Source organism: Dermacentor silvarum, chromosome 2 (assembly GCF_013339745.2).
Source record: "Dermacentor silvarum isolate Dsil-2018 chromosome 2, BIME_Dsil_1.4, whole genome shotgun sequence".
NCBI classification, from domain to species: Eukaryota; Metazoa; Arthropoda; class Arachnida; order Ixodida; family Ixodidae; genus Dermacentor; species Dermacentor silvarum.
Genome location: NC_051155.1, coordinates 18,024,960 through 18,151,514, shown reverse-complemented (window position 1 = coordinate 18,151,514; position 126,555 = coordinate 18,024,960). Strand labels below are relative to the sequence as shown.

General features: G+C 50.8%; 1 protein-coding gene across 1 annotated transcript; it reads left to right on the top strand.

The window, feature by feature from the left end:
• Positions 1–21,303: 21,303 nt before the first annotated feature.
• On the top strand, positions 21,304–55,769 carry LOC125943381 (high-affinity choline transporter 1-like). Its single transcript, XM_049662669.1, has 4 exons — positions 21,304–21,490; positions 23,960–24,182; positions 47,318–47,492; positions 55,719–55,769. Exons 1-4 carry the CDS (start codon positions 21,304–21,306, stop codon positions 55,767–55,769), a joined length of 636 nt encoding a protein of 211 aa, XP_049518626.1.
• The last annotated feature ends 70,786 nt before the right edge of the window (positions 55,770–126,555 follow it).

Here is a 126,555-nt window from a genome sequence, read left to right as displayed (position 1 = left end):
GCTGTTGCGCTAGTGCACAACGCTCATACCGCCCGCGGAACGAAGACCGCATCCCTCGCTCCGCTACAAAGCCGACTGAGTGGAGCGTGACAGCGTGCCTACTTGGGCTCTTTGACGTTTTGCAGCCGAGTTGATAGCGCGTCGCTCGAGTCTCGGCAAGACGCGCTTATCAAATGCGAAATCTACGCAGTTCCCTGCAGTAGAGTGTTTTAGCTGAGGGCTTGCTTTCCGCTCCGCTCAGACCGGCATATGCTAGCAAATGCCGCACAACCGCTTAGCGGGAATGCTATTGCGCTTGCGCACAACGCTCCTACCTGCCGCGGAACGAAGACCGCATCCCTCGCTCCGCTACAAAGCCGACTGAGCGGAGCGTGACACCGTGTCTACTTGGCCTGTTTGACGTTTTGCAGCCGAGTTGATAGCGCGTCGCTCGCGTCTCGGCAAGACGCGCTTATCAAATGCGAAATCTAAGCAGTTCCCTGCAGTAGAGTGTTTTAGCTGAGGGCTTGCTGTCGGCTCCGCTCAGACCGGCATATGCTAGCAAATGCCGCACAACCGCTTAGCGGGAATGCTATTGCGCTTGCGCACAACGCTCATACCGGCCGCGGAACGAAGACCGCATCCCTCGCTCCGCTACAAAGCCGACTGAGCGGAGCGTGACAGCGTGTCTACTTGGCCTGTTTGACGTTTTGCAGCCGAGTTGATAGCGCGTCGCTCGCGTCTCGGCAAGACGCGCTTATCAAATGCGAAATCTAAGCAGTTCCCTGCAGTAGAGTGTTTTAGCTGAGGGCTTGCTGTCGGCTCCGCTCAGACCGGCATATGCTAGCAAATGCCGCACAACCGCTTAGCGGGAATGCTATTGCGCTTGCGCACAACGCTCATACCGGCCGCGGAACGAAGACCGCATCCCTCGCTCCGCTACAAAGCCGACTGAGCGGAGCGTGACAGCGTGTCTACTTGGCCTCTTTGACGTTTTGCAGCCGAGTTGATAGCGCGTCGCTCGCGTCTCGGCAAGACGCGCTTATCAAATGCGAAATCTAAGCAGTTCCCTGCAGTAGAGTGTTTTAGCTGAGGGCTTGCTGTCGGCTCCGCTCAGACCGGCATATGCTAGCAAATGCCGCACAACCGCTTAGCGGGAATGCTATTGCGCTTGCGCACAACGCTCATACCGGCCGCGGAACGAAGACCGCATCCCTCGCTCCGCTACAAAGCCGACTGAGCGGAGCGTGACAGCGTGTCTACTTGGCCTGTTTGACGTTTTGCAGCCGAGTTGATAGCGCGTCGCTCGCGTCTCGGCAAGACGCGCTTATCAAATGCGAAATCTAAGCAGTTCCCTGCAGTAGAGTGTTTTAGCTGAGGGCTTGCTGTCGGCTCCGCTCAGACCGGCATATGCTAGCAAATGCCGCACAACCGCTTAGCGGGAATGCTATTGCGCTTGCGCACAACGCTCATACCGGCCGCGGAACGAAGACCGCATCCCTCGCTCCGCTACAAAGCCGACTGAGCGGAGCGTGACAGCGTGTCTACTTGGCCTGTTTGACGTTTTGCAGCCGAGTTGATAGCGCGTCGCTCGCGTCTCGGCAAGACGCGCTTATCAAATGCGAAATCTAAGCAGTTCCCTGCAGTAGAGTGTTTTAGCTGAGGGCTTGCTGTCGGCTCCGCTCAGACCGGCATATGCTAGCAAATGCCGCACAACCGCTTAGCGGGAATGCTATTGCGCTTGCGCACAACGCTCATACCGGCCGCGGAACGAAGACCGCATCCCTCGCTCCGCTACAAAGCCGACTGAGCGGAGCGTGACAGCGTGTCTACTTGGCCTCTTTGACGTTTTGCAGCCGAGTTGATAGCGCGTCGCTCGCGTCTCGGCAAGACGCGCTTATCAAATGCGAAATCTAAGCAGTTCCCTGCAGTAGAGTGTTTTAGCTGAGGGCTTGCTGTCGGCTCCGCTCAGACCGGCATATGCTAGCAAATGCCGCACAACCGCTTAGCGGGAATGCTATTGCGCTTGCGCACAACGCTCATACCGGCCGCGGAACGAAGACCGCATCCCTCGCTCCGCTACAAAGCCGACTGAGCGGAGCGTGACAGCGTGTCTACTTGGCCTCTTTGACGTTTTGCAGCCGAGTTGATAGCGCGTCGCTCGCGTCTCGGCAAGACGCGCTTATCAAATGCGAAATCTAAGCAGTTCCCTGCAGTAGAGTGTTTTAGCTGAGGGCTTGCTGTCGGCTCCGCTCAGACCGGCATATGCTAGCAAATGCCGCACAACCGCTTAGCGGGAATGCTATTGCGCTTGCGCACAACGCTCATACCGGCCGCGGAACGAAGACCGCATCCCTCGCTCCGCTACAAAGCCGACTGAGCGGAGCGTGACAGCGTGTCTACTTGGCCTGTTTGACGTTTTGCAGCCGAGTTGATAGCGCGTCGCTCGCGTCTCGGCAAGACGCGCTTATCAAATGCGAAATCTAAGCAGTTCCCTGCAGTAGAGTGTTTTAGCTGAGGGCTTGCTGTCGGCTCCGCTCAGACCGGCATATGCTAGCAAATGCCGCACAACCGCTTAGCGGGAATGCTATTGCGCTTGCGCACAACGCTCATACCGGCCGCGGAACGAAGACCGCATCCCTCGCTCCGCTACAAAGCCGACTGAGCGGAGCGTGACAGCGTGTCTACTTGGCCTGTTTGACGTTTTGCAGCCGAGTTGATAGCGCGTCGCTCGCGTCTCGGCAAGACGCGCTTATCAAATGCGAAATCTAAGCAGTTCCCTGCAGTAGAGTGTTTTAGCTGAGGGCTTGCTGTCGGCTCCGCTCAGACCGGCATATGCTAGCAAATGCCGCACAACCGCTTAGCGGGAATGCTATTGCGCTTGCGCACAACGCTCATACCGGCCGCGGAACGAAGACCGCATCCCTCGCTCCGCTACAAAGCCGACTGAGCGGAGCGTGACAGCGTGTCTACTTGGCCTGTTTGACGTTTTGCAGCCGAGTTGATAGCGCGTCGCTCGCGTCTCGGCAAGACGCGCTTATCAAATGCGAAATCTAAGCAGTTCCCTGCAGTAGAGTGTTTTAGCTGAGGGCTTGCTGTCGGCTCCGCTCAGACCGGCATATGCTAGCAAATGCCGCACAACCGCTTAGCGGGAATGCTATTGCGCTTGCGCACAACGCTCATACCGGCCGCGGAACGAAGACCGCATCCCTCGCTCCGCTACAAAGCCGACTGAGCGGAGCGTGACAGCGTGTCTACTTGGCCTGTTTGACGTTTTGCAGCCGAGTTGATAGCGCGTCGCTCGCGTCTCGGCAAGACGCGCTTATCAAATGCGAAATCTAAGCAGTTCCCTGCAGTAGAGTGTTTTAGCTGAGGGCTTGCTGTCGGCTCCGCTCAGACCGGCATATGCTAGCAAATGCCGCACAACCGCTTAGCGGGAATGCTATTGCGCTTGCGCACAACGCTCATACCGGCCGCGGAACGAAGACCGCATCCCTCGCTCCGCTACAAAGCCGACTGAGCGGAGCGTGACAGCGTGTCTACTTGGCCTGTTTGACGTTTTGCAGCCGAGTTGATAGCGCGTCGCTCGCGTCTCGGCAAGACGCGCTTATCAAATGCGAAATCTAAGCAGTTCCCTGCAGTAGAGTGTTTTAGCTGAGGGCTTGCTGTCGGCTCCGCTCAGACCGGCATATGCTAGCAAATGCCGCACAACCGCTTAGCGGGAATGCTATTGCGCTTGCGCACAACGCTCATACCGGCCGCGGAACGAAGACCGCATCCCTCGCTCCGCTACAAAGCCGACTGAGCGGAGCGTGACAGCGTGTCTACTTGGCCTGTTTGACGTTTTGCAGCCGAGTTGATAGCGCGTCGCTCGCGTCTCGGCAAGACGCGCTTATCAAATGCGAAATCTAAGCAGTTCCCTGCAGTAGAGTGTTTTAGCTGAGGGCTTGCTGTCGGCTCCGCTCAGACCGGCATATGCTAGCAAATGCCGCACAACCGCTTAGCGGGAATGCTATTGCGCTTGCGCACAACGCTCATACCGGCCGCGGAACGAAGACCGCATCCCTCGCTCCGCTACAAAGCCGACTGAGCGGAGCGTGACAGCGTGTCTACTTGGCCTGTTTGACGTTTTGCAGCCGAGTTGATAGCGCGTCGCTCGCGTCTCGGCAAGACGCGCTTATCAAATGCGAAATCTAAGCAGTTCCCTGCAGTAGAGTGTTTTAGCTGAGGGCTTGCTGTCGGCTCCGCTCAGACCGGCATATGCTAGCAAATGCCGCACAACCGCTTAGCGGGAATGCTATTGCGCTTGCGCACAACGCTCATACCGGCCGCGGAACGAAGACCGCATCCCTCGCTCCGCTACAAAGCCGACTGAGCGGAGCGTGACAGCGTGTCTACTTGGCCTGTTTGACGTTTTGCAGCCGAGTTGATAGCGCGTCGCTCGCGTCTCGGCAAGACGCGCTTATCAAATGCGAAATCTAAGCAGTTCCCTGCAGTAGAGTGTTTTAGCTGAGGGCTTGCTGTCGGCTCCGCTCAGACCGGCATATGCTAGCAAATGCCGCACAACCGCTTAGCGGGAATGCTATTGCGCTTGCGCACAACGCTCATACCGGCCGCGGAACGAAGACCGCATCCCTCGCTCCGCTACAAAGCCGACTGAGCGGAGCGTGACAGCGTGTCTACTTGGCCTGTTTGACGTTTTGCAGCCGAGTTGATAGCGCGTCGCTCGCGTCTCGGCAAGACGCGCTTATCAAATGCGAAATCTAAGCAGTTCCCTGCAGTAGAGTGTTTTAGCTGAGGGCTTGCTGTCGGCTCCGCTCAGACCGGCATATGCTAGCAAATGCCGCACAACCGCTTAGCGGGAATGCTATTGCGCTTGCGCACAACGCTCATACCGGCCGCGGAACGAAGACCGCATCCCTCGCTCCGCTACAAAGCCGACTGAGCGGAGCGTGACAGCGTGTCTACTTGGCCTCTTTGACGTTTTGCAGCCGAGTTGATAGCGCGTCGCTCGCGTCTCGGCAAGACGCGCTTATCAAATGCGAAATCTAAGCAGTTCCCTGCAGTAGAGTGTTTTAGCTGAGGGCTTGCTGTCGGCTCCGCTCAGACCGGCATATGCTAGCAAATGCCGCACAACCGCTTAGCGGGAATGCTATTGCGCTTGCGCACAACGCTCATACCGGCCGCGGAACGAAGACCGCATCCCTCGCTCCGCTACAAAGCCGACTGAGCGGAGCGTGACAGCGTGTCTACTTGGCCTGTTTGACGTTTTGCAGCCGAGTTGATAGCGCGTCGCTCGCGTCTCGGCAAGACGCGCTTATCAAATGCGAAATCTAAGCAGTTCCCTGCAGTAGAGTGTTTTAGCTGAGGGCTTGCTGTCGGCTCCGCTCAGACCGGCATATGCTAGCAAATGCCGCACAACCGCTTAGCGGGAATGCTATTGCGCTTGCGCACAACGCTCATACCGGCCGCGGAACGAAGACCGCATCCCTCGCTCCGCTACAAAGCCGACTGAGCGGAGCGTGACAGCGTGTCTACTTGGCCTGTTTGACGTTTTGCAGCCGAGTTGATAGCGCGTCGCTCGCGTCTCGGCAAGACGCGCTTATCAAATGCGAAATCTAAGCAGTTCCCTGCAGTAGAGTGTTTTAGCTGAGGGCTTGCTGTCGGCTCCGCTCAGACCGGCATATGCTAGCAAATGCCGCACAACCGCTTAGCGGGAATGCTATTGCGCTTGCGCACAACGCTCATACCGGCCGCGGAACGAAGACCGCATCCCTCGCTCCGCTACAAAGCCGACTGAGCGGAGCGTGACAGCGTGTCTACTTGGCCTGTTTGACGTTTTGCAGCCGAGTTGATAGCGCGTCGCTCGCGTCTCGGCAAGACGCGCTTATCAAATGCGAAATCTAAGCAGTTCCCTGCAGTAGAGTGTTTTAGCTGAGGGCTTGCTGTCGGCTCCGCTCAGACCGGCATATGCTAGCAAATGCCGCACAACCGCTTAGCGGGAATGCTATTGCGCTTGCGCACAACGCTCATACCGGCCGCGGAACGAAGACCGCATCCCTCGCTCCGCTACAAAGCCGACTGAGCGGAGCGTGACAGCGTGTCTACTTGGCCTGTTTGACGTTTTGCAGCCGAGTTGATAGCGCGTCGCTCGCGTCTCGGCAAGACGCGCTTATCAAATGCGAAATCTAAGCAGTTCCCTGCAGTAGAGTGTTTTAGCTGAGGGCTTGCTGTCGGCTCCGCTCAGACCGGCATATGCTAGCAAATGCCGCACAACCGCTTAGCGGGAATGCTATTGCGCTTGCGCACAACGCTCATACCGGCCGCGGAACGAAGACCGCATCCCTCGCTCCGCTACAAAGCCGACTGAGCGGAGCGTGACAGCGTGTCTACTTGGCCTGTTTGACGTTTTGCAGCCGAGTTGATAGCGCGTCGCTCGCGTCTCGGCAAGACGCGCTTATCAAATGCGAAATCTAAGCAGTTCCCTGCAGTAGAGTGTTTTAGCTGAGGGCTTGCTGTCGGCTCCGCTCAGACCGGCATATGCTAGCAAATGCCGCACAACCGCTTAGCGGGAATGCTATTGCGCTTGCGCACAACGCTCATACCGGCCGCGGAACGAAGACCGCATCCCTCGCTCCGCTACAAAGCCGACTGAGCGGAGCGTGACAGCGTGTCTACTTGGCCTGTTTGACGTTTTGCAGCCGAGTTGATAGCGCGTCGCTCGCGTCTCGGCAAGACGCGCTTATCAAATGCGAAATCTAAGCAGTTCCCTGCAGTAGAGTGTTTTAGCTGAGGGCTTGCTGTCGGCTCCGCTCAGACCGGCATATGCTAGCAAATGCCGCACAACCGCTTAGCGGGAATGCTATTGCGCTTGCGCACAACGCTCATACCGGCCGCGGAACGAAGACCGCATCCCTCGCTCCGCTACAAAGCCGACTGAGCGGAGCGTGACAGCGTGTCTACTTGGCCTGTTTGACGTTTTGCAGCCGAGTTGATAGCGCGTCGCTCGCGTCTCGGCAAGACGCGCTTATCAAATGCGAAATCTAAGCAGTTCCCTGCAGTAGAGTGTTTTAGCTGAGGGCTTGCTGTCGGCTCCGCTCAGACCGGCATATGCTAGCAAATGCCGCACAACCGCTTAGCGGGAATGCTATTGCGCTTGCGCACAACGCTCATACCGGCCGCGGAACGAAGACCGCATCCCTCGCTCCGCTACAAAGCCGACTGAGCGGAGCGTGACAGCGTGTCTACTTGGCCTGTTTGACGTTTTGCAGCCGAGTTGATAGCGCGTCGCTCGCGTCTCGGCAAGACGCGCTTATCAAATGCGAAATCTAAGCAGTTCCCTGCAGTAGAGTGTTTTAGCTGAGGGCTTGCTGTCGGCTCCGCTCAGACCGGCATATGCTAGCAAATGCCGCACAACCGCTTAGCGGGAATGCTATTGCGCTTGCGCACAACGCTCATACCGGCCGCGGAACGAAGACCGCATCCCTCGCTCCGCTACAAAGCCGACTGAGCGGAGCGTGACAGCGTGTCTACTTGGCCTGTTTGACGTTTTGCAGCCGAGTTGATAGCGCGTCGCTCGCGTCTCGGCAAGACGCGCTTATCAAATGCGAAATCTAAGCAGTTCCCTGCAGTAGAGTGTTTTAGCTGAGGGCTTGCTGTCGGCTCCGCTCAGACCGGCATATGCTAGCAAATGCCGCACAACCGCTTAGCGGGAATGCTATTGCGCTTGCGCACAACGCTCATACCGGCCGCGGAACGAAGACCGCATCCCTCGCTCCGCTACAAAGCCGACTGAGCGGAGCGTGACAGCGTGTCTACTTGGCCTGTTTGACGTTTTGCAGCCGAGTTGATAGCGCGTCGCTCGCGTCTCGGCAAGACGCGCTTATCAAATGCGAAATCTAAGCAGTTCCCTGCAGTAGAGTGTTTTAGCTGAGGGCTTGCTGTCGGCTCCGCTCAGACCGGCATATGCTAGCAAATGCCGCACAACCGCTTAGCGGGAATGCTATTGCGCTTGCGCACAACGCTCATACCGGCCGCGGAACGAAGACCGCATCCCTCGCTCCGCTACAAAGCCGACTGAGCGGAGCGTGACAGCGTGTCTACTTGGCCTGTTTGACGTTTTGCAGCCGAGTTGATAGCGCGTCGCTCGCGTCTCGGCAAGACGCGCTTATCAAATGCGAAATCTAAGCAGTTCCCTGCAGTAGAGTGTTTTAGCTGAGGGCTTGCTGTCGGCTCCGCTCAGACCGGCATATGCTAGCAAATGCCGCACAACCGCTTAGCGGGAATGCTATTGCGCTTGCGCACAACGCTCATACCGGCCGCGGAACGAAGACCGCATCCCTCGCTCCGCTACAAAGCCGACTGAGCGGAGCGTGACAGCGTGTCTACTTGGCCTGTTTGACGTTTTGCAGCCGAGTTGATAGCGCGTCGCTCGCGTCTCGGCAAGACGCGCTTATCAAATGCGAAATCTAAGCAGTTCCCTGCAGTAGAGTGTTTTAGCTGAGGGCTTGCTGTCGGCTCCGCTCAGACCGGCATATGCTAGCAAATGCCGCACAACCGCTTAGCGGGAATGCTATTGCGCTTGCGCACAACGCTCATACCGGCCGCGGAACGAAGACCGCATCCCTCGCTCCGCTACAAAGCCGACTGAGCGGAGCGTGACAGCGTGTCTACTTGGCCTCTTTGACGTTTTGCAGCCGAGTTGATAGCGCGTCGCTCGCGTCTCGGCAAGACGCGCTTATCAAATGCGAAATCTAAGCAGTTCCCTGCAGTAGAGTGTTTTAGCTGAGGGCTTGCTGTCGGCTCCGCTCAGACCGGCATATGCTAGCAAATGCCGCACAACCGCTTAGCGGGAATGCTATTGCGCTTGCGCACAACGCTCATACCGGCCGCGGAACGAAGACCGCATCCCTCGCTCCGCTACAAAGCCGACTGAGCGGAGCGTGACAGCGTGTCTACTTGGCCTGTTTGACGTTTTGCAGCCGAGTTGATAGCGCGTCGCTCGCGTCTCGGCAAGACGCGCTTATCAAATGCGAAATCTAAGCAGTTCCCTGCAGTAGAGTGTTTTAGCTGAGGGCTTGCTGTCGGCTCCGCTCAGACCGGCATATGCTAGCAAATGCCGCACAACCGCTTAGCGGGAATGCTATTGCGCTTGCGCACAACGCTCATACCGGCCGCGGAACGAAGACCGCATCCCTCGCTCCGCTACAAAGCCGACTGAGCGGAGCGTGACAGCGTGTCTACTTGGCCTGTTTGACGTTTTGCAGCCGAGTTGATAGCGCGTCGCTCGCGTCTCGGCAAGACGCGCTTATCAAATGCGAAATCTAAGCAGTTCCCTGCAGTAGAGTGTTTTAGCTGAGGGCTTGCTGTCGGCTCCGCTCAGACCGGCATATGCTAGCAAATGCCGCACAACCGCTTAGCGGGAATGCTATTGCGCTTGCGCACAACGCTCATACCGGCCGCGGAACGAAGACCGCATCCCTCGCTCCGCTACAAAGCCGACTGAGCGGAGCGTGACAGCGTGTCTACTTGGCCTGTTTGACGTTTTGCAGCCGAGTTGATAGCGCGTCGCTCGCGTCTCGGCAAGACGCGCTTATCAAATGCGAAATCTAAGCAGTTCCCTGCAGTAGAGTGTTTTAGCTGAGGGCTTGCTGTCGGCTCCGCTCAGACCGGCATATGCTAGCAAATGCCGCACAACCGCTTAGCGGGAATGCTATTGCGCTTGCGCACAACGCTCATACCGGCCGCGGAACGAAGACCGCATCCCTCGCTCCGCTACAAAGCCGACTGAGCAGAGCGTGACAGCGTGTCTACTTGGCCTGTTTGACGTTTTGCAGCCGAGTTGATAGCGCGTCGCTCGCGTCTCGGCAAGACGCGCTTATCAAATGCGAAATCTAAGCAGTTCCCTGCAGTAGAGTGTTTTAGCTGAGGGCTTGCTGTCGGCTCCGCTCAGACCGGCATATGCTAGCAAATGCCGCACAACCGCTTAGCGGGAATGCTATTGCGCTTGCGCACAACGCTCATACCGGCCGCGGAACGAAGACCGCATCCCTCGCTCCGCTACAAAGCCGACTGAGCGGAGCGTGACAGCGTGTCTACTTGGCCTCTTTGACGTTTTGCAGCCGAGTTGATAGCGCGTCGCTCGCGTCTCGGCAAGACGCGCTTATCAAATGCGAAATCTAAGCAGTTCCCTGCAGTAGAGTGTTTTAGCTGAGGGCTTGCTGTCGGCTCCGCTCAGACCGGCATATGCTAGCAAATGCCGCACAACCGCTTAGCGGGAATGCTATTGCGCTTGCGCACAACGCTCATACCGGCCGCGGAACGAAGACCGCATCCCTCGCTCCGCTACAAAGCCGACTGAGCGGAGCGTGACAGCGTGTCTACTTGGCCTGTTTGACGTTTTGCAGCCGAGTTGATAGCGCGTCGCTCGCGTCTCGGCAAGACGCGCTTATCAAATGCGAAATCTAAGCAGTTCCCTGCAGTAGAGTGTTTTAGCTGAGGGCTTGCTGTCGGCTCCGCTCAGACCGGCATATGCTAGCAAATGCCGCACAACCGCTTAGCGGGAATGCTATTGCGCTTGCGCACAACGCTCATACCGGCCGCGGAACGAAGACCGCATCCCTCGCTCCGCTACAAAGCCGACTGAGCGGAGCGTGACAGCGTGTCTACTTGGCCTGTTTGACGTTTTGCAGCCGAGTTGATAGCGCGTCGCTCGCGTCTCGGCAAGACGCGCTTATCAAATGCGAAATCTAAGCAGTTCCCTGCAGTAGAGTGTTTTAGCTGAGGGCTTGCTGTCGGCTCCGCTCAGACCGGCATATGCTAGCAAATGCCGCACAACCGCTTAGCGGGAATGCTATTGCGCTTGCGCACAACGCTCATACCGGCCGCGGAACGAAGACCGCATCCCTCGCTCCGCTACAAAGCCGACTGAGCGGAGCGTGACAGCGTGTCTACTTGGCCTGTTTGACGTTTTGCAGCCGAGTTGATAGCGCGTCGCTCGCGTCTCGGCAAGACGCGCTTATCAAATGCGAAATCTAAGCAGTTCCCTGCAGTAGAGTGTTTTAGCTGAGGGCTTGCTGTCGGCTCCGCTCAGACCGGCATATGCTAGCAAATGCCGCACAACCGCTTAGCGGGAATGCTATTGCGCTTGCGCACAACGCTCATACCGGCCGCGGAACGAAGACCGCATCCCTCGCTCCGCTACAAAGCCGACTGAGCGGAGCGTGACAGCGTGTCTACTTGGCCTGTTTGACGTTTTGCAGCCGAGTTGATAGCGCGTCGCTCGCGTCTCGGCAAGACGCGCTTATCAAATGCGAAATCTAAGCAGTTCCCTGCAGTAGAGTGTTTTAGCTGAGGGCTTGCTGTCGGCTCCGCTCAGACCGGCATATGCTAGCAAATGCCGCACAACCGCTTAGCGGGAATGCTATTGCGCTTGCGCACAACGCTCATACCGGCCGCGGAACGAAGACCGCATCCCTCGCTCCGCTACAAAGCCGACTGAGCGGAGCGTGACAGCGTGTCTACTTGGCCTGTTTGACGTTTTGCAGCCGAGTTGATAGCGCGTCGCTCGCGTCTCGGCAAGACGCGCTTATCAAATGCGAAATCTAAGCAGTTCCCTGCAGTAGAGTGTTTTAGCTGAGGGCTTGCTGTCGGCTCCGCTCAGACCGGCATATGCTAGCAAATGCCGCACAACCGCTTAGCGGGAATGCTATTGCGCTTGCGCACAACGCTCATACCGGCCGCGGAACGAAGACCGCATCCCTCGCTCCGCTACAAAGCCGACTGAGCGGAGCGTGACAGCGTGTCTACTTGGCCTGTTTGACGTTTTGCAGCCGAGTTGATAGCGCGTCGCTCGCGTCTCGGCAAGACGCGCTTATCAAATGCGAAATCTAAGCAGTTCCCTGCAGTAGAGTGTTTTAGCTGAGGGCTTGCTGTCGGCTCCGCTCAGACCGGCATATGCTAGCAAATGCCGCACAACCGCTTAGCGGGAATGCTATTGCGCTTGCGCACAACGCTCATACCGGCCGCGGAACGAAGACCGCATCCCTCGCTCCGCTACAAAGCCGACTGAGCGGAGCGTGACAGCGTGTCTACTTGGCCTCTTTGACGTTTTGCAGCCGAGTTGATAGCGCGTCGCTCGAGTCTCGGCAAGACGCGCTTATCAAATGCGAAATCTACGCAGTTCCCTGCAGTAGAGTGCTTTAGCTGAGGGCTTGCTTTCCGCTCCGCTCAGACCGGCATATGCTAGCAAATGCCACACAACCGCTTAGCGGGAATGCTATTGCGCTTGCGCACAACGCTCATACCGGCCGCGGAACGAAGACCGCATCCCTCGCTCCGCTACAAAGCCGACTGAGCGGAGCGTGACAGCGTGTCTACTTGGCCTCTTCGTCATTTTGCATCCGAATTGATAGCGCGTCTTTCACGTCTCGCCAAGGCGCACTCTATGCGAAATCTATGCAGATCCCTGCAGAATCTCAGAGCGTGAAATCTGAGCGGAGCGGAGCGTAAGCGGCGCTCTGCTAAAGCTGTCTAGTATCTCAGAGCGCGAAATCTGCGCGGAGCGGAGCGTAAGCGGTGCTCTGCTAAAACTGCCTAATATTAAGCATTGTACGTAGTTTCAGAAATTGCACGCCTATGGAATTCGTGGTCACCCATCAGACTTATTTAGATGTTATCTAAAACATCGCAAACTGGTAGTCGAGAAGATAAAAACTGCTCGGAACTGAAGTCTATTTCGAAGGGTGCGCTGCAGGGAAGCAACCTTGGGCTTCTTCTTTTAATAGCCAACATAAATGACCGACTTCTGAGACGGTACATACGTTCTATATGCCGATGATGTCAGCATATTTGTTTCGGCTGAAGAGAGTATAACACACCAGAATATAATAAACCAGATTCTTACGAAACCAACGCACTGGCCATGCTTTAATAATTTCACCATAAACACAAGTAAAACAAAGGTGGTGTTATTTAGACCAAGAAATGAGCCAAGAAACCTTAATTTGCATCTTTCTTATGAAGATACTGAAATTGAGTTGGTAAATTATAAAAAATCAGGGAGTCATGTTTTAAAGCCATATGCTTTGAAATGAAGATATCCACAGTGTGATCAATTAGACATCGCGCGTTGTGGTATGACATATAGCTGCAAACAGTGTTGCCATTTAAGGTATAGCTTTTACTTTACAAATAATTCTTTATTCTTTCCTCACCTATTGGTTTTTCGTATGGGGCTCCACAACTTCTACGAACTTGCAAAAACTATACCTGATTCAAAAGAAATATATCAGAATACTTTTTAACTTTCGGTGAAAAAAAAAACAGCGCGGACAAGGGAGGAACACAGGACCAGACAGCGTTTGTCCTGTGTTTCTGCTTTTTCCGTGTTTATTTCGCACCGTTTTTTCACTGATCGATTTGTACGAACTAGCTCGCATTCACGCATTTTTTAAGTTACCGAATGATGCCCACATGGCTTAATTATTTTAGCACTCTGGAATCTTACCTGTCCATAATCTCTGCACTTCTAAATTGCCTGTAGCAATCAGGCGCGTAGTTAAAGTGAATCGACATTTTCTGCATGACCTTTCTCATCTACATCATTGTGCACCGATCAAATTGCGGAATCTGCATACGTTAGGTTATTAAATTACATTGGCTTTCTATTCAGCCCTATACACGTTCTTGTGCCTTGTCTGGTTATGAGACTAAGATATCATCTATATTTGCTATACCAATTTGCTGTATGTTGCAAGGTATTGTAATTGCCGCTGCTGTCTGTTCTGTACAAAGGTAGCTGTGGGCCTTCGTCAAGCTGCCTCTACGAAGAGCAGCTTTTATAGCTACAGCCTCCAGTGTGATGATGAAAAATGTACATTAGTATTATTATACATTAAACGCACTAAAACTTTTCCAAGGGAGCCAACAATTGAACATGGCAAGTTTCGTAAACTTTAGGGAGCCAAAATTTGCCAAACTACATTGAAATACGTTAAGTCCCGCTGACGCACAGGCACTGAGCTTTCTGCGCGAAATTCAGAAATTGAACTTTTACCAACATATTCTCTAATAATCAAGCGTTTATACCGGAATGAGCGATAACAGAGTTTTAAAAGAATACTTTTGGTCAATCTAAACTGATTTAGTGTTTGTCTTAGCAGCCCTTGAAATCCCAGAATGCTCGTTAAAAAGTGATACTTCAGTAGTGCATGGATGCCACTCTTCAGCGTAAACTTCCTCTATGCCCAGGTTCTTCTCCGAGCATTAAACGTATAGCGCAGAACAAGGAAATGGTTCTAAAATTGTGTGCTACCTTGGGCCATACATTTACTGCTGCTGTGCTATATTCTCTATGAATGTCGGCACGAAACGTGTCAGCCAAGATAGCGCCTTCTGTATGATCTTTGCAAGTTCGCTATTTGTAAACAGCCAGAACAGCAAGCATGCCTGAATGATAAAAGAAATCGTTCCTTGGCGCCACATTTACATTGTCAATGTCAACAAAATTGGCAGCTCGTTTACGCGACCGTTGTGACAAAACCAACTATTGGGTGCGTGGTCATACGGTGGTTCCATCATCCGGGAATGCGCCGCTGACGTGGTGTGAGGGATAACACGGCAGACTCTTCATAGTTTGGGTGCCAGCGGTCGAATCAAGCGCCACGCGGGCGCCCTTCTGAAGGTTTCTGTAAGTTCCTTTAAAACAAGGGCATTTCGTCACCATGAGATGACTCCTCCTGGGCAACTGCAAACACGTAGCACTCAACTCGCACCGCATCTTGAGAAATCAAAAGGCACGGCCACTGCGTGCGGTCGTCGCAATGCAGTCTGCATTCTGTCTTTTTTTTTGGGGGGGGGGAGAGGGGGGGGACTAGCAATGAAAGATATTCGTGTTGTATGCTTTCTGTAAAACAGCGGCTAAGGTCTCAATGCAGCGATCCCGCGGACCTTCGACGAGCGGTTACGCGTGCTCGTGTAATGTTCCATATCTCTATTTCGCTGCCAAACAGCGCGATTTTGCGCGTTATTTCCATTTCGCCACAAGCGGTACTGCAAGTTGTGTGCAGTTTCTCTTTTAAATTATAACAAAATTTCTCACGATGCCCCGTGTTAACATACTGCAGTTTGGTCTGTTGCTGTGAATAGGCCAACATTCCTTTTCCCGGAAAAAAAATAAAATAAAAAAATTGACTCGCCATCCCGGACCAGCAAAAGCGGATATCCAGCGAAGCTGTTCAATACCACCACTGAAACTGCTGAGGGGGGTATGCAGTATTTTATTGCTCTAGAGTAATGGTATACAATTTAGAGTAATGGTAGTAATGGTAATATTGGCGCCACGCCGCCGCTGGTAGTATTGCATTTCCTCTTTCCCTTTGCCGCTCCTCGTATTCACGCTGTTACTCGGGAGTCCTAACTATGCGTTGCGTACTCATAGTGGTGCTGCAACAACATCGAAACCAGTCGCTAGGCTGGTTCTTTTATATACGAGAGGCTAGAGACGCCACTTTCCACGTCGCAAGCGACGTCGCTGCGGCAGCTCGCGCAACAGTAATCAACAGTAATCTTTACCGGGAAACGTATGCGGGGAGCGCTACGTGCTTTGTTTTGTTTTCAGGAGCGCCTTATCAACAATTATGTGGCTCGGATGCTTGTTTTGTGCTTGTCCTTTACTGAAACAAAAGCTGTTCTGTATGTTGTAGACGTCATTCCAAATAAGGGGTGCACTTTGCGCTTCACATTGCCCAGTGCTTGAAGCCTCTGCCTTACGGGTGTGCCAGCCACTGTTCCTGCCCTGCATTGCCCCCAGGGTAGGCCCATATTTCTGGTAACGGACACGGACACGAAAAATGCCGACCATCGAGAGGCTAACAGTTTGGCTTTAAAAAAGGACAATGTAGCTAAATAAAAAGGTGCACTAATAAACCTTTGTTAAATCTATTAACATGCCCAAATTACGAAATGGAAACGGGGACGTAGTGAAATCTGGAATAGCTATCGATATATATCCATCCCCCAAATTAGATAAAATATGCACTGGCATCTCATTTTCTGTATTATACCCTCAGGTCATTCAGCCTTTACAGAGGGGGCGGACAAGCTCCACAATACAAATCAGTACACGGGTGAATAAGACAACAGAATAAAACAAAACTTCATAAAAGAGTACAAGCCCCAAACCAAGAGAAACCAAAAGTGAATAATCAGAAATAAAGGTAAATCAGAAATAACGTCACGCAAGTAAGGTTAGAACCATTTGAAACGTGAAACAACAGAATAAGCACAGTTCAACAAAAGTGTGCAGTAATGAACCATGGTCACGAACTATGGGAAACCACAAATAACAATTCCTCTACTGAAAGCTTACAATATTGGCTATAGCTTTCCTAAACCTGGATGAATCAGTGATATCTACGATGTCATTTCAAAGGTCGTTTCATTGGCCGGAAGTCTTTGGTAAAAAATTCACTGACAATTACGACACTCCCTAATGTGAAATTTGAGCCCAGGGGCGCTATAACATAACACTGTTCCATACTTTTCTATTCCAATTCTGCAATCAGCCCACCACGATTGCATGGTCAAAACATTTTCGGGCCACTCATAACTTCGCATGTGTGTCACGCGACGTCACGAAAACAGCCATAGCTCCCCATCTGATCTAACGTGTACACACTGATTACGCACAAATAAACTGCACAAAAGATAAATAAATATTCTCGATTCGACGGCTTTTCACCATTAGCCCTTTGCTATTGGTCCAATGTTGTCGGGCTGTGCCCACTTCGCCTGTCTGTCACGAGACCTCACAAAACCACGAAAACTCACCGCGTCAAAGTGACGTGTACGCGAAAAAAAATGCATTAATATGCCGAACGAACTGAAAGTTTTTCTGAATAGCCACAGACTGCCCCGTTCCGAAAGGAATAGAAGATGGCTGTCCGCCGATCACTCAGGCCCTCACTACTCGAACCTGCCAGCAGGTGAGCATGTATTTATTTGCGCATGATAAACCTTTTTGTGTGGCAGTAAAACGTTATCGAGCCCTTTCGGCATGCATACGACATCGCTCTGCCACCCGCCGTGGTTGCTCAGTGGCTATGGTGTTGGGCTGCTGAGCACGAGGTCGCGGGATCGAATCCCGGCCATGGCGGCCGCATTTCAATGGGGGCGAAATGCGAAAACACCCTTGTACTTAGATTTAGGTGCACGTTAAAGAACCCCAGGTGGTCCAAATTTCCGGAGTCCCTCACTACGGCGTGCCTCATAATCAGAACTGGTTTTGGCACGTAAAACCCCATAATTTAATTTTAACATCGCTCTGCCAACTTTTCCTTGCTGAGGATCCGTTTTAGCGGCATTCTTATGCTTCCGTTGCACGCCGCCGCGATTTTCGACCAGCCACCGCAAGCTAATTAAGGCGAAGCGGACCAATAGGAGAAGCCGGCACCACCCTATTCATGTGGTTATCTATTTTCACTGTGGTGGCTCGGCCACATCGAACCCTCTCCACTAGAGCGTGCTCCTCGCCTCTTGTCAGCCAATTAGATAATAAACACCTCTCTGTGCAGGGAATGTTATTCGTTTTGAAAGCGAACAAAGGCGACCTCCTATAAACGAGGAGAGTATTTGATTGGGTTGTTCAGACAACGCTGTGGGTCACCGTCCGATGCTTGTGTCGGTGGTTACGTAAATTTGACGTCAGGAGATTGGAAATAAAACAGTTTGGAATAGCTTTATGCTATAGCGCTCCAGCTCTAAACGTGTCTTTATTTCGCGGTATATTGGCTGGCGCGGACAACGTCTCACGCGGCGCGTTGCTAATGGAGCGAAGTGTGGCGCGAATGCCTCGCTAATCTTGACATCGCGAGAACGAGCGCGTGGGTGACGCGTGGGCGCGATTCACAGCAGCCGCCGCCGACAGACCTCCGAGACGATGCACCCTACTCTGGCGCCTTCTCGTAGCCATCGTCGCCGCTCTACGCTTTTCTTCGCACCCTTTCCCCATACCCTGCTCCTCCACTGTTCGCCTCATGGTTCCGCTGCACCCTCCTCCTGCGATTTCCTCCTCGCGTCTCTCATCCCCCACTGCGCTCAGCCTTAGCGCAGTGGGGGATGAGTGGCGCACTAAAAGCTGTGCGCTAAAGATTACAGTGACGTTTCACTTCGTGAACGCTGGTAACGCGCAAGCATATGGCTGAAACTGGGAGCCATCGGTGCGCCTAGATGCCTAGACTGCCCGCATCGCAGATCGCTTTCAAGATAGGGCCGGTACGGCCGCGCCATAGGCGGTAGCCGACGAAATAAAACGTCCCGCCCCATATGGGAAGACGGCACGCTTCCCTGCTTTCCTCCATAGCGCGCGCAAAATAGAGCCGCCATCGTCTGCTCACCAGCGCACGCTTTCACTCGCACGTATAACATACGCTGCGTGGAGACGCTGTTATCACGAGATAAACCCGAAAGCATTCTTCTATTTGAAGAATGCATTGAACGAAGACCGCATCCCTCGCTCCGCTACAAAGCCGACTGAGCGGAGCGTGACAGCGTGTGTACTTGGCCTGTTTGACGTTTTGCAGCCGAGTTGATAGCGCGTCACTCGATTCTCGGCAAGACGCGCTTATCAAATGCGAAATCTAAGCAGTTCCCTGCAGTAGAGTGTTTTAGCTGAGGGCTTGCTTTCCGCTCGGCTCAGACCGGCATATGCTAGCAAACGCCACACAACCGCTTAGCGGGAATGCTATTGCGCTTGCGCACAACGCTCATACCGGCCGCGGAACGAAGACCGCATCCCTCGCTCCGCTACAAAGCCGACTGAGCGGAGCGTGACAGCGTGTCTACTTGGCCTCTTTGACGTTTTGCAGCCGAGTTGATAGCGCGTCGCTCGAGTCTCGGCAAGACGCGCTTATCAAATGCGAAATCTACGCAGTTCCCTGCAGTAGAGTGTTTTAGCTGAGGGCTTGCTTTCCGCTCCGCTCAGACCGGCATATGCTAGCAAATGCCACACAACCACTTAGCGGGAATGCTAATGCGCTTGCGCACAACGCTCCTGCCTGCCGCGGAACGAAGACCGCATCCCTCGCTCCGCTACAAAGCCGACTGAGCGGAGCGTGACAGCGTGTCTACTTGGCCTCTTCGTCATTTTGCATCCGAATTGATAGCGCGTCTTTCACGTCTCGCCAAGGCGCACTCTATGCGAAATCTATGCAGATCCCTGCAGAATCTCAGAGCGTGAAATCTGAGCGGAGCGGAGCGTAAGCGGCGCTCTGCTAAAGCTGTCTAGTATCTCAGAGCGCGAAATCTGCGCGGAGCGGAGCGTAAGCGGTGCTCTGCTAAAACTGCCTAATATTGAGCCCAAGCACAGTGCTCGACCGCTGGCGCCGCCATGCGCCGCTCGCACGTACCATGTTTCTAGGTTCTTTCTTTCGCCAAGGGCCGAGGCGCTAAGCAACACGCTCCCTAGATTGTATGCGTTTGTCCCTGACGTCCCTAACGTCTATTCCGCACACAACCCCCGTAGCAACTGCCAGACGAGGTGAGTGCGCCTCCGCTAGAGCACTGCACGGGCTCGGCCTTAACCGAAAGCCCGGGCCCGGCCCGACCCGTGGGCCGGGTCGGGCCGGGTAGGGCAGTTTTTTTCATGGGCTCGGGCCGGGCTCGGGCACGGCATCTGCTTTGTGACCCGGGCCCGGGCCGGGCTCGGGTTTTTTGACATGGGCCTGGGCCGGGATCGGACTTTCTGGTGGTGTGCATGTAACGTGCAACGAGTTATCATCGCGCTTCTCGGCTCTGAAAAACATGTTTTTCTGTATCGGGCCGGGTTTGGGCCGGGCTCGGGCCGGGCTCGGGCCTAAGATAAAGGGGTGGCGGGCTGGGCCGGGCGGGTGACGTAGATTATCTCCGCGCCGGGGCCGGGCCCGGGTCTCGCCATGAAACTTTTGGTCGGGCTCGGGCGGGCAGCCGAACATAAAAACGGGCCCGGGCCGGGCCCGGGCTGAAAAAATCGGCCCGTGCAGGTGCTCTAGTCCGCCTACCCTCCACCTCTGCAACGCTTCGCCTCTTTTCTCCTTCCACACTTCGCTCAACGCCACGTAGACTTTCCTCTAGGTCGCGTTTTAGGTCGCGTTGTTTTGCCGCGAGCTCCGTGAGCACCTTCGTTCTTTCCCGGCGCGCGTTTAGCATCTTCACCTCCAGACGCCTTCCTCCTCCCGCGCTCGTTGCTTTCGCGGCTTCAAGCTGCCTATCGCCGTTTGCATTGGTGGCAGGCCACTTACGCTTGCGCCTAAAATAAATAAAAAGTTTCACTGTCTTACATTGGGGAATATGAACTTTCTTCACATGGTCAAGTCGCTGCCATTCAAACAACGGTGGACCTCTGAGGTGAAAATAAAGATGTTGATTGTGCTGGTAAATATTGTTGCCCTATGCATTGTCATTGTATATGTTTTGAACGGTCTAGAGGAATGCGAATATATTTATACCACATTTTGGAGAAGCAGTTGTCAAAATTCGTGCTATACTTAGGATTTCTGCTAAGCAGGCCCTATATCTGAACTGCTGAAATTCACAATTTCGCCCTGCAACCTAAAATGAACAATTGAAAAATTTAATTAGGGATTTTTTTTATTATAGCAACCTAAACATCGCGCTTTACTATGCAAGCAACGTTTGCTTGTTCATACAACCCATCTGCGCTAGTCGTTCAAGGTGATTTTAAATGCTATGTACACTAACTAAAAAATAAATAAAACAACGTGTTCAAAAAGCGCCTGAATTTAGGCTCGACATACGCTTTCTTGCCGCGAAACTTACGAGGAAAGCGGAACAATAAAAGCGCACAGGAAAAGGCGGTGTTTTGTCCACTTTGATCCCGCTCAGTGCGTACTATTTGTTTTCCTCGTAACGAAAAGTATACGTAACACACCTATCTGCACAATGTTATGTACTTTAGGCGGCAGAAGATGAGTATTTGACAGGACAAAAGCATACGTCCTTGTACGAACGCTTCAAAAGCTCTTCGATATAGTTTATACAGCTAGAAACTACGTCGCCCACGAGGACGCCCGTTAGCTCTTCGCAAATATTCAGTCTCATTTTCTCAGATTTATGTTTCATCTCTCATTATTTCTCATTACGAGCTACGAACAATCGCTCAGCTAAGGCTTTTCATGCGTAGTTAAAACGTTCCTTCTCAGCCCGCTCCTACACCTCCGACGCGGTAGCACTGCTTCGTGATCCCTCATGCTACGTCACGCCAACTGCAGCGCCAATTTTTCATTGGTGGCTCTCTGTGGTACGCTAACGCAGGCGAGGGGCAACGAGATGGCCGTCGTGGTTCGCGCCACTGTGTGCATGGTTGGAGCGGCGGCTACCATTATGGCGCTGAGCGTGCAGTCTGTGTACGCACTGTGGAGCCTGTCGGCGGACGTCGTGTACGTGATACTCTTCCCGCAGCTGGTGTGCCTCTTCTACATGCAGCGCATCACAAACACATACGGGCTCATCTCGGGTAAGTCAACATGTCGCGTATATTAAAACAAACATTTTCTTTGTATTTACGTGCGACAAGACCCAAATAGGCCTCTTCAGGAGGATCAACAGAACAAGCCAGTGTACAATTTAAGCTGTGCTGTAGTGAAGTCGTGCACGTTTAAGACCAACACTGAGACAAGGGCGGGGCCCCAGTATTCCCCTTACGTGCAACCACGTGTAAGTGGATGGAACAGGGTGCTGTTTGAATCTGCGCCTTAGGAAGGACAAGAACGCGCAGGAAGGCTAAATATGAAAACATGAACACACAGCACGAGCACACGAAGCCGCAGGTGCCGTTTCCACATAAAGCCACACTTTGGAAGCAGCTTACCGTCCTTTGTGTTATTCGGTCTCCGTGTTTTGTCGTTTTCGTGCTAAATAACATGGGGCTCAGAAACAAAGCATCCCTATATAGTGACTAACGAGGTTCGCCGGAAGAAAGGCCTGAGAAACTATAGCTCCAATATCTGGACAACCACACTTCGCACAATGCCGAAACGTTGTTTCAGTGACTCGCAACGGTAAACCCTTTGTTAGAACCATGTTACTTATCCTTTCCTGTAACTATCACTTCAAATTTTACAATATGTTGCATAGCTCTTCAGGTAAAGTTATTTGCGGTAGTTGTCACCAGCAGCCTAACTAAAGCAGTAATCTTGCTAAAAAGCTTCATCATTTTTTAATAAACTATTTGTGCAGTTTCCAGGTATGCCAGTTTTCATATCAACTGATTTTAATTAGCTTGTGATGCAGCAATTGCTGATCTAAAATATCGCCTCAGATTATGTCACCGCATCTAGAACTTCTAGATATCATGCATAAAACACAGATCTTCGTCATTACCTGTCCTGACGCTAGACATATTTCCCAATATTTCCTGCCCTATCATTTACGTTTCTGGTTTTAGCATTCATAAGGTGCATAACCTAACCCTTTTACCTAATGTGCGTAAACATACAGTGCAAGAAGCACATCAGGGGATATCAGATGCGCAGGTATAGCGACAATCAACATTGTGCTTACCGCCCTTATTGCTGCTCTTCTGTTTTGCCAACACAAATCTATTGAATAAATAAATGTGACGTCCATTCGGAAGTTGTAACAAATACTTTCCCCTGAGAACAGTTTATTGTTCTATCTACTTTTATAATTACAAAGCTGACCAAAGGGCGGCTTTTTCGTGCTTTTATAGACTACTCATCTATTTACTTACACGGAAATATGTCGTCTGTGGGAAGAATGTCTCATTACATTTTGAATTAGAGATTCTCGGCAATGTTTCTTGCTCAGCTTATGACAGTGTTAAATGTGCGCAGACCCTTTCTTAAAGACGCGGTGGGTATAGTCATCCTCAATCATCGACGGCAAGAGTCGCGTAACTTCAGCAAGGGGACACGCTAAAACTATCATTTACGCGCACCAGCTTGCGATCCCGATTAGGGCAGGTACGCTTAAAACAATTGTTTCCTAACCACTTGACGATACGTCAGTTTCCCGATTATGGAGATTGAGGTCGCTCCAAGTTTTCTAAATGATACGTTGGTAAAGCAAGCACTGTCATCGCCTTCGAGATCTCCGGCGCGGCGTGAAGCTCCACGCGGACACATCAGACGTCTATGCAACACCCTATGAGTCACGCTTACTAGTTGTAACCACGATGCCATGGGCCATATGGTCAAGCAGAAATTCATTGACCCTGCCTTCTGTCCCGCGATTTCAGTCATGTGCTTCAATGTCATTTTAGTCAAAGTAAATGATTACAAACACGCGACGGCACGGTAAAAAAAATGGAACAGTAAAAACTTCTAAGATAGGCAGTTTTCGCGAAGCTCGCGCAGACCTGAAGAAATTTTAAAATATGTGCAAAATACATTGAAAGGAAACGAAATAAATGGAGCTAACACCAGCACTGCAAGAATATGAAGGCTCTTCGCTTCAAGCCACATGCTAGCGATTGAGCGAATGGACCGAACAGCCACGCGGCGCTGCCAAGCTTCTCGCGAGGTTTCGTTTTACATGATTTGTCGCCACGCATTTTCTACCGCTGTGAATATCGTCCTATGCCCAAGCTTTCCCGCACTATGATCCACTGGTCACGTGGCGAGGCGGGCCGTCATTAGTTTGGAAGCGGCAGCGCCGCGCTGCTGCCCCTGCCGCCGCGATGAAATTCCAACTTGCTCGAACCTCGCCGCTCCAGCCGCTTGTGCCGCCGCCGCTTTAAACAGGTTTCTGCGCCGCCGCAGCAGGAATCGCGAGCGTTTTCGCTTGCATGTGAAGTAGGCTTTAAGTACACAACGCAATAGGCGCCACTGAACGGGTGAACATACAAAATAATTGACTGCTTTATATTTGATGTTGTCAGCATATAAAACATGAGTCATCCTATGTTTATCGCTTGACCAAAATAAACATCACCGTTACATGAATCACCGGGCATTGCACGCAGGCGTGCTGGTGGGCGTTGTGACGAGGGCGCTGTGCGGCGAGCCATCCATGAGCGTGCCGGTTCTAGTGAAGCTGCCGTTGTACGACGAGCAGCTGGAGATGCAGCGATTTCCGCACCGGACTATCTGCATGTCCCTCAATCTACTCACCACCGTTGCCAGCTCGGCCCTCTGGGAGAAGCTCTTCGCGTGTGGCGTCATGCCCAAGTCGCTCGATTGCTGCAGGTGAGCGCTGGAGCCGTACAAATATTATTGGCGGCAGCCATTATATGGAAAACTCAGGCGCACTTCCGTCGTCGGCCTTACCGTGATGCTCCGTATATCGTGAGGAACATCACGGCGGTGCACCGTGTGATGTTGGTGCAAATGAAAGCCTGCGAGGGTGAGTCGAGGGTGGTGGCTCGATCTCGCGCTCGCAAGGTAGGAAGGTGGGGTGGAAGCGCGGGGTTTTCCATCGCGCGCACAGCTTAGGAGGGGGGGGGATAGTTTTCACTCTGGTGACGGCTGCGTATGGCCTGGCTAAGCACGGCCGCGTGGGCCATCACTCACAAACCTAGGCGACGGATACGTAACCTCCTTTCTGCCGCAGCGTCACGAGTGCGTGATCTGTTTGGGTGAAGGCAACTGGTAAATCAATCCACACATGCTAGTTGTAAAACATAAATACCCCAGAAAGTGGATTGGAAAATAGCGCCGCGGTAGCTCAATGGCAAGAGCATCGCACGCGTAATACGAAGACGTGGGGCCATTCCCCACCCCACGTTTATTCATCCACTTTGATTTTCATTATTTATCATTTCTTTAATTCACTTAGTAACTACAAGTAATTTCCCCTATGTTGTCCTTGGTGCCATTGTTTGTTGGCTGCTTATGATAAGACTAATAAAAATTGGCCCCCTCGGTTCCCTTTCTTCTCGTTCATTACATATCGAGGCCTCGAATCCGGCAACATTGATGACTTCAGGTAGTAATTTCCTCTATGTTGTCCATGATATGATCATATATATACGCACAAGAAGCAATCTCAAAAGGCGTGCAAGAGACCATTGGTTTCGGCGCAGACCCAGCCGTCTCCTGCTTCGAGCCTTCAAAAGCTCGCAACACCGCCTTTCACAAGGCACATCGCAGGCCTATCACATCCTGCCGCCGGTACGGCTTTTGAAGAGCACAGCCCGGCTGTGCGCGAAGTTGTGTCACGACGAGCAGGTTCGATCACCTTGAAGCACTTTCGTACTACGACCGACTGCAACCAGTGCGACCGATCCCGTATTGTGAGACAGACGGCGGTTCACTGTCCGAGATCGCCTGCCCCGTTTTCCCAACTGCGACGAGATAATCATCAGCGGGACCTGCGACCAGAGTGCGACAGTCAGTGCCGACCTCTAGAGAAGCTGGTTGCTCGCTGGACGGCTCACATTTGACGACTTGAATACCCGGACAAGTTGTATGGTTGCGTGGACAAGTTTAGTGGACAAGAGAGCTGCAAACTTGCAGCGTGTCCGAGTGTAAAGACGAAGTGGACTTGACCGCAGGCGCTCGCAAGGCGGGCGCTAGAAGAGAAGACGACGAGGAGAATATAGAGCAGGCGGCGCTGGAACGGGTGCTGTCTCTGTGTCTCTCTCATTCATTGCAATATATATATCTTGCCCAAAACGCCTTATCCCCAAGCGCAAGACCAATGACACCGACGAGGGGCTCAGGCACGCCCCCGTCTGCGAACCGTAGCCGATTGTGTAGTGCCACCTGGCCACGAGTAGCTTCTTGTGATTGCTTGCGACGTAATTGACAATGGCGACGTTCTAGTCGCCCCATTAGCCCGTTCTCTATCCCAAGGAATTGCACGAACATCGAGTCTTGTTCAATTCATCAACAGCACGGCCCTTCTCGCAGTACTCAACATCACAAATGAGCCGATTTTGTTTCCCAAAGGTGCTTTCGGGATTTGCGGTGTGGACACACAGCCTGTCTCGGTGTGATGGCTTCGAGTACTGGTGCTGCAGAACCACGCCCACCTGCAGATGCTGCTCCTGCTACTGCTCTCGCTAACTAAATCAGTGTGGATATGACTCCGCAGCAAGCACATCAACTACTGGCCTTGTTGTTGAAACATAAATCTTCCTTCGACGTACACTCGCCTCTCTTGGGACAAACTTCAGCAGCAACTCATCGCATACACGTCGGTGAAAGTTCTATTGTCCGCCGTCGACCATATCGCCTCTCTTCCGCCGAACGCAAGATCATCGACAAGCGAGTTGCCGACATGCTTGAGCGAATTATCATCCGCCCCTCCGCGAGCCCTTTGTAGTCACTCGTCGTTCTGGTTCGCAAGAAAGATGGCTCAGCGCGATCTTGTGTTGATTACCGTGCCTTGAACAAAATACCCCGAAAAGACGTATATCCTTTGCCTCGCATTGACGACGCCTTTGATTCATAGTAAGGCGCGGAATACTTTTCCAGTCTTGACTTACGCTCTGGTAATTGGCAAATTCCGATGCACCAGGCCGACAAGGAAAAAAAAACTACCTTTGTGTGATGATGTGGATAGTGGCGTGCGTTGGTGAGAAGACCAGCTTGGAATGATGATTGTGTTATGGCAACAAGAGAATTGGTGATGGTGATAGCGAAGAAGACGACCACGTGCCACGGAAAAAGAAGCGGCACGAGAGCACGCAGAGCGTGAGAGTGAGCGACAGCCTCGAACGTCAGCTCGCAGAACGGCGGTTCAAGGCTCGGGTACCGGCGACCGGGTGTCCTGCTACCGTGCGCACCTGGTCGGAGATCCAGCTCGTGGCTGGGCTCTCCTGCGCACCAGTGACCTGCTGTTCTAGTGGCCTGGTACAGTGCTTCCTGCTGGGACCGGGAAGCTTGAGTTACCTGCCTGCCGAGTGAGCCCGATGACTGGCGACCGGGTGCCCTGCTACCATGCGGACCTGGTCGTAGATCCCGTTTGTGGCTCTGCTCTCCTGTAAACCAGCGGCCTGCTGTCATAGCGGCCTGGTGCAGTGCTTCTTGCTCGCCACCGGGGCGCCTGAGCTACCTCTCCGCCGACCGAGCCCGCTGTTCTAGCGGCCGAGCTGTTGCAGGTCAGACGTTACTGGCCAGTTACAGCAGTGGCCTGGTGCTCTACGGCCTGCTGTTTCCCTGCTTCCACGTCGCGACAAGGTGCGGCGTGGTGGTGACAGCGTAGGACGTGGCCGTCGCAACATCGCACCAGCTGAGCTGGTGCCCGACAGCAGCTACGTAGCCACAACGACCACTGTCACGGACACCGCAACGACGATGCACACGGGCGAGTGGTGACGCATGAGTGTTAGGCACATGTTTATATGGAAGGACAAATGACTTCCGATCTCTAGCCCGTGTGTACGTAGAGCGTCTGTATCGTATTAGCGTGTCTGTGTAACTGTGTTTCCTGTGTAGTGAAGAAGAGGAAGAAGAAGCGCTCTTGCATCTGCCGCTGTGCACGCTATCAGCGTTCGTGGACTATCTCGATTGTGTGAGACGTCATTGCCGTCTAATAAATCGTCACACTACATTTGGTGGAAGGTGCTGCAATCCCCGACCTCACCCTGGATGTTCGCAGCCGAACGTTGCCGACTGCTTCAGCCGCTACCATGCTCGAGCCTACCGACCATCAGCCTGCAGCTTCCGCCGCTCACATCATCTGCGGCGCCGTCCAGCAGCACCGGGACCCTCCTGTCTTTAGCGGAGCCGATGAGACTGACGTGGAAGATTGGCTAACTATGAGCGCGTCAGTGAACACAACAAGTGGAATGACCCGACGAAGTTACGTAGCCTCATCTTCTATCTTGCTGACGTTCAACTTCAAACCTGGTCCGCTTTCAAGACAGCTTTCGCGGAAGTCTTCGGCCGTCCAGCCTTGCGAAAGCTTCGTGCTGAACAGCGTCTACGCCAGCGCGCTCAACAGCCTGGCGAGACGTACACCAGCTATATAGAGGATGTCGTGGATATTTGCGCCCGCGTCGTTTCCACCATGAGCGAAGAGGACAAGGTGAAGCACATCCTCAAGGGCATCGAGGACGACGCATTTCAAATTCTTCTCGCACGAAACCCTTAATCTGTCGCTGCTGTCGTGACTCTTTGCCAGAGCTTCGATGAGCTGCGTCGACAAAGGGTCCTTGCGCGCAGCGCTGTTGCACCTGGCCACTCTCGCTCGGGCCTCACGCTTCCCTCCTATTCCACACCCGAGTCCTCACTCTCCGTTCAGATTAAGGATTTTATTCGTGAGGAGGTGGCATGCCAACTCTCTATGCTGCCTCTCAGCGATCGACCTCTACAGCCTGACACATCTCTGGCTGCTCCCATTAGGAGAGCCATTCGCGAGAAACTTGCCGAATCGCTACCTTTGGCTCAACCCTGTCCTCCCGTGGCTGCACCTCTGATCTATGCCCCTGTCGCAGCGCGACCTGCGCCGCCGACATTCGCGTTTCCTGCGTCCCTGCGACCTCAACCAGTGCCAACTCCCGCGTCGCCTCCTATTCCGCCTCGAAGCCAAGTTCAGAACCCTTGGCGCACAGGCGACAACCGAGCCATTTGTGTCGCTTGTGGTTTCGCCCGCCATGTCGCTCGCCTCTGCCATCGTCGCAAGCCACCTGCTAACCCTGCTGTCGCAACGCCTGGGTATGACTATCCCCATGATGCTACCGGGCATTCTATGCATCCCAACCCACAGTATTCGCCGTCGCCTCGACGCGCTTTCAGCAGCCATCGTTCTCTGTCACCGCGTCGTCGCTTGCTTTCCCCCTTACGTCGTCGCCAGTCACCTAGCGAGGGAAACTAGTTGCTGCAGTTGTGCAGGCACGAACTGCCAATTCGTGACTTCTACAAGGCCTGCACAGTCGCCACGAATTTACTGGACGTTTTGGTCGAAGGAACTACCACAATTGCTCTTATTGATACTGGGGCTGCAGTTTCTGTAATGGACGAAAAGCTTTGTTGTAAGTTCCACAAGGTCACCACGCCATTGTCTGGTTTGCTACTGCGCACTGCGAGCGCGCAGCATGTAGCACCGCTTGCCCAATGTACCGCAAGGGTGGTCATTGCCGGCATTGTTTATGTTGTTGAATTTTTCGTACTGCCTTCATGTTCACATGACATCATCCTCGACTGGGACTTCCTGTCTCACGACATCGTGCCATCATCGACTGTGCTCGGACCGAACTGGCGCTTTTCCCGCTTTCCGATGCCCTACTGCTGCCTGACCCTTCGGCAAGTAAAGCCGCCAAGCTCACTGTTGTGTCCGATACGGACATACCACCTGAAATGGCGGTTCTTGTGCCCGTATCTTGCTCCGCCGCGCCAGACGCTACGGTGCTTTTTACACCGTCGCCTATATTTTTTTACGTCGCAAGGCTCTACCTCTCCCGTTTGCCGTCCTGAACACTGTATCTGGATTATCCGCTATGTTTGTGTGTAACCCGTATCAATCCCCTGTGGCCTTACTGCGCGAAGAATCACTTGGTCGTGTTCAGCCCCTTGACCCGCTTCACATTCTCGATACTTCCGACGACACGGCCTGTTATGAGCTCGACGCCCTCACTTCTCCCTTGCTGTGCGAATCATCATTATCATCATTGTCGCCGTCTTCGTTGTCAGACGTTCTTGAATCTGCCTTGGACGCCGATCTGCCACCTCCGTATCACCAGTAAGTCCTCGCGCTTTTTCAGAATTTTCGCTCGTCGTTTGATTGCGACCAACCATCCCTGGGACGTACGGTGACTGTTACTCACAGCGTCCACACTGGTTCCCATTCACCATTACGCCAGCGACCATACCGCGTGTCGGCAGCCGAGTGACAGATAATTACCGAGCCAGTCGACGATATGCTGCACCGTGGCGTCATTCGGCGTTCCCACCGTCCTTGGGCATATCCTGTAGTATTAGTACGCAAGAAGGACGGCTCAATACGCTTCTGTATGGATTACCGTCGGCTCAATAAGATAACCCGTAAAGATGTCTATCCGCTGCCTCGGATAGATGACGCTCTCGACTCCCTACAAGGCGCTGAGTACTTCTCATCCTTGGATCTTCGCTCCGGCTATTGGCAAGTGCCGATGGCTGAAGAAGACTGTGAGAAGACAGCTTTCGTCACGCCCGACGGCTTGTACGAATTTACCGTAATGCCGTTCGGGCTCTGCAACGCGCCCGCTACTTTCGAGCGTATGATGGACACCATCCTTCGTAACTACAAGTGGAAAACATGTCTGTGCTACCTTGATAATATCGTAGTGCTTTCGCCCGATTTCCCGACGCACCTCGTTCGCTTGCGTGATATACTTACCTGCCTCACCTCTGCCAGCCTCCAACACAACATCAAAAAGTGCCATTTTGCGGCCCACCAGTTAACAATATTGGGACACGTTGTTTTGAAGGATGGTGTGCTTCCTGACCCAGCCAAGCTTCACGCGGTCGCAGAGTTTCCGATGCCCACTACTCTTAAGGCACTCCGCCGCTTTATGGGGCTCTGCTCTTATTTTCGGCGTTTTGTGCGCAATTTTGCAACTATCATCGTACCACTGACCAATTTGCATACCGCTAGCGGCGGCATCTCCGCGTGCTCAAATTAGTGTGACGAAGCCTCTAAGCAACTACGTCGCCTACTTCGCCGCCGATTCTTCGACACTACGATCCCACAGCGCCCACAGAGCTACACACGTACGCCAGCGGCATCGGACTTGGTGCAGTCCTAGCCCAACGGAAAGACGACTACGACGAGTACGTCGTCGCATATGCGAGCCGCACTTTAAAGAAGGCAGAAGCCAACTAATATGTGACAGAAAAGGAGTGCTTGGCCATTATTTGGGCTCTCGTCAAATATCGTCCATACCTATATGGTTGCCCTTTTGACATTGTTACCGACCACCACGCCCTTTGCTGGCAGTCTTCGTTGAAAGATCCGTCAGGTCGCCTCAGCCGCTGGGCACTTCGCTTACGAGAATATGACATCCGCGTTGTCTAAAGATCAGGCAGAAAGCACTCTGACGCCGATGCGCTTTCCCGATCGCCGATACCTTCCGATGTGGCTTCAGTGTCAACGCCTTTCGCATCCATGTCGACCATCAACATCGCTGATATGCCGGACGAGCAGCGTAAGTATCCCCTGCTTTCAGCTATGCTGACTTTTCTCCACGATCCATCCGTCACACCCTCTTCTCGAACACTTCGTCGCCAAGCCGCTCACTTTGGTGTTCGCGACAACGTCCTTTACTGCAGAAACTGATGTCGCGAATGGCTGCTTCTGATACCACGACACATGCGTACTGACATATGCGCTCATTTCCATGCCGCTCCTCATAATTGTTACGCCGGCGTTCTGAAAACGTATACTCGGCTGAGGCAGCGTTTCTACTGGCACGGGATGCATCACTTCGTGCGCCAGTACGTGCGCGCTTGCACGGCGTGCCCACGGCGTAAAGTTCAACAGCGCCCTCCTGGCCAGTTACAGCCGCTCCCCTGCCCGGCCCGGCCATTCTATCGCGTCGGCATGGACCTATACGGACCACTTACCTGCAGTTCCTCTGGTAACCGAAGGATAATTGTAGGTGTCGACCACTTGACGCGCTACGCCGAGACTGCCGCACTCCCGGCGGCCTCTGCGCGCGAAGTTGACTTCTTCATCTTACGGAACTTCGTTCTTCGACATGGAGCACTACGAGAACTGCTCAGCGACCGGGGGCGTGTGTTCCTGTCCGAAGTAATACAAGCCCTTCTCACTGCATGCAGCATCGTTCACCGCAAGTCTACCGCCTATCATCCGCAAACGAACGGCTTGACAGAGAGGTTCAACCGCACACTCGGTGACATGTTGACTATGTACGTTGCCTCGGATCACAGTAAGTAGGACACTGTTTGACCGTTCGTAACGTATGCCTATAATACGGCCACACAAGCTACCTCTGGCTTTTCGCCATTCTTTCTGCTATATGGCCGCGAGCCCTCGTGTACAATGGACACGCTGCTCCCATACCGACCCGACGCTTCTGAATGTCCGCCAGTGTCCAAAACCACCAAATACGCAGATGACTGTAGGCAGCTCGCTCGTACCCTTACGACCGCCGCTCAAGGCCGCCAAAAGCTGCGGCATGACAGTAACGTACCTACGCCACATTTTCCGCCTGGTTCCCTTGTTTGTTTGTGGATTCCACCTCACAACCCTGGCCTTTCAACCAAACTTCTTGCACGCTATGATGGCCCTTAACGCGTCATCGACCATACCTCCGCTGTCAACTACGTTGTCGCGCCTGTGACGCCATCACACGAACTTAAGGCTCACCCACACCGGCGACTTCAGGAGGTCGCGCGACCATTTGCGACTCGCGAACAAAAAGTGACCGAAGGCTACTGATGTTCACACCCGCAAGCCCGGCTGAGCGTGACCTGCAAGTCGCAATCCCGGACATTCTCGTTCTTCAGCGAGAATTCTAGGGATCTACGCAGTTAGCGCGCACTTCGCTGGCACTGTGTAAATTGTTTTCGCGTTCCGGCAACAGCCATGGATTTTGATTCAAGCGATGGCTGGATTTTGATTCCAGCGAACAGGAAGACGTCGTCCCTGTGCTGATGTGCTCCGCCTGGGTGTCAGCTGTGGCAGCGCGGAAGCCTCCGAAGAAAACGCGACGCTTGTGGGTACGCCCGTGCCTCCGCTCGCGCGAAGTGACCGGCTACGCAAGCCGCCTCCTGCCCGAACTTTGTGCGCATGACAACGAGTATTATCGAGATCAAGTTGTAATTTCTAGTTCGCATTGCGTGTTATTCGGTGCATAATATTAAAGCGAAGCTGTTCACCCGCTGTTCACCTTTGGGTGGCGTGCTCATCCAACGAACGGCAGCTGGAAAAGGGTTTGTGTTGTGCTTTATTTTCCTGCTGTTTAGCTTCCAGCGAATGCGACCGCGTACATTCGACACGTTGCTGCAATTGCTGCGTCCCAGAATCACAAGACAATAGACCAATTACCGGCCTTTAGCCTGCATATCGTGACGCGGACATTGCGTTTGGCGTGGACGACGACACACATCACTTTCGGCGCGGCGCTGATTGGTTGAGCAGCTTTGCGACCACGGTCGCGCGACTGAGAAATCGAGCAGTGAGCGACAGGCCCAAAATTGTCGCTTTTCGAGAAAATCGACCATTTGCGACTGGTCGCTTTGCGACCAACTTGGTCGCGCGGCCACTGTCAGTCGCCGGTGTGAATGAGCCTTTAGACATCGCGGGCGTGACACGGTTCATGTCAGCCGACTGAAGCCATACTATGACCCCCTGATCCTACCTACGCCGTAAGTCGCCAGGATGGCTCATCTTCTCTCCCGGGGGCCATTGCAGTGAAGAAGAGGAAGAAGAAGCACTCTTGGATATGCCGCTGTGCACGCGATCAGCGTTCGTGGACTATCTCGGTTGTGTGAGACGTCATTGCCGTGTAATAAATCGTCACATTACACGTGTAAAAAGCTCCCGAGTGCCGTTTCATTATTAAAAGGATCATGGGCCCAACGGGAAACACCGGCAAGTTTGTTGTTTCCCATCACACTTTACTACAGCTGATAGACTGTACGAATTTAACGTCATGCATTTGGCCTTTGCAATGCTCCAGCAACCTTCGAACGAGTGATGGACGCTGTTCTGCGGGGCCTTAAATGGAAGTCTTGCTTGTGCTACCTTGACGACATATAGTCATATTTTCTTCAACCTTCCAACTACACTTGCAGCGCCTAGACGAAGTTCTGACGTGTCTCTCTGCTGCTGGCCTTCAGCTGAATACCTAAAGGTTCCACTTTGCCAGCAAGACTATTAAAGTACTGGGCCACCTCGTAAGCAAAGACGCCATTCGTCCTGACACCGAAACGATTACCGCCGTCCTCCGCTTTCCGAGGATACAACGCTCCAAAGAGCTCCGCAGCTTTCTTCGCCTTGCTTCTTACTTCCGGCGCTTCATACGTGACTTCACCACCATCGCGGCTCCATTTCACCGACTCGTTCCTTCGGGAACTCCATATGTATGGTAACTCAAGTGTCAAGCAGCTTTTCACATTTTAAAGCGTGCAATCGCTTCTGAGCCAGTGCTTTGTCGCTTCGGTGACTCCGCCCCCATTCTACTCCATACTGACGCCAGCGGCCATGGAATAGGCGCTGTTCGTTTGCAACGACAACGTTTTGAGGAACGCGTGGTCGTATACGCAAGTCGGATGCTAACATCGCCCGAGAAAAAGTGTACAATCAGTGAGCAGGAGCGTCTCGCCGTTGTTTGGGCCATACAAAAATTACGACCTTATTTACACGGCCACCACTTTACGGTCGTGACCGACCACCACGCCTTGTGCTGGTTGTCGACGTTAAAGAATTTGTCTGGACGTCTAGGTCGATGGATACTTCGTCTGAAAGAATATTACTTCGACGTCACGTACAAGTCCGGCAAGAAACACAAAGATGCAGATGCTCTCAGCCGCTGTCCGTTACTACCGCAGTCCGACGTTCCCTGCCTGCCTCAATTCGTCACCAAGCCTGTGAACGCGTGCTCTGCAGTGCGTTCACTCGCCGCTCTCAACGGTCTTCCTTCTTTCCACCCTGAGATGTTTGAGTCCCACCAACGCAACGACGCTTACTGCCACTTAAATATGGAACGCCTTCATTGCTCATCTCGCCCTCCTAACGCGCGAGCCCGTTGCCAGCTACAGAACTTCAAGGGTGAAAACTAAATCCTATACTGGTATATCTTCCACCCCGAAGGACAGCGTTGGGTTCCTGTCGCTCCTCGATTACTCAGGGCATATATATTGGAGACATTTCATGATGATACCATGGCTGGTCATCTCGGCTTTCACAATACCTATGAACGCATCCGCAGTCGTTTTTCCTGGCCTTGCCTTGCTACCTGCGTAGTGAAATACGCCGCTTCTTGCTCGCTCTGCCAGCGCCGCAAAGACCCACTTCACCTCCGGCTGGACTGTTGCAACCACTTCCCTGTCCTGACGCTCCATTCGCAGTCATCGGGATTGACCTCTACGGACCGCTGCCATTATCAGCTAGCGGCAACCGATGGATCGTCACTGTAGTTGACCACTTGACTATGTACGCCGAAACAGCTGCGCTACCTTCAGGAGTCGCGGAGGAGATTGCGACTTTCTTCTTGGAAGCCATCTTTCTACGACATGGAGAGCCACGCGTCCTTTTAAGTGACCGTGGGAAGGCGTTTCTGTCCAAGCTACTCGAGGAAGCCCTCCGCACATGTAACAACACCCATAAGACGACTACCAGCTACCATCCTCCGCCTAATGGCCTCACAGAGTGATTTCATCGAACACCAACTGGGATACCATCCTGCCATTCGTGACTTTTGCCTACAAAACCGCTGCACCGCGCACTACTGGGTATACTTACCGTTCGTTCTAGTTTACGGGCGTCAACCGACCTCTTTCCTCGACATCTCTTTTTTTGATGTCCCCGTGAACTCGTCGGCGTCAGTGAGTGAGCAGTTAATATCTCGCCTAGCCGCGTGTCGCCTTCGCGCCCGCCTCAACACCGAAGCAAGTCAACAGAATGGGAAGACTCGATACGATGATTTCACCGCGTCGTTCTCTTCAGCCCCAAAGATGAATTGGTATTGTCTACTCGAGTTCCTGGCCTGTGTGAAAAGTTTCAGTCACGTTTTCTAGGGCCCCACACCATTGTCGAGCAAACTTCGCCAGTGAACTAGTGCATCACTGCCGCTGTCATGCCTTCCGATGGCCGCTACCATGGCACAGAAATCGTCCACGTTTCGCGCCTAAAACCATTCCATTTAAAACCAATTAAATCAAACCGCTCTAAACAGCAGCCAGGTTGGCCGCTTCCGCGCGAGGGGAAAGTTGTGTGAGCACAATATTCATCCTTCATCTTCTTCACCTGTACATAATCATCATCACTGTGCGCGTCATCTTCGTCCAGCGAGTGGCTCAGCCGAATATAGGCGTCGAGACAACTGCTTTACTGCTGCCTTACAATATACATCCTATAACTTGAAAGAAGTGTTGGTGCACGTAGGACAGCAGAAACAAACATTTAATTGTGACGTTCCGGCTGGGGTCCGCCTACTTCACGAAGGTCGGACCCCGGCCTACACGTTGAAAATAAGTATTTTTGCTTTTCGGCGTGTGCCTTCCCTTTTTCAATGTTTAGGCACCCGATTCAAAAAGTGGTTCCTATATATATATATATATATATATATATATATATACTGTAACTAGATTCTTCAATGGGCCAAGCGTATGTGGACAAAAATGTTGTAGTTGCGCCCGACAGGCGAAGCATCACTTGCGATAGCAAATTGGTAGATAGCTATGCGCAGTTAAGAATAGTAGTTCTAGCGGCTGCATAAACTTTGACACATTCGCTTACTAACTGAATTAACAAGCGTGGTGGTCTCAGCGCGCACAGGCAAACATAAATAAATCACACCCGATGACCGCAGACAACCACTGTCAAAACGCTGGCGTGAGCAAGCAGCGAGTGAAGGTTCGTGTGCTGTATCGCTTCAACGGAAACTAAGCGGCGAAAGCACAGCGCATACTAAGGTCAGAGCCGTGTGGAGATCGCTTTCAAGATACGGTGCGCGCGACAGCCTGCGGGCTGTCGGCGCAAAGTACAAGTACGCAGTTGGCAGAGTGTAAGCCCGCCCCCCTCCTCCCTCCCGCCCTGCCTTCCCGCTTTCCTCCTTTCGCGTGGGAGATTGAGAGTCCAGTAGTTCCCCTTGCGCCCGTTTGCAAGATACACGTTTGGTGCCGCAGCACAGTGCCCCCCCCTTCCCTCCCTTACCCCAACGGCCTTTCGCGCGACGGAAGAATTAAGTCACGTTTGCTCTACGCCGTGCGTTCGCTCTCCGTGAGAGCGCGTGGGGGACTCGCACGTACGGCGCACGGCGACGAATTTATCGCCCTTGGACTTTATACGCAACCTCGCAAACGACAGAAATTCGCTTGAAGTGTCCATATAATTGCTATCCCAATAAAATGATGCGCTGGTTAAACCTGTTGGGTAAATAACCCAACAGGTTGGGTAAGTGGACCGACGACAACTGTTGAGTACATAAACTTTAGATAACCGCGAAGTTGTGCTTCTCATCTTTCTATATATATATATATATATATATATATATACACACGAGCGTTCTTGCTTTCCGCCCCATTGGAATGCAGCTGCCATAGCCCGGATGCCTGCGGTGAACGCGCACAGCGCAGCGTCATGACTACTGCCACCTGGTGTTGGCAGAGTACAGAGGATGATGTAGAGGTACAGGTCTACGCGCCATCACCAGATGTGAGTGACCAGGAAAACCTAAGGCTTACAGGCTTACCTTTTGTCATTCTTCTACATGACAAATTGGTGGAGGTGTAGCAGACCCTGTCACCAGGCCCCGTCCAGCAACCGGAACACCAGCCGTACCCTCGTGGACGCCCCAGTGCATCAGACAAGCGGAAGTCTACGAGACCTCCACAAGAATTGGAACTCCCTGCCGAGAGAGTGGCTATAACTAAAGCGACTATCAACTAAAATCATCCAGAAAGGCTCCACGCCGGCCAACTGTACCATTCAGACCCTGCGGACGCCGATTACACTTCACGGAGAAATATTTGAAGACGTGGAGGACTGACTGAGTGAGTTTGAATGTGTCGTTGATTTCAATCACTGGTATGACCCTAGACATCTCCGCAACGTCTATTTCAGCGGAGAGGATGGCGCCCACACCTCGTTCCAAAATAGAGAAGGCGTCTAAACAACCTTGAATTCCGGTGTCGGCTCCTAGAGTGTTACAAAAAGCACTAATCGCCGAGAACGAGGTGAAGGTGCGCTTTGGTCCCGTGTTCAGCTGCCGAATGAGACCATTACGATGTAAGTCGAAGACATGACACGCCTCTCTAAGCGAGCGTGAGGACAAAGTGCCATTGGAGGAAACGCTGCGCCACCCCATGCGTGGCATGAAGGAACAGCTCTTTCATGGTATGGTGTGGAGCCCCCCAAGGACTGTGCAGAGTTCCTCGCTGAAGCTGTCACGATGCAGAGTGCTTCATCCGCGGTCTGCCTTATTCTACCGACACGTGAACGCTGCCTGAATTTCCGACATGTTCACAGCTTCCAGGAGCAGCAGCACCGACTGGGTTCGCCAACTTTATCGCTCTGTCTTTCGCGAGGAAATTGAGAAGATCTGCGGAGTGAACAAGCCAGTGGTCGGTTCCATCGCCGGTGTTATCCGCGATGAGGTCCCGCAGGCGCTGAGGACCTCTTTACCCAGCGATGTGACACCGGCGCCTGTGCCCAGAGCTACACAGCGCCGGACATATTGGAAGCCCATATTGGGTAGATTTTAACTGCGCATTTAACAGGGACAAAGCAGGGCGAAAAAGACACCAAGTGCGCCATGACACCTCTGCGCACGTGGTGACACCACTGCGCATGCAGACACCGCTGTGCACGTGCTGTCTTTTTCGTCCTCCTTTGTCCCTGTTTCTAGCGCAGTCAAAATCTATCCAATATGAACTTCAACCAACTTGGTGCACTAATGCAATATAGGAAGCCACCTTGCCACACTCCGTGCCTACTTTTCGCCCTGACGTATCGATCCACAGCGTACCTCCAGTCGCGATCCAATGAGCTCCCGCCAGTTTAGGCTGCGACGGCCGCCGCGCGTACCTGTGGAAGTCTGATAAATGACAGATGACCACTTAGCTACAACTGCGGTGAGGCCGGTCACATCTTCCAAGACTGTCCATACCTACAACACGGGTTGGATGGGCTTTCCATCAACTCGCCTCGCCCCGAAGTTGGCCAGAGGCCAAGGGAAATAGAACATTATCTTGTGTAGCGCCCTATATCGTTTTCATGGCGTCAATAACGGTCAGCCTCCCCAAGGCGACCCTACCTCTACCGCCGAGGTCGCTGAAACTCGACGTGCAGAATAACCCACATAGGCGCGTGCACGACGATTCACTGAATACAGATGGTCTACACGTAATGAAGATAACACATCCCCGCTCGAGTGCACTGACGAATAATAGCCGCCGAACACATCTGACTTGCCACTGGGTCTCGCCTGACATACCTTTGCTGACAGACGGACTTCAGGTCAGTGTTTTAGTGGATACTGGTGTGGATTATTCTAAGCGGGAAACTGGCCGCGGCTCTTAAAAAATATTATGCCTTGGAATTTAACGTGCATTTGCACAACTGGCGGTCACATCATTATACCTCTGGACTGCTGTACCGCCAGAATCAATGTTAGTTCGTCGACATTTGTAGTCACCTACCTGATCGTCCGCCGATCTTCGCGTCAGCTTATTCTCGGCATGGACTTTCTTCCGGTGTACGGTGCAATTATATATCTCCGTGAGCGCAGCGCCACCTCAACACAATGTGCCACAGAGCGAGACATTCACAGCAAGCGCAAGTCAGCGCTGCGTATTTCTGACGACAAGGTGACGCTACCTCCCGGAGCGACTGTGCTGTTGAGAACGTACGAAGGACTTCGAGACAGCGACGCGGTGACTGAGAGCAACGTCTCGCTTTTACTGCTGCAAGGTGTATGCGCGGCGCCAAGTCTTGTACTGGCGGTCGCAGTTACTTACGATTTTCATCTATGAACACTGGCACCTTTTTCGCTGCACTGCACTGGCCTGCTACAAAGATCCCATAGCCGGCATCACGGAATGCTTGGAAACTTAGGAAATGCTCATTGGTAGCACTTCTCCTGGCGGTATTGACTTGAACTCGAAGCTTTCGTAAGAACGCAAGGCTGCACTTCACAACTTTTTAATAGAATTTAGTCGTGCTTCGCTTCTTCCTCTAAAGACCGCCAACCGCCTCTCACCAAACAACAAAATATTACCGACGATGAGGCCCGCCCTATACGAGAAAAGCCTTACCGCGTTTCCGCTAAAGAACGCTAGGTTATCTAGGCACAAAATAAATAAGATTCTCTATGATGGCGTCACCTAACCATCCAGGAGCCCATGGTCCTCACCAGTCGTTCTAGTTAAATAAAGTCGCAGTTTCACCCGGAAGGCGAAGCATGCAGCTATACGAACTAAGGATAGTAATTTTATCGGCCGTATGAACTTGTAAACATATAGGCATACTAACTAAATTAACAAGCATGGTGTCTCGCGCACAAGCAAACATGAACGCATCTCACTCTATGACCGCGCAAACTCGCTGTCAAAACGCTGGAGCGAGTAAGCGCGACAGCAGCAGCGATCGAATGTCCCTTCCTGCTGCCGCTCGCGTCAACGCGAACTAAGCCGTGAAAACACAGCGCAGGGCGGACTCTGTCCGCGCTGCAGACACAGCAGCCCGGGCGGGCGCGCCGGCCGCTCGGGCCCCCGGACCAAAATGCCCCCCCCCCCCCCCACCTCCTTTCCCTACCGACCCTCAGGAGCGTTGCGTACAACTGGAAGACGGTGCTTCCTTCCCGCTTTCCTCTCTTGTGCACGCGAGATTGAGCCGCGAACGCCGGCTCACCATCGCACGCTTTCTCATGCATATACAGAATACGGTGCGCGGCGACGATTTTATCGCCCTTGGACTTTATACGGTGACAACGACGGCAGAAATGCGCCTGGAGCGTTCATATAATTGCTATCACAATAAAAAAGGCGCAACACTGCGCTTGTTTGTCGACTACAGTAGGCTAAACGGCCTCACGAAAAGTTCCCGTTCTCACATGTCGTCAAATCTTTAGACAGGTTGTGGCACAGTATGTATTTTACATCCATTAACAAATTGAGGCCGATGAGCGAGATCGAGAAAGTACTGCGTTCGTAACTCGGGATGGCCTCTGTGAATTCCGAGTTCCTTTCGACCTCTGTTTCTGCACCACCAAATTTCCAGCGAACAATGGATGCCGTTCTCGCCGGCTTGAAGTGGCAAATCTGCCCTCGTTGATGTGGTCATCTTCAAGTTTTAAGAACATCTGAAGCGCCCATGAACGGTCCTTGGAGCCATCCTCTCAGTCACCTCGCGTCACAATGAAATCTCAAAAGTGTCATTTCGGCTATGGAGCTGAAGTTTTGGGGACACGTTGTGAGTGCTGATACGGTTTGAACTGACACCGACAAAACTACTGCCGTTGCCGCCTTTCCTGTTCCATCATGCAATAGAGCAGTGAGGCGTTTCCTCGGCTTGCGTGCTTAATATTGTCGTTTCAATGCTAACTTTTCTAAGATAGCCAAGCCATACCTTCACTGAGCTCTCTCGAGAAGACGTACGAACCTTTGTCTGGACCATATAGCGAAATACTACATTCAAAGAGCTACGACGATACCTGCAGATAGCACCTGCTCTTGCCCACTTCGATGAGAAGGCAGCTGGAGAGGTCCACGCAGACACAAGAAAGGCCGGACTTGGTGCGATCCTTGTACAGTAACACGAGAGCGTTGAGCGAATCATAGCGTATGACTGTTGTATTCTCACACAAGCTGAGTCTAATTATTCTATTTCAGAAAACAACTGTCCTATCGTGTGGGCGACTACGAAATTCCTGCTTTACCGATATGGACGCGCCTTCAACGTAGTGAATGATCACCACTCGCCGTGCTGGCTGGCCAATCTCGGGGATCCGTCTTGTCATGTCGCTCGTTGGAGTCTGCGCGTGCAAGAATTTACCTTCGCAGTTGTGTACAAGTCTGCGCGCAAGCACGAAGATGCCGACGCTCTTTCGCACGCACCCGTTGAACCTCCTGCTCAGGACTCTGAGGACAGTGGTTTTTTCGGAGCCGTCACAATTGCTCACGTTATGTCAAGGCAGCGAGCGAATAGCTAGTTATCGATCGATTAGAAGGCCAAAACTCGAAGCTTCCTTTGCACACTACTCGTGAACTGTCCTTCTTTTGTCTCAGGAGAGGTGTCCGTTACAAGAAAAACGTCCGTGCCAGCGACAAAATCTATCTTCTTGTCGTGTCCACTGAACTCCACCATCACATCTATTTAGCGTGCCATAACGAACCTGCGTGGGTCATTTGGGCTTCGCGCGGACTCTCACGCGAATGCGCCAACAGTACTACTGGCCATGGCTATCAATTAGTGTGCAGTGCAATGTGAAAGGATGTCGTGAATGTCAGATCCGCACGTCGCCGCCTATGAAACCCGCAGAGTTACGTCAACCAACTGAAACACCCAAGATACCGTTTCATTTAACGGGCATAGGCCATTTCCAGCCTCTCTTGTCGCCTTCAGGATACAAGTGAATTTTAGTGGCATCGGACTTCTTCTATCGTTATGGGGGGACCAATGCCTTAGCTCGTGGCAGGGCGACCGAAGTAGCCCAGTTCTTTGTGCACCGCATCATTCTTTGAGACAGCGCTCTGTCACACGTATTCAGAGATAGAGGAACGGTATCTGTGAGGGGGTTTATTTACAAAGCAGTTAGGGCTACGCAACAGCCTTGGCTCAAGAACGTCGGTCGCTGTCTCGCGCTCTCCGGGCTGCTGGACTTCGTCATCCTCTCTCAATTGCTGCGGACTCTCTTCTCCATTACAACAGAGCTCATGGTAGAGGACGTCTTGAAGCTGAGTTCTACCAGCCACCATAGGACAACCGCCTACCATCCGCAAGCAAATGGGCTGACTGTGAGATTAAATAACATCATTGCAGGCATGCTGCTATCAATGCACGTGGGTGTCCAGCATAAAACCTGGAACGATATTCTTCCGTTTATCACGTTTCAGTGCACCACTGCAATGCAGGAAACAATGCGGTTTATTCCATTCCACCTGGCCTACGGGCGCAACGTGGAAATCGTGCTGGAGGCTATGCTTTCGTGCTACAACGGTGACGACCTTGCTGAAGGTGATAATTCAAGCAGGGTAGGTTACTATTTGTAGCTGCCCCGTTTCAAAGGGGATGCCAGTTATTCATCAACGAAGTGCGAAACAGCCGCACTGCAGTACACGTGTCATACATAACTCGCATCCACGTTGTGTTGCTCAATTCATGCACTGCTAAACGCATTATCATTGACAGCCACCTTGAGATGGGTTCCGCTTAATTGTTTTATATTTCAGCCCCATCGAAAGGCAGCTGCCGTATCCGGATTTGATTCCGCGACCTAGCGCAACGCCATATCCGCGACGCTACCAGGGCGGGTACATCTGCAATCCATGTTTGTTGAATAGATATTGCACTTGCAGGAAAAAATACTGATTCCATCCTGAAAGATTTAGCACACTTTACACACTCGCGCATTCAATGCGCACAGTAAACAGATTTGGAAAATCCCTTACACGCGTACTAATTAGGGTCGCCAAATGATTCGCTACTTACTCCGAATAGCATTAAAGGGCCCTAAACCACCCAGAGGTCGAAATTTAGTTGTGGTGTTGCAGTTGTGCACGAGTCTACAACGAACACGTAGCCGCGAGAATTTTTCGAAGTGGTGCCGTAATAGCGGAGTTACACTCGTTTGATGATCGAAAAACGGCCCTCGCTCGTTTCGCTCTTTCCTTCGCTACGGCTGGTCTCTCCTTCTCACCGATTGCTGCTCCAAATGTCACGTGACATACGTCATCGCCAACGAGCTTCTCAAAACACTGCCTACTTCCGGTTAAAGCGGACGACGATACAGCCTCCAGTCTTCCGCGCGAGAGGTGTCCAAAGAAGACGACAGTTCGGCCGGCGCCCCGCCCGCTGCACGATCAACGGGTTAATCGACGACCGCGAAGCTGTGCGCCTCTGCCACCGGCAACGAAAACATTGGCTGCAGCTGAGTGCAAGGCTACCGACGGGAGACGACCGGCTCGGCTGTGCTCGCATCGTAGCCGACGGCGCCGCTAATATCAGCGTATTTTCCTTCTTTGTGTACAATTGTTTCTAAGAGCGATAACAACGATAATAAAATATTGTGGCTCTGAGCGTCGGTAATTCCTTTCAAAGCGCCGTCCGCTTTAGCTTTGAAGGGAACCGGAAAAGGCCTAGCGACGATATCGGCGCCGTCGAGCGATCAGCGGCGGTGAAGCTGCCGCATAAATGAGTCCCGGTCTCATACTCTCTGCGTACGGCAAGGAATTCTCGCCGCTCGCGAGCAATACCGCTGTCGAACGGCGGCCCGCGCATGGCAAACGGCGTGCGGCGAGTTAGCGTGCCGGTAACGTGGACGTGAATTCAGCGCTTCTCGGCTACCCGCTGTTGCTGCGGTGCCGGCGCGTGTTATGCGAAGCGTGCCGCTATAGACCTAAAGCCCCTATATTTATAAAAGTAGCGCCATTCTTAGATCTTGCCGCCACCGCGCTCACCCCGGCGCTTCCTCCTCGCCCTTTCTTGGCCGCCTCCTGTAGCCCCAGCCTCCTCCGCTCCCGCATTGGCCAATCCGTGTCACGTGGAAGTTCGCGTCGCGCTTTTGTATATTTTTTTCTTTCCAGCGCGCTCCGACTGCCATTCTCGGGCCTGTGCGACGAAAGTGCTGTACGCACAAACGGATCAAACGTGTTAGGGACAAGAACTTCGTTGTGATGGCATGCTGCTGCGCCTTAAGTTGCCGCAACCGACAAGGCGAGGGCAAAAGGCTTTTTTAGGGGCGAAGCTCCTTATGGCGGCACCCGTTCCGTCCCCGTAGTAGTAGTAGTAGTAGTGTGTAACCAGTCTGAGAAAAATGAGAAAAAAATTCCGAAGTTGTTTCCGTAGCGCGGAATCGAACCAGGGACCCCTCGCTTCCGAGCGCGTGGCGTTAGCCCACTACGCCACGAAGCGGACATAGACAAACGCACCACGATGGCTATAAATACCCAACATTAACGAAAGGCCGCGTTTCTAGCGCGTTTCTAACGCGTTTGTGCTAGCGCGTTACGGCCCGTGTAAGAAGCTGGTGTAAGACGCTGTGGCCTCTCCACCTTACCTTCAACGCGTTTCGAACGCGCTGCCCAAAGCGGTGGCAAGTCAAGTTCAAGTCGAGGAGTGTTTATGAATACGGGGGGTATACTCTCTCTGCAGTCATGTGATGGCGTCGGCAAACGCGGTGCACGTTCCGGCATGTGTAAATGGCTGCGTAAGACGCTGTGGCCGCTCCCCCTTACTAGAGAGTACTGCACGTTTCTAACGCGTTTGTGCTAGCGTCCCCTTAAGCGGGAGATCCGATGATTCCCTCCGGAGCTTCGCCCACTCATCATCATTCACCTCGTGGATCTGCTGTCATTTTTTGTTTACCATCCGGCGTGCGCAAACGCTTGCTGCACACTTGATATTTGCGCCGTCTCGCATCGTCGCGTTGCTACTTCCAAAATGGCATTATTAAGACCAGTTACTGACTGACGAAGCAAAATCGCGCCTCAAAAACGTCTCCGCAGGGCGCGATCGAAGTTTTCCTCGGATTTCCTCTGGTAGCGCGTTAGCTGTCGTCTGCCACGGCAGGCCCGACGCAGGCGGCGCCACTGTCGATATCGCGCCTCGATCGCGCTGGTCGCGCCGAGCGCGATAGTGGAACGGAGGAGGAGAGAAGTGGATGGCGCTACTTTTATAAATATAGGGGTTTTATATAGACCCTGTGTTGAGCGCACGCCTGGAAAGGCCAACACTGTCGCACTCTGTTTGCGCAGCTAATCAGAACGCTAAGCATGACTGTGTTGGAACGTGAGCGATATCGCGCTTGCGTTGCGGGCTGAAATAACCAGTTCGCAAGCGCACACAAGCGAGCAACACGGCGAGGACGAGCAGGGAGCGCGCGCACCTGCTAGCAGACTAACCGGAAGTCGTAGGTTCTTGTTCGACCAATGGACATCGTTTCCGCCGTTGACATCACCAGATTCGCCCTGCTGACATCATGACGACCGCTGGGGTTACTATAAAGGCGAGGGGAGAAGGACGGAATTGTTTTTCTGGTTTTGTGGCGCGCCCGCGGCGCGTAGCGCTGCAGCGTTTGGCATCGTTGATCGTGACGGCATTCTGAACTCGATGCGCCTGTTTACTTGCCATGTTCAAAAAATATCTGAGGTGGTTTAGGGGCCCTTTAAGTCTATGCCACAATGAAGTAGTTACATCTTCCTTTCCTGCCTTTCCTGCAATATATTTTTTTCTGTGTACATTACGCGTTCTTTTAACGTGCACCAATTTGCTGCGATTTACTACGATATCGCAGCGAGGCGATATCCACTACGCGACTGCAGTGGACGTAAAAATAGACTGGTGATGATGATGATGGCTACGATATTATACATTGTATAATATTTTTTTATAAACGCTGCTGTAGCTTTCATTCTGAGAAACGGGGGGAAAGTCTTGTCAAGTTTTTATGAATGTTTTCTTTCACCGTGCACCATCACTGTTGTGGCTAATAGTAATCCTCATTTGATGTTGGAATATGATGTGATAGATTGATTGGCTGATTGAATGAACCTCTTGGACAGAACGTGTGGCCTAACCCGATGGAAGGCGCTTTTAACCTATGAATGGAGTAGTCCTATCAATGTTGCCAGGCTGAGACACCACTTTCTTATTTCTTTTCTATGCAAGTTTATAAATTTGGGGGGGGGGGGGGGGGCTCGCCGAGGCGCCATCGATATTTGACTGGCAACGTGAATCGGCAGCAGCCGCCACGTGACGATGCTTCATTCATGGCGATGCCAGACTGGTCTTGTGGTCTGCGCATCTCGTAGTAAGCTCGGCAAAGGCTTCATATAAGCCAATGCCGAGAAAGATTTAGGCGCAGACGGCTGCAGGCTATTGCGGCTAGCGCGTATGCTCAGTTAGGCCATGCACCCCGCCGGGCCAAGGGTAATCAGCCAGCGCGGTACGACGATTCTGGGGGGGCTCCACAATTTTGTTTATTCGTGTGTGCAGTTTATAGCTGTTTAATTCATTGATTGAATGGTGTTGTTTTTTCGTTGACCACTGCAGCCTCTTCCTGGTGAGGGCTACCATGAACCCTGCGAAGGAGGAGCCAAGGCACCTCAATCTGCAATGTACCATTTAAATGACAGGTGTCTCGTCGAGAGAGTGTTATGGGAGTTCTCGGTACTCTGGGACGAGCACTGAAGCTGATATGAACTCTTACAAGTTTTCATAAATTTAACACTTTCTTTTTCACTTTCAGCGACAATGAGGACAATCAGCATGTGTGACTTTTAATAACACTGAATGACACAGCTGTTAGCGGTTGTTGCGTTGCGCAGCTAAGCACGAGATCGTGGTTTCAATAATCCGCCGCGGCAGCCGCATTGCGATGAGGAACAAATGCAAAAGCACTTGTATACCGTGCATTGGGTATAGACGTTAAAGGACCTCAGGTTGACAAAATTAATCCCGATTCACCAACTACTGCGTGCCTCATTATCAGATCGTGGTTTTGGCACGTAATAGGCCAGAATGTTTAATTTTTAACCCCTGTTGGTGTCAGGTGCTTCGTTCCCGTGGACGAGTCGCTGCAGCAGCCCGGGGTTGCTTTGCCGGACAAAAAGGCTTTGGACATGAAGCCGGAGACCGCGAAACCGCCGAAGGCAATCGAAGCCGTACTCGCTGACACCTGCGAAGATGCCACTAGCCACGAAACGAAGGTATCGCCGAGCTTCAAGGTGGGCTCAAAATCGTCACATGAGAAAACATGCCCTATACAGTCCTTTTCAAACAGACCCAAAAATACGTGCTACCACTATGCTTCACGCCTTTTTGGTACGTGCATCTGCACTTGCACACAATAATCTATCACGCGTTAGGACTGACCCAAGGGTGAATACGAAACCAGTGAACGGACAGAAGCAAAAATAGTCTGATACTGTCTTCTGTCCCACATGGTGTAGCATATGCGCAACTTTTACTGTGGAAGATCCTTCAAGAAGAAGGTTGTAAATCCACCGCTCATCCTGTTCACCCCTTTTGTCTTGCGCGTAAGTGCCTGTTTGCTGGTTCCGTGTTCATTCGCAAGTAAACGCCAACACGCCAACCAAATACCCGTTAATCAGTGGGTGTTGATCGGAAGCTTCTGTGCAAGCTTACTATGACAAAAAAGAACCAAAAAACTTCACTTGGTCATTTGGACAGGCCCTATGATGCCGCAATTTTTGTCTGCCGATTGATTTGGCGGTATCATTCTTAGTAGAGTATTTACATTACCATGCTCTGTCTTGTATGCACCAGGTTGCTCGTTCAGTTCTATACCAAGGCCATTACCATAAAAGCGGAAAACAACTGCTTGCTTTATTTATGTTCCCGAGAAGGAACAATAGAATGCCAAAATGATTAAGAGGTCTCCACTTTCACGTGTCATGCAGCCACAGTGTTGCTTTTGTACTGAAGTGCTGTGAATTATTCATAATTTTTAAGCAAGAAAATCTGAAGAAGTTTCAGTAGCGTGGTAAAAGTTCAATATTGGTATGTGATTGTTTATTTATTGTGACTATAACGGACCGTCTATATCTGTAGCCCCAGTTATAAAAAGGGCACGTGAATCATGACAAAAATTCTCGAAGCGAAAATGAGTTGGTGAGCATATGGCAGTCACTCTAAAGTTAAGCGGTGCAGCTTCCCTATATCACGTGCCTCTGCAACCGCGCACTTTCATTTGCAGAGAGGAGGACGCTTTAATTTCTCTCAAGCAATCGCCGATACATCGGCCAGTGGGGTTGGTACGTGACAAAGGAATGAAATAGGTGATTTATGTCAAACAAGGAACCTATTGAAGGGTGGTTGATGCAGCACGTAATCGTTGGCATTGGTTGGCTAATGCGCCTACACAAGCTAGCCATTTCTGTAGGGCCGAGATTTGTGTACGTGGTGTATTGTCTGGTTTATCACTTTGAAATACATGTGCGAAATTGATCCCTTAATCAGTATGCAATTTCTGTAGTACCCTATTTTTTTAGAGCAAGCGCTAGCAGATTATTGTAGAATGGGAAGCCTTCCCCAAATTCTCGGGAATGACACCAGTGTCGAGATATTGATTCCCAATTTTGCTGAGAAATGCATTGGCGTTCCAGTTAGTTTCTTGAAAAAAACATCGCTTTAGGCATTGGCGCACAAAATTAACTGGAACGCCAATGCATTTCTCGGCAAAGTTCGGGGATTAATATCTCGAAACTGGTGTCGTGCCGAGATTTAATTCCAAGTGGATCCGCTTTTCGAACTCTACGGCTATAATTTGTAAATTGTGATATGGACCATCAGGTAATTAGTGGAAAACTTAATGAGTAAATTTTGGTGGATTAGTCGAATATGCATTTCATTTTTCTGTGGAAGTAATGTCCGCTTCTTCCAGTAGACCAGCTCATTAACTAGAATTGGGCTATCCGGCAAAGGCAACCTTACACAAATTCGGAAAGGTTTCACTGAAACACCCTGTATATATATATATATATATATATATATTCTAGCGAGGACGATACCCGTATGCGAGCTTTATCCTCGCCCGAGGATAGAGCTCGCGCGTTTGTTGCCTGACGCTCGATCAACAGATCTGCCTGTGTATCGTTATGGCTTGCTAATTAAACCGCGTTACATATTTCGTGGAGGTTCCTAAGCTTTCCCAAACCCTGGAACTCCGTAGTCGGAAGTTGCCGCCCATCATGCCTGGCGACACAAGCCAAACACCACCGCCGGTCACGCTCAACCATCTAGGTTCAGGCTCGCGGCGTCAACGAATGCGTGAGCGCCCACGACAAATGGGACGATGCTCATAAATCGAACAACGCGGTCATCCACCTCAAGGACGTAGCGAACGTGAACGAACGTGTGGTTCCCCAACCATGAATCTGACCTTCGCACCTGGTCCGACTTAAATACGATCTTCAGGCAAGTTTTCAGTCAGCCCACGGTGCGAGAGCTTCGTGCGGAAAGGCGCTTGTGCAACCTTTCGCAGCAGCCCGGTGAGAACTTCACTACCTATATAGATGACGTCGTCGAACTTTCTATGCGCGTGAATGCATGAATGACTGAATTTGGTAAGATTCTTCTTATCGCGAAGGGCATCGAAGACGACGCCTTTCAAGTGTTCTTACCGAAAAACCCACAAGCCATCGTCGAAATCACTGACCTTTGTCAGAGTTATGATGAACTCCGCAGACAACGTCTCCTGGCCCGGCGTTCTTCCACACAGGATGCTTCGATTTCGAGCCTAATCGCAGTTCCCGACCACGGCTCCCTGCTCTGCGAGATGGAGTTCATTCGTGTAGAAGTCGCTCGGCAGCTGTCTCTACTCACTGCCGTTTCAATCCCTACGCCATCTTTGACTCCATACCTACGACAAATATACCGGAGCAAGTATCTGAGATTATTCCGTGCCCGCGTGCACTGCCGCCGGTGCCTCCCCCATATTTTAGGCCGAAGTTGCAGCGCTCGCCCCGCCGCCGACGTTCTCGCCACCAGTGCCCGCTGTACCATCACGTCCACTCCCTCCGGCGTTTCCAACCAGTTTACCAGCCAATACTGGACCATGGCACACGCCCGACAATCGCCTACTATGCTTCTATTGTGGCATTCCTGATCAGGTGGCATGGTTCTCTCGACGTCGCTTATGGCTTCCCCGAGCTCATGAACCTGCACCCTCTTACGTCCCTCCAGGTCCGTTCTCGTCGCCTCCTCAATCACATCCGGCTTCTCCCCGCACCTCCAATCCTTCTGCCCATGATCGCCGCTCCCTATCTCCACGACGCCGTTCCCTTTCCGCAATGCGTCGTCGTCCCATTTCGATCGAACAGGAAAAGTAGACGCTGCCGTTCCCGAGGCAAGAACTGCGTCTGTGTCGAACAGCACAAGTCGTCGCTCTCTCCGACGAACGTTTTATTGCGATAGCAATTATATGGACTCTTAAAGCGGATTTCTGCCGTCAGCGTCACCGCCGTGAGGTTCCATATAAAGTCCAAGGGCGATAAAATCCTCGCCGCACGCCGTATGCGCGAGTGAAAGCGTGCGGGGGACGGGCGCTTACACGCAGAGCGAACGCACGGAGGAGAGCAAACGCGACTTCTTCCGTTGCGCGAAAGGCCGTGGGGGTAGGAGAGGGAGGGAGGGGGGCGACGCTGTGCTGCGGCACCAAATGCGTATCTTGCAACCGGGCGCAAGGGGAACTTGTGACGCAATGTACCACGCGACAGGATGAAAGCGGGAAGGCACCGCGGGAGGGAGGGGGGGGGTGACTTCTACTATTCTAACAACTGCGTGCTTTGCGCCGGTGTGGGCTGTCACGCACCGTATCTTGAAAGCGATCTCCAGACGGCTCTGACCTTTTTATGCGCTGTGCTTTCGCCGCTCAGTTTCCGTTGAAGCGATAGACCGCGCGAACCTTCGCTCGCTGCGACAAGCGCGCTTGTTCACGCCAGCGTTTTGACAGTGGTTGTCTGCAGTTTTCCGAGTGTGATCTATTATTGTTTGCTTGTGCGCGCTGAAATCACACGTGTTAATTCAGTTAGTAAGTGAATGTGTCCTAATTTATGCAGCCGATAAAACTACTATCTGTGCTCCGTGTAGCTCTCTACCAATTTGCTATCGCAATTTGTGCTTTGCCTTTCGGGTGAAACTGCGACATTTTTTGAAGTATCTGAAGGTGGTACTGTTGCACTTGCACTAGTCGACAAAGGAGCTGCCGCTGGAGTAATTACCGAAAAACTTTGTCGCTCGCTCGGAAAATTAAAGATGCCTCTCCCTACACTTTGCTCCGTGTATCAAGCGCGTGTTGCTTCTACCCGCGTCACCATTCAAAGACTGACGTACACAGTCGAACTTGCTGAGTTCTGTCTTCTTGCTCATACGACAGCATATTGGGATTGGACTTCCTTTCCGGACACATTGCCTTTATTGACTCTTGTCGTGCCGAAGTCGACTTTTCGCCGCTTCCTGACGGCCAATTAGATGATGATTTTGGCGACAAGCTGCTCGTTGCTGATGACACTACGATACCTCCGCACTCATCTGTGATTGAGACTGCCTGCTCCGACTCTGTTACAGATGACACTGCCCTTGTTACATCGTCGCACATTTTCGCTCATCGACGCTGTTCTCTTCCTTTCGCTGTCATCTATGTCAACGGTGGCTTCACTCATGTGTTCGCCTCCAACAATTATGCCTCGCCCCTCACTTATGTGTCGCGTTGAATGCCTTGTATGACTTGAACCCATCGACGCGGTGAGCATCTTTGACACACCGCTTGATGTCATCTGCTTTGAGATCGGCACAATGGTTTCTTGCCCTACTTGCTCCCTGTGCACGCCGGACGCCATCGACAGCTCTATGAGTGTACTCCTGAGCTCTACACAACGTTCCCAGCTCCTAAACGTCCTTCGAAAATATCCCTATACATTCTTTTATCAACAAGCGTCTTTTAGCCACACATCGACGGTGTATCATGAGATGGATACGGGTATCCACGCTACGCTGCTCCAGCAACCTTACCACGTATCACCCACAGAGTGCCGTGTCATTGAAGACCAGGTCAGCCATATGATTCAGCGCGGAGTTGCTCAACCTTCTAACAGACCACGGGCCTTAGAAAGAAAAATGGTGGATCCATACGAGATTGCGTGGACTACACCCCCGTCTTTATAAGATATCGCGTAGAAGCGTGTATCCTTAGCCGCGCATCGACGACGCTCTCGATTCTTTGAAAGGCGCGGAGTACTTTTACTCGCTCGACTTAAGTTCCGGCTATTGGAAAGTGCCCATGGCTCTGGCCTGTTGCCTAAAAACAGGTTTCGTAACACCAGACAGCCTGAATGAATTTAACCTCCTGAATGAATTTCCAAAGACGGCATTTTACCAGACGCTTCTAAACTTCGCACTATCATCGATTTCCCGAAACCCACTTACCTGAAAGAATTTCGAAGCTTCGACGGGCTCTGCTGATACCTTCGTCGTTTTATCAAGAATTTTGCTTCTATCACTGCTCCGCTGACCCAACTCCTGCGAGGCGATACTGGCCTTTATAGGTGGTGCCCAGCTTGCGACAACGCGTTTAATACATTGCGCAGTCTGCTCACATCGCCGTCCGTACTGCGCCATTTCGACCCCATGGCTCCCACAGAAGTCCACACGGACGCCAGCGCCGTAGGACTTGGGGCTGTGCTCGCTCAGCGCAAAAGTAGATACGGCGAATACGTAGTGATCCGGGCACTATGGCCGATTCTAATTACTCCGTCGCAGTAAATAAGTGCTTAGCTATCACTTGGGCCCTTGCAAAATTTTGACCATACCTGTACGCCCGTCCCTCCAATGTCGTTACCGACCATCACGCCCTATTTTCGCTGTCGGCATTGAAAGACCTATCAGGCCGCCTTTCCCGTTGGGCCCTTTGGTTACAGGACTTATACTTGCGCGTTGTCTATCAGTCCAGCCGTAAACACACCGACGCGAAAGCTCTCTCTCTCGCTCGCCCAGAACCAGTGACACGACCTACCTTTCCGTCATAGTCTCGGTGTTTTCGTCACCAGAGTTCGTCGATATGGATGCGCAAAGATCCGTGGATTGCGGCTATTTTGCACTGCCTTTCTGACTCCCCGGCTACTCGCCCTTCCCGTGCTCTCCGCCGTCAAGCTTCTGACTTTGTGTTGTGGGATACATTGCTCTATCGTCCCAACTGCGCTTACAATGGTCGCAAGTGGTTGTTCGTCGTCCCTCGCCCCCTCCGTGCAATGTGCGCTCCGTAGGCCCACAACGCTGGCATGTTCCAAACTTCCGCCAAACTCTACTTGCGCATTTATTTACCTGGGATGTACAGGCTCAACAGGATGAACACGGCGCAGCGTGGCCCCACTCCGCGCAGCGCCTGCATGGCCGGCGCGCCCGCGCATCGAAGTAACGCGGCGCAGGCGCACAGGGACCTCGAGAGGTGCTTCGCGTCGTCTGCAGCAGCGCGGGAGCGAGCCGCTGTTGCTTTGCTGTGAAGCATATTTTACTGAGCGCAGGCAACCGAACGCCCGAGGCAGCGTCGCGGGAATGCGCGCTTTACTAATTGGAGCATTTTCCGGCTGCTTTTGTCTGGGGATTGTGGACAGCCTGCTTAGTCATGCTTGAACAGGAACGAGCTTCTCAGCACATAACCGACTTAGCTTTTTTTGTTATTGTAAGTGATAAGGGTCATTTTTTATGCACTCTTTATTAGGCCTGGGCTATTTTATTTTACTGCGACAGCTGTTCGTGCAGTGCATCCAGAGTAACCCATCAGGCACGATTTTCATGATTTGGATCCGACGTCATGGGTCTAGCGCGCCGTTTCGCGCATCTCTTGATTATATAACCAATTTGGATAATTGACCTAAGAAAGTGACAGACACGCTCCATAAGTTTCACACAAATTCAGAGAGAGATTTTTCAGTCGTGCATATTTATTTTATCATGTTTGTCATCGATTCTTCCATTAAGGAGGGCAAAACAGAGTATTTCGACAGTAACTACATATGCTGCTCCGCGGATTCCTTAATGCCGCGTTAATGTCGCTTCTAGGTGTGTGGATTCCTTTACGTGATGTAGGAAACTGCTCTCTCCGGCATAGGAACTGGTGTGGCAGTCATTTACGACCAATTTTCATCTTTCTGGAAGCAAGAAAAATACAATTCATTTTTGTTTTCATACTTTACGTAAAATCGCCCAAGCGGTGCAGGTCCTTTGACGCATACCTGACTTAAGAAGTTGGATTCTCATTTGGAGGAATCGTCGGTCAGTTCGTTGGTAATATTGGTAGGCTGGTGTAAAATAGGTGGCGCTGACATTTCTTTCTTCTTTTTTTTATCCTTGGAGTCAATGCACGCGGCATTCGAAAGCCGTTTCTGTCAGTTTGCATAGGTTGTAGGAGTGGAAAATCTATGACGGACGCGAGGGAGCGCGCGGGGGGGGGGGGGGGGGGGCGCTCTTATGCTCTGCCAACAACCGCGCTCGTCGCTCGCTCGCTCGCTCGCCCGCACCGTCTCTTATCTCCCCACGGCTCTGACCTTTATGCGCCGTGCATTCGCCGCTCAGTTTCCGTTGAAGCGATAGATCGCACGTACCTTCGCCCGCGGCGGCGTATGTGCTTGCTGTCAGCGTTTTGACAGTCGTTGTCTGCAGTCATTCAGTGTGATCTGCTCATGTTTGTTTGTGCGCGCTCACACCACGCTTTTCATTCAGGTAGTAATGGTCGGGCCACATTTTCCAACGCACGCTACACATGCAATGCTGCCCGGATCGGCAGTGCAGCACTACAGGTGTGTCCCTTCGCACGAGCTGCCCACGGGAAGCGCTTCTCATTAACACCACCGTTTCATACGCGCCTTCTCGTGGTCATCGAGTCTCTCTTCATGTCGGTCTACTTACGCCGCAGCACACCTGCTTACTTAATGAGCTCATGTTTACTACAATTCATATTGCTACCAAAGCCGCTCACCTTACTTCGTATGGCATTGCTGTGTTGCTATCGCATTCATTGCTTCGCCCTTAGGGCGAAACTGTGACATTTTTTTTTGCTTGCGAAAGCACGTCGACGGTAGCGGCCCTAGAAAGTCCACGTTGAAACCTTCAGGCCGGGCGCGCGCAGCCGCAGGCAACTGCGGCTGCGCAGAGGACTTTCAACATGGCTATGAGGCGGACAAAAACCAAATATAAAGAAGTCAAAGCGCGCACTATCATCGTCCAATGTGAGATACAGGAGAGAGCGAAGCGCCGTTGATCAAAGGATGGCGGTACTTTTATTATATAGAGACTTTACGCGGCCACGCTGAGCCGTGTTCACCCTAAGAGTGGTCGAGTCTGTACACTTTTCTCCAGAAGCACATCAGCTCATGTTCAACAGGCCAACGGTGCAAACCACCTCAGAATCTCACTGTCCTTGTGGTTCCTTGCAGACAGTTCTGTACCCCTCTCGATCATTCGACCGCGTCGGCATCGACCTCTAAGGTCCTCTACCCTGCACACCTGCCGTAAATTGCTGGATTGTTGTTGCCGTGGATCAGCTAACGCATCACGCAGAAAGAGCTGTCACATGAAAAAAAAAATCAGTCTGTGTAAAGAAAGAGTGTTCACTCAGGTTTATACTTGCCTATTTTTTCAGGAGACAGCCGTAGTATCAGCTTTCGCAGCGTGTGATAATCATCGAAGAAAGCTCTTGGCCTCCTTTGATGTGATTTTCCATATACAGGCAGACAATGGAACATGTGCTCATTGTTTTTTTTTTCGTCAGCTGTGACCACGTGGGGATTAAACTTCGCGGCAATACGTACTGTGCCAAAATCCACATTCAGAATCAACACATTGACGAGAGCCACAAGTCACGCCAGGAACTTATGAAATCTTGTTAATTGTGTAGCGACCACTCTCGTTAGGTTTTTTATCGACCCTTTTCGACATTATCATTGGCATGACTGGATGAAGGTCGGCCGAAATCAAGATGGTCTCTAACGGTCATTTATTCTCTTGGAACCACACAATTAAGCAACTCAAAATGTTGCATACAGCTGAGTGCCTGGTGCATAAACGTCGTTTAAAGCATTCCAATGGTTTCTGTAGTCGTTTTCTTTAGAGGTATAAATATATCAGAGAGATTTGCTGGCCTTTAAAGGCAACTATACCCGTAAGGCTTCCTATGGTGACGTCAGTTTGACTACCGAATTGTGAAGTGTCCACCTACATACACCTCGTGGGAAAACACAGAAATCGAATAAGGAAGAGCTCCATGTAGCAAGTCCGGTTTTTTCGGGTCCCCCTTTGTACACGGAGAAAGCGGTACCGAGCCGAAAGATATAAAAAGAAGCGCCCCAAGAACACGGGCAAGGTTCTATTGCTAGCTACGAAGGCAAGTAATTTCATTTTTCCACAAAGCAGATGCGCAGTATCATACGCTCATTTACACATAAGAAAGGATTTCATGACTTATCTGTCATTATTTGCACAGAAACCGAATTCAATCAGTGTCGCAGCTTTTTAAATGAATGGTCACGATACCGCACATTTTTTGAGATAAGCAGGCTCGGCAGCGTGTTTGGGATACATTCTTGTTAAATCGTAGTCGTAGATGCCCTTCTATATATAGCTGCTGTTCTTTTTTTCATCCCAATCGTTGAAGCGTATAAGCGTCACAGTTGTTTTTCCCTTTTATATAGAAATGAGAGTTGGAAGACGGGCTAGTAGCCAGTTCTTTTGTGTTCGTTTAAGAGCATACATTAGTCGTTCAGTTCGGCGTGCAGTCTGCTTACTGTTGAAAATTTTGGTTAAGGTAATGAGTTCGGCAAACCATTTCAGGACCACACTACGTCCAAGGGTGACACTGCTTGCAAATTAGTGAAACACCAAAGACTATACAAATTTGCTCAAACAGCACAAACATTTCTGGGACCACTAGAAAAGAAAATAACATTCAACTGCAATGGAAAGTGTGCACGTATCGGCGCCACGCGGTGCGCATCTCACATCGCGTGACACCTCGCGCGCTAGGACGCGTGTATCGGCCATATTTCCGCAGCAGCTAGCAAGGGCTGGCTTGGCGCAGTGGTAGAGCAGCTGATTCCCACGTGTTCGAACCCGGCGTGAACTGGGTGTTTTATTTCTCATTCCTGGCGATAGCTGCGACGGAAAGTGGCAGCGGCGGAGGCGGACATCGCCAACCGAAACGGCTAATGGAATGAGCCTATAACAGCTTAAGCTGTAAAAAATAATTCACAGATGTATGCTAATCTATCAAATGATCCATCGAAAACAGCGAACATCTATAAAGGCGACCTCGCGCACTTCGGAAGTACTATACGCGTCTGCGCTCAAATGCAGCAGCAGGTGCTGCTTCGTTCAAGGTGTTAGCTTGACGGCTCCCGCTTAGGCTGTATTGGGGTACCACAACGTAAACCTTTCAACGCCGCAGCCACACAAACTACTATCTCACTTCCAGCAAGGAGCCGGTGTAACGCGACGTGAAAAAAATGCAGAGAACTGGTTAAAAACACGCGCATAATAAGGGGTCGTAAATTTGAAAGACAGATAGATAGATAGTCGGGGCCCCTATTCCAGGGCACCGCTGGGTCTTGCCATCTTCTCTGCTCTCTGGATCAGCTTGAGCTGGTCGTCGAGGGCCGAGCTGGACAGCAGTGCCTCCCATTGCTCCCTCGTGGTGTTGTGTCATGGTGTTCTATGTTGTGTAGCGTGCACTCCCACGTAATGTGGTATACGGTTGGTGTGGCCCCACACCACGGGCATTCGTCTCTGTAGGCTGTGGGGTGCATGCGATGTAATATGTGTAGGTTCGTGTAAGTGCCTGTCTGGAGCCTACGCCCGGCAGCGACATCCTCCGTCTTTAGTATACGATGGGGTGGGGGACATCGCAAACGACTCCCTCTGTGGTAGTTCAGGATTGCTGAATACTCGGGGTCAACTGTGTCAGGGTCATCTGCAGTCGGCTTGATGAGTGCTCGGTTATGTGCAAATTCTCGAGTTGCTGTGTCGGCATACAGGTTACCCGTGATGGCAGCGTGACCCGCTATCCAAATGATGGTTTGCATGGTGTTGTCGTCAGTGTCCTCCTCGGGTATTTGGGCTAGGACTTGTGCCGCAGGTCTTGCGATTCTTCCCTGTAGGAAGTTGTGGCAGGCCTGCTGGGAATCCGTGAGGATCGTCAGTGGTTTGTTTGCGTGTTGGCCTTTGCGGATGGCTAACGCGATGGACAGCTCTTCGGCTTCCGTGATCGTGCAGGGGCGAGTCGATGCACTGGAGGTGACGTGGCCTCGGCGGTCGCAGACCACTGCCACTGCTCCCTTTTTCTTCGTTCGGTACATAGCGGTGTCCGTAAAACGGGCCGGGGTATGGAACCTGAATGTTTTCTCTATGTACTGGGCCCTCGCTTTCATCCTTCCGGAGTGTAGGTTAGGCTCCATGTTGGGTAGTATTGGGGTAATGTGATACCTGTCCTGGACGTGACGAGTATCGTGCAGGTTTCTTGGGTTCGTATTGTTGTGGCTTTGAAGCGCAAGGTTTGTAGGACCTGCTGGCCCATATGAGTCCGCGCAAGTCTCTGTTGTTGTGAGACGAGAAGGGCCTCTGTGAGTTCGCTGAGGGTGTTGTGTAACCTCAGCGCCAATAATTTCTCAGTCGATGTACTCATCGGCAGGCGGAGAGCGGTCTTGAAAGCCATCCTCAAGAGCGCGTCGGCCTGTTTCGTCTCGGATTGTGTGAGATGGTAGTAGGGTAGGCTATATGTGATTCTGCTCACCACCAGGCTTTTGACCAGTCGGAGGGTGTCCCCTTCCTTCACGCCTCTATTCTTGGATGTTACACGGGATATCTTGCGTAATATTGCCTTGACAATGGTTTGGAGGAGCGTAAGGGTGTGGGTAGGACGCTGGTTAGACTGCAGCCACATGCCCAGAACCCTGAACAATGAAGTTTCTGGTATGATGCCCCTGTGGAGGTGAACGTTGCTGAGGACTTCTTCCTTGATTTGGAGTAAAATGCCTTGTGTGGACAAGCCTGCGCGGAAACCAAACATGGTGTCTGGTAGGTGCTTGTTATCTTCTAAGTGTCTCTGAAGTCTCTTGTGTATAATTTTCTTGTACACCTTGCCGAGGCAGGATGTGAGCGAGATGGGTCTGAGATTTTCAATTGCCAATTTCTTCCCCGGTTTGGGGATCATGATTATGAGTGCGTGTTTCCACATCGCCGGCACCGTACCTTGTTCCCAGTGTTGGTTGAGAAAGGCCGTGAGCATGGAGATGGCCTTGTCGCTAAGGTTTCTGGTCATGGTGTTGGTGATGAGGTCCGTGCCCGCCGCTGTTTTACGGGTGGTGGCTGCGATGGCCGCTCTCACCTCGTTTTTTGTGATAGGTTTGTCCAAAAGTGTGTTGGGTTGTCCCATGTATGGTGTACATGGTTGCGTGAGAGCTGGATCTCCACAGCACTTGTTCTTGATGGCGTCGATGAGGTCTTGTTGGCTGCCTGGGTAGGTGTGTAGTAACCGTTCCAGGGCCTTCTGCCCCTCTCCTTTGGTTTTGGTGGGGTCCACGATGGCTTTGAGTATGTGCCACGTCTTGGCGGTACCCAGGGTGCCACCGAAGAAGTCGTAGAATCTATATCAGTTCGCCGAGGCGAGTTGCATGGCATATTCTTCTGCTTCCACTGATATTTGTGCTATGCGTGTCTTCAGTTTCCTGTTGTACTTCTGTGTTTTCCAACTGCGGGTGAGGCCTCATTTGGCGTCACACAGGTGTAGTAAGTGGGGATCCACCTCTGGGGTCTCTTTCGTTCTGGAAATTTCCATTGTGTGGTGTTGTTTCTGTCGACGGAGGTTGTCGCATCACTCTTCCAGGTTCGTGATTGTGTCTGTGTCCTGTTCTTGGGCTTTCCTGATTTTTCGCCAGTCAGTGATTTTGGCTGTGCAGATCTGCCTGCGTAGGCGTCCGGTCTGTAGCGTTGTGTTCAGTACGTAGTGATTGCTGCCTAAGTTTTCGAGTGTGTTGAGCCATTCGGCTCGCGTGGTTTGTGTGATGAAGGTGAGGTTGGGAGTGGTGTCGCGTGTTACGCTGTTCCCTTCCCTCGTCGGAGTGTTCGGGTGTGTGATCAGTGCGAGGTGACTCTGTTCCATTAGTGTTTCTAGCTGGAGACGCTTCCAGTCCTGCCTCTGATACCCCCATAGCTTGTTCTGAGCGTTGAAATCGCCCATGATTACCGGAGGGTGGTCTTTGGCGAGGCGGAGAGTGTCCCTGAAGAGTTTGCCAATGTTTGCCCGCCTATGGCTGGGGGGCCAGTAGACTTTTAGAACGAAGACACTCTTTCTCTGATTCCCTTTGTAGGCGAATTCTAGGAGTACATGTTGTACGTCTACGTCGTGTATGGATTTGTGTTGTATAGTTGTTATGTTTTTGTCTACGAGCGTGGCTAGCTTCCATTTGTCGTCTTGACTTGCGTGGTATTCCTCGTAGCCATGTACTGTTGGCCGGGTACCGGGCTCTTGTAAGGCTATGACCCCTTGCGGCTTTGAAGATTGAGCGATCAACTGTGTTAGTAGCCCTTTTTTCCTTCGGTACCCACGGCAGTTCCATTGCCAAATTAAGTTTTGTTTGACTTGCTTGTGTGGTCTAGGCATTGTTGGGTGTTGTGGTCGGTGAGGTTATGATCGGTGATGGGTTTTGTGGTCGGTGATGTCCTGCCGCAGGTGTGACTTTGCAGAGGTTTTGTCGTAGTGTTTTTCGCAGTTTTGGGGAGTGAAGGTGGCCCTTAAGCTTGCTGTCTACAGCGGCTTCCATGTGCTTGATTGCTGCCTCTGTGCGTTGTACGGTAGTCTGTGTTATTTGTTCCAACTGGGCGCGTGTAGCATCCATGAAGGCTTGCATCTGGGTTTGGATGGCATCGACATTGGTTTGTAGGTCAATGATGGACTGGTGTGGTGCCATCTCTTGTGGTTTTTGTGTGAGCTGTATCACTTGTTGTTTGAGTTGTCTGTTTTCTTGTGTGAGTGTTTGTATCTGTGCGCGCATGCTCGTGAGTTCCTGTTCGAATTTCGTGGGCGGTGGCGTCTGTGGTTTTTGTACGAGGGGGAGGCTACTGCTGCCCAGCTTACCTCTTGTTCTTTGGTGTTGGTCCTCTTGGGTGAGGCTTCCTTGGTCTTCCGTTGGTTTTGCTGGGACCCCTTATCTTTTGGTGCCGCTATGATGGGTGCACCCTGCTGCTGTTGCTTGGGCGTCGACTGAGATCGCCGTCTGGGCGACCGGAAGTGAGGCCGGGGCTGCGAGCAGGAGCGGAACCTGGACCTCGGGCTGGAACCGGACCGAGATCTGTAGGTCATCGACGACTCCGAGTAGTCGGAGTCGGAGTCTTCCCGCTCAGAGCTGAACCACCGTGGGCGGGGATGGCGTTGGGTTTTGGGGGCGGTAGTGGAGGCTGGTATCCCTCGGGGGGGGGGGGGTGCGCTTAGTTTATTGTTGTAGTCTTTTGCGGCCGTGATATGGGCTCCTCCGCACAGGGCGCACTTCGGAACACAATTGTGTCCGGCTTCTCTGGTTAGGGTGGTTGCAGGTACTGCACGCGCGAACCATTGGGTTGGGGCAGACGTCTGGTCGATGTCCGGTGGTTCTGCAGATGGGGCAGAACTGCCTTATCGGCTGGTAGTCTCGGCAAGGCATCTCCCCTCCGTCATCATCGTCATCATCATCATCCTCATCAGCCTATTTTATGTCCCCTGCAGGACGAAGGTCTCTCCCTGCGATCTCCAATTACCCCTGTCTTGCGCAAGCGTATTCCAATTTGCGCCTGCAAATGTCCTTACGTCATCATCCCATCTGGTTTTCTGCCGACCTCGACTGCGCTTTCCTTGGTATCCATTCTGTAACCGTAATGGTCCACCGGTTATCCATCCTACGCATTACATGGCCTGCCCAGCTCCATTTCTTCCGCTAAATGTCAACTAGAATATCGGCTATCCCCGTTTGTTCTCTGATCCACACCGCTCTCTTCCTGTCTCTTAACGTTAGTCCTAAGATTTTTCGTTCCATCCCTCTTTGTGCGGTCCTTAACTTGTTCTCGAGCTTCTTTGTTAACCTCCAAGTTTCTGCCCCATATGTTAGCACCGGTAGAATGCAATGATTGTACACTTTTCTTTTCAACGACAGTGGTAAGCTCCCAGTCAGGATTTGGCAGTGCCTGCCGTATGCAATCCAACTGAATTTTATTCTTCTGTAAATTTATTTCTCGTGATCAGGGTCCCCTGTGAGTAATTGACCTAGATAAACGTACGCCTTTACAGACTCTAGAGGCTGACTGGTGATCCTGAATTATTGTTTCCTTGCCAGGCTATTGTACATTATCTTTGTCTTCTGCATATTAATCTTCAACCCCACTCTTACACTTTCTCGGTTAAGGTCCTCAATCATTTGCTGTAATTCGTCTTCATTGTTGCTGAATAGGACAATGTCATCAGCAAATCGGAGGTTGCTGAGATACTCACCGTTGATCCTCACTCCTAAGCTTTCCCAGTCTAAGTGCTTGAATACTTCGTCTAGACATGCAGTGAATAGAATTGGAGAGATTGTGTCTCCTTGCCTGACCCCTTTCTTGATAGGTCACTTTCTACTTTTCTTGTGGAGAACCAAGGTAGCTGTGGAATCCTTGTAGATGTTTGCTAAGATATTCATGTATGCCCCTTGTACTCCTGCATTACGCAATGCCTCTATGACTGCTGGTATCTCCACTGAATCAAATGCCTTTTCATAATCTATGAAATCCATATAGAGAGGTTGATTGTATGCCACAGATTTCTCGATTACCTGATTGATGACATCGATATGATCCATCGTAGAATATCCCTTCCTGAAGCCAGGCTGTTCTCTTGGTTGGCTGAAGTCAATTGTTGCCCTGATTCTATTAGAAATTATCTTGGTGAATATTTTATACCCTACTGAAAGCAAGCTAATGGGTCTATAATTCTTCAATTCTTTAACGTCTCCCTTCTTATGGATTAGTATAATGTTGGCGTTCTTCCAGCTCTCTGGTACGCTTTTCAATTATGATATCTCCTCCATCCTTGATTAAATCGACTGTTATTCCATCTTCTCCAGCCGCTTTTCCCCTGGTAATGTCTTTCAAGGCCCTTCTAACTTCATCGCTAGTTATAGAAGGAGCCTCTGTATCCAGTTCATCACTATTTCGAATGAAAGTAGTTTGGCTGTTTTGGGTACTGTACAGGTCAGTATAGAATTCTTCCGCTGCTTTTACTATGTCATCGAAATTGCTGATAATATTACCATGCTTATCTTTCAGTGCATACATCTTGCCTTGTCCTATGCCAAGCTTTCTTCTTGCTGATTTAATGCTGCGTCCATAGTTTACGGCTTCCTCAATCTTCCCTACGTTATAATTTAGAATATCCCTTACTTGCTTCTTGTTGATCAGTTTTGACAGTTCAGCGAATTCTATCTGATCTCTTGAGTTGGACATTTTCATCTTCTGTCGTTTCTTTATTAGGTCCTTTGTTTCTGGGGAGAGCTTACCTACTGGTTGCCTTGGTGCCCTACCTCCCACTTCAATTGCTGCTTCTGAGATCAACCTAGTTAAGGTTTCATTCATTACTTCTATGTTGTCTTTATCTTCCTTTTCTAAAGCTGCATATTTGTTTGCAAGCACCAGCCTAAATTGGTCTGCTTTTACCCTTACTGCCTCTAGTTTGGCCTCTTTCCTCTTGACTAATTTTACTCTTTCTCTCTTTAAATTGAGATAAATCCTGGACCTCACTAACCTATGGTCACTGCACTTTACCTTACCTAACACTTCTACATCCTGCACTATGCTTGGATCGGCAGAGAGTATGAAATCTATTTCATTCCTTGTTTCTCTATTAGGGCTTTTCCAGGTCCACTTCCTGTTGCTGCGCTTCTTGGAGAAGGTATTCATTATTCGGAGCCTATTGCTTTCCGCGAATTCTACTAACATCTCTCCTCTTGCATTCCTAGAATCGATGCCGTAGTTGCCAATTGCTTGCTCACCAACCTGCTTTTTCTCCACTTTTGCATTGAAGTCGCCCATGACTACAGTATACTGAGTTTGCACCTTTCTCATTGCTAATTCAACATCTTCATAAAACTGTTCTATTTCTTCATCATCGTGACTAGTGGTTGGGGCGTAGGCTTGTACTAACTTCATTTTGTACCTCCTATTCAGCTTTAAAGTTTCAAAGTTTATTTAACATAAGTAAACAATACAATTAGAAAGTACACACTTTTGGGACCCAACAAATTTGTTAAAGGGTCCCTACCGGTTGTTATAAAGGAAAAAAACACTTCTATGGCAGCTGTTATTTTATACTGAGAAATCACTTAAAAAAGCAGCTGAACTAAAAATAAAGAAAAGCAAAAAGCAAAACAAAAAGAGAAAATACAGTAGCACAGAAATATTTGACACATAAGTAATAAATTTGTCTAACAATTTTCTTCCTCACATCATCAAAAAATATCAGCAGAGGGGAAAAAAAGGAGGATGTGTGCAAGCATGCGCAGTGCTAGGCATTGTCAAGAAGTGAGTGCTTTAATTCTTTAAGAAATGTGCGCAATGTTCTTAGAGTGGTTAGGTTACTATCAAGTCTATTCCAAATTGAGGTGCCTGTAAACTGCAGTGTGGAGTGACCGTAATTAGTATTTACCTTAGGTAATAAAAAACGAAATCGCGATACGTTCCCAACAGTGCGAAGTGAGGGGCGAAGCGAGACCGTTGTCAAGGCTAGTTTTTCATTCACTATTTGATACATGACGGAGGCGATGTTGTATGTTGCCAAATCGTAAATGTTGAGGATGTTCAGGGTTTTAAATAAATCTTGACTCTTAATATGCGTATTGTGGGGTGCTATAATGCGAAGAGCTCTTTTTTGAAGTGTGAAGACCGGTGACAAATGAGTTCTGTATGTGCAACCCCAGACTGCTATGCAGTAATTAAGGTGAGAGTGAACAAATGCGTTGTAAAGGTTGATAAGTATCTCGGTAGGGAAATAGTTTTGACATTTAGATAGCACATGCAAGCCATATGAAGCCTTATGAACTACAGAGCGTACATGAAGACGGAATTTTAAATGGTTATCGATAATAACACCAAGAAATTTTGTCTCACTAGATTGTTTTATAGGATGGTTATTGTAAATGACATCTGAATGAATAGTCGTTTTCTTTTGTTCATAGTGAAATAAGATAAAAACTGTCTTCATTGGGTTGAGATGAATAGCATTCAATGTGCACCAGTGGTGCAAAATTTCTAATTCGGAGTTAAGCTTATTAATTAGGTTGCATTCCTCCCAATCAGTTATTATAAGGTTAGTATCGTCTGCATAGAGTACAGGGGTAGCACACACAACACACACAAGCTGCAAAGGTAAGTCATTTATGTAGAGTAAAAAAAAAATAAAGGTCCGAGTATGCACCCCTGGGGAACGCCGAGGTTAATAAGGGTGCTGTTAGACTGAAAATCTGAACAATTTGTCGCCGATCTTCTAGGTAACTGCGAATTAACGTCGAAGGTAGTCCATTAATTCCGTAACGAACTAACTTATTGCTTAATATAAAATGATTTAGACAATTGAAAGCTTTCGCAAAATGTATAAACAATCCCGCCACTAGGTCACCAGTGTCTATTGATTTTCTAATTCTGTCTGTAAATGTTGAGACTGCAGTTTGAGTGGAAAGGCCTTTTCTAAAACCGAATTGGTGCCGAGAAAGAATGTTGTGTTTGTCCAAATAGTCATTAAGGCGCCTCGCGAATATTTTTTCATGTATTTTGCTGAAGAACGGTAGCACTGAAATTGGACGGTAGTTTTCTATTTTATGCTTATCCTTAGACTTGTGAAGTGGCAACACCTTGGCAATTTTCATCCCTGCTGGAAAGACACCCGTGACAAATATAGTATTGACTATATGCGCGATAACTGGGGACACGATATCTGTTACAAGTTTAACGACATGCGCAGAAACGTTGTCAATTCCAGAGGCTGTGTTTCGCAAGCTCGAAATAACTGAAGCCACCTCAAACTCATCTGTAGGGTAAAGGTAAAAAGAAGCATTTGCACGTGGAATGTACGTTGCATCAAAATCTTTATCCGTTGAGTTAATCTGGGACGAAAAATAGGCACTAAAAGCATTACAGATACTTTCGGGTGTGGTGTACGTAGCGTCATTATAAATTATTTTTTCTGGGGGATGTTGCTTTCCGTCTCGTCCGAGAAACTGGTTGAGAAGGCTCCAGTTCTTTTTTAAATCCTTCCCGTTCTGTTGAATGTGTTTGCTAAAATAAATTTTCTTTGCTGCATAAAGGGTTCTATTGAGAGTTTGTGAATACCTAGAGTGTCTTTCTTTCAAGGAAGTGTTATACGGTTGCCTTTTCATTTTTCTATACATGTTATATTTTGTTTTAATTGAACGCAAGAGCGGGCCCGTTACCCAAGGATCTCGCGGAATCTTAAGTCTATTGCGCACGCAGTGGGTGGTGGATGCGGTGGCCATCGCCTCAGTCAACATGTGTACAAATACGTTGTAGCTTTTGTTAGAACAGCCCGAAGAGTATACACATGACCAATCAATTGCACGTACATTGTTTACAAATATGTCAGCGTTAAATATTGTGCGAGTAAAACATTTCTTGCTTGATTTCAGACAGTTAGACATTACAAAAAGCACAGGGTAATGATCAATAATACTAACATCTAAAACTTCCGCACACTTGCCAACAGGACTGTTAGACAACACGTGGTCTATAAGTGTACTACTGTGTTCTGTGACACGCGTTGGTTTGTTTACAAGCAGTGAGTATCCATAACTAGTAAAACAAGAGACGTACTCATAACAAGAAGAAGAATCAACATCACTTACATCAATATTAACATCACCCATTTCTATCACACGAGCATTAGAACTCAAGAACGCATTAAAAATAAAGTCAAGGTCTTCACAAAAGCTGTGATAAGATGCAGACGGCGACCTATATATAACACCTACAATAAGGTTCTGTGACAGCTGAAACTGACTTTTATCGACCTCAATCCATACTGATTCGCAATTAGGTGTTTTAAGTACAACATCATGTCGCCTGTACGTAATGCTGTCGTCTATGTACAGGGCAGCGCCACCATGGACAATGCAAGATTGACTGTAGGTTGCACGGCATTTTGCTTCTAGCTTGTAACCTGGTTTATTGTAAAGTTCGACTTCGTTTTCCGACAACCACGTCTCTGATATGCCAATAAAGGAGACCTTCTTGCTAAATAGGCTAATAAAATTACGGATTTGGTCCTGGTTTTTTCGTAAACTGCGCGCATTAAAGTGTGCGTCCAGCAGCACGTTTTCAGAAACTGTCTTTTGATTAAAATCGTCCACTGAGACATACGCCATGATGCCGTCTGTGATTTGCTATCTAGCTGATACGGCGACTGCTACCCTCTCATTAATGCTGTAGAATTCATCAATGTTGCCTGCTATGTTGTTATGGGCTAGAAATCCTACCCCGGTTTTTCGCTTATCTGGAAGACCTCTGTAGCAGAGGACGTGGTCGTTAGTCAGCACTGTGTAAGCGTCACCAGTTCTTCTAAGCTTACTAAGGCCAATAATATCCCAGGCAATGCCTGACAATTCTTCAAATAGTCCTGCTAAGCTAGCCTCAATCGATAGGGTGCGCGTGTTGAGCGTTGCCAGGTTCAGTTTCCATAGAAACTCCCCTCCGTAGAAGTACACAAATCTAGGCACCTGGGGTCCCTCAAAGTGGAGCAGGGCTGTCTGAGATTGACCAAGCATACGGGCCTTCACGATGCGGACTCCATGTGTGCGGACTCGAAGATTCGCCATGAGCTCTTCTTCGCTGGTGCCTACGTCGATGCCGTGTACGACACCTTTAAGCAGGTCCTCGGGTGTTGATAGATACACCTTCACAGGGTGTGATCGTCCGTGGAACGTGAGGCTCATAATTTTCATGAGGGTGGCCGCCGTGCCCTCGTGAGGGGTGCTCACGATGATGATGTTCGAGCCGGGTCGCAGGCGGATGAAGTCGTCCCCCTTGCAGGTCTGCGCCCCTCCGGTGGCTTCTACGATCGCCCTGGCCACTTGATGGGTCTGTAGTTTTCGAAGTATGAGGCCCGGGGCCGGGCAGATGATGATTTTCATGTCGGTGCGCGGGAGCGGAGGCAGCGCGTCGGCAAGGCCTGCTCCTTGCAGTTGAGTTTTCAGAAATAGGTGTTCGGGCTCCACGCTCCTCGCAGGTAGCTGGTGAACTGGCTTTCGCGTCGGCGGCTGACGCCTGGGTTTTCGATGCCGCGGTTTGCCCGACTGGGTCCGGCTCACCCGGGGTTTGTTGTTTTTGCAGGCGGCGTTTCCGATGAAGGGAAATGACCGTTTCTGACTGGGATTCTTGATGTTGGAGCTGCTCAGAGAGAACGGCAGACGGCCCGTGCAAGGCCTCGTCAGGCATGGGTGTCGGGTGACTCTCCGATGCAATTTCCATAGTTTCCGTGGTGGTGGGCTGATGGGCCATGGTGCCTCAGTTTTGGGCGATCGTAGCGTTGCGGGTTGGGTCGCCTCCGCAGCTCATCGACGATCGGCGGCTGCTTGCGGGTCCCCGGCCTTCCGTGCGCCAGCGTTCGGCGTTAGGGCTCACCCTCCTGTCGACGTGGCCGAACGATTTGGGCGCTCGTTGGTCTTAAACACTGCGGCTCACTGGAGGTGTGGTTCCGCTGAGTCGCCTTGATGTTTACGAAGATATTCAGCTCATCCCAGCGGTGCCAGGAAATTTTGGGCGCTTGGAAAATTCCAAAAGACATGGAGCCGATGCGAAGCACGTCTGCACGCCTCGGTTGTCTTCATTTTGATGGAGATATACGAAAGCTAACTTTTGTTTTTGACTCATCGACCATTACGTTCCAAAGCTAATTCAGGGATCCTAAGCGCTTTGAACTGCATTCACATTTGATATTGACTACGCCATCGCATGCCGGCCTTCGCCGCAGGAAAACCGTTGCCGAACTTCCTTTAAGAGCTTAGCTGACGCCTTGGTAGTTCCGACACCTTGGCCGTATACGGCGGCGTCGGGGCTGAGCACAGCTGGCGCTGCTGGGCGTTCGCTTTGAAATCAGCCACTGTACCACACATCGCTGCCGCAGGAAAACAGTTGCAGAACTCCAAAATACCAGACATAAAGAAAGGACTAGTTAGGGCCCTAGCCTATCCGGAGAGCACAGAAGCTAAGGTTAGTGATCGAGTCTGCAACGCTGAAAAGTTCGAAGTGGTGCACACGTAGCACGTGGTGAGCTGTAGCCCATGTCCGTGGTGGTCACACCGTGAATTTCTTGCTCATTCTGAGGGCCCCGTCTGCCTAACGGACTCTACCGGTGGAACTTAGCGCCATGCCTTGAACGCTACGCTGTTCATACAGTGTTTTCTCAGGACGTATGCATTACCGGCAATTTTTAAACACCGCTAAATTTCAGCCAGAAAGCTAACCAGTCGTTGTAGTCAGCACAACATATCGTGCTGATAGAGCCATGCCGTTTTACACACATTGATGGGAATCGAAAAAAAATTTACAGAAGCGTTCTGATGCGTTGCTGCGTCACTGAGCGTATCAATCGCCTCAAGGGCATACTCTCGTCAGCGAAAGACAGCCGAAATGCATGCATACTACGTCCACATCCTAAAGCATTTGCACGGGCTCATGCGCTTGTGAGTGAGCGAAAATGCTTAGTTACAATGACTGTCGCATAGGCCCACATGCGACTAGGGATCACTGTCTCAAGCCCGGACATTATCTAGAACAGCGACATGGAGAGCCCCGACGTCTTAGCGTATCGATCGGTGGATAGGAGTTAGGCCTTTATTCCTCGACACCAACAAAATAACCCCATCAAGAAAACGAAGGTGACGCCAGGACATTGCTGTCAATGTGATATTGACACATGCAATTGTTTATCTTTCACCGGTGACCGCATTTCACCAGCTAACAAATCTTAAACGTTATCGCTCGGTGCAGGACGCGAATGCATGTATCGGAAGTTTCTCGACGTTACCGATGCTTCTATCCGTTGTCTGTTGTCACCGACGCTTATGTAATCTGATTGTATGAGCGACGCGAATTGTCTACTACTTTCTGGAAGACAACCAGGGATTACTCTATGTGATGTTTTTGTCGCCTATCTCGGGGGCGTGAGGGTGTTAAAAGAGATGGAGAAGGCAGGCGCATGGCGACATAGCAAACAGATTTTTAATAGCACGCATACTCAAAACCAAAAAACACCGCATATCCACGGGGTGAATGATGATGAGTGGGCGAAGCTCCGGAGGGAATCATCGGTAAACCGTGAATCTTCCGTGTAATTCGCCCAGTCTCGCCGCACTAAATCGAACGATTGACTTCCACCAATGACACGCACCATATGTGACGTCATTCCTATTTTATAACAGCGCCCTTCATTATAATTGCACCATCTCCCGCTTAAGGGGACGCTAGCACAAACGCGTTAGAAACGTGCAGTACTCTAAGGGGAAGAGGCCACAGCGTCTTACGCAGCCGTTTACACATGCCGGAACGTGCACCGCGTTTGCCGACGCCATCAGCGTTTATGAATACGGGGGTAAGGCGGAGAGGCCACAGCGTCTTACACCAGCTTCTTGCACGGGCCGTAACGCGCTAGCACAAACGCGTTAGAAACGCGCAGTCTTTCGTTAATGTTGGGTATTTATTGCCATCGTGGTGCGTCTGTCCATGTGCGCTTCGTGGCGTAGTGGTTAGCGCCACGCGTTCAGAAGCGATGGGTCCCTGGTTCGATTCTGCTACGGCCACAACTCTCGGAATTTTTTTTTCTCATAAAAGTAGACGTGGCTACCTACTACGACGACTACTACTACTACTACTACTACAGAGGAGGGACAGACCCACACCCTAAGGAGCTTCGCCCCTAAAAACCTCAAACTGAAAATCAAGCACACTAAAACATACTGCGGGAACCATACTAACAAAGATACAAACTAAAGCTTAATATACTCAGCATGTTCCGATTTACGCCTACGCTTGTCTGTGGTGTCTAATCCTCCAAAGTCAGGCAAACCTGTCCTATCGCTGAGACGCACGCCTGAAACGCTACAAAGAGTCACCTTGCTACACCCGTCGTTGCACGTCTGTTCGGACTTGCCGGCTCCTTTCGCAAGCAGTTGTCGCTCTCGTTGATGATGTAGTCGCCTTGCCGTCGTCTCTTTTCTCGGTGGTGAGCTCCTCGGTACTTTGTCGGTGATGAGCTCGTCAGTAAGTCCAGTGACGGCGCTCGGCGTTGCTTAAGCCCACCTGGATAGGCCTAGCGTCGGGATGCGTCGCAACTTCTTCATGAGTGCCGACGTGGCGTCCCGTGGAGAATCGAACGTGCCGGTCTGCCGCAGAAAGGGGATCCTCTCTGGTGTGCCCGGTCCTGCCGTGAGAGGCTGCAGCCAGTCCAGGAGCCTCGCTCGAACTTGCCGAGGTCGACGGCCGCACCTTGGACGGCCAACGTCACGGACTCAGCCAGACCTCCAAGTCTCCCGTCGCCAGAGCGGAGCTGGCGATGCGACCTTCCTGGCCCAGAGCCACGTTGATAATCCCCCCATTACGCCTCGGCTCACGCGCCTCGAGAGCTCGTGCCGTTCCGAACACTGTGCTTCACGTGCTCTTCTTCTTTTTCGCGCCACAGGCGGCCTCTTACATATGACACTCTAGAACCTTCGATGACTCATGAATAAAAGCCGACGCGTTCCGCCGCTGATCAGATTTCGACCATCGCCGATCGTGTTCTCCGCTATCGTTGTGCTTCGAGTGTAACATGCTTTTGTGGGCACAGGTTTGCCCAATAACGAATCAGTTTCGTCATTCACAGTATTACAACTGTTTTCTTCACCGTCACTACAACGTGACAACAACACTCTTATGGAAAACCCTTCATAGAAATACATAAGCCGCAATTCGTACGGGTGTGGCCTTATAGGCACCCTGCATTGCAGTTTGCGCGCGATCTATGCGCCACTACAAGTGAAGCTTTGGGACGGCCAGTGTCAAAACCAGCGAAAGTGGAGAGACGCTGTATACATTCGCCGTGATACTTTCGATCGCTTATCACGAAAGAAGACTGTCCGAGTTGTGAAAATATCAGAGTGCGCATGCTCTGCACGTGATAGCACGCGTTCGCAATCGATATGAGCAGCGGGAATAATTCTGAGCTTGATATCGTCAAAGCGCAGGGCATACCTCTCAAACGAGCGACGATAAGGAAGCCGTTGTCGTTCGGAATGGCGTATCATTTTCATCGCCTCTCTAGCGGCCGGCGTCGGCAATACTGGGGCGAAACATGAAATGTCGTAGCGCCATCTGAACAGTGAACAGTGTCCATAGAGGCATTGACACAAAAATTTTGCGCTTGAATTAGGCCTTGCATGTTAAATCCCTCGCGTCGATTCCACACCAAGCTGGCAAAATTTGAGCGTATTCCACGTCGTAAATATATTCTGTTTAGAATTCTTATTATCGCAGTTCAACCGCAATGGAACGCTACTGAGGCATTACTAAATGGTGACCTGATATCGCACCTCCGCGAGCGGCTTCCTTAGAATGACGGAAGCTGATCTCAAAGGCCGTGCTCTTATGTATACTGAAAGAAACGGAAGTCATTGCAGACGCTAGCTGGAAATGCGTCAAGGTCATCATGCGTTGTTTTTGCACTTTGGGTCAATGAGTCGGCTGCTGCTTTTTATCACACAAGTTCTGCATTTGCAGGGACAGTCAAATGGCGATGCCCTTCCTGCATGGGTACCAGAGTGTGACAAGTAAAATATTCGATGTGGTCTCGGACTTGCTTTAGAGCAGGTACAGGGATGGCCTCCCGCATTTCCTGGCGTCATACAGTTCATGCCAAAATGGCAGTTGCTGTCGGTGGGAGGGGCTTAGAAGGAACGATGTCAGATTTATATTGGGAGTTAAATGTGCCCTTGAAAGTCCACTTTTTGATGTGTAAAACCACATTAGGTCCTGTATTATTTTAGATTGCAAACGGAGAATAATGGTGCGTTAAGTGGGAGGGATGGGCGTCGTCACGCGCGGCTATGACCTTGTTTTTGATTCAACCGGACACCTGAAGTACGTGAGAGAGCTAGCCATTAACCAGGTTTGCGTTGTAACCGTATTGGACAGTATTTATACCCCCCTTCTACTCACCATCCATGCACAAAACTGCTCCTGTTCTCCTGCATGCAAAAGGGTGATAGTGGCAGAAGGTTGTCAATGCCGAGAAAAATGTTGTCAAATACTTATCCTGAACGAATGTTTTTTTCCAGCTGGCAACACCCACGAGCGTGGAGCCTTCCAGGACTGCCCCCGAGCGTGTTTCGACTAAAAGCGAAGACGTGCGCAACGTGATGGAGCTGACGCCCTCTTCGGCCATGCCCACGACAGTTCCCACGGATGAACTGCCGCCGAAGCCGCCCAAGCTAAAGCCGAAGAGGTCGAAGATCTCCAAGCCACCAAAGAAAACGTTGTAGAGCTGTGCCAACAACGGGTCTCTCGGGGTATATGATGGGACAAAGTCCGCTTTTGCCATGTCAGCGCGCTGAGCCCTGGCTACAAACGAAGTGTTTTCCTTTCGTTTGCGCTCACGAGTGACTCGCTCTGATGCCTAATTGCGGCACTAGCCCCATCGTCCCGCAAAGGCCCGTCGGTTGTGGTTACCCTGTGGTGCCCCCACTGACCTAATTGTTTTGACATGGCACGCGTTTTATAATTATCCATATTTTTTTTCGCATCGTCTGCGGTTATTGGACACTTGTTTCGTTTAGGTCGATGTGCATTGGACACTTAGTTTGTTCTTATTCGCCTTTGAGATTTTTTACTTTCACTATGACATTTGCATCAATATGATCAATGTAGGACCCATAATCCTACAGATGCTCTGCGTTGATCGTGAGTGAAAGATATGCATATGTTGCAGCACTGGCGGCTCTTGCTAATTTGGGTGAAACGTAGAAGCATCATGTTTACTCCGCTGAGAAGATACGGTGCAGCTGTTATAATGATGATGACCCAAAAGCGGCAATTGGTAGCCTTAATAATAAGTCGCTTATTTTTGCGTATTTTGTAACACAGTAAAGAGTTCTGGAAGGTCAGTCTGTATTAGCGAATGGCCATTTGCATCGGCGTTGCTAACAGCAATATTCAGAGCTTTGCGTTTATTTAAGTAGAAGCGGTGCAATCAGTAGCCAGAGTATCGCACTACACTTTAGTACTGTTGACCAGACGTTGCGATGAGAAGCCATTACATCGCGAAATTTTGTGAGGCGTAATTACTTCTCAGCAATAATGCTTTTTCTTCTTCTTTTTTTGCCAAGGATGCTTCGTTCGTACCACTCATTTACTCTAAACAAAAGTGCGCATGCCTCATCTATAGGTCCGCATTAAAAGATCTTTGATTAGGAAAATCTGGAATTCTATACCTAAAACAGGCACCTAGTGAGATCACTATAATGTTGTTCGGGACAATAGAGGCAAGACTAGCCGCAACCATTGAATCTGCGTAAAGTGCTGAAGCAAAGTGCGCTCTACCAAACCTACTTACTGCGAAGTGCTGGGCCGACAACAAACAGAACATATACAAGGACTATCACTCTGTTTTTCGATGGTTAAAGTCCACAGCTAAGTTGAGCTAAGTTACCATAGTTATAATGCACTTATCCCGTGACGTGGAGTCGTAGTGCCTGGCGTTTTCGCGAAATATATTAAACGCGGCTAGTTTAAGGCGGCTTTTGACACCGCCAGACTGGAATAGGGCTGTGTTCGCAGCTCATGACCAGGAATATATCCCTGTGCGCATTTTCAAAGATAGGTCTTTGGAGCCGCCGTGAACACGTGCGCTTCTGCTGGATAGCATGAGGGAAATGATACCACACCCACTGTCAAATTACTGTTACGTGCGATACAGTAGTGGTGCAGGTCGAGACATCTCTCCTTTATGCTTCTCTCACTTTTTGTCAAATTACTCCAGCAGTCCAAATGCGTCTGTTAGCGCCGCGTTGTAAGCAATGGAAAGGCCTTTGCCTTTCTTTGGACTCCAAATAACACCAGCGGGAATCTCTTGCACCGCTCTCTCTGCTGACGGTCGCCGGGTGTGTTCTTTTAATGAATCATCGATGTGTATAGGGAAAGGGACGCAGTGGGGGTGACATTATTTCACTTTTCCTAGACAAGCTTAGAAAATTTTATAATCACGCCCACGTGCAGAAAGCCGTCGCACGTATCGACTGTCGATGAAAAAGAATTGGATTTGTTCACAAGGCCTGATATTTGTAAAGAAAAATAGGTAAGTCACGTAAAGTGGTTTGTCACGGCGTCGGCCACTGCACCCTTCGCGTTCCTATTGTGGCAGAAGTTGAAGTTTTTATTTGTCACACAGGAAAAGACTCATGACAAAAAGGTGCACACAAAGCAGCTTTACCTGGCCCGAAGATCAAGGTAAAATAAACATCAACAAACAGCAATGATCGATAATACAATTGGTTTTCATAAGCAGTTATACATTGTTTCACAAATGATTTCATGCGCTACATTATTCACATGCGAAAACAACAATGGCGTTGCGTACAAGTGAATTTCATAGATTTCGTGCTCGAAATACTATCATATATCGGCATACATTATACAAATATGTATAACAAGTTATACAAATAAAGTGAAAAACAAAAACTAATTTATTTCAGAAGTACAGCTTAAGTAGTACAGTAAAAAGCAATTTTTATTTAGCACACTTTGCTCCACCGACCATTGGTTGCGATGTAATATAGGAGGAATCAAGTAAAGCAAACTTTGTTGGCCTTGTGTTGTACGAACTCTTGGCACTTTATGACGGGTGTTCATGGGAACCTGTAACTGAGTTAGAGACGAAAGCTTGATAATAAATTTTGTACGCTGTGAGGCCGCCAAATTCATCAGGCGTCAGGCAAGGAGACACAATTTTTCCACTGCTATTCATTTCTTGCGTAGAGGAAGAATGGGAAGGCTTGGGAGTTGGGATCAACGGCGAATATCTCAGCAACCTTCGGTTTGCTGATGATAGTGTCCTGTTCAGCAACACTCGGGACGAATTACTAGAGATGTTTGAGGACCTTAACCAAGAAAGAGTATGAGTGGGGTTGAAGAATAATATGCAGAAGACAAAATTACTGATCAATAGGCTGGCAAGAAACAAGAATTCAGGATCATGAGTCAGCCTCTAGAGTATGTACTATACACTATGAAAAAAATCCGCACTTGTCAAAGCGTGCGTTTGCAGTTTTTTTACACGCTTACTCTAAGCGTGATATTCGTCCAGGTTTATCGTTCACGCCTACTAGGAGCGATCAGCAACCCCTCTTCACGCTTAGCAGGCGTGATAATTAATGGCGTGACACGCTCCACGCTTACAGACGGCGCCTGAGGTAACGGCGCCCGAGGAAGGAAGGGGGATGAGTTGGGGAGCATGCCCCATCCCCTTCCGCCATCTCTGCATGCGCGGCAGGAAACGAAGAAGCACCGGCTCTTGTCTGCTTGGGTAACTTCTCTGAAGCGAGCTTTGCTCACCAAGCTCTTCCTAGTTCTCTTTTGTAGCGATAGTTACATTACGCCAGGTTTTCGCCTCTTCGCCGTCGCCGCACTTTTAGGCGTGGCTGCACTGTGACGTCACACCACGGCCCTCGATTCTCCAGCAACTCGGGTCGTCGCGGTCGCCAGGCGCGGCCTTCGCTCCTGACGTTGGTAAAGCCCATTGACATTGGAAAGTAGTGGTACTCTTTGATCTACGCCGCAACACCCTCGCCGGCGCTGTCAACCTCCTCTTTTTCCCTCCCTCTTTCACCGAGCCAGTGCAACCGCCACGCTGAATGGCTGCGGCTCGCGACACTACCCAGTCAGGCGACCCTGACATCACGAAAAGGGCGCGAAACTTGCTTTCGCGCTCTTTTATTTCCTCCCGCCCGCCATGCGCTTGTCGCCCTGCTACTCCGAACGTGTGTTTCCTAAGTTTTTCCGTCTTTCCGTAAGAATATGAGCTTCGCTCTCCGTCGAAATGCCTTGCTGCTGCGCATTTCAATGCAGCAGCAGGTCAGAGAAAGGGCTAGCATTATTTTCTATTCCCCGAGGAGAGCGGAATGTCGTTCGCCGGAAGGAGTGGCTCTATAACTTCGGGAATGCCCTCTCAACTGTGATCTGTGGGGCCACGTATTCGAAAACAGCGAACCGTGTGCAGGATAGGGACATCAGGACAGCATTTCCCCATTAAAATCCTCATGGTATTGCACTCTTTACCAGATTGTTGGCTGGCAATACAGCTGATCAAATCATTTTTTACTGGCCTATATTCATTTATTCGTAGTCATTCCCAAATAATAGGATGCAATGGAACGTTGATGTTTAAGAACAAACATTACCGAGGTATAATATTTTCAGACCGACGAGAAAGCATATCATCTATACGAGCTTGATATAAATGCGCAACGCAGTGAACAAAAAATCTTTAATCTTGTTTGCGCCCATGATATTTCGTTGCTTGTTCCTCGCTTTATAATTAGGGTTGTTCGTTTTACCCAATTTTACCCGAATTTTACACCCAGAACATATTTCAGGAGAGTCGGGTTAAACCCGATTTCCCCCCGAATTCCAATACCACGTACCAACCTATTTTTTTTCTTGTTTATTCTTTTTTTACGCTGCACGGAGTTTGCGTTGTACACGCGCTAGCTACACTTCCTCGGGACAATGAAGTTAGATCCTGTTTAAGTGAACTCCAGTGACCTACAATTCATTTCACAAGCTCCGTGAAGCACTGTGGACTAGAGCACTGCACGGGCCGATTTTTTCAGCCCGAGCCCGGCCCGGGCCCGTTTTTACGTTCGGCGGCCCGCCCGAGCCAGATCAAAACTTTTTATGGCGAGACCAATCTACATTACCCGCCCGGCCCGGCCCGCCACCCCTTTACCTTAGGCCCGAGCCCGGCCCGAGCCCTGCTCAAAACTAGCCCGAAACCGGCCCTAGACCGAAAAATACATGTTTTTCAGAGTTGAGACGCCCGAGAATAACTCGCTGAACGTTACTTGCACACCACCAGACAGCCCGAGCCCGGCCCGGGCCCGCGTCAAAAAACCTGAGCCCGGCCCGGGCCCGGGTCAAAAAGCACACGCCGTGCCCGAGCCCGGCTCGAGCCTGTGAAAAAACTGCTCTACGCGGCCCGGCCCGGCCCACGGGCCGGGCCGGGCCCGGGCATTCGGGTAAGCCCGAACCAGTGCAGTGCTCTACTGTGGACGCTACACGGCTCTCAATCAACCACCCAACGAACGCGCCTAACTCTGAGTTAGTAACTGACTGACGTTGTTGCACTGACATTGTTGTGCCATTAGGTAATGGAGGTTGTGATGTCGAGAGAGCTTTGTTTCTTACGTACGTGGACGTGGCGGCGTACCCTGCAAGGGGCCTCTTCGCGGTAGCCGCCGTGAACGGCAGAAACAACTCCTTGACCCTCGCGGCCTCCGTCAGGGCAGAGACCGCAGCTGCGACCGATACCATAGCCGCGGCGCTAGTAATAAAGCAACATGACAGGGTTGGCAGGGAAGTTCATGTCGTTACCAACTCGCAACAGGCGTGGCGTAACTTTACCAACGAACGAATACCGCTGTAGCGGCTCAGATGCTAGGCCCGAGGCTGCAAGAATCCCATCAAATCACGTGGACGCCGAGCCACGTGGGACTGGAGGAAAACGAAAGGGCGAACGCCTTAGCTCTAGCGCTAATCAACCGAGCGGGGCAAAACCAATCGTCCCATCAATCCCCACCCTTTACCTTCGTGCCCCTGCCATCCAATTACTGCGACCGACTCGAGATCCAGCGACTCAACCGCAGGATTTATACTAGCCCTCACAAAAAGCTCAGCACTGAAGAGGCAGTAGCTCTCAGACTTATCCAAACAAACACATTCTCAAACCTACACAGATACAGCAAAATATACCCAAAACCATATCGCGGCATCTGTCCCTGGTGCGGCGACACACGCCCTACACTCTTTTCTATCTCGTGGGGGTGCGGAGCAAACCTCAACACTTAAAGACGCCTAGCACGTCATTTTAGTCGTGGGAGGTACAGCTGTTCGGCGATACCCTGGCGGGACAAGAAGCTCTCGTCCAGCATGCACGTCGAGCAGCCATGGCCAGTGGAGCCCTGGAATGAGGACACCACCCACTCGACTCCATAGATCAACGACCTCGATGGTCCAAATAAATGTTTTCTCTCTCTTGTCTCAGCTGAGATACGTTTAAAGATCGGCGAGGTCTCGGATAGAGACCGACATGTTAAGGAGATCGTGATACCCTCCGATAAAACAACAACAAAGAAAAACGAATGTAATGTATAACTGATTACATCTGTAAGTTAAAAAAAACGAATTTCGGAAGGGTTTCACAAAAAACACCATTTCTGCCCGATTATCAGCTTGAAAAATAGCACCCGATTTTTACCCTCGCAATAATTTATATATATACATGTATATTGACGCAAGACAGAAACCATTTTTAAATAACGCGCGCAGGCTCGTGTGCACTCCAAGAGGACAACGGCGTATTGGCGAGAACAACAAAGGCGAAGACGTAATGGCACGTGCATTCGCCGCACGCACTTGCATCATATGTGGCCGTTGTCGATGAACAATAACAGAAGAGAAAGTGAAGCGCCGCTCGAGGAAAAAGAAAAGAAGGCTTCTTGATCCCCTGTTTGGGACGCTGCAGTTATGTTATTTATTCACTTGCCGGGCACAAGTGACCACATAATAAATAGTTATCTCAGAATTCCTGGAACCATTTGTTACAATTATGGTGGAGGTGCCTGGGTATGATTTCCAGCCCCATTCGAGTTGAAGAAAGCAGCCCGAAGCCACGCCAACTCGGACCCAACGAGCTCACGCCTGTCCACCAGCGCACGAGCGGTCGCCTACGCGGGGAGCGACCCAAGTTTCCTCTTTTGCCGGAGCCAACTAGAGTAGCAGAAGCAGCAGCCAATACCGAAAGGACATCCCAGAACGCCTCAACCTGCATCGTCGTTGATCAGCCGATGACGCCCGAGCCTTTCGACGGCGACACTTTTGAAGACACCGAGGACTGGTTAGAAGGTTTTTAGCGCGTCACTGACTACAATGAAGGGGACGAAGAGCGGAAGAGCCGCAACGCTTACTTCGCGTTGCAAGACTCTGCGCGAACGTGGTTTGAAAACCATGAAGTTGCCCTTCGGTCGTGGGATGACTTCCGACGGGAGCTGCTGGTCACGTATTTGAGCACAGACCGCAGGGAAAGAGCTGAAGCCGCTTTTCAAGCAAGAAGCCAACGAAACAACGAAAGCGTGGCAATGTATGTCGAAGATATTGTTACGGGGAGGCAAACACAACAGAAAAACGTATTTACAATATATTTACAAGGCGATCAATCGTTCAACCATATGGCCGAGAGCGCGCGCCAGATCATCAGCGTCTTCTTCATCGATGCTCCTCTAGATCAATCAAACCGTGACATGACCCCCGGCTGCTCAAGCACCGTCACGGCGCTGGCTGTGATCCATGCGAGTGGTAAGGTTTAAGGCGCGATACGTGAACAACGTCAATAGGTGATGAAACGGTTGGCGAGGAAGACTCGAGCGGGCCAATCTCATACGTGACGTCTGTGGCACGGCGGAAGACGCGGTAGGGTCCAGAGTACCGCGAAAGCAATTTTTCTGGGAGTCCAACACGCCGAGTCGGAGTCCATAGAAGCACAAGGTCACCCGGATTATAGATAACGTCGCGATGACGGGAGTCGTAGCGGTGCTTCTGGTGGCCTTGCGATGTAAGGCGACGGCGAGCAAGTTGGCGCGCCTCATCAGCTCGGGAAATGGCATCACGAGCGTACTCAGTTGGCAAATGAACGGCATCGGGGATGATAGTGTCAAAAGGTAACGTTGGGTCGCGGCCAAACCGAAGATAAAAGGGTGAAAAACCAGCAGTATCATGACGGGAGGAATTGTAAGCGAATGTAACGAAGGGCAACGCGACATCCCAGTCTTGATGGTCAGATGAGACATACATAGAAAGCATGTTAGTTAGCGTCCGGTTCAAGCTCTCAGTCAAGCCGTTAGATAGCGGTTGGTAAGCCGTCATAAATTTGTGTTTTGTCGCGCAGGAGCGAAGCAGGTCATCGATAACTCTGGAGAGAAAGTAATGGCCACGGTCAGTGAGGAGTTGACAAGGGGTTCCGTGATGTAAGATGACATCGTGTAGCAGGAAATTAGCGACGTTCGTAGCAACGGCAATCCATTTGTTTCCAGAAGTAGATGTCGGGAAAGAACCAAGGAGGTCAAGGCGAACTCGGAAGAAGGGGTCAGATGGGACGTCAAGGGGCTGAAGGAGGCCAGCAGGAGGCTTAGGTGGTTTCTTTTGGCGTTGGCAGGGTTCACAAGCAGCTACGTAGCGACGAACGGAGCGGTAAAGACCGGGCCAAATGAAGCGACGCCGAACGCGATCGTAGGTCCGGGAAACTCCAAGGCAACAAGCAGTCGGGGCGTCATGTTGCTGGCCGAGAACGCTCAAGCGCAGATGCGTAGGAACGACGAGCAACAGTTTGCGTCCGTCCGGGTGGACGTTGTAGCGATATAACGTGTCATCTTTAAGCACGAAGAGGCGAAGGGAAGGATCGGGCGCTGCGGAATCCAGCTTCTGAATAAGCTCACTTAAAATGGGATCATGGCGCTGTTCATCACGGCTGTGGCTTAAAGCTGAGAGCGAGGGTACACACGCAGGTGTGTCCTCGGAGGCTTCAGGCAGATCCACGGGATTGCGGGACAAACAGTTAGCATCCCGGTGCAATCGGCCAGATTTATAAGAAACAGAGTAAGTGTATTCTTGGAGCCGGAGTGCCCAGCGACCAAGACGCCCAGTGAGATCCTTAAGCGACGAAAGCCAGCAAAGTGCGTGGTGATCGATAGTCACGGTGAATTCTGGCCATGTAAATAGGGGCGGAGTTTGCCCACCGCCCAAACGAGAGCAAGACACTCCCGTTCTGTAATAGAGTAGTTCTGTTCGGCTAAGGAAAGGAGACGGCTGGCATAGGTGACAACACGGGCATGCCCATTCTGATGCTGGACTAAAACAGCGCCGATTCCGTAGTCGCTGGCATCGGTGCGGGGTTCTATTGGAGCGGAGCTGTCGAAATGAGCCAGGACAGGTGGTGTAGTGAGCGACGTGACGAGGGTAGAGAAGGCGGCAGCCTGTGCAGCACCCAAATAAACGAGACGCCTTTCTTCAGTAAGTTTGTGAGAGGGCGGGTGATTTCCGCGAAATTCTTCACAAAACGACGGAAGTAGGAGCACAGTCCCAGAAAGCTACGAACTTCCTTTGTGCAATTTGGAACGGGGAACTGCTGCACAGCTCGAACTTTGTCAGGGTCGGGGCGAACACCGGTTGAGTCGACGAGATGACCGTGCATGATAAGTTGCTGACGTCCGAAGTGGCCCTTAGATGAATTAAGTTGCAGGCCGACTTTGGGAAAAACAGAAAGGATAGAAGAAAGTCGGTCGAGATGCGTTTCAAAGTTCGGTGAAAATACAATGATGTCATCAAGATAACACAGGCAAATGGACCATTTAAAGCCATGTAAGAGGGTGTCCATCATGCGTTTGAAGGTGGCCGGGGCGTTGCATAAGCCGAAAGGCATGACTTTAAACTGATAAAGGCCGTCAGGGGTACCCTGACCGAAGGTCGACTGAAGAAAAATACTTGGCGCCGTGTAGGCAATCCAGGGCGTCGTCTATGCGTGGTAGCGGGTACATGTCTTTTTTGATAATCTTGTTGAGATGCTGGTAGTCCACGCAAAATCGCCAACTGTCATCTTTATTTTTAACAAGAACCACAGGGGAAGCCCAAGGGCTGCAGGACGGCTCGATCATATCTTTGGCACGCATCTTGTCGACCTCTTTTTAAATGATGCGGCGCGCAGCTGGAGAGACGCAGCATGGCCGTTGGTGGATCGGATGGGCATCACCAGTGTTTATGCGGTGCTTGACAGCGCAGGTTTGACCCAGAGTACTGTCGCAAAGGTCAAAGACGTCCCTATAAGAGAAGAGGCGAAGGAGATCGTCAGCGTGATGGGGCCAAAGGTCTGGATCAATCATTTTCTTCAGGTCGGGAGGAGACAAATCTGGCGAACAAGACGGGATATCGGTGGTGTGCGAGCGACCAGCATCAGCAGGAAACAAGGTCGAGATAACCTAATCGTAGGAGGGCGTCAGCATAGCGAGTGATATGCCTTGTCGGAGCACTTGTGAACACAGTCCGAAATTAATCACAGGAAGACAAGTAAGATTGTCCCGTATAGTTTTAACAGTGTGAGGCAAACCAACACTGTGCGTCAACAGAACGGCGGTGATGGGAGCGAGCACATAATTACCACCGGGGACTCGTGGAGAGGGTGTCACAGCAACACAAGTCATGGCTTGCGGCGGCAAACGGACGTGCTCAGCAGAACAGAGCCGACTCTTGATTGGTCCGGGTTGACCTACACTTGGTAGGTCAAACTGTACAGTACCAGCGGAACAATCTTTGAGGGCAGAGTGGGCGGACAAAAAGTCAAGACCGAGGATGACGTCATTGGAACAGCAGACGAGGACGGTGAACAAAACAGAAGTTTGACGGCCGGCAACACTAACACGTGCGGTACAAAGGCCAGCTACGGGAGACGTACCACCGTCGGCCACACGGACAACACGTGATGGCGCAGGGGTCATAACTTTCTTCAACTGCCGGCGGAGGTGAGAACTCATAACAGAAATACGGGCGCCGGTGTCAATCAAAGCAGTAAAAGGTAGGCCATCCACTTCAACATCGAACAGGTTCTGATTGGTAGGGAGCGTCAACAGAGGAATTGGAGACCAGGTCGGAATAGCAGCGTCACCTCCAGGAGCTGCAGCCGTCAGTTTCCCGTAGGAAAATGCCAGGAGTAAGACGGGGACGGGGAACGGCGTGGTGGAGGTGACCGAGAAGATCGGCGTCGTGGGGAGGGTGAGCGGCTGCAATGGGCGGTGGTAGTAGTGGTCTCGGCAGATGTTTCTTGGTCAGGTTGGCTTGGAACGTGGTGCTGGCTTCGGCGTGGATAGCGGAAGCTGGATGAGCTTGGTCGAGAAGAGGAGGGCCAAGGACTTCGGCAATATCGTGAAATGTTTACAACACGTCCACATGGAAAGCAAATTGGCTTGTCGTCAGGCGTCCGCCACGCATTCGGATCGCGATAATTCGGAGTGGGGTAACGGCGTTGGAGAGGGTTGAAGGGGGCCGAAGGGTAACTGTCAGGGTGGTTCACAGAGCAGATGGTTCGAAGGCCCACGTTTGACAGTTCTTGACGAACAACGGATTGTATAAGGGATATCCTAGGTGGGGCATCACAGGCGATGCGGCTTCGATTTCTCGTCGAACGATTCGGGTGATGGTCTCCGATGTTGAAGGCTGAGTCGGCATACGAACAGCCTCACACGTTGATGTCGCTGCCGTGTTCGGAAGGCGGGCGAATTGGTGGGCGATACGTCAGCTTTTAGCATCTTCGAAGCGTCGGCATTCAGTAATAATCTCGTTGACTGTCGAAGAGTTTTTAAACACGATCAGGTTAAACGCATCGTCCGCGATCCCTTTCAGCACGTGCGCAAACTTATTGGCTTCTGGCATCTTGGCGTCAACCTTCCGGCAAAGGGTCAGCGCATCCTGAATGTACGTCAAGCACGACTCGGTAGGCGTCTGCACACGCGAGACAAGTTCTTACTTGGCAGCACGCTGGCAGCCTGCAGGTTGGCCAAACAACTCGCGAAGTTTAGTCTTACATAGGTTCCAGCTTGTGAGCTCCTCTTCGTTGTTATCCAACCAGGCATTCGCCGTTCACTTTAGATAAAATATGACATTCGTCAACATCGTGGTCGGGTCCCACCTGTAATGTGCGCTTACGCATTTGTAGAGTCGAATCCATTTGTCGACGACATCGCCAGCAGTGCCGGAAAAGGTCCCAGGGTCACGGGGTGGAGGCAGGACGATGGTTGGCATGACGGCCGCCGCTGACGCAGTTTCACTGCCGGTGGACATGTCAAGTGGCGACTTGGCGGCCGCTGCGAAGCTCCATCTTGCGTAATACCCCTAGCACTTCCACCAAGATGTTACGGGGAGGCAAACACAACAGGAAAACATATTTACAGTATATTTACAAGGCGATCAAGCTTTCAACCATATGGCTGAGAGCGCGCGCCAGATCATCAGCGTCTTCTTCATCGATGCTCCTCTAGATGAATCCCCCCCCCATACCGTGACAATAGGTTCCACTTATTTCGGCGGGCCTATCCGAGCATGAGCGATGACAAGAAGGTTTGGCATCTGATGAGCGGTGTGAAGCAGGAGCTTTTTGCTGGTTTGGTTCGAAGCCCTCCACGCACCGTCTCTGAATTCCACTCTGAGGCGACAACTATGGAAAAGACAATCCAACAGCGAGCGAGGCTTACAACCGCGACAAGAATATTGTATCTGTGGATACAATATCAGATGTGTTGGGGAACGGCGTCGATGTCTTACGAGAACTCGTAAGATATGTGGTTCGAGAAGAGCTCCAGAGGCAACAGCTTAACAATGACCCTACAGTAGTCTCCTCATTGGCAGAAGTGGTCCACGAAGAAGTGAGACAAGCAGTCCGCGAACAACACCCACAAACACAGCCACAAGTCTCGTCGACGGTACGGCCAACAGTATCGTACGCTGAGGTACTCAGAGGAATGCCCGGACGTACTTTCGTCACGACAACTGCCCGTGTACCTGAACCTCGGTTCACGCCGCCACCGCCCGAGACGAGATTCCGGAAGGCGGACATATGGCGCACTCCTGATACAATCCCACTGTGCAACCACTGCCGCGAAACTGGTCATCTCTACTGGATGTGCGAATACCATAGAGCGGAACTTCGGCGTTTTATCCGTAAACACTCCTTGCCCAAGAAACGGAGAACGCCGTTCTGAAATACAGGAGTATTTGTCAACACGCCAAAGCCCTCACACTTGACAGCATCAACCTCGGTCAACAGTGCCGCTGAGGTATCGATCACCGAGCCCGCGTCCATCCGCAAGCTCCCCGAGGCGACGTTCCCAAAGCCCGCGTCGGGAAAACTAATACCGGCGACCTGTAGAGGTTAGGCCGCTGCCGACGCAAGAACAGAGCCTCCAGCGCTGATTCCGAAATGTAACGACAGACGCGAGAGCAGTTGCGGAAACAGTGACGTTGCTTCCGATTTGTATGTGTTTATAGACGGCTACGAAATTACTGCCTCAGTAGACACAGGCGCAGACTATTCAGTTATGAGTAAAGAACTTGCCAGAAGACTAAAGAAAGTGCTGACTCCTTGGCGAGGACCGCAAGTTCTAACCGCCGGAGGACACCTTATTGACCGGGTGGGCATGTGCGCTTCTACAGGTTTTCCCGCTCAATTGAATCCAAGCGCCAGTCAATTTAATCCGAGCGCCGTTGAAATTATTCCGCGTGCCAGGCATTTTAATCCGAGTGCCATTCAATTTATTCCAAGCCCCACAGAATTTAATCCAAACGCCAGCCGAAATAATCCAAATGCCAGTGTAAATTCACTGGCGTTTGCAAACATATCCAAGCATAACGCAAACCCAGAACCTTTGAACTTTAAGGCAACTGAAATTTTGTGAAAAGATTAGGGGTTAATACCTTCAAAATAATAGTACCATATGAGAGACCAATAGCTTTCTTGCCACGTGACTAATGGCAACCTTTGGAGGGTTTGTTTTAAGGCCAAAGCCTTATAGTCTCGTTCTGAGGGGACCTTGAAAAACCGGGCAGAACATAGGTAAAACATATGTACACAAAAATCGATAACTCAACAGGTAATTACAAACCTCATAACATTATACATCAATCAACAGGTAATTACATAAGGTATATAAATATTGATAAATTACCATAAAAGTCCGTAAGATGGGACATAATTACCATAAGATGGGACGAAAAACCCTAAAAGTGGCTAATAACCGAAAAGTAATTATGGTAATTGGTAATGATGATAATGAAAATAAAAATGGGTATTCGGAGAGGTGAATGATGTGAATGAAGAGTGAATTGATGGTGAATTAAGAGTGCATTGATGGTGAATTAAAGGGGTTCTGTTGGGTGATTGGAGTCAAACAAAAGGTAATGATGAGACAGAGAGAGCTAAGATTATGAAAAATAAATGAGAGTGAGTTAAGAGTGAATGAATGTGAATTAAGAGTGAATTGATAGTCAAATAAAGGGGTTTAGTTGGATGATTGGAGTCAAACGAAAGGTAATGATAAGGCAGAGAGAACTAAAATAATGAAAAATAAATGAGACTGAATTAAGAGTGAATGAAGGTGAATAAGAGTGAATTCATGGTCAAATAAAGGGGTTCAGTTGGGTGATTGAAGTCAAACGAAAGGTAATGATGAGACAGAGAGAGCTAAGATGAAAAATAAATGAGAGTGAATTAAGAGTGAATTGATGGTCAATTAAAGGGGTTTATTTGGGGGATAGGAGTCAAACGAAAGGTAATAACGTGACAGAGATAGCTAAGATAATAAAAAGTAAATCAGAGTGGTTTAAGAGTGAATGAAGGTGATTTAAGAGTGAATTTATGGTCAATTAAAGGAGTTCAGTTGGGTGATTGTAGTCAAACGAAAGGTAATGATGAGACAGAGTGAGTTAAGATAATGAAAAGTAAATAAGATTGAATTAAGAGTGAATGAAGTTGAATTAAGAGGGAATTGATGGTCAATTATGGGGGTTCAGTTGGGTGATAGTAGTCAAACGAAAGGTAATGATGAGATGGAGTGAGCTAACTTAATGAAGAGTAAATGAGAGTGAATTAAAAGTGGAAGGGAATCAAGTAGTCATAAGGTGAATCAAGGGTGATGAAAAGTGGAAAATTGGAGTAGTAGAGCAAATCAAGTGTGATGGAAGTAAAACCAAGATGATAGAGTGAATGAAGGTTAACCAATAGGGGAAGCAAGAATGAATCAAGGGGTTATGGAGTGGAGGAGTGACTTCCAAAAAGTATGTGAGATTTGAGGGTCCAAGTGAAAGTGACTCAGAAAAATAAAGTGCTGAGTCACGATTCGAGTCTGGTGAATCATAAAAAGGGAAGTTCTGTTCGATGTTTTCGTACTTTCATACGTCATACAGTCATGGGTATCCAATTAAAATAGAGTCAAATGGCAATTCAAGATTAACAGCCAGGAGATGCTAGGAATTTGTCACTAGTGATCCCGAATCACTTTGTTTAGTATGGCAGCGATAGCCATCAATCGTGCACGTAGTCATTGATATCCATCGAAATGCTATTGAATATAAGCATTTTTTTTTAAACTAGAAGCATTTCTTGGCGAACATTTGCCACTATTGCAGTATCATAAGACGCCAACAAACATTAACACCAAGGACAACATAGGGGAATTACTTGTACTTTACTAATTGAATTAAAGAAATGATAAATAATTGGAAATGAAAATGTATGAAAATAACAACTCTCCGCAGGTGGGGAACGAACCCACGTCTTCGGATTACGCGTGCGATGCTCTCGCCATTGAGCTACCACGGAGCCGTTTTCCCATCCACTTTCTGGGGTATTTTGTTTTACAACTAGAACTAACCATGGGAGTGTTAGCCAGCGCCAGCACTCACAAACCTAAGGCGGATGTGGAACATCCTTTCTGCCGCAGGCGTCACGAGAACGTGATCTGTTTTTGGGTGATGGCAACTGGTCAATAAACCCACATATGCTGCCTGAAGGCATCAATGTTGCCGGATTCGAGCCCTCGTTATGTAATGAACGAGAATAAAGGGAACCAAGGGGCCCGATTTTTATTCATCATATCATAAGAAGCCCACAAACGTTAACACCAAGGACACCAAGGTCCTTGGTGTTAATGTTTGTTGGCTTCTTATGATATGATTAGTATATATATATATATATATATATATATATATATATAGCCGCTTACGTCTTGGTGCTCTCATGGTCGTTTCGTTCACTCGGTATGTAACTGGATAGGGTTCGGACATGGGTACTATGTGATGGAACCACTAAAGGTGATGGTAGAAATCAGTCATGGGCATGACTCAGCAGAAATGGCGACTCAGCGGAAAATGATTACCACGGTGATGATATCATGATAAGACGACTCGGGAAGTAATCGAAGCATGGAACATTCAAAATAAAAAACAGTCTTGTATCAGCTGTCCCTCTATTGCGCTACAGGATAAAGAAATCCTGTACCTGAATGGCTAACGTGTTCTGGATTTTGGGCTGTTCTTTTTGCGTTGTGTGTGGCCACGTGTGTGTATAAATCTGCTCTGTGATATGGAATAAACTTTAGTTGTGAGTCGGCGTTGTGTTCGTGTGATCTTGCGTCTTTTCGTCTTCCTTGTTGCGCCGTTCTGAAGCCATGCATCTGTACCAACTCGCCCAATTGTCAGTGCTACTCAAGTGCGATGACGGTGACAAGCTCAGCAACGTCAACTTTTACCTGGCGGGCGTAGCATAGCTGTGGTTCCACAACCACGAAGCTGATATTGCCAATTGGTCATCCTTTAAAACGAGCTTCGTGGAAGTCTTCGGCCGTCCCGCTGTTCGCAAGCGCCGCGGGGAACAACGATTACGCGGTCGCGCCCAGCAATCCGGCGAGAACTTCACGCCCTACATTGAGGATATTTTAGACCTCTGCCGTCGCATCAACCCTGCTATGTCCGAAGCTGATAAAATCAGACATATCATGAAGCGGATCGAGGACGACGCTTTCCAATTGCTCATTGCCAAAAATGCCCAAACTGTCGCAGACGCGGTTGAGTACTGATGATGATGGTATTTGGTGTTTTGTGGCGCAAGGGCAAAGTCTGGCCAAAGAGTGCCAAGACAATGAATGGTATCTTTGCCATGATCAGTGAGTTCCGATGACAGGATGCAATGTGGCTGTAAAGGCGCCGAAGAACAAATCGCGGTATAGAAGCGTAAAACAAATATCGAATAGAATTATGGCAGTGACGTGTGGAATAATGTATGGGTAGTGAATGGATGAGAAATTGTCATGGTGCTTAGAGTATTAAGAGTATAAAAGTAGCACGACGCCTACCGGAAGCCTTTGTAGACAAAGACCAGGAGGCACGTGATTTCTTTAATAAAATACCGCAGCAGCGGCCTCTCCAGAGAGGCCGTGCTACAAGTCACCTGGATATATAACACGAAAGTTAGGTATATCCTTTAAAAACGCGATAACGGATTGGTATTTAAAAAGAGGTTCATTGCCCAAAAACATACATGGATGCAATGGTAGATTCTGCCGTAATGATAATGAAAAATGTCTTTTCCTCTGAGGCTCCAGTTCAGGGCATTGCAGGAGGACGTGAAGTACACTGAGTGGCTCGCCACATTCATCACAGACAGGTGGATCGCCACCGGACAATAAGTATGCGTGTTTACTGTATGTGTGTCCTATTCTGAGTCTGCAAAGTGTAACTTGTGTGCGGCGTGTCTTCGATTCTGGTGGCCAATGAGCGAGATGAGGCTTGATAGTGTGTAATTTGTTGCTCGTTTCTCTGTCCCACGGACGTTGCCAGTAGGCCCTGGCCTTTTTCTTGAGAAAGGGTTTTAGGTCCATTACAGGGACAGCTATGGGTGAAGTGGCCGCGTCTGTGCGAACGGATGTGGCTAGCTTGTCGGCCAACTCATTCCCTTCGATCTCGCGGTGCCCTGGCACCCAGCAGAGCACAATTTGCTGCTTCGATACATACGCGGTGCAAATGGTGGAATAAAGAGCTACAATTACGGGGTTTCTGTGCCTACTTAGAGTTTTTAAACATTTCAATAAGCTCAAAGAGTCAGTATAAATGACTGCCTTGGGTATGTCTAACTGTTTGATGTGTTTAGCCGCCGCCAGGATGGCGTAGGCCTCCGCTGTAAAGATGGTTGTGTTTGGGTGTAGAGCTCCCGCAGCCGAAAAGGATGGACCGACCGCCGCGTAAGACACGCCAGCGAGCGACTTTGAAGCGTCAGTAAAATATTCTGGAGAAGAGTACTTGTGCTGCAATTCGAGGAAGTGCATACGGATATGTACGACCAGCGCATGCGTTGTAACCTCAATGAAGGACAGATCACAGTCAATCAGCTGCCACTTCCATGGCGGCAGCTGTACAGGAGGGGCAATGGCGTAGCCAGAAATTTTGTTCGGGGGGGGGGGGAGGGCGCAGGTTGCAGCGCGGCCTCCTCCTTATAGCATTTGTCGAGGGATCAAATGCATGAATAATAACTGCATTGCCAATTTCATTGTGTATTAGAGGCTGCAAACGAATTATTGAACGCTATGCACTGTCCATTAAAATTTGTATGCTTTCATGACAGAATATATTCGTATGCCCCAAAAATTGTGGCAGAAATAACTGATATCAATGCTTGCGTGTTTTTTTTTGTCTAATGAATAAGTAAAGAAAACATCACATGAACTTTAGAACTATTGACCCTTTTCGCAGAGCAGTTTGTTTTAGAGAAGCGAGATGGCGCTCACGGCGGCGCGCCATACCTCTCCCCAGCGACCGCGCACGAATACGAAACCATTACCGATTCTATCTTGCTTCTGCGCGATCAGCTGTCGGAAATGCAACTGAGTTTTCGCTAACACACTGTGCTCCAATCATGCTAGATTGAATAATGTGGATTGAAGACTTGTGCAGTAGTTGGCTGCAAAAATAGTGACTGGCATGTTAAGGAATAGAATGAATCTGTGTGGCGAAGTTCGCGGACCGCTGCTGCAACTGTCCGAACGTGTTACCGGCACTTCATGATGTACGGCTTTCTTCCAGGATACAGAAATTTGCTCATCCGCCAGCCTTTATCGCTAACCTTCAAAGAAAGGGCTTCATCCCCAGAACGTCGGCAACAGTGAGTACCACTCGTTAAACAATGACAAAGGGAGTAGCGCCGCTTCATGTCATAGTAAGTTTCGCGCACGGTATCTATGCACATCTGTCCAAATGGCAGGAAAACGTACGCCCACTCTATCGCCGACGTATCAAGAATAAGGGAATGGACGCACACTTGAATATATGCGCACTCTATACTCACAATAAATGACGGACTACACCTAGGGCGCATCAATGGTCGAAGCTGAATGTTTCGTGACGGTCCACAAGAGTAAGCAAGTTACTAGCTGTAACATATATTTGCTAAAGGTATTACAATGTACAAAACAGCTACGTTTCAAGCCTTGTGCGCAGCAAGAACAAATCTATCGGATTCGGAACTGAGCATACCCGCGAGCAATTAGGCAGAAAATAATCAGATAGTGGCCGTACCGAGGAACTTCACTGAGTCAGAAACTGACAAGCCACTGCTTCAAAATATTTGCCGAATAAAGAACAAAGAGCAAAACACACTAATCCTGACTGAATTCATAATCGCAAAGCTTGGTATGCATATTTAGCCCCGCTTTTAGAAGAAGCACTATATAAACTACCTGCGCCGTTTGGCCATAGCTCAATCAGCTCTGAAAGCGCTTTTGCATGTTCTCTGAAGCTGTGATCAAAGCTTCGTGTCGTCCACCGAGTCACCGTCTACGATATCTCCGAAAACAGAGGTTTTCTAAGCCGCGCCGGCGTCATACACTTCCATTGTAAGAGGCAACGGAGGCAGTTGAGGCAAGCAATGGACGCGTCACCACGTGATCAAATATGGCAGCGCTCACGGGATTGCCGCGAAAAGGGTCAATATCAGTTCGAAACCAGCAAAGCAGTGCATGCAGCTTATATGAAAAACGTAAAGGCCATGAAATGAATAAGTTGAGAACAAATATTTTGATTAATATTTGTCATTCAAGAACCTTGTTTACATTTTTCTACATGTTCAACGGCCAGGAAGAAACCTCAATGACGCTATCCCTCGTTGCAATCGATTGCGCAGGAGCAGCTGTAATTCGTCGTGTATAGTAATTACACCGAGATAATACTCGCAGCAGTGAGTACAAATAAAAAGTGGGAGTTCTGCAAAGTATATGTTAGAAATGCGAAGATAGAATGGAATATACAAATGCGAAGATACAACTCGCTAAAGGGCAAAAAAAAAGAGTCGCTGGAAACAAAGTTCACTGCTTGTATACACAAAACCTCGCAGTAAGATATTTAAAAATACGTATGAGACTCCAATAAATCTACGTATTTAAGCAAACGTCAGTGTATATAATGCGTCAAATACGACAAATAAACATGTTGCTCAGTCACAGATAGTAAACTTTGCGCACAGAAAGACAGATGATCCTGGCAAGAACATAACTATGATTGCAGAAATCGTGATATGTACTTGGGCCATGCAGCGGTCGCGACAGTGCCATGTGGGTAGAATAATAGAGGAATAATGCATAAATCAGTACGAAAATTCGCAATTTAACTGCCTGCACAACGCCAACAATTATTCTGCACTCAAAATTAAAGGAGGGTATTCCTTGGTTTCAAAAAAGAAATAAAAGCAGGTAGCTGAAAAGGAAAGAAAGGGACAAACGGAAGGCCACAGATAATGTGGTAAGTTGAACTACCCCATATCCGAGTGTTTTTGGCGAACACTGCGTGGGCCGGGCTTTCAATGAGCAAGGTCGGTCAAAATTGGTTATTGGTATCCTCGTAATTGTTGTAATCGCGTGATAATTGTGATCATGATGCTAACTGCTAGAATAAACGGCGAAAATTTCTGCGGTTTTAAAAGCTAACGAGCGGTCATACGTTTTCATAATTAAGAACTTATGGACCTGAAGGAACAGTGCTTTTTACTGCCATTGATTTTTGCTGCTTCGCTATCTAAAGGACAAACTTCTCTCGGCGGGAAAGTTGAGCGAAACGGTCAATGACTTCGGACACGTTGATGCCGACGTCTCTGTGGGTGCATAGAAGCGCCAGCCTAACCATGCATGCGTTCCACAAACATTGTAGAGCGCAAGTAGTTTTTAGTAAACTCTTGTTAAAAAAATATTTCTCTGCGCTGGCAGTGGTCACTGGAAGTGTGACTAGAAGCTACAGCAGTATTTACACATTTACATAGAACCTGCTGTCGCAGTGAGAGATGGCCATCTATTCCGGTGCTAAAACCTAAAACACTCCCTTGATGTCGTTGGCATACTTGTTTAGGTACCTTGCAGAAACAGTAGGCTCTTCGATTCCAGCGATGTCCGTCGTTTCATCAGGAGGCATGGAGAAGCAGCCTGCTTTTGAATCTAAGCTTTCTTTGATAATGTCACCACAAATTTCTATAATTTGGTTTTGTGCGTCTGGGCTTAAATACGAAGCATATACTGGGGCAACTTTCCAAATGGTTCTACAGATATGCATTTCCACAATCAGCTCGCATGCGAAGAAGCACTCTGAAAATGCCTGTATTTTCAGCAGGGGCATTGCTCAAATCCATAGGGCCCCTGTCCCTGTGGCCACGGAGAGCCAGACCTCGTCGCCCGCAAAAAAAATCCTCAATAATAGGCCGTTCACTTTCTTCTGTTTTCTCATATTTTACTTTCCCTGCCCTGGTCCAGCTGATCAATCACATTGGGCACGCTTCCTGAAAATGTTTGGACAAAATTATAAGCTGCTAGCTGACCGTCACGGTGATGTTTAGTATTTTCGTGTGTGTGGGAGATTGCGAGCGCGTGCTTCCGTTCATGGAACGGCTTCGACACGAGCGTTCCAGTGCGCGCATGTTGGCCCAAGTTTTTAAGAACATTAACCCCATAAAGTTCTAGAATTGAAAATCTTTTAAAGCATGCCTTTGGAAATGTCAGCGCACCTTTCGCGTCAAAAGTTTATGAGAACTTTATACCCATAAAGTTTCGTAATTGAAATCCATGCGCTCCCTATATTCCGCGGCCGCTGCGAGATGCCGCAACGCGCCCGCTCGCTATCGAAAAGCCGTTGAAAGTTCGTGCTCGGATGGGGCTCCTTGCGTACGTGACTCCAGGTGCAAGGGCGTTGTCACGAAATCCAGCCCGAGTTCGCAATGTTCGTGCCGAGATGTCTTTTCGAGCGTGAAAAGGACATTGTAGACAAAATCCAGAATGATTGCCGGCGTCGGTGGTAGTTTTGGTCGGCGGTGCATGCCAGCACGAAAAAATTTCGAGCTGGCATGCACGAAATTTCTCCGAGATGTCCCCCCACCCCCTGGCTACGCGCCTGAGGAGGGGGCATGACATTGTGCTCGTGGAGCGACACATCCATTTCTTCGGCAAGACTTCTTACTCGCAGTGCGTAGGGCCTTCTCACGGAGGGGCGGTTCTGAAAGGTTTGGGCACTGGACAGATCATTTATGGTTGTGTAGGTAGGGTGCGTATTGTTTGAGTTCACTTTTAGGAAATATGCAAAGGATAAGTACGTTCTCTGCAGATGGAGCGACCATTCATTTGATTCCGCGTAGAGGCTTTCTACGGGGCTTGTTCTGAACGCACCCGTAGAAAGGCGGATACCCAGATGGTGGACTAGAGCACTGCATGGGCCAATTTTTGCGGCCCGGGCCCGGCCCGGGTCCGTTTTTACCTTGGGCGGCCCGCCCGAGCCCGATCAAAACTTTTATGGTGAGACCCGGGCCCAAATAATCTACGTTACCCGCCCGGCCCGGCCCGCCACCCCTTTACCTTAAGCCCGAGCCCGGCCCTAAGCACGACTCGAAACCGGCCCGAACCCGGCCCGAGACCAAAAAATCCATGTTTTTCAGAGTTGAGAAGCCCGAGAATAACTCGCAGAAAGCCCGAGCCCGGCCCGGGCCCGGGTCAAAAAGCACACGCCGTGCCCGAGCCCGGCCCGAGCCCGTGAAAAAACTCCTCTACCCGGCCCGGCCCGGCCCACGGGCCGGGCCGGGCCCGGGCTTTCAGGTAAGCCCAAGCCCGTGCAGTGCTCTATGGTGGACAGGGTCCAACATCTTCAAGGCGCTCAGCGTCGCAGAGTGATATATAATGGAACCATCGTCTATACGGGATCGGATGAGGCTCTTATAAAGATTCAATAGACATCTTGTGTCACTACTCCAGGCAGTGCGAGACAACACTTTCAGGATGTTCATTGTTTTCATGCACTTGTTTCTTAGGTACTTTAGATGTGGGATAAATGTTAGCTTCGGGTCTAGAATTACGCCCAAGAATTTGTGTTCCGTTTTTACAGGTAGACCCTCACCCTGCATCTCGATGTTGGGATCAGGGTGCAGACCTCTTTTTCTGGAAAAGAGGACGCATGTGGACTTTTGTGGGTTAAGCCTAAACCCATTCTCGTCTGCCCACTTAGACAGCTTGTTCAGACCAATTTGAACTTGTCGCTCACAGATTGCAAGGTTACATGAGGTGAACCCTATCTGTACATCGTCGACATATACTGAATAAAATATGTTGCGTGGGATGTACAGACGCAGAGAGTTCATTTTTATGATAAAAAGGGTGCAACTGAGCACACCACCCCGTGGTACTCCAGTTTCCTGCGCATATGGTACTGATAAGGCATTACCCACACGGACACGGAATCTGCGGTTGGACAGGTAACTTTCAATGATATTCAGCATATTTCCACGTATTCCAAAGTGTGCGAGGTCTCTCAGTATTCCGAACCGCCACGTGGTGTCGTATGCTTTTTCCATATCGAGGAAAACAGACAGGAAGAATTGCTTGTTGACAAAAGCCTCACGAATCTGAGCCTCTATGCGTATCAGATGGTCAGTGGTGGATCGGCCATCGCGAAACCCACATTGGTATGGGTCAAGCAGCTTATTTGATTCTAGGAAATGTATCAGACGGCGGTTTATCATCTTCTCGAAGACTTTGCAGATGCAGCTTGTTAGAGCTATGGGCCAATAGCTGGATACAGACGATGGGTCCTTGCCCTGCTTTAGGATAGGGATCACTATGGCATCTTTCCAGGCAGAGGGGATCTCGCCGGAGGTCCATATAGAGTTGTAGAGACAAAGAAGGGTTTTCTTCGTTTCAGAGGACAGGTTTTTCAACATTTCGTATAGTATGCGGTCAGAACCTGGGGCCGATTGTTTGCAACAGGTGAGTGATGCATGCAGCTCTGCAAGAGGGAAAGGTAAGTTATATTGCTCGTTCCCGGTGGTCTTTCGGTCTAGTTTTTGTTTTTCTATTGCTGTTTTGTATTTTATAAATGCTGGAGAATAGTGTGATGAACTGGACACATCTTCAAGATGTGCACCCAGATGGTTCGCTTGGTCCTCCAGGCTGTCTCCCTGCGTGTGTACCAGGGGAGGCGGATGTGTTTGTCGCCCTTTTACTCTATTGACCCTGTTCCAAACCTTGGCCTCATCCGTGTACGAATTGATGCTTGATAAGAATTTTTGCCAGCTGTCTCTTCAGGCTTGTCTGCGCGTTCTCCTACCTTGGGACTTCCTTTTCTTGAAATTGACGAGGTTTTCAGTAGTAGGAAAATCGCGAAGCAGCCTCCATGCTTTGTTCTGCTGCCTACGTGTGTTCCGGCATTGTCTAGTCCACCACGGGACACGGCGTTTGCTAGAAAGTCCACTTGTTTGGGGAATGCATTTAAAAGCTGCATCAATTATGAAATTAGTAAAATATTCGACGGCACCGTCAATTCCGAGTGATGAAATGTCAGCCCACGAGAGCGTACTGGTAAGTGTTTGGAATTTCTCCCAGTCCGCTGCATCGACCTTCCACCGGGGAGCGTGTGGTGGAGATTCGTATTGACTTGGTGTTCTCAGCAGTATGGGGAAATGGTCGCTCCCGTAAGGGTGTTTTATAACTTCCCATTCAAGTTTAGGAAATATGGATGGAGAAGCTATGCTGAGATCTATAGAAGAAAAAGTTTTGTTTGCAAGACAATAATATGTAGGTTCTTTTTTGTTCAGCAGACACGTACCGGATGAGAAAAGAAAGCCTTCAATTAGACGGCCTCGCGCATCGATGCGAGAGTCGCCCCACAGACCGCTCTGTGCATTGAGATCCCCAAGAACAAGATAAGGTTCTGGCAATTCGTCTAAATGGGACTGAAATTCATGTTTGTGTAAATGGTAATGTGGGGGTATGTAAAGCGAGCAAATGGTGACGAGTTTGTTTAGCAGAACAAGTCGAACTGCCACTGCTTCAAGTGGCGTTTGCAGCTTTAAACGTTGACACGCTATGCTTTTGTGAATTATAACGGCAACACCGCCTGAGGATGCAAGAGCATCATCGCGGTCTTTACGAAACGTAACATACTGTCGGAGAAAGTTTGTATGTACCCATTTTAGGTGAGTTTCCTGTACACACAGCACTTTTGGGTTGTGTTCGTGGAGAAGTTCTTGCACATCATCGAGGTTTCTGAGAAGGCCTCTGACGTTCCATTGTATGATTTGTGTTTCCATACTGAAAGTAAATTGGTACTGTGTGTACTAAAAAAAGGAAGTGTTGCCTTAGATTACAGAGCCCTTTCCGGGCCCTGTAACGCGGGATTTGTCCTTTCTGAAGCGGTTGAGGGAGCCTCGCCGCTCCTTAGGCGCTTGGTGCGCCGTTGGGATGGGTGTAGTGTCCATTGCCTCATGTGGGGCGCCGGACACGCGCTCTAGCGAGCGAGAAATTTCGCGAGCAAGTCTCGCTGCGAAGGACGAGACCTTTGCGCCCACCATCCCGGAGGTTGATGGGGCTGTCTTTGGGCCTGAGCTGCGCCGGCTGTTGCCAGCGGCAGCAGGGGCCGGAGAGGGTGAGGCAGCCTTGACTGCACCCACCGTGGGCGCTGCTGGCGGTCCTGCCGGTTCGCTACGCGAAGCGCAGGATGCCGCCGTGGAATGTTGTGGTGCCGGTAACCCTAGGGTAACTGGGCTTGTTTGCTGGTTGGGTGGGGTAGGCTTAGCTCCTTCCACCCCGGGGGCAGGGGCCACAAGCGACAGCTCGCTGTGTGCGGGCTCGGCAGGTGGCAGTGGCCGCTGCGACGCTGCCCCCCGACGCGCCGCATCAGCATAAGATGTGTTGTGGAAAAGTGAGCACCTCTATATATATATATATATATATATATATATATATATATATAATATAAATATATATAATATACATATTTTATTTTACTTTTAGGGTGATTATGTCCTTTTCTTTTTTTCAAGTTTGGACAGGAACGTGAGTAGGATGCGTGGTCACCACTCCAGTTCGCACAGTGAGGAGTGCCAGTACAGTTGTCGGAGGAGTGGCCCTGTACTCCACACCTTGCACAAGTTATTTGACCACGACAGCTCTGTGAGCCATGACCAAATCTTTGGCATTGGAAGCACCGTCTAGGGCTAGGGACATATGGTCGAACAGTTAACCTAATGTATCCTGTTTCGATGGTTTCAGGCAGAACGCTAGATCCAAATGTGAGGACAAGATGTTTGGTGGGGATTTCTTTGTTGTCCCGTCTGATGATGATACGTTTTACATTGGTGACATTTTGATCTTTCCACCCTTCCAGGAGTTCTGCTTCTGATAATTCTAGGAGGTCTGCTTCTGATACGACTCCACGTGAGCTATTCATTGATCGGTGTGGTGATACAGAAATTGATATGTTGCCGAAAGTCACAAGGTTGCCGAGTTTCTCGTACTGTTGTTTCTGGGGGACCTCAAGAAGAAGGTCTCCGCTAGCCATTTTCATCACTTTGTAACCTGAGCCTAAAGCTTCCGTCAAAGATTTCGCAACTATGAATGGAGAAATGGATCTGGCCGGTTTTGAAGCATTTTCACTGTGTACAACATGGTATTTCGGATAGATTTCTTTTGGTCGGTTGGAATACAGGCTAAGTTCATCGGTGCGCCCCCTCTTTAGAGGGTGACGATCAAGTAGCCGGGGAAACGCTGGTGTTCCCATAACGGTTTGTTTTATTTCGGCGGCAATGGCGGCCACCCACCACGGAGCCAAACTAGGGGACGCTGCAGTGCTTAACGCGTAAGCCTGCAGGCGCCAACCGTACATTGCCACTATAACCTAATATATTGTACCCAAGGGAGGGCACATACACAAGGTTAACCCAAGCCGCCTATGAAAATTAGGAAGTGACAGAAGAGAAGAGATGATAGGATAGTTAAAGAAAGGAGACAGGAAAGCAAAAGGTTGGAGAGGGGGATAGGAAAAGGCGACCACCGATTTCCCCCGGGTGGGTCAGTCCGGGGGTGCCGTCTACGAGAAGCCGAGGCCAAAGGGGTGTGTTGCCTCCGCCAAGGGGCCATAAAGGTCCAAGCACTCAGCATTGACTCAACCTCCAGGATCCTCTTTTCCCCGGACACGGCTAAGCCGCGCATGGTTAGACGCGGGAGAGTCCAACCCTCGTGTGCTCGGGTACGTGGTGTCGCAACACACCAAACGCCTGCTTACGCAGACGCCCCTGCGGGGGGTGGTTGAGTACTGTCAGAGCTACGACGAGTGGCGCAAACAGCGCATTTCTACACGACTCCCGAGCTCTGACCCGGCCGACATTTCGCCATTCACTGTAGGCGCCACTTCTACTGACACTACAATGTTAATTCAGCAGATTCAGCAGTTTGTCCGAGAGGAAGTGGTACGACAATGGTCCCTTGTTCCCTGCGTTCCGGCGTCAGCGCAGGGTCTTGCTCCGACGCTACGACAGGCCATACAGGAGTAAATTTCTGAGACGCTACCAACCACCTTCCAGCATCCGCCTGTTTCCACTCCTCTGACCTACGCTGAAGTCACACGCAGACAGTCACCAGCAATGCCACTCAGCCCGGATCCTGGTCAACCAGCAAATGCCTTCTACGCTGCGCCCCTAATCATTCACTTAGGTGTCTGCTAGTGGCATTAGCACCTCGGCGTCGGTGTACCTTTCCGTATTGCTTGGGTTAACTTTGTTTTTTCCTTATGTTAACTTTGTGTTATCAAAGTGAAGTACGACACAGACACAGAGAATGCTGGTGAATTCTTGATGTAAACGATGTAAACTACACTACACTAAATAAGTCCCAGCGTCCTCGTTGTCTACTTCCATGGCGAACGGAACTAGTGGAAAATCGAACTGGTAGAAGCGAGCAAACGAAACTGGCGAGAAACCTCCATGCACATGGAGCCAACGCCCACGCGCATGAAGCCAGAACTCCACGCACCAGGTTGTATGGCTATTACAGATTTCTAATTATTTTCTAATCATTCCTGTCACTTAACTAAGCCAATTTGTAATTTAACTTGTAATATGATGTCATATTTATTATGAACATTCAGTAGAACCATCTATTTCGCAAAGTTTTTATTTTTAATGATTTATTTTGGAATAAGAAACATTTGTTTAATTTCGCACCAACCGAAGTCGGTGGTCGACGGACGTCACTGCTTAAGAAGAGTGTCAGTCGCTGCTCGGTGCCACTAATAACTAGGAGAAGCTAAGAATTAGTCACTTGTGATCACAGATCACTTTTTTGAATGACAGTGGTAGCTATCACTCATTCATTTTGCCATAGCTATGAATGTGTTTATTTAAAAACTTTGCTCTGAGATTGCAGATGCGATCGAAACAGTGGTGGTCACTAATGATTATGTTCACTTCAAGTTTCCCGACTTTTCAGAAGTCAGAGTTTCATGGACATAAAATGAAAGGCCGCTTAAAAGGTGATTGAATGATGACAATTAGGAACTGATGAGCTTGAGCCAGTAGTAAATATCAATAACTTCTTTACAATTATAGCGCTTATGTGTACGCGCTGCCGTTGAGTAGTATGACGTGTCAATATACCAGCAATTATCTGAAGAAGATGAGTGAGTCATAGCGATAAATAGTGATTTTGCACAATTCTGCGTTGTCGGATATTTACAGTCATTCAGTGTAAGATTACCACATCAACAGCCGTTAGTAGGATAATTAAATTAAGGTATATAAGATCGCATATGCTTTAGTCCCTGGGGCTGATATATCCCGCCACATGTCCCGTATGTCGCACATATGTAAACTGCTGTAATACGCTAGGAAGCGAACACAGCGACGACGGTGCTTGAACTCATCTGGAAAGGTTAGTATGCTTAAAATGCTTTGAGACTCTTATGAAGCAATTGATGATCCGCGCTGCAACAGCGACGCCTTTGAACCGCTCATGCAAATACCGACCATAAATGCCATGAGTAGATCTGTGAGAGACAAACCTTATTAGTTTCAACTAAAATCACTTTGTTGGAAGGCTATTCACTTTGCGTGCAGCACTGAGCAGTTTTCAGAGGTCATGGCACTCTAGGGCAGCTTACACAAAAGTGTAGTTCTGCCGGTCGTAGGCAGCACACTCTACACGCAGGATGAGCTGCATTGATTCTCCGGTGCCTTCAACCAACAGTGTCCGACGATGCTGTTTTTTGGAGATGCCCGATGGTGTCGGGAAAAGATTCTTCGGCTAGAAAAGTCTTCACATCAGCCTTGAACTTCGAAAAAGTTTCTTCGATTGGATTGAAGAATGGGCTGTACGGCGGCAGCCGCTTCATTGAGTGCTCACTGCTGGCGAGGACAACCGCCTCATCATGGCGGTGCGCTGGTGCGTTGTCGAACAAGAACACTGCCTCAGTGCCAGGTTCCTGATGATGAACCTTCTTGGACACATCGTCGAGAAATTCGTTGAATACAGTCCAGTGGACCTTGTCCTCTAAAGTCCAATGCAGGACGCCGTTTGCAGACACGCAAACCGAAACATTTATATATGCACCCTTTGTGCTGGTTGCTAGACGAATAGCTGGGGCACCTCGTTTTGCTCTGCCAAAACATCTTGCGCACCACACGTTGAAGTTTTTTTCGTCAATGTAGTATCGCGTGATTGTGGTCCCCTCGTTTTTGAGGCGGCTGAGCGAACTTGCGGCGCTCTTCCTTAATATCGCGACGATTACGATCAACCTGCCTCTGAGTTACTAGCTTAAGTGCATAACCATACCCATAGAAAACTGGAACTTCATTCGTTGTCAGCTCGCGCCCTGCAAGAAATGGATAACGCTACCTTGCGCCTTCTGCGTAATTTGCGCGAGACACATTCGACCAATATCACTTATGCTTGCGTCTTGTAATAATGTCAGCTTTTTTGTACAAAACAATGACAATGATGTTTTGGCGTGAGTACACCCCACGCTACTCACGCCGCTAAGCATAGACAATTAGAAGCCATCACCATCGGTGACCGCCGCCACGGGGCCAGTGCCTACGAGACGGCCCCCCACTACACGGTGAAGGGAATAATCAGGGGAATCCCGTTGGAGGTACATCATAGGAGCGTGCTCGCCGCTACACCCGCCACTGACAACACCGCCAATGCAGACACCCCGTCGCCGCTAGAACCTGTCGACGCCGCCAACGACGATGGCGAGAGCGCACCCAAGAAACGCGCGGTCGTTCGTGAACCTCCAGCTTTAAAGCCCGAATTAGATGACATTAAGAGCGTGCTGTCGTCGATTAAGACAAGCCTCCGCTTCCTCGGCGAGAGCATGGCCCTCGTGCAGTCCACCCTCGCGGCCCACGGTGATCGGTTGGGCAAAGTAGAACACTATCTCGATCACGTCGTCGCCCCCGCTGTCGCCGCAGCTAAGCCGGTCTCGCAATGCATGCGTACACCCAGTCCACCCCCTCACGTGGCTCTCTTGCACCCGTCGGACGCCCGCACTGACACCCAAATGCTTCAAGATGGCCAGGCCAAATGACGAGATGCGCATTTGGCAATGGAACTGTAGGAGCTTCGCCCGGAAGAAAGCCTCCCTACAGCAATACCTACGCAGCCACGAAGCCAAACCCCACGTCGTCCTGTTACAAGAAACTGTAGTGCTAACCACCACTTTCTCCGGATACCAGTGGTTACCCGGCCCTCCGGGAGGACGCGGTACCGCCACGCTGGTCACTAATAAGATCACCTGCCTTGTGCACGACCTAGACATGCCCGAAATCGAACATGTCATGGTAGAGCTTCTCCCTGGCAACGCATCCCGACAAAGCGTGTACATACTCAATGTATACAGCAGCCCCAGTCACCACAAGCAACGGTTCAAACGCCTGTTCCAGAAAGCCATTCGCCTCGCCGGCTCCAACCCGATAGTGATCGCGGGCGACTTTAACGCCGCGCATCGCACCTGGGGCTACGCGTACGACACCCCCAAGGGTACCGAGCTTTGGCAGAACGCGAACGATATGAATCTTACCCTCATTACGGACAAGGCTTTCCCCACCCGCACTGGCACGTCCACGCAAAGAGACACCACCCCGGATCTCTGCTTCGTCAAGAATATCGCCGACGCCCGTTGGTCCAACCTCGCGGTAGATCTCGGTAGCGACCATTTCTTACTGGCCGTACACTTCCCCACAGTCAGCAGGAAGACCAAGACGTACACGTGGGTGGACTGGGACCTCTTCCGTAAGACTCGCGCAGAACGACCCCCTCCCTACGCCACGCCAAGTCTCGAGACGTGGACGGATCAGCTTAAGGTCGACGTCGGCAAGGCCACCAAAACCATCTGTACAGACCTGCCCACCGAGAGGATGGACAGTCGCCTAGCCCACCTGCTCGAGGCCAAACAATCCCTACTGGCCCGATGGAAGGGCCAGCGCCTCAATCGGAGGTTACGCAAACGCATAACCGAGCTAAACAAGAGCATAGCGGATCACTGCATCACCCTTTCCAAACAGTAGTGGGACGAAGTCTGTAACTCGATTCACGGGCAGGTCCGTAATGGCAAAACATGGAACCTTCTCAAACACCTGCTCGACGACACCAACACCAACACCCGCACCAATCAGCGCCATTCTCTCGCGAAGATACTCCATCAGGCCAATGGGACCGCACCACCCGAAGACGTCGCCAAGAGCCTCGTGCAGAAATATCTACCGCTTCCCGCGGACCCATTGATTCCTCACCCCGAATACAGTGGTACCGACAACACCCACTTAGACGCCGACTTTTCCGTCGAAGAGGTGCGCCGAGCTCTCCACGAACTCAATGGCCACTCCACCCCTGGCCCCGATGGCATCCCCAACAAGCTCCTACGCAACTTGGATGAGCCCTCCGTCAATTACCTCACCGATACTATCAACGAAACGTGGAAGAAGGGCGAGCTACCCAACACCTGGAAACTCGCCCACACGATCCTTATTCCCAAACCGGGAAAAGCGCCTAACTTAGATCACCTCCGGCCCATCTCGCTCACGTCGTGCGTGGGCAAGGTGGCGGAGCACGTCGTCCTCAACAGGGTCGGTCGCTATCTCGAGGACCACGACTGCTTCCCGCACCACATGATCGGCTATCGACCTTGGCTATCTACTCAAGATGCCATGTTACTCTTAAAACATCAAATTCTCAACGGCGGAAACACTCGGGATATCCGTGCCATACTCGGCCTCGATTTAGAAAAGGCATTCGATACGATCGCCCACTCGTCCATCCTGAAGGCGATCGCAGACCTCGGGCGCGGGCGTCGGTTCTACGACTTTGTCCGCTCCTTCCTGACCCGGCGCAGGGCCGTCCTCCGCGCAGGAGACCTGGTGTCGGAAGAAGTCGAGCTCGGACAGCGGGGAACTCCCCAGGGGTCCGTCCTCTCGCCGACGCTCTTCAACCTAGTGATGATAGGGCTCTCCGAACGACTCTCGAGGATCGACGCGCTAAATCACACCATCTATGCGGACGACATAACGATCTGGTGCTCCGCGGGATCGGATGGCTTTATCAAATCCGCCCTGCAGGAGGCCATTGAAACTGCCGAGTCCTACCTTGAACACACCAGTCTCAAGTGCTCCCCCACCAAGTCGGAGCTGTTGCTGTACTTGCACAAACGCCGTGGCGCGAAGCCCAAAGGGTGGAAACCTCCGGCTGAACGCAACATCACACTCCGCATAAGAGACGGTCGTATAGTTCCCAGGGTAGACTCCATCAAGGTCCTGGGTATGATCATCGAGTCCCGCGGAACCAACACCCTAACGGTGCAGAAACAAATGACTAAGACTGAAAATGCAATACGACTCGTACGTAGAGTGGCCAACCGGCACCACGGCCTGAAAGAAGACAACCTACTGCGTCTTGTACATGCGTTTGTTCTCTGCCACTTTACCTATGTCGCCGCCATACACAATTGGCTACGTGCGGAGCGCGACAAACTCAACGCCCTTATTGGAAAGGTAGTGAAACGAGCCCTCAGCCTGCCAATCACCACTTCCACGTATAAACTCCTCGAGCTCGGCGTGCACAACACGCTAGAAGAGATCGCCGAGGCTCAGGAGCGAACGCAGATGATCCGACTCACGACCACCAAAGCGGGCCGCCACACTCTGCGCGAGCTCGGCTTTTTCTCCTCGATGACCAGCGATCCCCCAGATTTGACGCCGGTCCCCCGCGAGATCCGAGACCTTATCACGATCGCTCCCATTCCGCGAAATATGCATCCCGACCTAAACCGAGGCAGGCGCCTCGCGCGAGCGACCGCCCTTCTCAGGCGCATAGACATGAAAACGGACGATGTCTCGTTCGTGGACGCCGCTGCCTATTGCAACAACCGAGCCTTCGCCTCGGTCGCGGTCTCATCCTCGCAGCGGATCCTCAACTCCGCCACGATCCTCACTCGAGAGCCCGAAATAGCGGAGCAAGTAGCCATAGCCCTAGCTATGCTCGACAGCAAACGCAATGTCATCTACAGCGACTCCAGACCGGCCATCAAAGCCTTCGAACGCGGTGTCGTCTCGGACCAAGCGTTACGCATCCTCCGCAGCCCGGATCAGAGTACCCTGAAGCACCATACCGTCATCTGGTTCCCCGCCCATCTCGGAAGGGTGCCGGGTGCCCCGCCAAACCTCAACGAGATCGCCCACGACGCAGCGCTTGCGCTTACTGACCGCGCCGTCCCAGGGCAACCTCACCTCGCCGAGATAGAGACCAACCGGGATGCACCCATTACGTATAATGAAATCACCAAACACTTCTCCCTTGGACGCCGCATCTTTCCGCCCCCACACCCCAAACTTAACAGACCGCAAGCGCTAACCCTACGCTTATTACAAACAGACACGTACCCAAACCCCGCCAAACTCCACGTTCTCTATCCTGACGCGTACCCCAGCGACATGTGCCCCTCGTGCGGATACACGGCGACATTCACACACATGCTCTTGGAGTGTAGAAACGCTCATCCCGACTCTACCTCGGACAAGTGGGAGAAGTCCCTCAGAAGCTCGCTTCTCGCCGATCAGCAATGGGCCGTCCAGCAGGCCCACGAAGCGGCCGCCAGGTTTTCCCTGTCGGTCCCTACGTGGGAGACGCCCACTACGCCCTAAGCGCGTCCTGCAGGACCCAAATAAAGTTTGTCCAGTCCAGTCCAGTCCCGTTGGAGGAGGACGCCAAGTCCATTCACACCAACATCATTCACGGACGCAACCCCCACGTCCTGGCATTCAAACGGCTGAGTAATCAAGATGGCCATAGTGGCCTTTGAAGGACCGCGAGTGCCTTCCTACATCAGGTACGGCGCGCCCTCTTTCGCTGCGCCCTGTATCGTAAGCAAATCGACATGTGTATCTGCTGCGGAATACTCGGTCACCGCATGGACGTGTGCCCCAATCCTCCGGACAAAGCGTGCCGTGGTTGTGACACCATTAACCCAGGCCCCGACCACCAGTGCTCCCCCCGTTGCAAGCTGTGTGGGGGAACACACGTGACGGCGGATCGCAACTGCCGCGCAAGATACACGACCCCCTACGCCGTGACAAAAAGGCAATGGGAACGATACAGGGCCGCCGAGGAGGCGAAGGAGGCCGCCAAAGCCACCAGCTCCACCGACATGTCCTGCTCGAGATCCAGGACCCGCAGCCGAGGCCGCTCCCGGTCCCGGAGCCGCACCCCGGACCCCCGGCAGCAACGCCGGATGCGCAGCCGCACCCCCAGAAGGACCGCAACGAGAGACACCGAGACCACCGAGAAGGTGAGCTGGGCAGATGCGGTCACGGGGAAACGAGGACCAACCGAGAAGGCTGACAACAAAACACCCGCTAAGACAAAGACGGAGATAGCTAAATTAACACAGGGGATACAAGCGCTGCAGAAGCAAATAGAACACATGCAGACACACATTCGTGCAAAAGACGAACTCATAGAACAACTCCAGCATGCCGCGAAAAGTGGTACTGATACAGAGGCCATGCAGGAAACACAAGAACCCATAGAGGACGACGAGGTCGTATGCCCCGACACATTTAAACGCAGACCCACTCCCACAGAGACCACGCAGGAAACACAAGAGGAACCCAGCGAGGACGACGAGGTCGAATTCCCCGATACTAAACGCAGACCCACTCCCACCCTTACAGAGGCAACACGACGCAAGCGCACGAGCGCAGCGATACGCGACGCGCGAATAGATGCACTCGAGGCTCTCTTAAGCAATCTCGAGGAAACCATCATCGCGTCCATCACGCGTACCATCTAGCAGAGCTTGGAAAGCGTTCACCTCAGACTGTCCAGATTAGAAGCAGCGAACAGCGTGATCGTACCATCGCATAGGGAAGCGGCGCAACACATGTAAGAACATATAAACATGACCCGACACCCATCTAAACAAAAACACACAATATGGCAGTGGAACTGCAGAAGTTACCAAAACAAACGAGCGCACTTACAACAATACCTGAAAACGATCCCCGAACGCCCAGACGTCACCATATTGCAAGAAACGAACGACCCCGCCAAACTCACGGGGTACGAGTCTATAACAGGCAAGGCGGAGAAGCTAAACATCACCACGCTTGTCAAGCGAGCGCACACAGCTATCGAAAACTACACTAAAGTCAGAGACATTGAAAACGTCCTCGTAGAACTAATTCCACCACGCAAGACTCACGACACCATCTTCGTACTCAACGCCTACAGCAGTCCCAGATGCCACCAGCACCGCTTCCATGTTTTCTTCAAAGAGGCAATCGACATCTCCCAAGGGCAACAGCTGTTCATTGGGGAAGGGGGGGGGGGTTCAACGCGGTGCACACGGCGTGGGGTTACAAGCCCGATCAGCCCAAAGGCACGTATCTGTGGGCAACGACGAATTACGCCAGACTCGAGTTCGTCACCGACGCCATGGCACCAACAAGGCAGGGCAACAGCGTCAACACCGACACGACGCCAGACCTTACATTTACGTGAAACACACGCAAAGTCACTTGGACAAACACCATGCAAGACTTGGGAAGCAATCACTACATCATTTCCATAGCAGCAGAAGACGCGTGCGCTTACTGACCGCAATGCCGGTCGCCAAGTGAAGATCACCAACTGGAATCAACTACGCAAACATCGTGACAAGCAACAGGTGGCAGACACCAAAGACATGAACCAATGGAACGACTAACTGCTGCGGGACATCGAGCGCGTGACGCAAACGATCCCGTCGAAAGCTGGGCTCGATACAATAGACTCCCCGTGACTGCACATGTGGCAAGCCAAAACCCACCTGCACTACCGATGGAAACAACAGAGACACAAAAGGAGACTGGTACCTGATATATCCCGCCAATTCCAAGACCACACACATGCAAGGCATATACAGAATCATACACGCTTACGGGGGAACGGAACAATTCTTACGGAATGCGGAACTCCTTTACATATCCCAAGCGCCACCGCTAATACATCCGGACTACACGGGAGAAAGCCGCGCCACCCTGGACGTGGAATTCTTCGTTGCCGAAATCCAGGTGGTCCTCGTCAAGCTCAACACCAAGTCGGCCCCTAGCCCCGATCGAATATCCAATAGGGGACTACGCAATCTCGATTACGGATCAATTGAGAAACTCACAAAATACATTAACGAGTGTTGGGCGCACGGCAAGCTACCCCAGCAGTGGAAAGAAGCAAAGATCATACTGATACCGAAACCCGGCAAGAAATTATAGCTGGAGAACCTGCACCCCATCTCCGTCACGTCCTGCGGGGGCAAGTTGATGGAGCACGCGTTTCTCTATAGACTCACGGATTACCTCGAGGACAACGAATTATTTCCACACACCATGATTGGGTTGAGAAGACATCTCTCCACGCAAGATACCCGTCTTCAGCTAAAACATCATCTCATAGACAATCTGGGGCGCTCGACGAGAGCCATCCTCGGGGTGGACCTGAAGAAGGCCTTCGATAGCGTTCGCCACGATGCCATATTACGACAAATAGACAAGCTAAATCTCGCACTGCGAACGTACAACTACGTCCGAGACTTCCTCACGGGAGGAACAGCTCGCATGCGAGTGGGACAACTAGACTGATATCAAATCAACATCGGGAGCTCGGGCACCCCGCAGGGCTTGGTCATCTCGCCGATGCTCTTCAACCTCGTCTTGCTGGGGTTACCCGACCGATTGCTGCAAATCTAAGGACTGCACGACACGCTATACGCGGATGATATTACGATCTGGACGACAACGGGCAGCGACAGAGCGATCGAGCAACCTTTACACCAGGCCATCCAGTGCGTGGAACTACCTGGTGAGCGCGGGACTCGCCTGCTCGGCCGAAAAGTCCGAACTGCTGCTATATAGACTGGTCAGAAAGGGGCGCCCACCTAAAGGCTACACCCCTCCGGAAAAGGAAGAGATCCAATTAACGGCGTCAAACGGCCTACCCATCCTGATGGTAGACAAGATCCGGGTACTAGGAATCATGATTGAACAAAAGGTCGGCAATGGCGAAGCACTTCACTTCGCAAGATAACGGCAAAGGCCACCAGCACGATGCAGCTCATCTGGCGCATCACCAACAAACACGCGGGCATGCGCGAAGGCAACGTCATACGACTCATACAAGCCTTTGTTATTTCTCAAATAACATACACGGCAGCGTTTCACCACTGGACGGTTGCGGAAAGAAACAAGCTCAACGCACTCATACACAAGGCGTACAAATGTGCGTTGGGACTTGCGCCCGGAGTGAGCACCACCGAGCTCCTAGAACTAGGATTGCACAACACGCTCGAGGAACTCGTGTAGGCGCAACAAGTGTCCCAACTCGAGCGCCTATCCAAGAAACGCCCGGGCAGGCACGTGCTCGAAAAGCTCGGCATCACATACCCCACGCAGCACGGCATCAAAGTGGAAATTCCAAGAACCATGCGCGAGCAGCTATACGTGCCCCCATTGCCTCGCAACCACACGGGGAGACGTAAAGCCAGGGCACCACACATGAACCAAAGTTACACCAACGACAAGGAGGCAGTCTTCACCGACACAGCCCGTTATCGAGACAGGAAGAGTTTCGGCGCGGCAATTACTAGCCACCGAGGTAACCACCTCACGAGCGTCACCGTGAAAACGGCATATGCCGAAGCGGCATGAGGAAGCGGCCATAGCACTGGCCCTCACACAAACCAAGGCTACATACGTGATCTGCGATTCGCAAACGGCAATTCTTAATTTTGCAAATTGGCGCATATCGCAAGAGGCGTATCACATACTCAAGCGACATCCCATAAACCAGCGAGAGGCCGACGTCGATAACCGAAGGCACTTGCTATGGATCCCGGCACACATTGGACTGAGCACCCCCAACGAAGCGCCTCACCGCGTTGCTCGAAGCCTCACTCACCGAGCATCATCGGAGGGTACTGCAAACGTCTGGGCGTGGGAGGGTGGTTTGACCCGGTTCCACGACATCGCGACACACTACCAGTTACAGAGACGCGTATACCCATTCCCTCACGCTCGATTAGACAGGGCACAAGCAGTGCACTATAGGCAATTACAAACTGATTCTTACATAAACCCCAGACTCATGCACGCCATGTATCTAGACATGTACACTACAAACAGATACACATCCTGTGGCGAGGTTGTGACACTTAATCACATGTTATGGGAATGTCATGACATAACAAACATTCGGGCAGTGCCGACACCTCCGTCTCTTGCAGCGCCAGCCTCCGCTCGCGTTGGAAGACCGCACTGCTCAGCTCGAGCCTGACAGTACAACTCTGAGCCGTCCAGCGAGCCCAGGAAGCCGCTTTGAGACAAGGTCTCGGAACCGCGTCCGAGGCGGGTGTCCAGACCCACTAGAAAGACGCCGGACTCAAATCTGATTGATTTGATAATAAAGATTACGTTCTTCTTCTCGTACAAAACAAATTATTAAACTTCAGAGGAAAGACTATCACTCTAACTAAAACAGACGACATGCTGTTGTATCTCTGAGGTTCGCATTGCGTGTTATTCGGTGCATAATATTAAAGCGAAGCTGTTCACCCGCTGTTCACCTTTGGGTGGCGTGCTCATCCAATGAACGGCAGCTGGAAAAATGGTTTGTGTTGTGCTTTCTTTTCCTGCTGTTTAGCTTCCAGCGAATGCGACCGCGTACATTCGACGCGTTGCTGCAACTGCTGCGTCCCAGCATCACAAGACTAGGCACCAATTACCAGCCTGTAGGCTGCATATGGCGGCGTGGACATTGCATTTGGCGTGAACGACGCCGGATAAAAACACATAACATCAGTTTCGGCGCGGCGCTGATTGGTTGAGCAGCTTTGCGACCACGGTCGCGCGACTGAAAAATCGAGCAGTGAACGACTGGCCCAAAATGGTCACTTTTTGAGAAAAGCGACCATTTGCGACTGGTCGTTTTGCGACCAACTTGGTTGCGCGACCACTTACGGTGCGAATGAGCCTTAAGCCGACAAGTCCAAGCGTTTTGCGAGCCGAACGGCTAGCTCTTCCTCAGTCTCCGACGCTAGCTTCGCGCGCTTGGCATTCCGGACCCTCTCCAGTGAAGCAGTTCACCGGGCGAAAGACGCGTGTCAGACGCCGCTTGCGGCGTGGTCAGGCACCGGTAAGAGACGACGCTGCTAGCGCGCGGTGGGATCGGACGTGCTGCTCTTCGGCTCCGGCAATATTTGCCAAGAACCGCGGAAATTTCAATATCACCCTTCTGAAAGTGTTGCGACCTTCTTCCTAACATAAACAGGAACCTGTGGATACCGATCCGACGCAGGTGGGCCAAAATTTGGTCATTTTTCGCCCAACTTGTCTTTTCGCCACGCCGCGGAACGCTAACCCGCGTTAAGGTTAGCGTCCACTCCGGCAGTGCGGGGCCTTCTCCGAAGACTCCGTACGATGGCGGCCGCTACCCAGCGCGGTTACGACCCAGTCGCCGTGGCCTGGACTCAAGTTGATGTGCAACAGGCTGCTACCACCGAAAATCGACTCTCAAATATAGAAGATGAAGGACTTTTCCAGCTCGTGTATCTACGACGGAAAGCTACCCAGCGCGAGATGACATCAAAGGGCAGCGTCCCAGCTGCGCTGCTGATGTCAAAGCCGGCTGCCGGTAACCCCAGCGGCCTCGTCTCCAACGGCAGTGCTCGCGCTGCACAGCCGAGGAGCAAGGCGGCTACGTGGCGCCCACGCGACACTCCCAAGATGAGCGCACATGATATCATCGTGGCGTTAAAGCCTCGTGAAACTCTGAACCTGAAGACGGCATTCCAGACTGGAGATCTGGGTGCGCCATCGCCCAGTACGTTGGTGGCGAAGCTGGCACAACCCTCACCGTCTGGCCAGTATGGACGCAGAACTTGATTGTCTGCGGGACGCAACATGTGGAGGGCGCAAGAAAACTGGCTCGTGATTTCAACCTCAACGTGGGGTCTGGCTCCGTTCCTCTCCGGGGCCATGTCAAACTCAACGGAGAAGTGTGTCGAGGCGTCATCACCGTGCGGGCGGACGAGACAACGACATCACTTAAAGGCAAGGTGGTGTGGCGCGAGGGTGATCTGGCCTTCGTGCGAAAGCTTGGAACATCTAATGTGGCGGTGCTCACTTTCGTGGGCCGGAGAGTGCCCCGCTACGTACACTACAACTGTGAATGCGCAGTTGTTAGAGAATATAAGAGGACCGTCCCAGCCTGCTACCACTGTGGAACCATCGGTCACCGGATAGACAATTGCCCGCATCCGGATGTGGCAAGGTGTGGCTATTGTGGCCAGATAGTAGGCGCCTCCGAGCAGGGCCTAGCTAAACACGAGTGTACCCCTTCGTGCATGGTCTGTGGGGAGGCCCACTTCACCGGCTCAGCAGACTGCAAGGGAAAATTCCGCCGACTTCAATGTCCACGAACACAGCAACAAAGGGCCCCCAGCAACAAGACGCGCAAGCCTACCGACAACGGAGGTGTGTCATCGGGCAAGTCCGGAAAAACCACCGGGCCTGCTACCGGAAAAAAGACTGCAAGGGAAAATTCTGCCGGAAACAAGACGTCATCTTCTAAAAATAATAAGAACAGAAAGAAATCTGGGCAAAGTGCCAAGCCGCCAGCTTTCCAGGAAGGGGACTTCCCGCCACTTGGCAACAGTAAAGCGGCCATAACATCCAAGGTGAGCAACTGGGCGGAGATCGCCTCCACCCCCTCTTCCTCCCCCTCGCCCCTAGAACTTGAGCTGAAGAAGGAACTAGCCTTTCTCCGAACTCAAAATGAAAATCTAGAACAGAAAGTCATTGCACTCCAAAATGTTAGGGCAGAGCCGCCTTTTCCAGGAGCTCTGGATAGTGGTGGCGAATCGGTCTCATTGTGCTCAGGCATGGGACCGGTGACATATGGCCCCCTAAACAGTAACTTGGAAAGCCGCATGACGGCTCTCGAGAAAAGTGTCGCCGACCAGATGGCACCGCTGCCGACAATGATCGCTCAGATCATGCAGGCACAAATGCAACAGCTGGTGACTACGCTCACTCAGCAAATCACCACTGCGGTGACCCAAAACATAAAATCCTGGATTCAGGCTAGTCCCAAATTGTTTAGGCGTGCTGAACCCGTAACTGAGCTGGGCCGCCCCTCCAAAGATTGCCGAAATATTGATGAGGCTGATACCGAAGCCGTCCCGCTCGTTACTGCCCTTCAAACAGCGGTGAGCCAGCCAGCTTCTACTAGTGCTAATCATGGCGCAGGGAACTAGACAAAGGCGTGCCAAATCAAGACAAGAACCACTGTCGATCGTACAGTGGAATTGTAGGGCCTTTAAGAATCCTGCTAAGCGTGCTAATTTTCGTCTCTACTTAGAAACATTGCAATTTCTAACAGCCATAGTGGCTCTGCAGGAACCCAGGGCCTCAGCTAAAATTTCCGGGTACAATACATTTCAGCGAGATCCATCTACTTGCATCCTTGTACACAAAGCGTACACAGCACAAGAAGTAGACCTCGACCTCCAGATAACATATTCGTACACCATGGTTACAGTGCTACTCCTGCGACGATCTGACCCACAAGTACATATCCTTAACATATATTGTCCGCCCAAGCTAAAATACATACCTTTTGCAGACATCTTCAGCCGGGCACTGAAGATTGCGGGTCGAGACCCCCTACTCATTGTGGGCGACTTCAATGCTCCCAGTAAGGTATGAGGTTACAAAAAGGAGGAGGTGCGCGGTAGCAAGCTAGCGGAGCTCATCTCCACGCTAGGTATAACCCTCCAGACCGACCCAGCACAGCCAACACGTCTAGGAAATTCCGTGACACGGGATACTTGTCCCGATCTCACGCTTTCCAAACACATACAACACGTTGAGTGGTACAACACCGAAGACACACTAGGAAGCGATCACTGCATACTTAATATTTTAATTCATACCCGGCCCCTAAAAAGACCACTAACTCAGGCCAAACTGCCAGACTGGACTGCTTTCCGTAAGTCCCTGCCGCAGACCAGTCCTCTTGAAGATGGCTACAGCTCTTGGGCTCAAAATCTCATGATAACACTACATAAACACGAGACTTGCATACAGACTGCGGAGGACTGCCCAGCGGTGGATAATCATTTACTCCATCTCTGGGAAGCTCGTCGCAGTCTTACGAAACGATGGAAACGACAAAAACACAACAGAACGCTGAAAAGACGTATAACAGATCTGACCCAGCAAGCTGCCGAGTATGCCTCTCAGTTAGCCGATTACAACTGGAAAGAGCGATGCAGCAAGGCAGCCCGACAGATGTCGGGGAAGAATACATGGAAGCTCTTCCGCTGCATGATCGATCCCGCTCAATCACGAGTAGAAACACAAAAACACTTACAACGCGCTTTACACAATTTTCAGGGCACAACAACACAGCTGGCAGAGACCTTAAGGAACAATTATCTCTGCACCAGACAGGACCCTCGAGGTCAGGAATATCTCTATGCAGGCAGAGATAATCCAGAGATGGATCAGCCGTTCCAACTCTACGACCTCAAGGCGGCCTTAACCAAAATGAAGAGAGGCACTGCGCCCGGTCGGGACAAGGTCACAGTGAAACTGCTGACGAACCTCCCCGATCGCGCGTATGAAGCCCTTCTTAACTACATTAATGCGATATGGAAAGGCGAGACTCCCGTCCCCCTCGATTGGAAAACATCACTTGTCACTTTCATTCCTAAAGCAGGGAAGGAAATTAATGCGGACAACCTGAGACCTATCTCGCTCACATCGTGTGTGGGCAAACTAATGGAGGCGATGGTGCGAGATAGGCTCTCCGAATATTTGGTAAATCGTAACACTTTTGCAGACACCATATTCGGCTTCCGCCCACACAAGTCTGCACAAGACATATTATTACAACTCAGTCATGACATACTACAACCGACGGAGCACCCTCACAACGACAAGGTTGTCCTGGCTTTAGATCTGAAGGGAGCTTTCGACAACATTAAACACAGCACTATCTTAGCACACCTGAGCAAAACCCACTGTGGCACAAACACATTCACCTATATTAAGGTTTTCTTGACGGATCGAGCCGCACTCGTCAGAATCCAAGACACTGAATATGGACCTTACGAAATGGGTACTAGGGGGACACCACAAGGCGCTGTACTTTCCCCTCTACTCTTTAACCTTGCGACGGTACATCTCCCGGCCCAGCTACATGGTATCCAAGGCGTGCGGCACGCGCTGTACGCCGACGATATCACCATCTGGGCCACAGAAGGAAATACAGGGCACAAGGAGGAATGCCTGCAAGCAGCCGCTCACGTAGTGGATCGCTACGCAGAGCACTGCGGCCTCCAGTGTGCACCAAACAAATCAGAACTTGTGCACCTTAGACCATCGCCTAAGGACACCACACAAATACGCCTCTCTTTGGCTGGTGGCCCCATACACGAGGCCAAGGAGATCCGAATTCTCGGACTCTTTATTTACAATCAAAGAAGAGTCGATACATTAGAAAAGCTCCGCAAGGTTGGGGACCAAGTGGGCCAAATGGTCCGACGTGTGTCGAACAAGAGAGGGGGATTACGAAGCAAGGACGCTGTGCGGCTAGCTCACGCATTCGTAACCAGCCGAATTCTATATTCGGTCCCCTATCTCCATCTACGGAAGCATGATGAAGACAAAGTCGAGGTTATCCTCCGCAAAGTGATGAAGAGGGCCCTTGACCTCCCTGTCACAACTTCTAACGCGAGACTTCTCGCTTTGGGAGTGGTGAACACCTTTCAGTAGCTCAGGGAAGCCCACCTCATCAACCAATACACACGTCTAGCTCAAACAAAGTCGGGACGGCATTTGCTTGACCGGCTCCACTTGAAACATGACTTTCATATTCAGGAGCGGGTCCGAGTGCCCGAGCTCTGGAGACGCGCCGTCAGAGTTCGACCCCTCCCCACAAAAATGGATAGGGAAGACCATAATGATCGTCGCCAGGCGAGAGCGGACGCCTTGCAACGCCACTATGGCAACAAACACGGAGTCTTCTACGTGGATTTAGCCGGTCCATGTCGTAGGGGGTGGTATACGGCAGCGGTCATACACGAGGAAAAGCAAGTAGATGGGCTCACTTTCAAAGCCCCGGGCTCAACGCAAGCTGAAGAAGTAGCTATCGCCCTAGCTGCATCTGATCCCCGATCTCAATATATCATAACCGACTCGCGTGGGGCTTGTCGAAATTATGAAGCTGGTTGGGTCACCCCGCTATCGGAACGAATATTGCAGAACTATAGCAACGGGGGAGTCGACCCTACCCCCCGTTGCCTAGTCTGGACTCCGGGCCACCAGGGCCTAATAGGGAATGAAGCCGCAAACACGGCGGCCCGAGCACTCATCCACCGGGCGTCCCACTTAGAACCTGAGTACCAGGAACCCGAAGGCGGCTATCTTCTTAAGTTTAAAGACATCACGACCTATTACAAGGACAGGCACCGCCAATACCCAACTCCTGCAAAGGGGCTGGGCAAAGCTGATGAACGCATTTTGTTTCCGACTTTTCACAAACACTTTATTGTGCCCGTCAGTCTTAAAACATTTCGATTATTCCTTCACTGGCAAGTGTCAATACTGTGGGGAGGTGGCTGACGCCTACCACATGGTTTGGGCTTGCCAGCTCAACTCAGCTCTTCACCCCAACCCTAACCCAACCCGAGAGGAGTGGGAGGCGGCCCTGCTTGGTTGCTCAGACCTTAAGGCCCAAAAGGCCTTGGTTCGGAGGGCTAAGCTGGCGGCTGGTACCAATGGGGTCCCGGAATAGGGACTCCACCCATTGCTAAGCCCCCTAAGGGCTCCACCTCTCTTTTTGTTTTTAATAAAGGCTTTCAAGCAAGCAAGCCGAAAAGACGCCGCGGGGTGGTTAGACCATAGAGAAAGAAACGCTGCCAGCTGCGGCGGTTGCTAGGCAACGGCTCAGCTCGCGGTGCTGCCACCGGCCACAGCGAAACGGCAAGACTGCCGCCAGCATAGCTTTCGCTACAAAATATACTCCTGTTTATTGTGGCTCGCCGTCATCACTCACTTTGCATGCCATAATGGAAAACACTCTCCGACAACAGTACCACCACAGCAGCTGGAAAATGGGTTTGTGTTTGAGTTTCCGCGTAAGAGAATCATGTTTTCTCGTATATTCGAATTACAATCCGATGCAGTCATGTCTGTAGGTTGTGTGTACGCCGTACTTCACGATTTTCTGATGCAATTTACTTTTAAGCATTAACTTAGTTCAATAAGGCACTTGCGCTTGCGGGGGCCTACAAGAATCAGGACCTATCTTGCACTTCCGCACACGTGTGTGCGCGCGTGACTTACGTCGCGTGTGGCGGTGGTGCTTGTGCAACGTCGTCTAAAGTAAGTTTGGGGGTGGTACTCGTCCGACATCCGATTGGACTTGTGTAACGTCCGCGCCAGCTTTGCAGTATTTCCATTTTCAGAGCGTGGAATGGAGGCGGACCTTTTTGTTTGTTTTGTTTCATACTTGCTGGTGGTGGAAAGTGTTGTAAAGTGACGTCAGTCACAATAAAACTGCCTCGCAAGCGCTGGCGGCGCGTGCGGTTTCTTCTGCTATTGTTTCCCTTGCCCTCCTTTCCCCCTTTCATTTTCATATATATACGCTCCCAGACGGAACCAATAAACGTTCATGTTCCAACCTTCCAACTGAGTACTGTCGTATTCGGCACACACGCCACGTGTGTCGTAACTATGTAACAGTGGCGACGAGGATGGGATAGAACCCTCGAAGTGAAGGATGAAGTAAGCCAGGCAGTCAAGTTGGAAACAAGGGAAACAGCGGCCGCGAGTACACCAACCATGGCTCATCACCAGCTGCCAGAGTACGACGACCAGTGCGACTGGAAGGCCTACATCACGATGGGAGAAGCTTATTTCGAGGCAACTGGCATCAGTGACTCGGGAAAGAAGAGGGCGTTGCTGGTAGCTGCATTAACTACGCGCACCGTGCAAGTGCTCTCAGGACAGGTTGCACCGAGGAAGCCTAACTCGCTGACGTACGGGGAAGCAGTCAAAGTTTTGGATGACTAGTTCGACCCTAAGCGTCATGAGATAATGGAGAGCTTCTGGTTCTTCAATCGCTGCCAGTTGGAAGGTGAGCCCATTCAACAGTTCATCGTTGAGATTCGCCCAATTGCTGATGGCTGTAATTTCGGTGACATGCTAGATCGGATGCTTCGCGACAGGATCGTTTGTGGAGTCAGGTCAAACGCTTTGCAGAATCAGAATCAGAATCGGTTTTATTGAAAGTGAGTAAAAAGATTACAGGCTGTTAGTATACAGCAGCTACTACTAGCTGCTGCTACTAGCGAAAACGGAGTTAACAAGGAGAGAGGCCGAAGCAATTGCCATATCGGCAGAACCAGCTGAAAAAGATGCAAAGCAGATGTCTGCCAACCTTGTTCCCGTGCTCAAGGTCCATGCAGGCCAAGCGTATGCTGATGAGTCGGTGTTAGAATGTGGGCGTTGCGGAAGCAAGAAACACAACAGGAACGCTTGCGGCTGGGCGAAAGCGAAGTGTTAGCGCTGCGGTGGGTACGGCCATCTGGCCAAGATGTGACAAAGCGACGTACGGAAAGGACGCTTAGAGGCACGTTCACAATGCAGGCAAGGAGAAGCTTTCGCAGTAACAGCGGGTGTCAAAAGGGAAAATGTAGACGATGACGATGCGCACATTTGGACATTAACCGCGCCATGGAAAGGTCAGCTGTCACCTCCTATTCGTCGTACCTTCACATGGTGTGGCATTGACGTACCCATGATTGTGGACACCGGTTCACCCGTCTATGTAGTGTCCAGAGAGCTGTTTCAGAAAAACCGTGAACTGTGGCCGTCATTAACACCTGCATGCATTAAACTGTCCTGTTATCGTGGAGAGCTGCCAGTATTGGAGAAATTGAGTATGCCGGTGTTCTACAACGACAAGGAGGTCAAGAGTTCTTTGATAGTCCTGAACTGTTCAGGTCCGAGCGTCTGCGGACGAGATTTGATTGCCAGGTTCAGCGATGCAGGATCATCGGTAGTCAACGTATCAGTGCAACAAGGTCCTGGTCCAGGAAGCAGCCGTACCCCAGCCATGGATGCTGTTCTGTCAGAGTTCCAAGACGTCTTCAGCACCGAGCTGGGTCAAATCGACGGACACCCTGTCCATTTGAAGCTCAAGGAAGGAGCCACGTTGAAGTTTTCTAAGGCCCGTCCCCTTCCATTTGCTATACGCGACAAAGTTTCAAAAGTAATTGATAGGCTCGTAAAGCTTGGAATACTGTCACCTGTAACGCACGCCGAGTGGGCTACCACGATCGTGCCTGTTATGAAGAAAGAGGGCACGGTTAGAATCTGTGTCGATTGCAAGGTAACTTTGAATCCCGTCTGTGAACTGGAGCAGTACCCGTTGCCAGTCATCGATGACATTTTCGCATGCCTGAACGGGGGGGGGGGGGGCTGCTTCACTACGCTGGATTTACGAGGCGCCTATAACCAGGTTCCCCTCGATGAGGACACAAGAAAGTTGTGCGTACTTAATACACACCGTGGTTGGTTCTGTTACAACCGACTGCCGTTCGGCATAGCTTCTGCGCCTGCTCTATTCCAGCGGAAAATAGAAACAGTTTTGCAGGGTCTGACAGGTGTTCACGCTTACCTCGACGACGTTTTGGTATCGGAAAAGCATGGCAGCCCCGTCAAGTTACGAGAAGCATGGCAGCGTTTTCGTGAGCACGGAGTGAAGCTCAGACTTGAGAAATGTAGCTTTCGTCAAGAGGCAGTGACCTATCTGGATCATAAAATCCATCGTGAAGGTCTGCATCCAATCGAAAAGCATGTTGAAGCAATCGCGGAAGCCCCCAACCCTCAAAATGTTCAGCAGCTGCGGTCGTTTCTGAGCATTATCACGTTTTATTCGAAGTTCGTGCCTAACATGTCTTCCTTACTTGCACCGCTGTACAAGTTATTGGAGAACAACACACGTTGGTTCTGAGGATACTCGCAAGAAACAGCACTTAGTGATGCAAAACACTACAACAATGCCTTCGGGAAGCGGCAGTGCTGGCTCACTATGATCCCGAGAAACCCCTCAAGCTCGAGTGTGACGCTTCACAGGACGGAATAGGTGCCGTGCCTTTCCATACATTGGGAAAGATCAACAAACCCGTTGGTTTCCGTTCTAGAACTTTAACAAGGGCTGATAACTACTCTCAGCTTGAGAGAGAAGCTCTTGCTCTTGTATTTGGGAGTGTACAAATTACGTGATTACCTCATAGGCCGAGAATTCGTTTTGGCCGCCGACAACCAGCCGCTCCTGGGCCTGCTGAAGGCGGACCGACCAACTCCAGCATTGGCAGCCGCTAGAATACAGCGCTGGGTGCTGTACCTGGGCGGATTCCACTATCAACTTCAATACTGTCCTGGTAAGCAACTTCTCTACGCTGACGCTCTTAGTAGACTGCCTCAACGTACATCTGAGCCGAAACTACCAGAAGCAGATCCAACAGACTATCTGCTAGCCTTGGCTGGGTTTGACGAGGGAACTGTGTCGGTTGAGGAGCTAAGGCAGTTCACGGCAGATGACCCTTCTCTGGGTCAAGTTATGCGATTCACTAAGAACGGTTGGCCCTCCTGCGCAAAAGGCCTCAACACGAATATCGCACCATTTTTGACAAGAAATTGTAGCTCTCTTTTGCTCACGGGTTGTTGTACTAGGGCCGTCGAGTGGTTGTTTCGACGGAAGCGCGACGTCGCGTCTTATACCTTTTGCATGAGACGCACCAAGGATCGTCCGCTATGAAGGCGGTCGCCAGAACGTCATTCTGGTGGCCAGGTTTAGATCGCGACATAGAAAGAGTGACAGCATCATGTCAGAACTGTGTTCAAAACCTGCCCATGCCGGCTACAACAACGCCAAAGAGCTGGCCTGTTACTGCTGAAAAATGAGCAAGGGTTCATATCTATTTTGCTGGTATCATGCAGGGAACATGATACTCGTTAGTGTGGATGCATACAGCAAGTAGATTGAAGCTATGCCACTCCGACAAGTCAACGCTTCGTGCACTATCAACTGCCTGCGCGGTATCTTCTGCAGATTTGTCGTGCCGCGAACCATCATACCGGATAATGGAGCGACGTTTACCGGTGACAAGTTCGCTGCTTTTGTCAAGAAGAACATAACGCATCTGCGCACAGCCGTATATCACCCCCAGCCAAACGGTCTACAGGAATGGCAGTCAGAACAATTAAGGACGGCCTCAAGAAGATTGGTGAGGGGCGGTTGGATGACAAGCTCAATAGGCTGCTTTTAAACTAGAGGACGACGCCTAACCACTCTGGAAAATCACCGTCAGAGGTGCTCTTCAGATATCAAATTCGATGCCAGTTAGATACGTGTTTTCTTCCTGTACACGCAGGGCCAGCCAACGAAGCAGACGATTGGCAACTGCCATTACCTGAAGCTGCCGTGTACGCCCGCAACTTCGGAACGGGTGAGAAATGGACGCCAGGAATTCTACAGTCCAAAATAGGTTCTCGGATGGTTGCCATACGAACGCTGGCCGGATCAGTACGACGACATGTTGACCAGGTGCGGAAGCGGGAAAATTCGACGCCACCGCTTGGTACAGATCAAGAAGCGGCAAATCGAGCATCAAGAACAAGTACTCCTAGTGACTACCCACAATCGCCGAGACCGTCAGCTGAAAAGGGGGGCATACCAGAACCAGAGCATGAAATTCAACCGGAACTCGCAGCGAGCAACGCTGCCGTGGATGAGCCCGACAGCCTACCCCAAGCTTTGCGGCGCAGTACACGTCAAATAAAAACCAGTACGGCGATTCCAGTATTAAGGGAGGAGAGATGTTGTAAAGTGACGTCAGTCACAATCAAACTGCCTCGCAAGCGCTGGCGGCGCCTGCGGTTTCTTCTGCTACTGTTTCCCTTGCCCTCCCGTCCCCCTTTCATTTTCGTATATATACGCTCCCAGACGGAACCAATAAACGTTCATGTTCCAACCTTCCAACTGAGTGCTGTCGTATTCGGCACACACGCCACCTGTGTTGTAACTATGTAACCGAAAGAAAGCGGAAACGCGTCCGGTTGGGTGGCTCTTGCAGATGTGATATATCCTCTTGAATGAACTTCGAGCTGAGGCTTGTGGGGTGCGTTGGATCTATCTTTCCGTCCTTTCTTGAGCGCCACTGCAACTATATATATATGAACGAGAAGAAAGGGAGCCGAGGGGCCCGATTTCATTAATCATATCATAAGAAGCCAACAAACAGTCGCGGATCGCTGTGTTTGTTTGTTGGCTTCTTATGATATATATATATATATATATATATATTGCAAAGCGATTTATTCACGTGTAAACGTCAAGGAATGCGAGAAACGTCAGGCGAACGTCAAGAAGCGGCGAGGCGACCAGCAGCCAAAATCCGGGCAAGCGCAAGCTCGGGGCGCGTGGTTAGCACTGACACTGTGGCTTGCTTGCTGACTGCTTCGTCGTCGTCTTGTCTTCTTCATTACATTGGCCCCCGGGAAGTAGCGTAGCCATCCTGGCGACTTAAGGCGTTGTCAGTATAGAGGGGTCATAATAGGGCTTGAGGCGACTCACGTGAACGATTTCTCGACCACGACGACGTAAGTCTTGAGACGGTGTCAAAGGCTCAACGTCATAATTGACTGGAGATGTCCGAGCGCGGATGCGGTAAGGCCCATGATAGCGGGTCAATAATTTAGACGAAAGGCCAGGCGTACTCGGAGGAATCCAAAGCCAAACTAGGGCACCGGTCGCGAAAGTAGTGAGAGATCGGTCGGTGTCGTGCCTGAGCTTCTGGTGACCTTGGTCCTCGGTTGTCAATGAACGGGCCAACTGTCGACAATCTTCGGCGTACTTGGCGACATCAGAAATTGCAGCGTACTCAGATGAGTCAGGTGTGTAGGGAAGCATAGTGTCCAGCGTGCATGATGGCTCACGGCCGTACAAGAGGAAGAACGGCGAGAATCCTGTAGTCGCGTGCGTAGCAGTGTTGTACGCATATGTGATGAATGGAAGGACGGTGTCCCAATTTGTCTGGTCTGATGCCGTGTACATCGTCAGCATATCCCCCAGAGTGCGATTAAATCGCTCAGTGAGGCCATTAGTTTGCGGATGATATGCACTGGTCATGCGATGAACGATGTTACACTGCACGAGCAAGGCTTCAATAGCATCTGACAGGAAAACACGTCCCCTGTCGCTTAAAAGCTCACGGGGAGCACCGTGGCGCAGTACGAAGTTGCGTAAGATGAAAAACGCAACGTCTCTTGCTGTGGCTGTAGGCAAAGCTGCAGTCTCGGCGTAACGCGTGAGGTGGTCCACGCCGACAATTATCCACCTATTCCCAGAGGTGGTCGAGGGAAGCGGGCCGTATAAGTCGATACCGACGCGGTCGAATGGACGGGCCGGGCAAGGGAGAGGCTGAAGTGTACCGGCCGGGCGTTGAGGTGGAGTCTTGCGCCGCTGACAGGCAGTGCAAGCACGTATGTACTTGCACACAAATGCATACATTCCGCGCCAGTAGAATCGCTGCCGCAAGCGATTGTAGGTCTTGAGAACGCCGGCGTGAGCGCTTTGTGGGTCAGCGTGGAAAGCAGCGCATATGTCCGTGCGCATGTGGCGAGGTACCACTAGAAGCCACCTCCGGCCATCAGACGCGTAATTCCGGCGATAAAGGAGATCGTCGCGAATAGTGAAATGGGCGGCTTGGCGACGCAGAGTTCTTGGGGCGGGATAAGTGGATGTGTCAGTGAGAAAGTCAAGGAGTTGACAAATCCACGCATCCTTGCGTTGCTCCGACGACATGTCTGCAAAGTCAATAGGCGACAAGGGAGCCGAAGAGGCTGACGGAGAAGCCGTGTCAGACGCTAGCGGCGAGCGGGACAGTGCATCAGCGTCCGAGTGTTTGCGGCCGGATCGGTACACAACACGGATGTTGTAATCTTGCAGGCGAAGCGCCCAACGACCGAGGTGTCCCGAGGGATCTTTCAGCGACGAGAGCCAGCAGAGAGCATGATGGTCCGTGACGACGTCGAAAGGGCGGCCATAAAGGTACGGACGAAACTTAGCCAAAGCCCAAATTATAGCGAGGCACTCTTTCTCAGTGACAGAATAGTTACACTCGGCTTTCTTGAGCGTGCGACTCGCGTAGGCAACGACGTATTCTTGGTATCCTGGTGTTTTTTGAGCCAATACCGCACCAAGGCCAACACCACTGGCGTCAGTATGGATCTCCGTAGGCGCATTAGGGTCAAAGTGACGGAGTATCGGTGGCGATGTTAGTAAGCGCCGTAGCGTTCGAAAAGATTCGTCGCATTCTGTTGACCAAGCAGACAGGCCGTTAGAGGCGGTCAGAAGGTTGGTAAGAGGCGCGATGATGGTAGCAAAGTCGCGCACAAATCGACGAAAATACGAGCACAGCCCAATGAAACTTCTAAGC

What these genes read in the sequence shown, in the direction of transcription:
- LOC125943381 (XM_049662669.1), top strand. Translation starts at nt 21,304, where the DNA reads ATGGCCGTCGTGGTTCGCGCCACTGTGTGCATGGTTGGAGCGGCGGCT. An exon ending in CACATACGGGCTCATCTCGG is followed by an intron (nt 21,491 to 23,959) that starts GTAAGTCAACAT and finishes CATTGCACGCAG; the next exon opens with GCGTGCTGGTGGGCGTTGTG. An exon ending in AGGTATCGCCGAGCTTCAAG is followed by an intron (nt 47,493 to 55,718) that starts GTGGGCTCAAAA and finishes GGTTCCTTGCAG; the next exon opens with ACAGTTCTGTACCCCTCTCG.